Source organism: Typopeltis vanoorti, chromosome 13 (assembly GCF_054136105.1).
Source record: "Typopeltis vanoorti isolate ZY-2024b chromosome 13, IOZ_Tvanoo_1.0, whole genome shotgun sequence".
In the NCBI taxonomy this organism is placed as follows: Eukaryota; Metazoa; Arthropoda; class Arachnida; order Uropygi; family Thelyphonidae; genus Typopeltis; species Typopeltis vanoorti.
Window position 1 is genome coordinate 110,287,945 of NC_143561.1, and position 137,056 is coordinate 110,425,000.

General features: G+C 36.2%; 1 protein-coding gene across 3 annotated transcripts; it reads right to left on the reverse strand.

The window, feature by feature from the left end:
• Nucleotides 1-20,342: 20,342 nt before the first annotated feature.
• On the reverse strand, nucleotides 20,343-120,804 carry LOC150100468 (uncharacterized). Of its 3 annotated transcripts, none has more exons than XM_090403015.1 (8): nucleotides 120,577-120,804; nucleotides 99,057-99,232; nucleotides 85,350-85,434; nucleotides 79,605-79,866; nucleotides 73,136-73,212; nucleotides 63,920-64,660; nucleotides 38,693-38,805; nucleotides 20,343-21,113 (listed from the first exon to the last, which is right to left on the reverse strand). In XM_090403015.1, exons 1-8 carry the CDS (start codon nucleotides 120,776-120,778, stop codon nucleotides 21,015-21,017), a joined length of 1,755 nt encoding a protein of 584 aa, XP_090259141.1. In that variant the 5' UTR covers nucleotides 120,779-120,804; the 3' UTR covers nucleotides 20,343-21,014. The 3 variants fall into 3 exon arrangements, with proteins under 3 accessions (XP_090259141.1, XP_090259143.1, XP_090259142.1); XM_090403017.1 differs by lacking the exon at nucleotides 120,577-120,804 and adding an exon at nucleotides 110,409-110,516; XM_090403016.1 differs by lacking the exon at nucleotides 38,693-38,805.
• Between the last annotated feature and the right edge of the window lie 16,252 nt (nucleotides 120,805-137,056).

A 137,056-nucleotide genomic window follows, 5' to 3' on the forward strand; every position in this document is an offset into this window, starting at 1 on the left:
CCGCCAACTAAAGATCAAAAGGGGCGGTATGAGTCATGATTAAAGATAACACTATAGTGCAAATTTCTAAATGTTTGGAACTTTGTAACAGAAAGTTAATATAAAGTACACTACCAGAGCTAATAATCAGTGAAATAATAATAACTAACTATTTAAAAGAAGTAATGTAAGAAGTATGAACAAAAAGAAAATGATAAATCTACAGTAGGGGGAAAATACAAAGTTTCAGATATCACTGGTGTTATTGATGCTCAATTTCTTTTGGATGCATGCTCAAGTTTATTTACAAAAGAAATTTGTATTTCTGATGGATTTATTATAAGATAGGCATTGACAACAACACCATGTACTTGGAAAGAATTACCTGAAAAAGTTAAAAAGCAGAATTCATGGTGAATTAAATATAATCATCAGCTCAAATGGGATAATGGTTCACTATCCCTGGACAAACTAAGAGATTGGATAATACTGTAGAATCAACATGCAAATATCAAATATTGCTTGGCACAGGAAGAGAAGAATCAAAAACATTAACAAAGTTAATAGGCAGACCTGTTCTTGATTTAAATGATATTGGTTTGGGCAACCAAACCAATATCATTTAAATCAAGAACAGGTCTGCCTATTAACTTTGTTAATGTTTTTGATTCTTCTCTTCCTGTGCCAAGCAATATAAAAGGGGTGCTTAAGGGTCAAAGTTGTATAACTGAGAGGAGACCTCCACATAGCCTTTAAAGGAATGCGGAGAACCGACCAGGGCTTCTGACCTAATGTCCAATCCTCACCTTCTCGTGGTGCACCCTGTTGGGTATCTACTTGGATACTGAACGAACAAGGATGGGCTGGCAATTTGGGATTTAGCCGACCAAATTGTATTCTTATTGGTTAAACCAAAATAAAAAATGATGGTAATACATGACAAAATTTCATGCCAGCTTGGGCATCGCCCGGTTAAACAAGGCCCCCATTGTTTTCACCAGAGAACCAGGGTGAACAGCGAAAAGTCAGCTACTGGAACAAATCTGAAAACAAACCCCAACTCAACATCACCAGAGTTAAAGATCGGTACCATCAACATAAGAAGCCTGAATCGCAAAGAAATGGAGCTAGCTGAGGAATTAGATAAGTACCAGATCGACATAATAGGGGTGACTGAAACAAAAAAGACAAAAACTGGTGAGATCTTTCTGAGCAATAAATACAAAATGTTATATTCAGGCAATGACAATCAAGGAAAAGAAGGAGTAGCCATAGTATTCAACACAAAATACGAGGCTAATCTTCTTGAATGGCAATCAGTCTCAAGTAGAGTAAGGTGGGCAAATATGAGAATGGGGAACTGGACAATGAGACTTATTTGTGCCTATGGTCCGACAGAAGGTTCTACTAAGGTAGAAGTGAAGGAATTTTTTGATGCTTTAGAAAAAGCAACTGACACAATGAAAAATGAAAAGTTGATCCTTATTGGGGATCAAAATAGAGTAGGAAATGATTGTGAGACATACAAAAATATTTTGGGAAAATTTGGAGAAAAAGAGCAAAGCTAATAATAATGGCAAATATCTGTTGGAGTTCTGCTCAGGACATGGACTGGTTATTACTAACACCATGTTCCAACATAAAAATGTGCACAAATTCACATGGAGAGAAGAGGCTAGGGATAAGAAAAGTCTCATTGACTATGTTATTGTTGATAGTGATGTTTTCTCCCTGGTGCAGGACACCAGAGTGTACAGAGGATTTGAAATTGGAAGTGATCACTATTTAGTCTTGAGCAGGATAAAATTTAATTTCATATTGAAAAGAATAACATGTAAGAAAGTTTTAAAGCGAATAAAAGTTGAGCAGCTCTCAGATGTGAACTATAGACTAAAATACACAAAGATCACTGAAGAAAAAATGAAAGAGTTTGAGAACAGGAACCAAAACTTGGATATTCAGTGGCAAGCCTTGAAGAAAACACTGATTGATTCAGCCAGAGAGGCATGTGGTGAGGTTGTCTGCAAGGATAGAAAAATCAGAACTCCCTGGTGGACACAGGAAGTTAAAGAGGCAGTGAAGGAAAAGAAGAAAGCATATCAAAAGTTCTTGTCAAATAAGTCAGCTTGTGCTCTTAGAGAATATAGAGAGAAATGCAAGAATGCTAAAAACTGTGTAAAACTAGCTAAACAAAAGTCATGGGAGGACTTTGGCAAGAATATAGAAAAGAAATATCAAGAAGGTGGCAAAATATTCTGGAGGTTGTTGAAGAAGCTTAGGAATGGAGGAAAGAGTGCTGTAAAAGGAGTTAGAGATGATAAAGGTGACATGAAAACTGGAATAAAAGATATCCTTGAAGTATGGAGTAAATACTTTGAAAAACTACTAAATGAAACAAGCAGTAATGACAGCACAGTGGTAAAAAACACTGACCAAGGCATGCAGGCAGAAATACATATCCATACTTGAAGTAGAAAAAGCTATCAAAGGCTTGAAATGTGGAAAGGCAGCAGGAGTAGATGATATTCGACCAGAAATGCTGAAGTATGTTGGTATAAGAGTCTTACAGTGGCTGCACTGCATAGTTTAGAAAGCCTGGACAGAGGGACGAATTCCCGATGATTGGAGTAGAGCTCTCATAGTACCCATATATAAAAAGGGAAATAAAACTGAATGTGAGAATTACAGAGGTATTTCCCTACTGAGTGTGCCTGGTAAAATTTATGCAAGCATACTTGAGAAACGGTTGAGAGGAATTGTGGAAGAAAGTGAAGAACAAGCTGGATTCAGGCCAAACAGAGGCTGTCAGGATCAGATTTCCACTTTACGACAAATAGTCGAGAAAACATGGGAATATAACAAAGATATGTATTTAAGTTTTGTCGATTTGGAAAAGGCATATGACAAGGTGCCAAGAGAGAAGCTATTCAATACACTGCAGTTATATGGTGTCAATGGGGCATTATATCAAGCAATACTTAGTCTTTATTTGAGTTGTAAGTCAGCAGTTAGAATTGAAGGAAGTACAGGAAGATGGTTTAATGTTAAATCTGGTATGAGACAAGGATGTACATTATCCCCTCTGTTATTCATTATCTATATGGATCACATTATGAAGGAAAGTGGTATTAAACCTGATATCAACATTGCAGTTGTTAATCTCAGCTCTTTGCTTTATGCGGATGATGTTATACTTCTAAATAAATCCGCTACAAGTCTGCAAGATTCTCTGACTAAATTGAATAGCTGTTGTAATAGATATGATATGAAGGACAGCAATAAAAAGACAAAGACAATGAAAATAGGCAGAATCATTGGAAATGTCAACTGTGTTGTGAATGGAGAACCTGTGGGACAAGTAAAACATTTCAGCTACTTAGGCATGATTTTTAGTGAAGATGGTAAATTAAATATAGAAATAGACAACAGAATCAGCAAAGCTGGTGGTGGGAAGTCAATTGAATAAATTCATAGGGAATAAGAGAGAAATTAGTCGGAACACGAAATTAGCTGTATACAAGACAGTGTTCAAACCAGTTTTAACTTATGGATCCGAGAGCTGGGTCAGAAGTAAAACACTTGACCAAAGACTAGAGACTGCAGATTATGAGAGTCCTGAGAAAGATTAGAGGCGTGAACAGATGGCATCAATGGCAATATCATATTAAAAATGAGGATATTAGGAAAGAATTTGACATTGTAAGCATCCAGGAATGCGTTAGCAGAGCTCATCTCAGGTGGTATGGTCACCTAAACAGAATGGGCAAGGAAAGATTAGCAAAACAAGTGTTCGCTGCCAGGTTGGCAGCAAAACGACCCAGAGGAAGACCAAGATATAGGTGGATTGATATGGTACAAAGTGCCTTAGACGATAGAAATATAAGATCTGATAATGTTGGAGTCTTGACAAGTAACAGACTGATTTGGAGGAAAATTGTAGATAGGAAGTTAGTAATGATATAATTTTTTCATGTAGTACTATCATATCCTGTACACCCCTTGTGGGTACATGGCAGGAATTTGATGATGATGATGATGGTTGCCCAAAACGTGAAAAAATACCGTGCAATTCTTATAATTGTTATTGGTAACATAACCAAAGATTTTGTGCTAAGGAACGAGAGTCAAATGCATTTTCAGGTTATTTACGGAAAGTCCTTTTTTCAGGCCTTGTGTATGTGTGTGTTGTACTGTTTTGTGTATCCTGTAAGTAAAAAAAAAGCAAACCCAAAACCCATTGGAATTTTTCTTTCCTTCTGAAGCCATCTCTTGACTCTAAACTAAAAATTCCAATAGCTAAAAACTTTGTAATAAAGATGACATTTAATTAGAAAAAGTAATGAACTTTGAGATCTTAAAATTTTAGACAAATCAAAATATTCAGATGAGTTATGAAACATAAGCAAACATTGTGTGCTTATATCAATGCTCAAAAATATATGTATAGGTTTAAATATAATAAAAATGTAAGCCTTAATTTTACTACGGTAACAAATTCCCACGATCACAAATGAATAAATTTTCGAGATGAGTATCACATTGTAGAAACACAACTGAATGACACTTCCGCAACCATGGGAAAGCATCCACAACTGCAGGAAATCATCCCCTTTGAACAGCGCAAATTTAAAAATAAGAAGATTAAGGAACAAAAAATAGTGTATTATTCACTTTATTTAATTTCTGTATGTTAGATTCAGAAAATACAATATTGTTAATAATATTTCAGTCAAATAAAATGTGTAAACTTAAATGAACTTCTTGGTGTCATTGTTTTGTTATGCAAATTTAATTAAGACCACATATTTTTGAAATCCCACACAATTTATTTTATTTTATTTTTTTTTTTTGCTCAGTTATTCTGCTTAGACTGTAATTAAAGATAATATTTAATTAGAAAAGTAATGATTTTTAAGATCTTATCTCTCGACTCTAAACTAAAAATTCCCATCGTCAAACACAGGAATGAAATACCACACTTATATTGGAAATTTCGTGCTGTCACCCATAGACAAACATTTTCCAACAGTTACACAATCGAACCAAAGATCCTAACATTTGAACCAATAAACCCCAGAATTCCATACTCAAATCAAAGACACGTGATCAATAATGGATGTGTCACCCTGGGAATTCCAAACATTCCATACTCTATCTTATCTCTAACCATCACCCAGAATACCATATGCAAAACATTAACCAGAATATTATACACAAACCAAAACACACTATATGACGTCGATGACAGATGTGTCCCACTGCGAAATTCCAAACATTACATATCTATCTTATCTCTAACCATCACCCACAATGCAATATGCAAACCATTACCCAATAGCCACCACTGAAAACAAACAAAAACAAGACATTCACACAAATCTGCCACCCACAAAACAGGAATTTTGTGGGTGGAATCCTTATCTCTAACCATCACCCACAATTCCATACGCAAACCCAAACACATGATGTGCCATCAATGAGACATATTTTCTCATCTGCCGCTAGAGGGATTCGTAGTCATTTGTGTTTGTTGAGAGCTCCTGATAAGATAAATGTTATTTTAAGTTATCATTGATAAATTTACTTGAATACGCCGTAGTATTGTTAGCCTTGCGTATTTTAGTGCATCTGTTTGTGTGATTTTGGTGTTTCATTTTATAATTTGATGAAATACGTTAAAAGTGAGTATGGCTCCCGTACAAAGGAAAATGGTGGCCAGTAATGATGATTCGCCATCTTTATTCAATAACGGTAATATAAAGGAGATGATTCAGTGTACTATCTGCAATATGTACGCTTTGAGGAGTGTGGTCGGAGTATGGTTAGATGACAATAAAGGAGTGAATGTGTGTAGAAAATGTAAGGAGAATGAGGAATTAAAGTGTATTTCAGGTGGTGAGTGTGATATTTTTGTCAAACTTCAGAATGAAGAAAATAGTGATATGACAAGAAATGGCGAGGTTGTACCAGAGAACTGGAGGGCATGAATGTAGAAAGTGTGAATGATGGTATTAATTCAGAGCAAATTAATAGTTTTACAGAGAATAAAAAAGATGAGATAGATGCAATGAGTGAGATTGTGTTGTTGAGCGGAGCGATACAAAGGGCAAAGGGGCAGCTAGAGCGTATGAACAAAAGTCGACTGAGCGCACCAGTCAACAATAAAAAGTATGATAGGAAAAATAAGCGTATGAGTGTGAATGTAAACTAAATGAAGGAGAGAGTGCTGTATGGAGACCCGTTAGTACGAGGTGTGTTAGCAGAGGATTTGACAAAATCGTACCAACCTGGTGCAACCATAAAGGATGTCACTGAGTCTATTAGAGAGCAAAAGGAAAGGGTGAAAGAAATGATTGTTGTGGCAGGTACGAATGATTTGAAAGGAGATAAAATGGAAATGACAGAGGACACCTGAATGAATTGTTTGAGGTAGCAAAAGAAAAGAGTGAGAGAGTTAGGATGATTAGTCTTTTGCCGCGGTATGACAGTGAAGTGTTTAAAAGGAGGGCCATAATTGCAAATGACTTTATGCGTGGGTTATGTATGACGAGTGGTGTGGAATTTGTGGATGTGTGGAGTGAGTTCGATGGGCGAAAGGATCTATATAAGATGGATGGCTTGCATTTGAATGGATACGGTGTAAGGAGACTTGAAAAAGTGATGCTGAATGTAGTGGATGTGCAAAATCAGGGAAACTAGATTTATTAATGGGGGTGGGGTGTAGATATACAGACCTTAGGGAGGCAGTTGAATGTATGAATGAGTATAATATGCCTGAGCAAATAAGGACAACAAATCAAAATGGGATAGTTAATATAAGGCATCAAGGCAGGGATGGGGCCAATGGGGGGTCTTAAATTCATGTACACTAATAATGCCAGGAGTATTAGGAACAAGAATGAAGAGTTTTTGGCCATGGTTGGCACTTCCAGACCACAGGTTATTGGCATTAGTGAATCATGGCTAACTGTAGATGATATAGCTAGTGGGATTGAATGTGATGGGTATAGTGTATTCAGGAATGACAGGGAGAATAAATTGTGGGGAGGAGTACTGTTGGTGATAGCTGATGAGCTGTAGCCAAGGAGAACAGAAGTTGAATTGCAGGATAGAGAAAAGAGCAATTTGAGGCCATTTGGTGTGAGATTATGGCTAGCAGAACAAAATACACAATTGGGTGCTGCTATAGACCAGGTGATGGAAAAGATGGTGGATACAGTATGCACAAGCACATCGAAGAAATGAGTGGAAGGAGGGTAATTATTATGGGAGATTTCAACTATGGTAACATTGATTGGAGTGAGGAGAGGACACACGGGAGGAAGGAATTGGAATTTATGCGGTTATTAAGGGATAACTATCTGCGACAGCATGTAATGGAAAATACCAGGGGTCACAGAGTGCTTGACCTAGTAATTACATCTGAGGATTTGGCTGTAACAAATATGACCACATTGCCACCAAATGGTGAGAGTGATCATAGGGTCTTGAAGTGGGAGGCGGCTAAAGGTGTGGAATTTACAATTAAGACAGGGTACATGTAGAATTATCGGGCTGGAAAGTATGACAAGCTTAGGAGTTTAATTGGTTCAGTGCCATGGCATGTACAACCTGTAAGGACTAGTGTACGGGAGGCAGTTAAGAAGTGTTTGCATGAAGCAATGGCTGAATGTATACCTAGAGTCCGAATAATAAATCAAGTAGGGGTTAAATGGATGAATAACACCATTAAGCTTGAGCTGCAAAAAAAGAAACAACTATGGAGGGAATTTAAGGAGGAAGGTGACCGGCAGACACATGAACGGTATAAAGCGTAGGCCAGAAGGGTAACGAGTGTGGTAAGAAAAGCAAAAAAGGATTATGAAAGAACATTGGCCATGCAGGCTAAAGAGAATCCTAAACAGTTTTTTCAATATGTTGCAAGTAAAAGGAAAAATGTATATGGCAGAATGATTTTAAAGAATGCCGATAGCAGGGAGGTAACCGAATCAGTTGATATAGTTGAATTACTGAGCGAGCACTTTGCAAGAGTATATCATCCAGGTAGTGACATTGCAGAAATGAATGAACCAATCCCAATAGATTATATGGGAATTGTGGTGAAAGAGGTGGAGGTGAGTAGTCTATTGCAAAACCTCAATGCCAATACATCTGTGGGATTGGATGGCATACCAGCTCGTGTCGTACGAGAAGCAGCTAAAGAATTGTCAATACCCTCGACTGTTTTGTTTATGAGTCTCGGGTCTGGGTTAGTCCCGAGGGGGTGGAAAGAGGGGAAAATAGTTCCACTGCATAAAGGTATTTCCAAGACTGCTATTGTAAATTACTGACCAATTAGCATTTCAGGAATAATTGTCAAGCTCTTAGAGAAATTAGTCAAGAAAAGAATACAGGATTGGATGGATGAAAATGGGATATTGTATGGGGGGCAACATGGTTTTGTGAAGGGTAGATTATGCCTCAGTAACTTGCTCGTGTTTTATAACACAGTGACGGCTGAACTGGATAAGAGTAATGGGTTTACAGTGATTCTACTGGACCTTGCCAAGGCCTTTGACAGCATACCACATTGAACCCTAATCAGTAAACTGGAGCAAATGGGGATAGATATAGGATTGGTGAGATGGATAGGAGGGTGGTTGAAGGAGAGATACCAGAGAGTGGTTTATTCAGGAGTGGAGTCTAAAAGATGGCTTGTGACTAGTGGTGTGCCGCAGGGCTCTGTTCTTGGACCACTGCTTTTCAATTTGTTCATCAACGATATAGGAAAGGATTTGAGAGGAAGTGTTCACTTGTTTGCTGATGATACCAAGTTGGGTAGAGCAATTGTGAGTGCACAGGATGTCAAAATTTTACAGGATGATTTGGATAGTTTGGAGGACTGGACTAGGAAAAATGGATGTCAATTTAATGTGGCAAAGTGTAAGGTTATGCATTTTGGGGTGAAAAGAATAGCAGCAGTATATCACATTGGTGGAACTGTACTCCAGGAGATTGATGAGGCCAGGGATTTGGGAGTGTTGGTGGATAGGGAATTGAAGTTTAGGGGGCACATTGCAAAAGTGGCTAAATCAGCTCATCAAATCACTTGGCTTCTGAAAAATACTTTAACATGCAGAGACAAACAAGTTATTGTTCCTCTGTATCGAGCCTTGATAAGACCCCATCTGGACTACTGTGCCCAGTTATGGGCGGGGTTTCTTCATAATGGGGAGGAAGTGGAGAGGATCCAGAGACGAGTGACCAAGATGATAGGTCACTCAGGTCTGTGGAATGAACCTTATGAGAATAGGTTGAAGATTTGTGGGTTGCAAAAATTGGTCGATAAGCAGAAAAGGGGTTACTATAAGATTGATCCAGAAGATATTTTTGAAAATAGGACTGGTGGTGGGAGGACTAGGGGCCATGCATGGAAGCTGGGAAAGAATGTGGTTAACAACAGTGTTAGAGCTAGGTTTTTTACTTGGAGAGTGGTGAATGAGTGGAAAAAGCTGCCAGAGTCTGTGGTGGGTGCTACGACCGTGAATGAGTTCAAGGCAAGATATGATAGATACTGTGTGAATGTTGAATAGTTTTTCTTGACATGATGGTAGGGCCTCCCTCGATGAGTCTGTCGACTCCTTGGAGTTGCCCGGAATAATAATAATAACATTTCCCCAGAGAAATTCCAGACTCATGACATCAATGATCTTATCAGGCAATCACGGCACGAATCCTTACCCTCTCTTGATCTGGTTATTAGTAACCTGACTACTATTTAGCCGATATCTCATGCCAAGGTAGAGGATTTTTTCCTTCAGAAAATGGGGTTTTTTATCCGCATACAGGCAAATCGCCAGGAAAAAAACAAAAATACCATACTCGACCTTTCACCATAGTGGTGGGAGTTCGTGACCAGCACATTACGTTAGTTAATTGTTCTATGCCTTTAAGAATAAAAATACCTTACAAGATTTTAATTTTATTATAATCCCGCACACGACCTACACACTGCTTGGAAAGAAGTCAATGTGCATCCCAGTGTAACCAGCACCGTACTTATACACAGGCTGTGCATAAGTACGAGGCCTATGAAACATTACGGCCATATTAAGGGCCCGGAGCACTCTAGCTCATCGAGAACTGCCAAACTTGGGAAAAGGGTAGGTACAGCTCTGCATATAATGAGTCACGAGTTTGTATCCAGTATCATATTCCTCCAACTTATACACATCGGAGGAATATGATGCTCCCACATCAGTGCAACAGTATCAGATGCACATGAACTAAATGAAGGCTTTCTTAAGTATCTACTACAATGCTTCATGAACACTGTCCCATTAAGTACTTTAGTACTCAAGGTATTAACTCTTAAATATTATAATTTAAAGAATAATAACTGTTGCTCTTTCTCCAACTGCTGAACTTATCCATTTTTAATTGACCTCTGTCTATAGTGGAGATCCTAGATCTTAAAGGCGATGGTGTTCCTCCTCCGAAATTTCAAAAGCTAAGCTAAACCAAATAATCTTGCAAACATGAGACCTAAACAAATAATAATTTTAAGTATAATTTTGAAGCCAAATAACTGTACTAAGGAAAAAACTGAATGAATACTTTGTGACAGTGTTTACAGAAGTTCGTGTAGTTCATACCAACTACAAGAACTTAGCAGCTAAGTTCATGTAGTTGGTATGCAACAACTTCTTTAATGATTACCAAATACTAATATAAACATTAATAATGTGAAGATTTTACATCAAAAACTAATTTTTGCATTCCTATTGTTGCTGATGGCTATATATGTACACATAGATGGTGAATTCAACTGTTCTCGACATACAAAAACAAGCAGTCATTCAGAAGTTTTCACACACACAGTTTCTAGTTTGTTAGACATATTTCCCCATCATTAATGGAATCCACTAATAATAATAAAACTAGCATGATGTAGCCATTCTAGAATACCTGGAGCAGGTAGACATAATGAGGAATTTGTCCATATGTGCATTTAAGGATAAACTAATAGATGAGTTAAGCAACTAAGTGAAACATGAGAGTTGATGCCACATGTGCTGTTACAAAATCCAGGATGCAGTAGTGCCCAGTGAACCAAGAATGGTTAATAACTACTAAGTTCATCCATCAAACTTCTGTTGACTTAACAGTTATTAACCATTCTTGGTTCACTGGGCACTACTGCATCCTGGATTTTGTAACAGCACATGTGGCATCGACTCTCATATTTCACTTAGTTGCTTAACTCCAAGAGTTTTATAAACTTTTTTTGCATTTTTAATTATTTTTTGCATAATCCAGAAATTTGTTTGGTCCCTGCTCTAGAGACCAAACACGAAAAGCTTTTCAAGCCACTTTAGACCTCTAATAAGCAGGGTAATAGTTTTACACCAGAAGATGAAATTCATCTGCCACCACAATCAAACAGCATCCATGCTCATGGATGTTGATGAATGTCCTTAGGTGGAACCCCTGCAGCTTGTTGGTGAACAGCATGTTAACCATTTAGCTCACAAGGCTGGTAGAGTATATCAGAATGCATAGTGCATTAGAGCTGTCACCAACAGAGTATAGCAATAGTCTCAATGAGTCAGTCTTGTAAACTAAAAACAAATAGCTATGAGCAATGAGCATAGGACCACAAACAGATACCTAAGGAGTAGAAAATCTGTACTGTCCCAACAAATGCCAGTTCCAGTTGGCTCCTGACAACACTGGAAATAAGTGGTGGTTTAGTTTCTTTGGCACATGCCAGTTTCACCAGTACTAGTGGAATGATGTTTAAATGTTACCATCCACTTTAACCAGGATGTTCACACATGCTCCCACAGCGGTGTACTGAAAACAGCCCAAAAGCTGGCCTGTTGTAGTCTCATGCCAGATCATTCCACCAGTATTGTGAGACCTAATGAAACTTCCACTACTTCTAGAATCCAGTGTTGCACTCTTCTCACACCAACATGATGCATCCCTTCCAGATCATAGTTTATTATTCTCATGATAGAGAAAGCATCTGTAAAATGAGGTGGAAAGAGCTATCAATGACAGGAATTGCCATAGTTTATTCTGAGATGACTGTTGAATATGATGCTTTGCATCAGCCAGTATCCCTGTATTCATTTAAACACCATGTCAGTACTATGTATTACAGACAGGAATGGATAAGGAATTTATTAGTGTTATTTTTTACATAGAAGCATATAATTCTTCAGGACAAATTTAAAGAGAAAGGCTATATATTCCAAACAATCGAAGTAGAGATGAAAAATGAGGAAGTGAACGTGGTACAGCAAGTATGGATTTGGACTATGGAGGCAGAAACACATCATCTCATGACAAAGAGTAGAGTGATATGATGTACTGGTAGCATCATGGTGCAGAGATCATTGCAGACATCCCAACCCAAACTTGCAAGATTCATGTGTGCAAAATGTCAGAAGATTGGTTCCACCGCAAACCAAGCATGAAATGTTATATTTCTGACATGAATTGCACTGGAACACTTCATTGTAGACTAACGTTTGGGTCTGGCATTGAAATCTACATAGCAAACTACCATCTTGTGGTCTATCCCTTACCATTTGGAACTTAGTTGCAATTCCTCTTTAGCTTTTCCCACTAATGCTGGAGAATTTCAGGGGTCTGTGCTTTTGCCCACATCTGTATATATAAATGATCTTTGTCACTGAACTTGAATCCTACATAGTTTTGCTGATACTCTACACAGTGGTGCACCTAGGATTTAATCTTGGGGGCCAAGTTGAATGGATAAAAATATTTTTATCTGTTCAACTAAAATTCGTTAAATTTCATTCATTCGATAAAATTCATTAGGCGATTATAAAAATTTATTTAAAGAATAAAATCCAGTTTTCTTTTCTTCTTACAAAGCTCTTGAATTATTTCAGTCATGGTTACATTAATCTCTCTGTGTCTGTGTATATATAGCAAAGTCAGTCTGTTCAATCGTAATTGTGTCATGGTAGATCTTAAATAGTTATACATAATAAATAACGGAAAAACTCACGTAGAAATATTATTTAATAGTATTTAATAGTATTTAATATTATTTAATAAATGTTATGTCTACTCACGGTTTACCTCTTTTAAAACTTAGATCTTAAATAGGTTTCTAAAAGGCGTAAGTTAGAAAACGCCCTTTCACTGATGCATGTTGTTACTGGAAGTGTTGCAAATATTTTTAATAAGTATAGATGTTATGATATATCATTTTGTCACACTCTGAAACTGCATCAATGGCATTTTTGCATAGAGCTACTGCAAACGGTTTTTCAAATTTCTTATACCACAACTTGAAATTCGGCTTTCGAAATTTGGATACTGAACAAACAAGGATGGGCTGGAAATTTGGGATTTAGCCGACCAAATTGTATTCTTATTGGCTTAAACCAATATAGAAAATGATGGTACAACATGACAAAATTTCATGCTGGCTGGGGCATCGCCCGGTTAAACAAGGCCTCCATTGTTTATGCCAGGGAACCAGGGCAAACAGCGAAAAGTTAGCTACTGGAACAAATCTGAAAGCACACCCCAACTCAACATCACCAGAGTTAAAGATCGATACTATACTTAAGAAGTCTGAATGGCAAAGAAATGGAGCTAACTGAGGAATTAGATAAGTACCAGATCGACATAACAGGGACGACCGAAACAAAAAAGACAAAAACTGGTGAGATCTTTCTGAGCAATAAATACAAAATGTTATATTCAGGAAATGACAATCAAGGAAAAGAAGGAGTAGCCATAGTATTCAACACAAAACACGAGGCTAATCTTCTTGAATGGCAGTCAGTCTCAAGTAGAATGATGTGGGAAAATAACAGAATGGAGAATTGGACAATGAGACTTATCTGTGCCTATGGTCCACCAGAAGGAAAAGTTGGTCCTTGTTGGGGATCTAAATAGCAAAGTGGGAAATGATTGTCAGACATACAAAAATATTTTTGGAAAATTTGGAGAAAAGAACAAAACAAATAATAACGGCAAATACCTGTTGGATTTCTGCTCAGGACATGGACTGGTTATTACTTACACCATGTTCCAACATAAAAATGTGCATGAATTCACATGGAGAGAAGAGACGAGGAATAAGAAAAGTCTCACATTGACTATGTTATTGTTGAGAGTGATGTTTTCTCCGTGGTGCAGGACACCAGAGTGTACAGAGAATCTGAAATTGGAAGTGATCACTATTTAGTCTTGAGCAGGATAAAATTGAATTTCATACTGAAAAGAATAACATGTAAGAAAGTTTTAAAGCGAATAAAAGTTGAGCAGCTCTCAGATGTGAACTATAGACTAAAATACACAAAGATCACTGAAGAAAAAATGAAAGAGTTTGAAAACAGGAACCAAAACTTGGATATTCAGTGGCAAGCCTTGAAGAAAACCCTGATTAATTCAGCCAGAGAGGCATGTGGCGAGGTTGTCTTCAAGGATAGAAAAATCAGAACTCCCTTGTGGACACAGGAAGTTAAAGAGCAGTGAAGGAAAAGAAGAAAGCATATCAAAAGTTCCTGGCAAATAAGTCAGCTTTTGCTCTTAGAGAATACAGAGACAAATGTAAGAAAGCAAAACACTGTGTAAAACAAGCTAAACAAAAGTTATGGGAGGACTTTGGCAAGAACATAGAAAATAAATATCAAGAAGGTGGTAAGATATTCTGGAGGTTGTTGAAGAAGCTTAAAAATGGAGGAAAGTGCTGTAAAAGGAGTTAGAGATGATAAAGGTGATATGAAAACAGGGGAAAAAGATAACCTTGAAGTATGGAGTAATTACTCCATAAAATTGCTAAATGAAACAAGCAGTGATAGCACAGTGGTAAAAAACACTCAACAGGCATACAGTCAGGAATACATATCCATACTTGAAGTAGAAAAAGCCATCAAAGGCTTGAAATGTGGAAAGGCAGCAGGAGTAGATGATATTTGACCAGAAATGCTGAAGTGTGGTGGTATAAAAGTCTTATAGTGGCTGCACTGCATAGTTCAGAAAGCCTAGACAGAGGGACGAATTTCCGATGGTTGGAGTAGAGCTCTAATAGTACCCATATATAAAAAGGGAAATAAAACTGAATGTGAAAATTACAGGGGTATTTCCCTACTGAGTGTGCCTGGTAAGATTTATGCAAGCATACTTGAGAAACGGTTGAGAAGAATTGTGGAAGAAAAGCTTGGTGAAAAACAAGCTGGATTCAGGCCAAAACAGAGGCCGTCAGGATCAGATCTTCACTTTACGACAAATAGTTGAGAATGGAAATATAACAAAGATCTGTATTTAAGTTTTGTTGATCTGGAAAAGGCATAAGACAAGGTGCCAAGAGAGATGCTATTCAATACGCTAGTTATATGGTGTCAATGGGGCATTATATCAAGCAATACTTTGTCTGTATTTGAGTTGTAAGTCGGCAGTTAGAATTAGAAGATAGTTTAATGTTAAATCTGGTGTGAGACAAGGATGTACGTAATCCTAGATAATGAATAACCCTCTGTTATTCATTATCTATATGGATCACAATATGAAGGAATGTGGTATTAAACAGGATATCAGAATTGGAAATGTTAATGTCAGCTCTTTGCTTTATGCGGATGATATTATACTTCTAAATAAATATGCTACAAATTTGCAAGATTCCCTGACTAAATTGAATAACTGTTGTAATAGATATGGTATGAAGGTCGGCATTAAAAAGACAAAGACAATGAAAATAGGTAGAATTGTTGAAAATGTTAACTGTGTTGTGAACGTGAAACCTGTGGAACAAGGGAAACATTTCAGCGCTACTTAGGCATGATTTTTACTGAAGATGGCAAATTAAATATGGAAATAGACAACAGAATCAATAAACCTGGTGGGAAGTCGATTGAATAAATTCATATAGAATAAGAGAGAAATTAGTCAGTTTTGTCAAAACTGACTAATTTCTTTAGTCAGAAATTTCTTTGTTTTGTCAGAAATTAGTCAAAACAATAAATTAGCTGTATACAAGACAGTGTTCAAACCAGTTTTAACTTATAGATCTGAGAGCTGGATCAGAAGTAAAACATTTAACCAAAGACTAGAGACTGCAGATATGAGAGTCCTGAGAAACATTAGAGGCATGAACAGATGGCATCAATGGCAATATCATATTAAAGACAAGGATATTAGGAAAGAACTCGACATTGTCGGCATCCAGGAATGAGATTAGCAGAGCTAATCTCAGGTGGTATGGTCACTTAAACAGAATGGGCGAGGAAAGATTAACAAAACAAGTGTTCTCTGCCAGGTTGGCAGGAAAACGACCCAGAGGAAGACTAAGATATAGGTGGATTGATACTGTATAATGTACCTTAGACGATAGAAATATAAGATCTGATAATGATAATATTGGAGTCTTGACAAGTAACAGACTGATTTGGAGGAAAATTGTAGATAAGAAGTTAATAATGATGTAAATTTTTCATGTAGTACTATCATATCCTGTACACCCCTTGAGGGTACATGTTAGGAATTTGATGATGATGATGAAATACTCTTCTACAGAATCAGCTGGAACATTGGACCTTAATGTTTGTTTTGATGTAGTCCTTGGCTTTTTAATGTCAATATTAAAATTATTGGCTTTTATATATGCTTCACTGTAAATATCTTTAAATAAAGAATCTGGTGTTTCACGAACTGTATTTAATTGAACCACAACATCATCAAAAAAATTTAGGGTAATTACGAGGTCACTGTCAGATTTTTGCATTATTTTAGACAATGGTAACGTGTATGCAAATATTTTTTGCAAGCTAAATAAATAAAGATATTATAAATCTTAAAAGATATTAATATTATAATAATATAATCAACAAAGGCTTCCTGTCTTTTAGGGGTATTGAAGAAATTTCAATTATGCCAATTCAATTTCTTATTTGTCACAGATACAGCATTTCCAAGTGCCAAATTCAAACTATATGATACAAAATATACATATAAAGCTTGTGGATATTATTATTAGGCAGGGCCCCTTGGCCCCCTCCCTGGGTGCACACACCGAATCTCCAAGATCTTCCATAACTAATGCTCTCATCACTGATCTCATCGCTCTCCTCTAGTTGGGCAAGTAGAATAACCTTATGGACTTCAGTGCTATCAAAACAGTCTTGTTTCTCCTCAGAAAAATTTCACTATACTGTCCCTTATCTTTCATAATTCTTAGATCTCCAAGCAAAATCAGATTTCACTCCTTGGACTGATTTACATCACTGTCACAGATATATCACATCCATAGCTTCCAAAAGGTTTGACTCTTTTGGATTTATGGCCAAAGCTACTACTGTTTTGCAGGATGACAAATTGGAGTCTTCCAGAGGGGAAACCTGTCTGCCCTTGCATGAGACCAATTCACCATTCTTCCATAGAAGTCTTTTTTTTTTTTTCTCAAAATAAATCACGTGTAACTTAACACTATAATGATTTGGATTTCTTGAAGTTATTTCCATGTAGCTCCGAAATTAACAGTAATAGAAAAGGCCTAAGCTTTAGACAGAAGGAGCTGACCCCTTTACCTACCTGTAAGGCTATAAATTACATCTTTACCAATACAGATTAGATTTTATTAAAAAATAATTTTTAATAACAAAATCTAATCTGTAATGGTAAACATTAACTTAGTCTTATGGGTAGGTAAAAGGAGTCAGCAACTTATGCATAAAACGTGGCCTTTTCTATTGTAGTTAACACTACATTAATCCAAATTCACTCAACTTGGAATACTATTTTCATATTTGGAATGGTGCACTAAAAACTTCTCTACTTTCCTAAAACTCCTTGATATTAAAAAGAAAAGGGTAATCTGGTTAGCAGATGATTCTTCTCTTTTTCATAGATTCATTCCACTCACTTTCTCATAACTGTCTGGTTTGTCTTTATTAATTTTTTTAGTTATCTTAATGGGCAATGTTCTGCAGAACCAGGCAACATCAGTACACAATTCAGCTTACTGAATCAACTTCTTGTCTGCCTCCTTCAATCCACCCATCTACCACTATTCTTTGGAATCTGCCTCGTACTGCTCCAAAGGCCATGACATCCAGCTATTCAAGAAACCAAATTCTTTTTTTTCTTTTGGCATTACCTTATAAAGTGGCAGTGATATTATGCACCAGTTAGTCAGAGACCATTTGATGAATTACCATCAGTCTCAGCCCTAAGTATTATCTTGTGGTTTGTCTGTGTATCTCTCAAATAACTGCATTTTGAATGGAAGAGATGCCATAATATATTTGGTATATTCTTGAAAAGTATCACCCATACTGCGTGAAAGCAAAAATCATACATAAAGTTCCTAGAAAGCATGTGCCCTTAGAAACATATAGAAGATAAATATCACAAAGGCAGTTGTAGATAAAGCATAGAAATGGAGTTTTGCTTTGAAAGAAATATATGATAAAGATAAGATTAAACCTAAAAATATGGGTGTTCGAGGAGTGAACTATTTTTATAATTTTTTTTTTTCAAAAATTCCACCAACAAAAATGTTATGCATTAGTTACCGTGGATGGGAAAATTGCAGTGGGTTAGTTAATCAAGAAACAGTTTTAGCGACCTCAACTTTTTTCCTGCCAGTCCTCGTAAGCAGGTAGTGCTCTCAGACAATGAAGTTAATCTAGAACCTAAAAACATCCATGCCCACATTGCAGGATTTACCTAAAGCTAGTTAGAGTGTGGATAGGCTATCCTCTCTTTAAACCAGGCCTACATTAGTCTGAGGAGGAACTGTTAAGATAAGCAGTGACAGAACCCTGATTGAAAAACATTCAAGAGAAATGCAATCAGGAGTACATATCGGTACTTGAGTTAGAAACAATCATCAGAAACCTGAAAAGAGGAAAGCACCTGGAGGATAGTTGACTTGAAATGCTCAAATATAGAAGTATGAAAGTTTTATGATGGCCACACTGCATTTTTCAGAAAGTTGGGTCAGAAGGGTGAATTTCAGATAATTGGAGTAAAGCTCTCATAGCATCCATCTATAAAAAAGGAAAATAAAGCTGAATGTGAGAATTACAGGTGAATTTCCCCAATGACTGTTCCACTCAATTTTATGCAACCATATTTGGGAAGGTGACAGAAAATTGTAGAAGAGAAACTTGGGGAGGGCACAAGCTAGGTGGAACAAACAAATAGAGGTAACAACAAGCCAAATAAAGATTGTTAGGTTTACATCTTTACTTTAAAATAGTTGAAATATCACAGGAATAGAACAAACATCTATGTAAATTTTGCAGACCCAGAAAAGGCATATAATAAGCATTAGTAGAAAAGATGTTCAAAACACTACCATTAAAATTATGTAATTGAAACATTATACACAGCCTATACTTAAGTTGTAAGTCAGCAGTTACGAGTAGCTCTGTACAAAGGATTTACAGGAAGAAGGTTTAATGCACAATCAAATGCTAGACAAGGTTGTATGCTAACATTATTGCTCTCATCATCTTTTAATATCACTTCCACACATGAGAGGCTGCAAAGCCTATAGCAAATCATTGCCATGTGTGGGAAGGGATCAAGAGAAGTTAAGATCTGGAAGATGGTCATCTTTTAGGGATACTTCATGCAGTGAGGAAAGAAATGAATGGAAGTAAAATCCAATTGCGAAATGAGATAGGGCAGCTGATGCTCGTATTATTGTAGGCTGGTTCAGCAGAAATGGGATGGAAAAAAGGGAAAGACATGATGGATACTAGTTTTACTTTACAGCATTCATGGAAATATCTGTAGAAGTCAATGCAAAAATTGATCATCTGTGATACAGTGGAAAATCTGTGTATGTGTGAGAGAGAGAGATCATCAATTAGCTGAACTGTGCTCTGAACAACAATTTTTAGAGAGGACTCAGGTGCACCAGCAAAAATGTAAGAACAATATTTCAAGGTTGGGTTGATTTTTACAGTTAGTGGCTGGATGGGTAAAAAATAATGTCTTGAGCAAAAAAAGATACCAAGGATGCAACAGAAATTATGTGATCATACCAGGAAGACATTATGAATCACATCATAAAAGAAATGTGGCATTTAACCTGAATGCCACACTGTAAAATAGGGCATTGAAAAAACGCCTAGAAAAATATATAGTTTTAAATAGGTGGAGTGTGTTTATATATAGAGATACCAGCAGAAAAACTCAGAGGACCAGGCTTTGCTAAATATTCAAAACAATGTATATTATTGGGAAAAAATTTACTTAATGAAATTTTTTTAGATATCAGATTATACATAAAAGTCGTCATTCCTTGGACCGTATCATGAAGGTACCATGAAGGCAAGAACAAAGCAAAGCTGAGGTTATAATGTTCACAGATAACATTTTAAAGTGACTATTAGGTATTTTATTTCTTAAACATATCTTTGCAATACAGTAAAATACCATCTTACATACAAAATTATTTTTAGAAATATTTTTACAAAAGAAAAGTTTAATAAGATACTAAATCTGTAAATATTACAATATCTACAGATGTAGTATTTACTAAGGAACAATATAAAATTAATTCAAAATTACTGGACATAAAACATTTAAGAGACTTGAATTTAATACATTGAAGAGTAAAGTCAAAACATGTTTTGCTAACATTTAGTGAGCAGTGCAGAGAATGAACTGACAGTGGGGGGAGAGAGAGAGAGATATTAAACTGAAACTGATTAAACAGAATAATGAACACATGAGGAGGGGGGAAGGAATGGATGTAAAATTCTTGGTTACATAGGAAGACAATGAACTTTCTGTTTTAATAGCAGTACTACCAACAGTATTAATAACAAAGAAAGTAAATTATTTTTAAGTTACTACAAGAACCATCTATGTTCCCCCCCCCCAACCTCTACTGCAGGTGACAGAAACTCCATTTTGTTGTTCGTTTCTATTTGTGCTGAACTCTACTACAAGTCATTTCATCCATGTCTTTAATACCTGGATTAAGAAATTAATCCAGGTATTAAAGTAAACAAATTAAAATACCTCTGAAAATTCAATAAAATAATAAATTACTGAACAGGAGAAAAGTTAATTAAATCTCCTTTAATAGAAACTCTGCAACTCTTCCGTGGTAGTTTGACTGGACTTCCAAGTAAACTCACACGATTCTAGAAAGAAAAAAAAGTTATACTGAATTTGAAATAAAATTAATTTTCAAGCATTTAACATTTAAAAACATAAATTATAGAAATTTTTTGTCTTCACATTTTCTATTATAAATAAAATGAAAATCATAATTAGGCAAAAGATATAATGCATCTCTAAAACAAAAAAACCAAATCAAAATGCGAGATATGCATTTTTTTTATTCATTTCTGACTAATGACTTAGGAAACTCAGATTTCTTTGGAACTTCTGACTAAGGCTTTAAATTATGTAATATTTACTGTATAATTTTATACATCCATATTAAATATATGAAATTCAATTAGTCAAATCTTGACTTGTAAAAAACAAGTCAAGATTTTTCCTTATAGGAAGTAGGCAAGGCCATTTAATCCTATCTAGCTTTTGGAGACTGGGTTGGCAGTTCAATCTCCACTACTGATTCCTTCTATTGATTTCTAAACTTTCCCAGAAGTCTCCAGAACATTTTCCACCTGCACAATATTATTTATTTTCTGCATTTTTCCAAACATCTTTTTTAAGCCTCAAATTTTACACAGAATTGAGTTTCTTTACACTTTTTCTGTTAGTGTTTAAGAACACATTTCGTACTTATTGCAAACAAGTTTCTATAAATTAATCATCTACAGGGTTCTTTGACCATGAAGGAGTTCTTATATTTCTCTTTTAAATAGCCATACTATATAAATATATATATATATATATATTCATTTTAAACCTCCTAGCCAGTGAGTAGTATTTCTTATATATATATATGTTAAAAATACCAAGCAAATTTAAATTTTTATATATGTGTATATAAAACCAACATTTTGTTATTTTTCTATTTGATCTATAAAGTTTATTAGCATTAGCTCAAACTATTTCAATTTGTTTTTGTTTTATATCTGAAACATATTCCAGCTTTGATGCTTAAAAAAAAGTTTTTTTGAATGTCTACCTTTTGTGGGTTTGAGCAATCATTTTAAATCTTCTCTGAGGCAGTATTTCCTATTTTAAATCTTATGAGGTTTCATGTATTATGGGTCTGTTTTTATGGGAATTTCACCCATGAAAAGGAGTAAACTTATAATACAACCTGTTATATTCACATATAACAGGTTGGATAAGGATTATATAATCTAGGAGCACTGACATGGTGTTACACTACTTCAGGCCTCTGATAAGTAGATGGTCTCACTTCTCCAAACACAGAAAACTGTCTATCACCTACACTTCCATAAACATCCAATGCCATCATGGGATTCAAAGTCATTATCAATAACAAAGTGATAAATAAAACTTCTTGAAATCTTGGGTGCTCTTGTCATATGAATTTGTGCACATATTTAGTAAGGCAATGATTATGTCCAATAGCAGAAATCCAGTCACTTGTCTTCTTCCATCATTAACAAACTGCATCTATACACACACACACATGATCTCTATGGGTTGGAAAGTTTTACAACATCTTACAACATTAGAGAAGTCACCCATCTGAGTGGGTCTTAAAATACTTTTGTTTCTTCTTGTTTTTTCATTTGAAGCTGTGTATATGACTGAGACTCATTTTTCACCATATGAATAATTTATATCTAAAGAAGATAAATTAATAAAATGAGAAAATACTACTACCTTGACATGGTAACAAAAAGTGGGGAGTGGGGGGGGGGGAGATGCTTCATTGGTTAGACAGCTATTTAAGTGGTAGGAGAGTCACTGGCAGGGCTTTCTTTAGTGGCTAGGTTACTAGTTGATGCAGTGAGCAAGTGCCTTCACTAATAGGAACACTTGTACTAAAAGACTTAAAAATTAAGTAAGTTAGCAGAAACATTGATTAATGAGAAGATAAAATAGAAAAAGAAATTAAATTTTCAATGATGAAATAGTATAGCGCCTGTGTAGTTCACTAGAAATGGTGCTAAATCACCAAAAGAGAGACTGTTGTAAGTTCAATTCTAGTCTCTGACTAGAGAACTTTTATTAAACCTTTTTTTTGACTGTTCCCAGGTGAGCTGATCTCTGGCAAGTGGGTTTTTTCTTCATGGAAATTCAAGAAAACAGGCATGTTAGTACTATCTAAAACAAGAAAAGAAGTGAGGAAGAACACAAAGGGTACTATATTAATTTGTAGAGAAGTATGGACAAAGATAAACAGGCTGTGGTAGGTGTCTTAGTACTTGAGTGGAAAAGACTTAATAGTTCACCAATCATCAGTCCTATGATAGAAGTAAAGTAAATGTTATGGAAGGAAGAACAACTTCCTAAAAGTTATATGATGTGTCATATGAATGCACCGAAGTTAGGAGGAAAGAAAAGGAAGAAAACAGCAAGTGCTAGCAAGTTTGGAGAAGAGAAAGTAATGATAATGGTATAAGGCAGTGTGCTTTTTTGGGGGGATGGTATGCAACGGTATGGTGCACCAGCACTTTTATATTAACAGTGACGTTTTGGTATATGGATACTAAGTAAATGTGTAAATTATTACTCATTTACCTAGAATACCAAAGGAAAGAGTACCAGCTCCTATTGTTTTACAAAATAAGCACCTGTATTTTAATTGAATATCAGTACGCAGTTTGTATGGTGTTCATTAGTTCTTTCTGCTAAATTCGCATGGTTTGAAGAAGCAAGGTGAAAATTACTAAATTGTTCCAAAACAGAACTGTTCATCTGATCATGTCATGGAATATATAGAGGAGCAGACTGCTAAGTTGTCAAGGCCATGGATGCCAAAGCCAAAGGATGGGAAAGATCTGATAATGAGAGTACAGACTGTATTGAACTTGATCAAACAACAGAAACCCTTTGAGTTCACTATAAGAGCAACATAAGCAGAATAAAAAATTTGTACATGAAGTCTTCCAGAACAAGTGCAAAAATATAACTGTCATGTGTATGTATATATTTTTTTTTTATAATCATCATCATCCAATTCCTGATAGGTATGTTCAAGGGTGGTACAGGATGCTATGATAGTGCTACATGAAAAGTTTATATTATTAATTAACTTTCTATCAATAATTTTCCTCCAAATTATTGCTATTTGTCAGGATAATAATGTAAAATCTTATATTTTGGTCATTTGAGGCACCTCTAACTGCATGAATCACCTAGATCTTGGTTTACTCTGAGGTTTTCCCCCCCAAACATCGTGACACAAAACACCAAATTTTCTAACTTTTCTTCTCCATAAGTCATCATATCCTTAGATTAGCTTTGTCCATGCATTTCTGAATGCTAACATTGTCAAGTTCTTCCTAATATCTTCATTTTTAATGATTCTGTCACTGATGCTATCTGTTCACTCCCCTAATTTTGCTCAGGGTTCTTATATTTTAGTTGCTAGTCTAGGATCAACATTTTATTTCAAAACCAACTCTTAGATCCATAAGTTAAAACTAGTTTGCAAACAGTCCTATATTCAGCTAATTTTGACTAATTTCTCTCTTATTAAATAAACATATTTATATAAGTTTATGTATGTATTCATAAACATAAACTTATTCCAAATAAACATACTCTTTCCACCATTGTTTATTTTCATACTTAAACTGCATCTTCATAAAAAATTATGCCTAAATAGTTGAAATGTTTTATAGGTTCTCCATTTGAGATGCAGCTGATGTTTTCAATGTTCCTACCTATTTTCAATAGAAGGGCTTTTTACTGCTGTGCATATTGGCACCAGATCTATCAGACCTAATGCCACTTTTCTTTAAAGTGTGATCCATACAGATGAACATCAGTGGAGATGGAGTGCATTGTTATCTCATGCCTGATTTTACATCAAACCATCTTCCTGTACTTCCGTGAATTCTAACTGTTGACATATAACTCAAATATAGACCAAAACATGCATGACTGACATTATATACGCACGCACACACACACACACACACACGTTCTCTTGACACCTTGTCATGTGACTTTTCTGTATCTACAAAACTTAAATACATATGCTTGTTTTATTCCATAATTTCTGAACTATTTTTCTTTAAGTGAAAATCTGATTCTGACACCTGTATTTGCCTGAACATGACTTGTTTTTTTCCAAAGTTTTTCTGCCAAATTTTTCTTAGCCTCTTCTCCAGTATGATTGGAAAAATCTTACTTGGAAAACACTTACTATGGAAATTCCTCTGCAATTCTCAGTTTTATTAGAATTTTTTTATAAGTGGGTAGTATGAAAGTGCTGCTTCAATCATTCTAGAATCCGACCCTCTGACTTCTGAATTATGCAGTGTGCCCATGTTAAAACTTTCAGACCTTCAATATTTTGGCATTTCTGGTTGAATATCATCTATGATAGCTGCCTTTCCATTTCAGGTTTTTGATGGCTTTTTCTGCTTCAAGTATTGACATGCACTCCAAATACGTTTCTCCTGAATACCAATGAACATGTTAAAACTGAATACTTTATCACTGTTCATTTATTACATACGGGGGGGTCTCCGAGTTACGTCGGAGATCCTTTCCTACGGACCAACGTAAGGCGATTTTCAATGCAAGTTGGAATTACCATAGCCTAAGTTACTTACCTAACCTAAAACACCCTAAAGTCGTATATATCAAGAAACAGAACTAGGCCATAGGAAAATGAAAGGGAGAACATAATTACTGTATACAACAGAGAAATGAAAAAAATGAAACTGTAATAAAAAAACAAACATAAAAATGAGAAGAATCCCCAAAATGACAAATGAAACTGTACATTCTGTACAGGTGATTAAAAAAAAAAAAAAAAAAAAAAAAAAAAAAAAAAAAAAAATGAAAGCAATTCTTTACCTTTTATCCTGTGGTTGACTTGCACACTGGAAGGGCATTGCAAGGAGGGAGAGACTGACTTAATGGAAGGAGGAGGCTGGAGAGGCAGGACAGGCTGCAGAAGGTGCAGGAGATACTGCAAGTGCAACTGAAGAAGATGGAGAGGCTGGAAGAGGAACTGAAAAGACAGTTGAGGTACCAGCACCTGCTGCAGGCCTCTCTACCTTCGTGAAAAAAAGTTCCAGGCTAGTCTGAAATGATACCATCCTCTTCTCCTCGTATATCTCCCTATAACACTGCAGGCACTCCATAACCCCTCGGAAGACCTTTGTGTACCTAGCAGTGTTGGGATCCTCAGCCTCAAACTTGGCCAGCCCATCCATGAGGGGGAAACCTTCTGCCAAGCCCTTGGTGGTGAATATCCTAGGTTCAGGGGTTGGAACCGTTTCCTCCTCCTCAATCAGTTGCTTCTCTAACTGAATGAGGTCTTCTGCTGACAACTCCTCCCCATGAGATGCCGGAAGCTCTGTGACATCTTCGGCCTCTACTTCCAAATTCATCTGCTTCCCCAGGGCAACAACCTTCTCTGTGACAGCCTCAACTGTCTCCTCATAGCCACGGAAATCATTCACAAACTGGGGGGACAGTTTTTTTCCACACACCATTCAAATTTGTCTGCTTCACTTCATCCCAAGCATGCTCAATATTTTGTATGACATTATAAATGCTATACGATTTCCAAAAGTCTTTGAGGGTTAAGTTCCTGTCTTTTTCAGTTGCACTGAGCAAATGTCCTGCAGAGATAGTAGGCCTTAAAGGAAGCAATAACACTGTTGTTGTTGTGGTGTTTGGTGGTTTACCTTCCACCAAACACCACAGCTGCAAAAGGGCTGTGGTGTTTGGTGGAAGGTAAACCACCTTAACATTAGGGGTGAAAGTCATCCAAGTGGGCAGAGTGACCAGGAGCATTGTCTAGCACCAGCAATGCCTTAAAGAGCAGACCCTTGGCTGTACAGTACCTCTGAACTTCTGGCACAAAATGGTTGGTAAACCAGTCCTCAAAGATTTGAAGTGTCACCCATGCCTTCTTATTGGATCTCCCGATGACAGGCAAATGCCCTTGGATTTTCAGCCTGATAGACCAACAAGAGCTTCAGTTTTAAGTCACCAGCAGCATTAGCCACAAGAAGCAAAGTCAGTCTCTCCTTACCAGCTTTATGGCCTGGTGCTGCCTTCTCCTCGTTGGCGATATAGGTATGACTAGGCATACGTTTCCAAAATAGGACTGTCTCGTCCACATTAAACACTTGTTGAGCACCGTAGCCCCCATTCCCTTATTATCTGAGCTAACCCCTCAGGAAACTCACCAGCTGCTTTATCATCACCACTAGCAGCTTCACCTTGCACCTTAAGGTTATGTAAATTGTCCCAAGCCTTAAACCGCATAAACCAACATTTACTAGCATTAAACTCTTCACCTGCACTTGTTTCCCCCTTTCACTTTTCAATGCCTCAAACAATATTTTCACCTTTTCTTGAATTAACATGAAGCAAATTGGGATATGGTGTCCGTGAGGTTAGCCTAGTGGCTTTGAGCTTCACAACCATATGACTAGGGAAGGAGTGTCCTAGGTTCAATTCCCGTTGATGACGTGAGGAGCTGAAGGATCTTCCTCAGCCATTACCAAGTTAGCCGGTCTTGGATGTGGACAGCAGGGTTTTTTCCGCCAGTTTATCTAGTGTTTTTGATCCCGCGAGCAGGCAAACCGGCCCCGTGAACACACAGGGATACTTCGAGGCATAGGGGTGACCATTCTATCCTCGTATTTTGGTTACAAAATCCAAGCATGCTTGGAGGGCTGTGGGCCTTAAAAGGCCTGTTAAAGCCATTGAGATAGATAATTGGGATACGGCGTTGATGCTGGTCTTCCAGCCAAAGAACAAGAAGCCTTTCCATCTCAATCATGAGCCTACTATGTTTTTTCATAATCACAGTCGATTTCATGGGCACCAATCCTGTCACGTGTTCAAGGATGCGAACTTTATCCTTGATAATAGTCCCAACTGTGATACGACTTAAGTTCAATGCGCGGCTGATGTTCATTGGAGTTTCTCCCTTTTTTGCCCTTTTAATAATGTCTAATTTCACTTCCAATGTAACGGCTTTCCTTTTCTTCGACACGCTGCCATCGAAAGAGTCTGCCTTACATTTGGGAGCCATATTGAAGGATAAAAAGTCACAAAAAACACAAGCACAAAATTGAGAGAGTGGATGTAAACAAAGCACGCGGTACCCAAAGAGTATATGCTGGGACCCAAGCGATGCCACCTCTTCCAAACAAACGGTACGTAACAGTGTATTCTTCTGCCACACTGCTTCAAGTCGAAATTTATTTTTTAAATTATTTATGGGATTACCACCGTAAAGTCGAAACGATGCATGTCGTGGACCCCCTGTACAGCAATCTTTCAAAGTAATTACTCTAGGCAGCTAGAATATCTTTCTTTTCAGTTTTTATGTCAACTTTATTATTTGGTCTCTTTAACAGTATTCTTTTTACCATTTCTAAGCTTTTTCATTAGTCTCCAGAACATGCTGTAACTTCCAAATCTGATCTATATTCTTACCAAAGTCTTCCCATGACTTTGGCTTAGCTATTTTTACAAGTTTGGCTTTCTTACATATTTCTCTGTTCTCTCAAAATACAGAAAAATGCTAACTTATATAGCAGAAACTTTAAATTGTGCTTTCTTCTTTTCTGTGACTGTCTAACTTTCCAAATTCACCACAGAGTTTTGATTTTTATCCCCATAGGGCTTGCAGGCATGGGCATAGCTAACCGGGGTCCCAAAGCTAAGTATGATAAATTTCAAGCTTCTGATCATACTTTTCTCTTATTCTTCCACTTATTGCTTCTACCCTCATACTAACATTCCTCCTAACGAGGGTTCTTTACTTTAAATTTCCTATCTATCTTGTCTCTCTTACTAACCCCAGGAGAAGATCCTCCATTTCCTTGAAGCTATTAGAGTATTCGAGGGCTAGGGGTGTTCTCTCCTCTTCCAACTAACCACTAACATACCTAGTAGTGGACAGCAGTGATACTAGCTGTAACCTTTTGTAGTATACATGCTATATGAGGCAGAGATCCAGAGGACTGTTTTTGCTGAAACATGATAACCTTGGGCTATGATGAACTGTTCATCTCTCTGGCCAGGATACTGCAGTAGAGAAGGCAACGGGAAACCACTCTACTATTATCCCATGATAACCTTCATGATGATGCAGCCTTATAACAGAGGGGCAGCTGCCAGCCTGGCACACCATGGTGGTACCTCTAAGCACGGAGGGGAAAGGAATGTGCAACAAAGACCAAATTTGACTAGGCTGAGGAACAATGACGTAGCCCACAAAATCATGAATCAGATCATCATAAAATAACTCCCAGAAAGAATTTCAAGATAGGAACATGGAACATCAGGACTCCTGCAAACTGGGAAACTAGACATAATACAGAATGAAATGGAAGATAATAAGATACTAATCTTAGGGTTAGCTGAAACTCACTGGAAAGAATGTGGTCATTTTACAACACATATGGGAAACAAGGTGTTTTTCCTCTGGTCCAGACCATAATAGTGAAAAGGTAGTTGACATCATTGTTAATAAAAAACATTAGTAAAGCAGTAAAAGGATACAACCCAGTCAGTGACAGAATCATAACAGTAAGATTAAACACCATCCCAATTCCAACGACGCTGATACAAGTTTATGCACCCACATTGAATGCAGAAGATGAAGTAAGTGAGGAATTCTACAAAGACCTAAATGAAACTATGGATACAATATCAAGGAAGGACATTCGAATAGTTCTAGGAGACTTCAATGCTAAGGTGGGATTCAATGCACATGATGATCACTTATATGGAATCATTGGAAAATACTGACTGGGAAGTAGAAATGAACGAGGAGAAAAACCATTGGAGTTCTGCTTTGAAAGGGAATTAGCAATCACTAACACTATGCACAAACAGCACAAGAGGAGACTATACACATGGGTAGCACCTGGGAATTGATGTAAAACTCAAATTGACTACATTTTCATTGACAGAAGATGGAGGACATTAATCAATAACACCAAAACATTGCCAGGAGCAGATTGTGTATCAGACCATCAAGTATTAACCTCTAATTTAAAGATCCATCTGAAAGCAAATAAAAATAACAGCAACAAAAGATATGACTTTTCACAAATGGACAAAAAATTTACAATGGACATTGAATCAGAGCTGAAGAAACAAAAAAGAACACTTCAGAAACAAAGCATTGAATTATATTGGACACACCTGAAACAAACCATTGCAAAATCTGCAGACAAACGCATTCCAATAAAAAAGAAGAATGGTAGTCCGTGGATTACAAAAGAAACTCTAGAACTAATTGAAAAAAAGGAAACAAATTAAAATAACAAGTTGGAAAAACCCAAATTACCTGAACGTAAACAAAGCTATTAAAAAATCTTGTCTTAAGTTTTGTCAATCTGGAAAAGGCATATGACAAGGTGCCAAGAGAGAAGCTATTCAATACGGTTAAATGCAGCTACAGTTAAATGGTGTCAATGGGACATTATATCAAGCAATACTTAGTCTTTATTTGAGTTGTAAGTCAGCTGTTAAAATTGAAGGAAGTATAGGAAGATGGTTTAATGTTAAATCGGGTGTGAGACAAGGATGTACATTAACCCCTCTGTTTTTCATACATGGATCACATTATGAAGGAAAGTAGTATTAAACATGATATCAGAATGAGATGTTAATGTCAGCTCTTTGCTTTATGCGGACAATATTATACTTCTAAATAAATCTGCTACAAGTTTGCAAGATTCCCTGACTAAATTGAATAACTGTTGTAATAGATATGGTATGAAGATCAGCATTAAAAAGACAAAGACAATGAATATAGGTAGAATTGTTGAAAATCTCAACTGCGTTGTGAATGCGGAACCTGTGGAACAAGTAAAACATTTCAGCTACTTAGGCACGATTTTTAGTGAAGATGGTAAATTAAATATGGAAATAGACAACAGAATCAACAAACCTGGTATGGTAGGAAGTCAATTGAACAAATTCATATGGAATAAGAGAGAAATTAGTCAGAACACGAAATTAGCTGTATACAAGACTGTGTTCAAACCAGTTTTAACTTATGGATCTGAGAGCTGGGTCAGAAGTAAAACACTTGACCAAAGACTAGAGACCGCAGATGTGAGAGTCCTGAGAAAGATTACAGGCATGAACAGATGGCATCAATGGCAATATCATATTAAAAATGAGGATATTAGGAAAGAACTTGACATTGTCAGCATCCAGGAATGCGTTAGCAGAGCTAATCTCAGGTGGTATGGTCACTTAAACACAGAATGAGCGAGGAAAGATTAGCAAAACAAGTGTTCTCTGCCAGGTTGGCATAAAAACAACCAAGAGGAAGACCAAGATATAGGTGGATTGATACGGTACAAAGTTATCTTGTGCCTTAAGTGCCTTAGACCAACGCTCTCCGAACTGTGGGCAGCGGCCCCCTTGGGGGGGGGGGGGGGGGCTGTGAAATAATGAAAATAAATTTTAAATGTTTTAAGACTAAGTGTGCCATGTCAAATGTGTATATAAGATGCTAAAAATGTAATATTTGCATTTGATTTTTGCAATATTCACTGTGTATGTTTTATATTGAATATAAACACAATAAATATTATAATAATATATGTCTGTAATACGATTTTTTTTTCCGATGGGGGCCGTGAAATATTTTAAACTTTTCCAAGGGGGCCTTTACATCCAAAAGTTTGGGAAGCATTGCCTTAGACGATAGAAATATAAGATCTGATAATGTTGGAGTCATGACAAGTAACAGACTGATTTGGAGGAAAATTGTGGATAGGAAGTTAGTAATGATGTAAATTTTTCATGTAGTACTATCATATCTTGTAAACCTATTGAGGGTACATGGCAGGAATTTAATGATGATGAGAGATCTTGTCAAAAAGATGAAAATAGCTATATCCCAAACATCTATAAAGAAATAGAAAGACACTCCAACTCTAATGAAACAGCAGATTAATTCAAGAAGGTTAAGGATGTAACCAAAAAATTCAAACCAAAACTTTATATAATTGCAGAGGAAAATGGCAAAATCTTAAATGACACAGCCAAAAGATGGAAAGAGTATTTCGCTGTGCTTTACAAGGATCCAGCTATTCAACAAGAAGACGAAGGAGTTATGGAAACAGAACCGGAGATCCTCTTAAGTGAAGTAGAACAACCAATCAAAAAATTAAGGAAAAACAAAGCCCCAGGTCCTGAGTCAATACCAGCTGAAATATTGAAAAACCTTGGAGAGAATGCAGTCAACTGGATACGATTTATGCAACAAAATCTGGAAGACTGGAAGATGGCCGTATGAGTGAACCAATTCCACCATTATCCTAATCTACAAAAAAGGCAATCACAACAACTGCGAAAACTACTGCATCATTGCTCTTATCTCACTTACCAGCAAGATTTTACTACACATTATGAAGGAGAGATTACAAAGTTTTATAGACCATCAGATCTCGGAAGAGCAAGCAGGATTCAGAAAAGGTCGAGGGACTAGAGATCATATATCTAACATCAGACAAATAATTGAAAAAGCAAGGGAATTCAACTTAAGCCTTTATCTATGCTTTATAGATTACTCCAAGGTCTTTGACTGCATGAGGTGGGATATCATGTAAGAATCAGGAATATCAAACCATCTAATAACCCTCATAAAGAACTTATATCAAGAAAATCAAGCAACAGTAAGAATTGAAAACTCACTGTTCCCTGCATTCCAATTTGAAAAAGGATCAAGACAAGGATGCATACTCTCACCATTACTATTCAACCTTTACAGCAAAACTATAAAGAAAAGATCTCTAGAAAAGTGGAATGGAGGCATTAAATTAGGTGGCCGAACAATCACTAACCTACGATATGCAGATGACACAGTGATAACAGCAACAAGCGAACAGGAATTAAAATCCATCCTGAATCAATTAGAATGGGAAAGCCTAAGTCAAGGTTTAAGAATAAATCAGGATAAAACGAAAATAATGATTTTAAACAAAGCAGAAGAGATAGATGTAGAAGGAATTGAAATTGTCGACCATTTCAACTACCTTGGAGTTGATGATAACAAAACAAGATGGATGTAAAAAAGAGATAAGAAGAAGAACAGCACTAGCTAAAAAAAGCAATGACTGATTTAACCAAGATCTGGAAAGACATGCACATCTCCAAAAAGACAAAAATTAAGCTTGTAGAAACCTTAGTTTTTTCAATCTTTCTCTATGTTTCTGAGTCTTGGATTATGTCAAAAGATGACAGAAGAAGAATTGGGGCATTCGAGTTCTGGTGCTGGAGAAGATTGTTAAGAGTGTCTTGGACAGAAAAGAGAACAAACAAAAGTATTCTAAAAGAACTGAATATCCACACAAGACTGATAAGCATAATCGAAAAGAGAATACTGCAATATTTTGGGCACATATGTAGAAGGGAAGGCAACTGCCTAGAAAAAGTAATCATCCAAGGTAAACCATGTGGGAAAGGAAAAAGAGGAAAACCCCCAACAGGTGGATTGACCAAATATCAAGAATCACTGAACTTAAACTAAAACAAGCAATAAGAGAGGCACAGGAGAGAAAGAAATGACGATGCATCATCAGGAAGGCACGAGTCCTCAGACATGAGGAGATCCGAGAAAGAGAGAGAAATTTATTACATCTCTCTCTTTCTCTCTCTGGCTGAATCAATCAATATTTTTTCAGACTGCCAATGAACATTGCAAGGTTTTTTGATTTTTGTTTTCAAATCTTTAAAATTTTTCTTGAATAATATTTGTATATTTGTGTCTTTTTATTCTTTTTAAAACTTTCTTCAATGCTTTTCTTTTTAATATGAGATACAATTTCATCCTGCTCAAAACTAAATGGCCATCACTTCATATTTTACATTTTCTGTATACTGTCATATTCTTAACCATGATGAAAATATATCTAAATTTCTTGTGTCTCCTTTCCAAATGAATTTGTGCACATCTTTATATGGAACATGGTATTGGTAATGACTAGTCAATGTCCTGAACAGAAATCCAGCTGGTAGCTACCATTATTATTGCTGTTTCCTCTAAAATTTTCAAAAAACATTCCTGTCTGGTTCCTATTCTGCTGTTTATATCTCCAAAAAGGACCAAGCTTTTCTTTATGTAAGCAGTCTTTTGTAATGACTTGAAAATTCCTCCATCTTCCTTAATAGAACATTCTGTGGTACCATAGGCACAAGCAAGTTCTGCCAATTTCCCATGTTGATGTTTACCTACATCACTACTTGAAACTGTCTGCAATTTAAGAAAATTTTCCTGTTTAATGTTTAATGCTGTTCTACAGTAATGATTATTGTTTGATTATAACATCTTGTATTTGTTATTTAGAAAAACCCTCACCTGTTTGTCTTCGTCTTCTTTATTTTGCTAATACCAATTATGTCGATGGGATACTTCTCTAATTCTTCTGCCAATCATCCATCCCCTTAACAATACACTGATGATGTGTGCATCTCGAATTTCTGCTAATGTTTTTCACTATCAGCCTTGTTCACTGATGAAGACAGGAGGGACTTGTTTAACTGAGCAATACCTTAGCCAGCATAACATTTAAGTTTTGTCATCATCAAATTCCTCACATATACCCTCAAGGGGTGTGCAGAATCTTATAATAGTACTACATGAAAAGTTACATCATTTACTAACTTTATGACCAATTTTCTTTCAGATTAACCTGTCAACATTCCAATATTATCAGATCTTATATTTCTATCTTCTAAGGCAGTGTTTCTCAACCTATGGTCCACGGACCACTGGTGATCTGCAGGCAGACAAATTAATTAAATAAATATTTTTTTTTTATTATCTAAACAAATTAAAATTGAATAAGTAAAAATTATTGAAATCAAATGGAGACTTTAAAAAAAACAACAACAAATATTGTCAGAATGTTCAAAGGCCGAAGCAATAAAACTATATTGTTGCTCACTTTAGCCTTTTTATTATTCATCATTCTGCCTCTAAATTTGTAGCGGCAGAATGACAATAATAAAAGAGGGGGTGAAGTGAGCAATAATATAGTTTCATTGCTTCCACCTTCCCTTGTTGTTTTGTCAGATTTGAAGTGAACATGTGTTATCCACATTTCAACCAATGGCTTGTTGTTTACTGATTTTTATTACTGAAGGTTTCCCTCCTTCAACCAGGGCTCAGTATATCTTGAGAAGTACTAAGTGATACTTAAGTGGACAAAGTGTGTCCTGAGCTAACCCCAGTATTATATATTTTTCAGAAATGTTGTTTAATAATGGAAAAGTGGCTTAGAACTAGGACTTTGAAAAGAAGGGCAAATGAAACAGGTGATGCTAACCCTATTCGTGATACAAGTTTTGTAATGGCAAGTAAATCTGATACTATTAAAGAAGAAGAAATAGGCAGTTCAAAGAAAAAATACAGTAGGAAATATAACAGTTCATATTTGGAATTCGGGTTTACTTGGTGTGGAGATGAAAGTGAACAGAATCCTCAATGTGTTTTGTGCTATGAAGTGTTGTCGAACGAGTGCATGAAACCTGCGAAACTCTGACGACATTTAAGAAACTAAACATTGTGATGTGAAAAATAAGCCAATTGAATTTATTCAGCGAAGCTTAGGGAGATTAAATCATGGGAAAGATATAGTTTTGGAAATGGGTTCCATTAACAGCAAGGCACTGGAAGCATCCTATCTCTTAAGTTTGCGTATAGCGTAAACAGGGAAACCTCATTCTATCAGGGAAAATTTGCTACTTCCAACTATAAAAGATGTGGTAAAAATGATGTTTGGCAACAAGTTACTAAAAGATGTTGATTTGATTCCTCTTTCAAATGATACTGTCGGTCGCAGAATTAATGATATGGAAGGTGACGTAGAATCTCAGTTAATCGAAAGAGTTAAGAAGAGCTCTTATTATGCGTTACAAATAGACAAGACTACTGATGTTACAAGTGATGCACAGTTGATCTGCTTCGTAAGATATGCACATGATAACAACATTCATGATGATATTCTGTTTTGTAGAACTTTGCCATCCCGAACAACTAGAGAAGAAATATTTCACACTCTCAATAATTACATAATACACAAAGGGTTCCAGTGGGAAAACTGTATAGGCTTCTATTCGGATGGAGCTCGCGCCCTTACAAGCAGGCATACTGTGGTTGTTTCTATGGTCAAGGAAGTAGGTAAGTTGTTTCATACATAGGGAAGTGTTAGTCTCCAAAGGAATGCCACCAGAATTTAAAACTGTGCTATACCACGCTGTAAAACTAGCTAATTTTATTAAAGCTCGACAGTTAAATAAGAGGTTATTTTCAGTACTCTGCGATGAAATGGACAGTGAATATATACAACTTTTGCTTCATTCTGAAATTTGTTGGCTTTCCAAGGGGAAAATACTAACAAGGTTATTTCAATTAAGGTACAAAGTTTTATTATTTGTAAATGAACATAATTTTGCATCACTCCTTGTTGACGAAGCATGGTTATCAAACACTATCTTTCAGAGATTTTTTCGAAATTAAATGAACTAAATCTTTCCCTTCACGGAAATTCCTTAACTGTTCTTGATGCCTACGACAAAATAAAAGCATTCGACAAAAAACTGGTTTTATGGATTAATTATGTAAAAGGTAATTTGCACCTTTTCCAACATTGGAATCCTTTTTAGTGGAAAATGATATTTTTTGTTGATTCTGAGTTTAGTCACTAAAGTGAGACCTCAAGGGCTCACTTTAGTGAGTATGGGCATGGCAAACCTGAGGTACCAGATGCTGGACCATGCCTTACTTCATGTAATATACATCTGTTATATTATTCTGTAGACTGGTCCCTCCCCTTCTTTCTTTGCTTCTTTCTCCTCTCCTTGCCCCTTCCCCTTGATGCTATTAGAGTATTCGAGGGCTAGGGGTGAATCTTTCCTATGTTGCTAAGTCATTTCGTCTTATGCAGCCACCGAAGGAGGCAAGCTAGCCTCAATAGGTGCCAGTCCCAAGCCCGGATAAATGGCGAGGGTTGATGTCAGGAAGGACATCCAGTCGTAAAACTTCACTGCCAACTCTAGCTATGATATGAGTCAAAGAGAAAATGATATAAGGGCTAGGGCGTACCCCTTAAGCGACATGCAGCCACATCGCCCTACAGCTGCGAGAAGTGGACAAGGGCGGGTGTGGTTAAAGAAGTGAGCCCAGCAGGTGGTCAGGACGTTGCGAGTGGGAACACTGAATGTTGGAAGCATGACTGGAAGGGGAAGAGAGGTGGCAGATATGATGAGGAAGTTGGACATTTCATGTGTGCAGGAGACAAGGTGGAAGGGAGGAAAGGCAAAGGAACTGGGAGATGGATATAAATTGTTCTACTCTGGAGCAAATAACGAGAGAAGAAATGGTGTAGGAATTGTGGTGTGTGGCAGAATTAAGGGCAAAGTACTGGAAGTGGGTAGAAGGAACGACAGGATCATGCAAATGAAATTGGGTCTTGGAGAAGAGCGGGTGGTCGTATTATGTGTATATGCCCCGCAAGTTGGATGTACAGCAGAGGAAAAAGATGAGTTCTGGAACGTGTTAGATGAAGAAATGAGGGAACTGGAAGAAAACGAGATGGTGATTGTAGGAGGAGACTTGAACGGGCACATAGGGAGACAGAACAGAGACTGTGAAAGGGTGCATGGTGGCCACGGAGTGGGAATGATGAACCAGGAAGGAGAGAGGGTTGTGGACTTTGCAGTAGTGTTTGATCTGGCAATTGTGAACTCGTTTTTCTACAAGAGGGAAGAACATTTGATAACATTTAGGAGTGGTAACAACAGTTCACAAATTGACTACATTTTAACTAGAAGGAAACATCTTAAGATTGTGACAAATTCTGAAGTAATTCCAACAGATCTCAAGTGGCACAGCAACACCGACTGCTGTGCGCAGACTTTAAAATAAGATCGAAGATAAGAACCTCTGGAAGCCATGGGATGAAGACAATTAAGTGGTTTCGCTTAAAAGAAGAGAGTGTGAGGAATCATTTTTGGGAGAGCGTGTTAGAGCGGATTTTGGATTGACCAGAAAGTGTACAAGATTGGTGGAAACATAATTCAAAAGTAATCCTGAGCTGTGCAATCGAGGTGGTTGGTGAGACATCTGGAAAGATTAGAGAGCAAAAGGAGGGTTGGTGGTCAAATAATAATGTACAAGTGGCAGTGACAGCTAAGAGGAAGGCAGAGCAGAAATGGGATGGGTCAAGAGTGGAAGAGGACAGAGAGAGAAACAAGAAGCCAAGAGAGTTGTGGCACAGGCAAAGGCCATGGCATATCAAGATCTGTATGATCAATTAGAAACAAAGGAAGGACAGAGAAAAATTTACCAACTAGCGAAATGTAGAAATAAAGCAGCAAAGAACATCTTACATGTGAGGCAGATCAAAGACGCTGAAGGAAGAGTATTATGGAGGGATGTGGACATAAGAAACAGATGGAGAACATACTTTGAGGGACTTTTGAATGAGGAAAATGCAAGGACTCACAGAGAAGATGGGCAGCCTTCTGAGGGGATGGTACAGAACTTAACTTTCATTGTAATTAACACTACAATACGTTTTTTCCTTCTTTCCCCAGATGAAGAAATAATTTTTAAAAACTAATTCTAAAATGCTTTGGAAATGTTTACCTGTCTCAGGCGACATGGTGACACACCTGCAGATTCAATTTTTAAGCCAGTTATTCGCCGAGTTATAAAGTTCTGTGGAGTATCTTCAAGTAACATCCATGGTGTTGGTGAATCTAAAAATATTTGGGTAATACGTAAGTGATCGCTATATAAGAAAACCATGTATCATTCCTGATTTACAAATATAATATATATATATATATATATATATATATGTAGGGATAGATAGATATAAAGCATGGGAAAATATCATTGATTATCAGTTAAAAATAATCTATAGCTTTTGAAGATTTGAATCTATAGCTTTAGTGAAGAGTTGCATTAGACTACTTCTAAAGAAACAAGTATATCTCTGATAAATAACTTGGAAAAAACCGAAAGCAACAAAACCTAGATAACTGATAATGAGGCATTAAACAAAATATTTTATAAAATAAAGATCCGATCTTCATTTACAATTATTTTAATGATTATATGAAATGGTAAGAAAAATAAAAGTGAGTGCAGAATAAAAAAAAAAGTGAAAACAGAGTGCATAGAATTTTTTCCAAAAAAAATTGATTTTTTTAAAAAATATAATAATGTAGCAAATGAGGAGAAAAATCCATTCATATCACATTAAAGAAAGATTAAAATGAAGGATAAAAATATAACAGAAAAGGAGTAAATAAGATGTGTAGAGGATTTTCTAAAAAACTACTGAATGCTATTTAAAAAATGCACCTCAAGTAATGTAAAGAGAGCAGCTTCAAAGCAATATTATGACATGAAAAATGGAAAGAAAGAATGATTTACAGGAATATATGTGCTTCAAACAGTCAATATTAAACTGTATTTTTACAGAAGGATAAATTACACAGAAGTTAAACAGATGGTTATCATCAAGAGGGACTATAGAAAAAGAAGTTGATGGGGGAAAATAAAGAGAGAAAAGACACATGAGTATGGAATGCAGACTAGTAAGGAAGGCAAAACTGAATTACGACACAACACTAGCTAAGATCAGAAAAAAATTCTACAGTTCTTTTATGTCACAAGTGAAATACATTTATGATAGAAATCACTAGTAAATGCAGATAGTAAAAGAGCAATTGTAGTGTAAGAATTACTGAACAAGCACAGTGAAGAAAACAGATGGACAAATGGAGAGCCAGAGATATTACAGAATTCTATGTAAATCTAGCAATGGAAGTGCAGGACATCAACATGGGTTAAAATAATAATAATAATAAAATGCATGAAAGAAATTGTACTACAAATAGTGTGGTTGTTTAATTTCAGTCTTAAGTTTGGCATTGCCAAAATGGAGGCAAAAGATCACTGGAGAGCAGGTTCTGGAGTCATCATCAAAATCTTGAAAAGGATGGTTATGAAGGTTTGTTGGTTGGATAAGGTAATGGATTATAGGAAAACTAGTTCTGGAGTTGTCAAAATCTCAAAAAAGTTGGTTACAACCAACATTCATGAACAGATGTTATAGTAATGGAACTCTGAGGTGGGCAACATGGCACTGTTAAGACTTTGTCTTAGTAACCTACTAACATTTCATAAGATGAAAATTGAGATATATATATATATATATATATATATATATATATATATATATATATATATATATATATATATATAAGGAAGTGACATGGAAGAGAATGAAAGTAACAAGTGGGTGCTACAAAACACCCACTAGTCACTTTCTTGAACTACTGTTATTTCATCTGTATATTAACAATATTATGGATGAATTAAAGGAAAATATATGGTTTGCTGATGGTGCCAGGTATCTAAACTGATATAGCATCTCTTTGGGATAACTCAAATAGTCTATAGAGGAGTATTATTGTTAATCTTCCACCACGATAAGTTTGTCAAGGGTGGCAATGTCTAATTTTATAAATTACCCGAATTCATACATTATACTTTTATAGCATACGAACTACTACAAATGTGTTCAAATCTGTTTCATCTGCAAGTGGGAGAAACCAAAGGTCCCACTAAAGAAATGTCTGGAAACCTAATTTCCAGACCCTTCTTTAGTGGGACCCTATTAAGTAAATATGGTCACTTCCAGATTTCTGATATAGCTCTTTAACAGATATACACATTTAACATTCTACATATTGACAATGTGTAGAGAGACAGATGCAACTTAATGAATCAAGACAATTATAAACACCTTTTATAAAAGGTATGACCTGAGCAGGTGACAGTTGCTGTTTGTTTTAGTGTATCTTAGTCATGTATTTTGTAATGTGGGGTGAGTTCACATTTACTGGATGATATGCACTTTTAAGTGTGAGGATGCCAACAGAACTACACATGAAGCATAATGACTCATCAAGAGGCTTTCTCTCATCATCAACTTGATCCTCAAACATTCACTCATCTTCAGCAATTTTTCTTTTGTGAGCAGTGCACAGTTTCAGTGCTACAAAATGGTGTAGGGAGACAATGAACCATGATAATACTGGAAACTGAAGAAAAGATACTGTGTCTAGTGGATGAAATTGAAATCTGAGTACATGGAGAAACATGCTGGAACCTGTACACAGTTGTGTACAGGTTCCAGCACGCAAATTGGCTTTACACATACCATTTCCAGCAGTTCAAGCCCTTTTACGAGACAATTTTCATCATAGTCAATTGGTATATTTCTGAGAAGTTTCTACATATGTATGTGGGACCAACAATTTCACTTGTGTGCTTTTCGCAGATGAAGTGATGTTCACCTGAGATACTTTTAGTTATGACAATCACGCAGACCAATCAAAATCCACATCCTTATCAAATCAAGACATCAGCAGTATTCCTCCAACAACTGATCATAAGAGAACCAAACTATTCATAACTCATTTTTAATGATATTAACAACACCAAACGACCTATTTTATGAAAGAGATGTTTTATTAAACTGCTTATATTTCAATGAATTTCAAATCAGCATCTTTAGAGCACAACACACCATGCATATGCGACAGTGAGTAACTGAAACAATACAAATTGTAACAAACAAAAGATCTAAAGTCCTAATTTGATGCCCTGTAATGTTGTAAAAAACTCTGTGCATTTTTAATTCATATGAAAACATAAGGAAATAAGTAAATAATATTTAGTTATTTCTTTAAAGCCATATATTTTAGCTTGATAATTACAGGCCACAATAGTGAATGTGAACAACAGATTGATTTGAAATAGTAAGAACCGCATGATGTTATACATTAAACACACAAACGTATAACTGAGGAAACATTGCATTATTAGTTATTCATTACCTGTATTAAAAAAACTTTAATGATGTGCAATTAGGAACTCTCCCATATCTTAGATAGTGAGAGGCAGTCATTCCAAATTTAAGTTCAGACAGTGAAATAAGACATCAGCACTTTCTTTAAGCAAACATTCAAATTTATAGCACCATAAATGAAGTATTTATGTTTCAGATCATAGGATATTGTAGTCTGTATCAAGAGGTCATTCCTGGTGGACACTAGAAATGACCTCTTATCCTGCCCCAGCACTGAAATATTTTCTCTGAATTAATCCCTTAAAATCCTTTCTCATCTCATCTTCCTTATACCCTCTTTTACCTTGCGGTGTCGAGGGTCCATCGATCATCGGACCTGACTCCGTTTACAGGATAAGGTGGTCAGCCTTATGCCCCAGTGTATCCTATGGCTTGTAGTATTGAGTTCTCATGGCCAGTTTGCTTGCATTGCGGGATGAAAAACCCCAGAATAAACTGGGGAAAAAACCCTGCTGTCCACGCCCAAGACTGACTAACTTGGCTATGGCTGAGGAAGATCCTTCAGCTCCTCACGTCACCGACGGGAATCGAACGTAGGACACTCCTTCCCCAGGCATATGGTTGTGAAGCGCATAGCCACTAGGCTAACCGTGCGGACAATTAAAATCCTTTAAGTAACTTAAATGTTTCTATCATATCTCCTCTTTTTCACCTATCAACCAACTTTTGCAACCCACAAACCATCAGTCTATCCTCATAGACAGCATTCCACAGACCACTCACAATCTTGGTCACTTACCTCTAGATCCTCTGCACCACTTCCTCAGCACAAAGAAACCCAGGTAATCAGACCTGAGCACACTAATCCAGATGTCATATCAAGGCTTTACAGAGAGGAATGATAACTTCCATATTTGTTTGTTAGTACATTCTTCAATAACCAAGTGATCATGTGAGTTATCCTGTCTACCTTAGAAATATGCCTAATAAACTCCAATTCTCTATCTGCTATTATCTCCAAATCACTGGCTTCATCAATTTCCTGTAGCGTAGTTCCTTCAATATAGTACACAGCTTATAATATTTTTATCTCAAAATGCATCTTGATACTTTCTCCACATTAAATTGACATCAATTATGCCCATATTTAGATCACCCTACAAGCTTTCTCCCAACTTTGCATCAACAGCTAACAACATTTGGCAAACAGTAACATTCACTGGCCTGGTTGGCATTTCTGCTTTCCAACCAATAGGCTGTGGCGTCGAATCCCACTACAGGCAAAGATGTTTGCGATTGATTGTGGCAGATGAATTTCATCACCCAGCATGAGACCACAGCCCCTGTTGGAGGTCTGAAATGACTTGCAAAAGTTCCATGTTTGGTCTTATTTTTCACAGTCCAGAAACCGTGCTCTAGAGCAGGGTTTCTGGACTGTGAAAAATAAAAATAAAAAAAAAATCCTTATTCTGTCCACAGTACAAATGTACTACAGGTTTACAAACAGAAACCTCTCATGAGTGGGACACACAAAAAATAAAAATTGAATATCTCCTTTCAAATCATTTCCTATATTATTTATGTACATTAAGCAGCAGTTGTCCAACCACAGAGCGTTGTGACACACCACTAGCAGGGCCGGCTCTACCGACGGTGCAAGACGTGCATTTGCACGGGGCAGCAAAGTTGGCATAAACTATACGAAAAATAAGGGAGAAGGGGTGGCAAAATATGCTACTGCACAGGGCAGCAAAATTCCTAGGGGGCGGCCCTGCCACTAGTTACCTGCTTTCTTGTGGATTCTGCTTCTTCATATACTGCTCTTTTTGCATCTCCATCAGCCACCATTATATGCATATCAGTTTCCTATCTATCATCATTTCTTTCAGTTCGTGAAACAGAGTTCAACGTGTTGTCAAATGTCTTTGCAAAATCCAGCAGTAACATTATGTACTATTTCCTTTATCCAACTCTGCCATCACTCTATAATAAAAAGTTAGTAAATTAGTAAGGCACGACTGAAACAAAAAAGCTATGATGCCTCTCACAGAGTATCATATTCTTATTCATGCATTCCTAAATTCTCTTTTTGATCAACATTTTGAGTAGTTATCACCACTCTAAGATGCTGATTGGTCTACAACTTGCTAAAACAGACTCAGACCGATTTTGCTAGAGCTCAAACTTAAATTAAGCAGCCCAGTCAAAGGCATTGCCAATTCCCTTGCACATTCTTGTAATATGTGAGCTGATATCCTATCTAATCCTGCAGCTATATTTGCATTAAGATTCTGCAATATACTAAGTACCTCCATTTCATCAACTGCTATTTTCACATCAGTCCATGTTACCTCTGCCACAGCAATATCCTCACTTGGATAATATACTCTTACAAGAAGGCCAGGTATCTTTAGAGACAGATTAATAGGATCACATGTTTTGCCCAAAAAGGCTTACAGAAACTTTGTGCCAGGAATTCTTGCAAGATGTTGTAAAAGCATCACCATGATGATGTCATGATGTTCCCTTGGTGTGGAGGAGAAATGTGATTCATGCATGATGGAACTCCATCACACTTTGGTGATGAGGACCAAGTGTATCTTGATCAAAGATTTCCCAAAAGATGGATTATTCAATATGGGACAACCATATGACTACTTCACACAACCTGACGTAAATCTATGGATTTTTATCTGTACAGCCATTTGAAACCTCTGGTAAATGCAACTCCAGTGGAGAATACATGAACTGCAGGAATGTACAGTTCATCAACATCCTTCCCACTGAACATGCATACATTGCCAGATACTAGCACAGAACTTTTAATTAAGTGAGGCTGTCAATGGCAAGACATCTCAATGACTGTATGGCTGGCAACAGAGGTCATTTTGAAAACCTGCTGTGAAGTACATTAAGACAGTTAGCAAGGGATTTATGCTTATTTCTTGTCATTTGGATTTTCCTAAGCATTGCAGGGTATTTGCAATGCTTAGGAAAATCATTTGCATTTCATGTTACCACTCAAAGGACAGAATTTTGGAAATGTGAGGTTATCATATATTTACTGGGACCTTTGTTAAGTGCTTTGAGGTGTAGAACATGCTTTTAAAGACTGGGGTGTGGAATCATTCTGTATGTATAAACTTCAATTATATCTAGTCACTGACTCCTGTTAGATAAATTCAACAAAGTACAAACCAACAAATTGTCAGGGTGTTCTGGAGGTTGTTGGGGGGGGGAGTGCTGTGGAGATGGGGAAGGTGGCATGAAGGCAGATATCCTTCAGGTGTGGAGTGGTTGCTTCGAAGGATTGCTGGGTGAAACAGGCAGTGATAGCACAGTGGTAAAAAACACTGAACAGGCATACAGTCAGGAATACATATCCATACTTGAAGTAGAAAAAGCTATCAAAGGTTTGAAATGTGGAAAGGCAGCAGGAGTAGAAGATATTTGACCAGAAATACTGAAATATGGTGGTATGAAAGTCTTACAGTGGCTGCACTGCATAGTTCAGAAGTCCTGGATAGAGGGACAAATTCCAGATGATTGGAGTAAAGCTCTAATAGTACCCATATATAAAAAGGGAAATAAAACTGAATGTGAGAATTACAGAGGTATTTCCCTAGTGAGTGTTCCTGATAAATTTTTGTGCAAATATACTTGGGAAACAGTCGAGAAAAATTGTGGAAGAAAACTGGATTCAGGCCAAATAGAGGCTATCAGGATCAGATCTTCACTTTACAACAAATACACCTAAACCTCTTTTTACGTGATAGATATTTTCCTAAAAATTACGCATAAATAGAATTCGCATAAAAAGAACCACTGACTCCATAGAAAAAGTGAAGATTGGTTCCAAACTTGAAATATAAGCCAAAGAATGAAAAAAACAAACATTAAATTCGTTAGGATCATAAGATCTTTATTAACATTTCATGGAGAACACACATACATATAATGAATTTTAATAACTTAAAACATATTCAATTCAGTTGCTAAGGATTCTAAAAAAAAATTATATATTTGCTATCAGTTTCTGACAATAAACGAGAAAGCTTTCTTTTTCGTCAGACTGTAATATCACTAGAACTACTAGATATGGTATTATCGTAATCAACTTCCGCCTCAACTTGTGGAATTCTTCTTGTCATGTCTTGAACAAAAATACCACCGGTTGTTTCAGTAGTTTTAGGCATGAACTCAGTTATTAATCGCTGTGTTGATGCTTTAGATAAGTCGCAATATAATTCTCTGTATGAAGACATTAACAACTTAAGCTCATGTTAAAACTTCCCAGCACGTTCTTCATTTGGAAAATATCCATGGCACCCAAGCTTTTTTGTTGACCATCCAATGAACTGGCAATTTTTGAAAATCTATGTCTTTCATTGGCCATGGTCTTAATGATCGATTTATGAGCAGTGGTTTTTAACATTCGATCTCCTAAAGCGTTCGAACAAAATAAGAGTGTTATGCAATCCATAACACTCCTATTTTGATTTGTGGAAATGCTTTAGCAGCTGTTTCACCTTTAATTTTTATATTATGAAGAGCATGTCTTTTAATAAACTTAGCCAGCTAACCATTGCTTGCATGAAATTCATATTTTTTCCTCGACTGAGATGAAGTATCTGGCTGCAGTTTTTTAATCTGTTCATAAAATCTCAATGCTGATTGCTTGATGGAATTTCCGTCAACTGGCATTCTTTTTTTGTACGTTATCTTCTATCCACATCACTAAAGCTTTCTCAGCCTTTTCTAGAACAACATCTCTTGTGTATGATGATAATTTCGCACTCGATTTTGTACCAAAATATACTGTTTTTCTAATAGCCTCTTCATTTTTCTTTATTCATCTGACAGTTGATTCACGGACTCCAAAAAGCCCACAGCCATTGCACCTTCACCAGTTTAAAGATGACCTGAAATTTGAATTTTTACATCCAAGGAAATGGCTTTCTTTTTTGGTTATTATTATTATTACCCCAAGACCTCATGGAGCCAAAGGCTCATCTGGGAATCGGCAACATCATGTGAGGGTTGGATTAAAATCATCGATTAATGAAATGAAAGTTTGAAAATTACATATAGCTTACCATTTATTATTTCATGGCAAAATTATTAATTTTATAATGCAATTTTTATTTTGATTTCACTTAAAAAATGCAAGTGCAAAAAATGCCGTAACTGTGTTGTCTACTCAAACACCAAATTCAAACTGCTAAGAACTGCTTTTTTATGCGCAGTCAGTTATGTAATTCGGGGAATTCCCAATAAATGAAATTCATAAGAATTTAGAATTTTCTTAATTGAAACGAGAATGCAATTCTACAAAATTCTTAGAATTTTCTTGAATTACGAATTTTTTCCTAACTTAGACTTTAAGTTGGTCACGTAAAAGTGAATAAAAATCATGAAAAAAAAAAAATTTTTGAGGTACCAATTCATGTAAAAAAAATTCGCATAAAAAGAGTTTTAGGTGTAGTTGAAAAATCATGGGAATATAACAAAGATCTGTATTTAAGTTTTGCCGATCTGGAAAAGGCATATGACAAGGTGCCAAGAGAGAAGCTTTTCAATACACTAGAGTTATATGGTATCAACAGGGTATTATATCAAGCAATACTTAGTCTTTAATATAGTTGTAAGTCAGCAGTTAGAATTGAAGGAAGTACAGGAAGATGGTTTAATGTTAAATCGGGTGTGAGACAAGGATGTACATTATCCCCTCTGTTATTCATTATCTATATGGATCACATTATTAAGGAAAGCGGTATTAAACATGATATCAAAATTGGAGATGTTAATGTCAGCTCTTTGCTTTATGCGGATGATGTTATACTTCTAAATAAATCTGCTACAAGTCTGCAAGATTCCCTGACTAAATTGAATAACTGTTGTAATAGATATCGTATGAAGGTCAGCAATAAAAAGACAATGAAAACAGGCAGAATCGTTGAAAATGTCAACTGCGTGATGAATGGAGAACCTGTGTAACAAGTAAAACATTTTAGCTACTTAAGCATGATTTTTAGCGAAGATGGTAAATTAAATATGGAGCAACAGAATCAACAAAGCTGGTATGGTAGGAAGTCAACTGAATAAATTCATATAGAATAAGAGAGAAATTAGTCGGAACACGAAATTAGCTATATACAAGACAGTGTTCAAACCAGTTTTAACTTATTGATCTGAGAGCTGGGTCAGAAGTAAAACACTTGACCAAAGACTAGAGACCACAGATATGAGAGTCTTGAGAAAGATTATAGGCATGAACAGATGGCATCAATGGCAATATCATATTAAAAATGAGGATATTAGGAAAGAATTTGACATTGTCAGCATCCAGGAATGTGTTAGCAGAGCTAATCTCAGGTGGTATGGTCACTTAAATACAATGGGAAAGGAAAGATTAGCAAAACAAGTGTTCTCTGCCAGGTTTGCAGGAAAACGACCCAGAGGAAGACCAAGATATAGGTGGATTGATACGGTACAAAGTGCCTTAGACAATAGAAATATAAGATCTGATAATGTTGGAGTCTTGACAAGTAACAGACTGATTTGGAGGAAAATTGTAGATAGGAAGTTAGTAATGATGTAATTTTTCATGTAGTACTATCATATCCTGTACACCCCTTGAGGGTACATGGCAGGAATTTGATGATGATGACTAACCAACAATCACTTAATTTCAAAATGCTTTGTGAATCCTTCTCATTTTACAAATCATGTAGTGCACAGACATCAATATCATCTACCAATAACTTAAACATTGATCCACATACTATCCTTCAATGGGGCAAGGACAATCTGGCCACCTTCAATGCCACCAAAATACAATCTTGCCTCTTCTCTCACAAAACAGATCTCAGCTCACTTGCCCTTGCCCCCAGTAATACACAAATCACCAGACAAGATCAGATCTCTCTACTCAGAATGACATTTACCTCCAGTCTCTGAAGCTATCAATAGCTTCTTTATCATCCAAAATTAGGCATTCTCTTTCCAACCAGTGCTTAACTTTATACAATTGCAACTTTCAAAGCCTATTTTCTTAAAAAGACATTCTCAAAGGCAGTAGAAACAACAACTGGAGAAAATACAATTAGGCTCAGGCTCCATGAATTTTCGAAAAATTTTAACATTAAACACTCAAATGAAAACATTCATGACTCGTGGGAGCATGTGTCTTCTAGCTGCACGAGAGCTGTTTGGAAAAAGCTTTTGCCAGAATATGCAAATAACTTAGGTGGTTTTCAAAATCCTGTGAACAATGTGGTTGAAGAAATCGTTTCAACTGGTGAAGACCCCTTGGTTTTGATGCAGATGTCATCGTATGCTACGGTTTCGCAGGCCTACACATTTTACCGCCTAAGTTTCCATAACCGATAATCCCGCGGAATGGGTTGGTTGGTCCTTATTCTCGGTAATATCCTATGTCTATCAAAGCGTGTGTTCACGGGGCTGGTTTGCCTGCTTTGGGGGATGAAAAACCCTGCTGTCCATGTCCAAGACCGGCTACTTGGCTATGGCTGAGGAAGATCCTTAAGCTCCTCACGTCATCGACGTGAATCAAACCTAGAACACTCCTTCCCCAGGCATGTGGTTGCGAAGTGCAAAGCCACTACACTAACAGCACGGACAATGCAGAAGATGTTAAAAGAATTATTGGATTCAAATTCAAAAGATTTTAGTGACAACGATCTTCTTGAAAATGAACAACAACGCGCATATGAAGATAACAAACAAATGGAATGAAGATGAGGTTCCAATGGAGATAACAAGCAGAGAACTGGATCGCTTAAGAAGCAAGTAATGGATATGGATCCAGATGTTAATCGAAGAATGCTTGTTTGCCGAGGTCTAGAGAGTCATTTACTTGTTATTGTAGAATTTATGCTGACAGAAAAAAACTAAAACTGTTCAAACAACACTTGATAATTTTTTTTGATAAAAAAATGCAGTAACTAATGTAGGTACAAGAATTTATTACACATTTATTTTGCATTCATTTTTTATCTTTCCTAAAAGAGTACCATATAAAACGAATTATTAATACAGTAATCAATCATGGACAAATTGTAGTTTTTACCATTGATTACTGTATTTGATTAACGCAATTTTGATATACACAGTAACATCGAGGGATTAATTAATCTCATTAATCAAGGGATACCTGTATATAGATGATGCAACCCAGCCATGCTGAGTGAAAACTTGGCATGCCAGTCCCAAGTCCATATAAATGGGGAGGGTTGAGCACAGGGCTAGCAACCCAGTCTCAGAAAAAAAAAAAAAAAAAAAATTTTTTTTTTTTTTGCTATGCAGACTGAAACCTTCCAAAATATAATACCGGATGAAGAAAATAGAATACGAACTGCCATGAACATGAGGCACTTCTGTGAAAGCAGAGGTGTGGAAGAAAGTGACAGATACCTTATCAAAACACAAACTTAGACCGGGATGTTGGAATGTTAGAATCATGTTTGAAACTGGAAAAACTTACCAAATCTCGAGAGTTCTAGAAAAATACAGATTAGAAATAATGAAATTAAGTGAAACGAGATGGAGAGGAAATGGAAAAATCAAATCCAACTCTGGTCACTACTTAATCTACTCTGGGAACCAAAATAAGAATGACACACAAAGGGAGTTGCACTAATGATACTCATGGTGCACTAATGGAGTGGAACCCAATATTGGAAAGAATACTAAATGCTACATTTAAAGCTGGCAAGCAGAACGTTACAATAACTGCTATATATGCACCAACAAATGACATGATCCAGGAAGAAAGATATAATTTCTATAACATGCTACAGAGAAGTATAGAAACAACAAATAAAAAAAGATATGCAACTTGTAATTGGAGATTTTAATGCTAAGGTTGGAAATGATAAATACTAATAAAGAAACTTTTATGGGAAAGTATACAGAAGGAAATAAATGAAAATGGAAAGTTACTTATAGACTTTTGTATGTTCCACCATCTTGTAATAGGAGAGAGTCTCTTGTCTCTTCCAACATAAAAAAATATGTAAATGGTTATGGATAGCACCAGCTAGGAAGATAAAGAACCAAATAGACCATATACTTAGAACAAGGAATTGGAGAAAATCGCTCCTAGATGTCAGTTATAAGAGGAGTCCAGACATATTCAGTTCACTTTCTCCTAACAGCTACCATAAAAGTAAAAATATTTAAAAATGAAAAATGAACAATAGGATGAGGTTTAGAACTGAAAAACTCCAAAACAAAAAGATTAGAAATAAATTTACAACAACTCTACAGGTTAAATGGGATAAACTTAAAAAAAAAAAAAAAGAGGAGATAACAAATGAAAAATGGACAAAGATTAAAGACATACTAATAATCACATCAGAAAAAATATTGGGATTTCAAACTAATACAGACAAAGAATAAATTAAAAATAGAGGGGAGAGAGAGAATAAACGAGAAACTGTTACAAACTGGCAAACAGGTTGAACAAGAACAAGCTGAAAGATATAGAGCAATTAATAAATAAATAAAAAGTGCAAGAAATGATAAAAGACAATATGTAGAGAATCTAGCACAAGAGGCAGAGGTTGCTGTATATATAAATGACACTATAAAGTTGTATGATATAACAAGGAAATTAAGTATAAAAAGAAATAGAAAAACTATTATTAAATGAAAAGAACAGATAAACAGATGATAGAATTCTTCTCTGATAAATTTCAAGAAATGACTGATGGTGACCAGAGTCTAGAATTAAATGAACAAAATGCATTGTTGGATATAAATTTAAATGAAATAACAAAAATAGAAATTACAAAAGCAATAACTCAAATCAAAACAGGTAAAGCACTGGGAACAGATAACATACCAGCCAACATACTAAAAGCAAATCCAAAACTTTTAGTAAGGAATATAATATCTCTGCTATATGATATATGACAGAAAGAAGAGTGGCCTAAGGAATGGAATACTAGATTACTGGTTAAATTAACGAAAAAAAGGGAAACCTATCTATATGAATGCAAAAATTGCTGAGTGTTATTTATAAGTAAAATACTAGCAAGGATAACATTAGAAAGAATCAAAAGAGAAATAGAAAAAACTAAGACCAGAACAGGCAGGATTTAGAGCCAATAGATCATGCACTGTATAAATTGCTACTTTACGAATTATCATAGAACAATTGCTGGAATGGTAGGCAAGCTTATATTTAAATTTTATCAAGCTTTCAACAGTATAAACAGATCTTCCCTATGGAAACTACTTAGACATTATGCACTCCCAGAAAAAATAATTTAAAAAAAAATGTATGAGGATTTTGAAATTAAAGTAATACATGGAAATAACCTCTCAGAACAATTTAAAACAAAGACAGGAGTAAGGTAAGGTTCTATACTCTTCCCTACTATGTTTTTAATTATCATAGACTGGGTAATGAGAAAAGTATCACGTGGAAATACAGGATTACAATGGTTACTTCAAAACCAACTCCATGATCTAGATTTTGCATATGATATATGCTGCTGCTTCTTTTCAGCCATTTTCTGTCCACTGCTGGAAGAAAGCCTCCTCCAGCTTCTTCCACCTTTCTCGGCAATGGTTGACAAATTTTTCCCAACAACATTTGACAATTCATCACTCCACCTTCTTTTAGGATGTACCTGTCTTTTTCCCTTCTTTTGGAATCCGATTTGTTAGTATGGTGGTCCATCGCTCATCTTCTCTTCTGGATAGATGTCCAGCCCATTTCCATTTTAGTCGCTTGTGGTGATGTCAGTGATATGAGTCTGGCTTTCATGTTTCACTTGTTATCTTTTAATGTGATGCATAGCATAGCATAGCATAGCATCAGCCTCACCATTTTTCTTTGAGTTGTTGCTAGTTTATTTGTCAGTGATTTTGTTAGAGACCAAGTTTCACAACCATATGTGATGACTGGAAGTATATGCTGGTTAAATGTCTTCCTTCTTAAACAGAGTGGGACATCGTTAAATTGAAAAATGCTTTTCAATTTTCTGAATGCACTCTAGGCAAGTTGAACTCTTCTATTTATTTTCTTTTGGAGTCCACAGTTTAGATCAATGAGATAACCTAAATATGTATATGACTCTTTCCAAGAAATTGTTTTCCATTATTATGTTTTTTGGTGTTACAAAATAATTAAACATGATTTTAGTTTTTTCTCTGTTTATTTTTAGACCAACTTTTCTGCTTTCTTGATATACTGTAGTTCTTCTATCATTATGGATAAAAATTTGTCAATAGGGACAGATAGAATTTCTGCCCGTTTGTTAAAGGAATGTTCAGCTGAATTGGCTAGGCCTTTCACACATTTGTATAACTTGAGTCTCAGCTCAGGAATGATACTACAGGAATGGAAGGAATGTATGATAGTTCCATTGCACAAGAGTGGTGCAAAAACTGATGTGTCTAACTTAATTAGTAATTAAGTTAGACACATCAGTCAAGACAAATCTTGACTACCACACCAGAAATTAGTATTTCTGGTGTGGCAGTCAAGATTTTAGAGAAGTTGGTAAGAACTCGCATACAGAAATGGGTAGACAATCCTTCTATACTCTGCAGGGAAGCGCATGGGTTTACTAAAGAAAGGTCATGTTTTAACAATTTGCTCATATTTTATTACAATGTTATGGCAGAGTTGGATAAAGGAAATGGATACACTAAAATAATGTTGGATTTTTCTAAGGCATTTGATAGGATACCACACGATAGGCTGCTGCGTAAACTGGAGAATATGGGATAGGAATATAATCTATTGACTTGGATCAGGGGATGATTAACAGACAGATATCAAAAAGTGATATACAGTGGGTGTGTATCTACCAGATTTAAGGTAACCAGTGGTGTACCACGGGGTTCAGTCCTTGGGCAATTATTGTTCAATCTATACATTAATAACTTCAAGCAGGGTCTATCATCAGATTTGCAATTGTTTGCTGATGATGCAAAGATAGGCAGAGCAATCAGGGATGCTACTGATATTCAGCAATTACAAAATGATTTGAATAGACTGGAAATCTGGGCAAACGAAAATGGCTCTCAGTTTAATGTTAGTAAGCGTAAAGTTATGCACATAGAGATCCAGCGGCATATTATATTAGCGGGGTTATGCTGCAAGAAACTGAAGAGGCAAGGGATCTTGGTGTAAAGAATTTAAAGTTCAAAGGTCACATAGCAAAAGTTGCAAATACAACTCAGAGGATAATTTCTACGATGAAGCGAACCTTGACATGCAAGGATAGGAAAGTAATATTGCCTCTTTATAAGGCTTTGATAAGACCACACTTGGATTACTGTGCTCAGATTTGGTCTCCCAGGTTTCAAGGGGATAAAGAAGCTGTGAAAAGGGCGCAAAGAAGAGTTACAAAGATTATGAGGACAGATTGCAAGTATGGATTACAGACTCTGGTTAACAGGAGAAAGAGGGGTGATATGATAGAGGTCTATAAACGTTTGAATGGGTGTTATAGCATTTCAAATGATGAAATTTTTCGTTATATGGAAGGAGAGGAGAGAACATGGCGGCATCAATGGAAGTTAAGGTTGTTCTCAGCCAAGAAAGGGGTAAGAGCTAGGTTTTTCTCTCAGAGAGCAGTGAGTGGAATAATTTGCCCTTAGGGGTAGTGAGTGCATCTAGTGTAAATGAATTTAAGGGAAGGTATGATAGCTGGGTTATGTAATTTACAGCCTCCCTTGAGGTCTCAGATGATAATAATAATAATAATTATATTAAGGTTTTCTGGAGTGTTTGCAAAAATCATGATATCATCTGCATATCTTAGGTGTTAAGTTTCTGTTATTAATTTTTATAGCAAGGTTTGTCCAGTTTATATTATTAAATATTTCTTGAAGGACTGCTGTAAGATTTTGGATGATAGAGGTCCCCTTGTCGAATACCTTTTTCGATTGATATTTTATTGCTACTTGTGTGAAGTTGAATTTTGCTGTTGCAGTGTGGAAGAGGTCCATATATTCTCCAGGAACTCCCTGATTCTGGAGTTCCTTGATTACTGCATTAGGTTTTGATGGAATCAAATGCTTGTTCATAATCAATAAAGGCTAAATAGAGAGGCAATTGGTTTTCTTCTGTTTTTTTCTATTATTTGTTTTACTGCATGAATATGATCAATTGTGTTAAAGTCTTTATGGAATCCTGCTTGTTCTGCTAGTTGATTTGAGTCTAGAAGACTTGGTTAACCTGTTTGTTCTTTCTTTTGTGATAATTTTGTACATATTAGAGAGAATACTAATTGGTCTATAGTTCTTTACTTCTTGTCTTCTTTTTTAAATAACAGTATCAGAGTAGCATTTTTCCCGTTTTCTGGTATCTTTCCCTCTTTTAGGCATAGATTTAGTAAGTTTGTGACATGGTGACCAGGACATATCTGCTTATTTTCACAGCAACACCAACATATAGAACAAAAAACAATAACACTTGGAAAAACAACCAAAAATGTTTGTCTTAAGATAAATAAAAATAAAACAATGTTGACTAAAATAAATGCAAAGCAAAATAAACAAATAACAATTGAAGAAACACCACTTAAAGAAGCAGAACAGTTTACATACCTTGGTTCAAAGTATCAATAAAAGCAGAAACTACTGAAGATATAAATAGAAGAAAACAGCTGGCTTATTCAACTTTCAACCAACTTAGAAATACTTGGAAAAACTAGAACTTATCTATAAAAACTAAAACCAGAATATGTAACTCAAAAAAATGTAAAGGCAATACTAATGTAACGATCAGAAATATGGAAGTTAAACAAAAAGATAATTAACAATGTCCAGGTCTTCCTAAACAAGTGTTTAAGAATACTGGGAATATACTGGCTAAAACAAATATCAAACCAGAAACCCATGTTGCAACAGATGCGCAAAAGGAAATGGAGATGGTTGAGGCATATGTTGAGGAAAGAAGATAAAATAATAGTAAAACAGGCTCTAGATTGGAACCCACAGGGTAAAAGAAGACTGGGAAGGCCAAGAGAAACATGGAAAAGAACAATACTGAAAGAAATAGCAAATATTAATAAAAACTGGAACCAAATAAAAGCAGAAGCAAAAACAGAGTCTGGTGGTGGAAGACATATGCCCCCAGGTGTGGAGTGAAGCGGGTTAGGTAAGTATATAGATGATGCATTTGCCATGGGCTATTTTCAGCATTTTATAGTTCCTCAACAATATCCATCTCCAAATTACTTTTACTGTTGAAGAGCTCTGGCCTTCTTGAATACCTCAGTTACCACTACTGGATGGATCCTTCATATGTTCGGTCTATCGGGAATTGACACACACCATCCTGTCCAGAAAACTAGAATTTTCAAAACTTTAACCTCCAGGACAGAGTGAATTTCATCCTTATGATTTGCTCTACATCTGGAACAACAGACTATACTTACACTTTTTCAGCAAAATAGATACACCAAAAAACTTTCACTTAAACTCCTTAAAAAAGAACAATTCCTTCTAATTAATGTTGTGTAGAGTAAGAATACAGCATATTCTTACCCTACACAAAATCAGAACAGTCTGTAAACCTCTGGACAATGTCACCACTTTCCTCAGACAAATTAAGGATTGCCAGGATCCTACCTCTCCTTCTCAAGTGTCCACAGTATCCCCTAACAACAACAAAAATAAAGATTGCACATTGACAGGGGATACCATAAAAGTAAAGATTATGGTATCCCCTGTCAATGTGAAATCCAGTACTTTGAACAGACAGGATGGACCACCATGGTAAGAAGAAGAAAACAAATAAAAAATGTATTTAGTATGGATAACCAAGAAGTCTTTCTCTCATCCGGAGATTCTTAATTAATAAGGTCAAAGCACCTTGTGGCAACTTGCATAGGTAAAATTGATAAGCTCTGTATTACTTAAACCTTGGCATTTCAGGGTCTGCCTACTCACTGATGAGACCTCAATAAAGGTTGAAACTGGTCTGGGTAGTGATCCCCCCACCCATAATGTATAACATCATACATCTAGGAGATGTGTTTTACATTTATGGGAAATACTAAGGAAAGTGAGCATAACTTAATCCATCTTTACCATGATGTTTTGGTGTTGCACCACCACCATAAGTCTTGAACCATGTTCAGACACAAACTTGACTTACTCGTCTGTTTACTTACTTCGGAAAAAGGATTAAAACCAAAGTTATAAAATTACTTGGTATCTTTAACATAAAAAAGTAGACTAGCACAACATGCCTTGGATGAAGACCACTTCATCAGGTGGAAAAAAGCGAAGCTACTATATAGATCCCAGTTTAAATCACAGAGACTGTTCCTTGAAGTAGCTCATGTGCTCCAAAGCATAGTGAATTATAATAGAAATAAAGGTGTAATTCTACATAAATTTTAGCACACCACTATCTGTCCATCAGCAACAATCACAGAAAATCATTGCAGTGTGCCACTATTGCCTTCAATACATGTAACTCTGCTTGTTCTAGAGGTTGTAATTTTGTGACTGTGTATTTGTTTTTTTAGCATTAGTTTAGTAGCTAGTATCAAAGAGGTCTGCTAGTTTCAGAGAAGTTTCCGCTGCCTGACAAGATAAGGAAAAAACAGTGCATGGAGGAGATGAAAGAACGTGTCGGCCTTATCAAAAAGATCAAGGAGAACTGCCGATTTCTTCGGGATTTACAACCCTTGGTGCAAGGTCTCAAGAAGACAAAAATAAAAGGGGACTGAGCCGAACATCGGTGTGGGCAGTTTCTGGCAGAGAACTAGAAGCAGTCAAGAGGAGAGGCGAGGTCCAGTTGCCGAGAGAAGAGAGGCGAGGTCTAGTTACCAAAGCAGGAGAGACAAAGTGCTGTTACTGAAGAGAGCCAGAAGCTGTCAGCAGAGAAACAGAAGCAGTCTGACCCAGAAGAACAGACTTTACGTCGAACCCACGCCAGAGGAAAAATTTGGGAGAGCAGCCGAAGCCAAGTGCCAGTCGGATGTTCTATTGCTGTAGGAAGTCAACCGAAGCCAAAAGCCACAGAACGATCTTCAAGCCTGTATGCTGAAACTTCTTGCCTGAGCTTTTGAGTACCAGGAAGATTGCAGTCCAAGACAGCTGGATATTTCGATGAAACGCCCCCTGAAACAAGACTCTCCAGACAGAAATCTAAGGTCTGAGATGAAAGAAAATCCATAGAGACTTTGATGCAGGATCTGACCTTTGGAAGGTGTCGTGACAAAGAGTCTCCGTAAGTGTGTCCATCCTTTAATGTACATTCGTTTTGTAATCTAGGAGATATGTCATAGATGGACTGATAAGAAATATTTATAACAGAGTCCTCTGATTTGTTGTTAACTGGAATATTAATTGTAAGATAAGTTGCCATAGTTATGAGTAAATTAGTCTCAGCAATTTGGTTATTTTAAGCAGAGAAGTAACAGAGTAATTATATTGTTTAGTCATTTAATAATGAAAAGGGAAAGTTTGTTTCTTTATACCAAAAATATAAAGGATAGGTAGAGGGAGAGTAACCTCCCTATCGCTTATTTAATGTACTTTGTTTTTAATGTAAATAAATGTGTTTAAATTATATGTTTATAGGGTGCCACCTGATTGTTTATTTTACAATGCACTGTTCTTAAAAAAATATTGGATTTGTGAACGGGGAACAACTAAGGCATTAAAAGCGCAGTTTAAGTACTTGAGAACCACAACTGTTTTTGTAAACTTTGTTGAAGGAATTTACGCTAGTTAGAGAAATCTACCAGTCGTTTTACTGAGTCTTAGGCTGATAAAGATATACTGGTGGCGCAGTCTCAATTAAATAAATTTTCCAGTATTCACAGGCATATGACTAGTGAAACACGAAAGTTGGATAACCATAAGTTTCTGTTTGGCATTCCTCGACATGGAATGTCAAATCTCATGACTGCATGCACATGACATTTTTAATGCATGCTAGTAATTGCTATCCTGCATAAACAAGCAGGATAGCAAACTTTTTGGTATACCAGTATATCTGGTGCTGACTATTATATCATGCTCAAACTCCCTTTGATCTCACTGTTGATTCTTTAGTAAATTGCTTTGTTCTGTGCACGTGCACGCACGCACAGAGTTGCTGTTTACTTTATATAGCCCGTAACACTGAGAATGACTGCTTCAAGTTATATGATATGTTGGCAGCTCAGCATACATTTCTGCAGTTCAAAGTTTTTGAGGATGACAATGGTCTTCAATCTTTTGCTTTTATTCAATCGTTCCTTTCAACAATGGAAAAGAACAATGCAACTTATCTTTCATTCTTATTTTTTGCTAGGTAGATCATTGAAATTGTAACTACAACATACATTTCTGAAATTAAATCAGAACTGGTATGAATATATATTTTTGAAACACTCAAACTACTCCTCATCAATTTCTTCTCCAGAATGTTTTGCAGCATAAGAGCAAGTCACGAAGTGGGCAATTTAAATATGGATATTCTATTGTCATAACATTTCTTTTCAACATAGATCGCATATAAAAATTTCTACAGCTTTAATTTATGAATTAAAAATTTTCTGAAAAAAAAAGAAGCCTTCCCAATTTTCACCACACTCTCTCTCTCTCTCTCTGGTAATTCAAACTCTAGTAAGAGCTGTCTATTTGTCATTTTTCTTCCTGGCTACCTGGTCAATACAGTTCCACTTTAATTGTTTGGCTTAGTGAATAACAATTTTTGTGATTTATTATTATTATTTCAGGCAACTGCAGGGAGTCGGCAGACTCATCAAGGTAGACCCTAACATCATGTCAAGAACAACTATTCGACATTCACACAGTGTCTATCATACCTCGCCTTGAACTAATTCATGGTCATAGCACCCACAACAGACTCTGGCAGCTTATTCCACTCATTTACCACCCTCCAAGTAAAAACCTAGCTCTAACACCCTTGTTAACCAAATTCTTGCCCAGCTTCCATGAAATGCTCCTAGTCCTCCCACCACCAGTCCTATTCTCAACAATATCTTCTGGAAAAGGGGTGATATGAATGTCTCAATCATATCACCCCTTTTCCGTCTATCAACCAATTTTTGCAACCCACAAATCTTCAATCTGTTCTCATAAGGTTCATTCCACAGACCTGCCACCAACTTGGTCACTCATCTCTGGATCCTCTCCACCTCCTCCCCATCAAGAAGAAACCCTGGCACCAATATCTGGGCACAGTAGTCCAGATGGGGTCTTATCAGGGCTCGATATAGAGGAACAATAACTTGTTTGTCTCTGCTTGTTAAAGTATTTTTCAGTAACCAAGTGATTTGATGAGCTGATTTAGCCACTTTTGCAATGTGCCCCCTAAACTTCAACTCCCTATCCACCAACACTCCCAAATCCCTGCTCTTGTCAATCTCCTGGAGTATGGTTCCACCAATGTGATATACTGCTGCTAATCTTTTCACTCCAAAATGCATAACCTTACACTTTGCCACATTGAATTGACATCCATTTTCCCTAGCCCAGTCCTCCAAACTATCTAAATCATCCTGCAAAATTTTGACATCCTGACCACTCACAATTGCTCTACCCAACTTTGCATCATCAGCAAACAAGTAAACACTTCCTCTCAGATCCTTTCCTATATCGTTAATGAATTGAAAAGTAGTGGTCCAAGAAGAGAACCCTGCGGCACACCACTAGTCACAAGCCGTATTTTGGACTCCACTCCTGAATAAACCACTCTCTGGTATCTCTTCATCAACCACCCTCCTATCCATCTCACCAACCTTATATCCATCCCCATTTGATCCAGTTTACTGAATACAGTTCCATGTGGTATCCTGTCAAAGGTCTCGGCAAGCTCCAGTAGAATCACTGTAAACCCATTATCCTTATCCAGCTCGGCTGTCACTGTGTTATAAAACGTGAGCAAGTTACTGAGGCATGATCTACCCTTCACAAAACCATGTAGCTCCCCCCCCCCATACAGTATCCCATTTTCATCTATCCAATCCTGTATTCTTCTCTTGACTAGTTTCTCCAAGACCTTGACAACGATTCCTGATATACTAATCGGTCAGTAATTTACAACAGCAGTCTTGGAACCTCCTTTATGCAGTGGAACTGTTTTCCCCTCTTTCCACCCCCTCGGGACTAACCCAGAACCGAGACTCAGATTAAACAAAATGGCCAAGGGTACTGACAATTCTTTAGCCGCTTCACGTACGACACAAGCTGGTATACCATCCAGTCCCACAGATGTATTGACATTGAGGTTTTGCAATAGACTACTCACCTCCACCTCTTTCACCGCAATTCCCATATAATCTATTGGGATTGGTTCATTCATTTCTGCAATGTCACCTCGAGCACTTTGCAAGAGTATATCATCCAGGGGATGATATACTCTTGCAAAGTGCTCGCTCAGTAATTCAACTATATCAACTGATTCAGTTACCTCCCTGCCATCGGCATTCTTTAAAATCATTCTGCCATATACATTTTTTTTTTTAATTGCAACATATCAAAAAAACTATTTAGGAGTCTCTTTAGCCTGCATGGCCAATGTTCTTTCATAATCCTTTTTTGCTTTTCTTACCACACTAGTTACCCTTCTGGCCTGGGCTTTATAGTGTTCATGTGCCTGTGGGTCACCTTTCTCCTTAAATTCCCTCCATAGTTGTTTCTTTTTTTGCAGCTCAAGCTTATGGTGTTATTCATTCATTTAACTCCTAATTGATTTATTATTCAGATTCTAGGTATACAGTCAGCCATTGCTTCATGCAAACACTTTTTAACCGCCCTCCAATGCACTGTCAACTTCTAGCCCTTGCAGTTGTATATGCCATGGCACTGTACCAATCAATATCTTAAGCTTGTCATACTTACCAGCCCGATAATTCTACATGTACCCTGTCTTAATTGTAAATTCCACACCTTTAGCCACCTCCCAAGTCACTCTCACCAATTGGTGGCAATGTGGACATATTTGTTAGTCAAATCCTCAGATGCAATTACTAGGTCAAGCACTCTCTGATCCCTAGTATTTTCCATTACATGCTGTCAGAGATAGTTATCCCTTAATAACTGCATAAAATCCAATTCCTTCCTCCCATGTGTCCTCTCCTCCTTCCAATCAATGTTACCATAGTTGAAATCTCCCATAATAATTACCCTCCTTCCACTCATTTTTTCTATTTGCTTATGCATACTATCTCCACCATCTATTCAAACACCTGGTCTATTGCAGCACCCAACTGTATATTTTGTTCTGCTAGTTTCAATCTCACACCAAATAGCCTCAAATGTGCTCTTTTCTCTATCCTGCAGTTCCACTTCTATTCTTGGCTGTAGCTCATCCGCTATCATCAATAACACACCTCCCCCCATTTTATTCTCCCTGTCTCTCTTGAACACACCATACCCCTCACATTCAATCCCACTAGCTGTGTCATCTTCTGTCAGCCATGTTTCACTAATGCCAATAACCTGTGGTCTGGAAGTGCCAACCATGGCCAAAAATTCTTCCCTCTTGTTCCTAATACTTCTGGCATTTGTATACATGAATTGCAGAAGCCGATTTGTCCCATCCTTATTTTGATGCCTTATATCATTCTGATTCGTGGTCTTTCCTACTTGCGTTGGCATATTACACACATTCATACACTCAACTGTCTCCCTAAAATCTGCATATCTACTCCCATCCCCCCCCCCATTAATAACTCTAGTTTCCCTGGTTCTGTACATTCACTTCCACTACATTCTACGATACCTTTTCAAGTCTCCATACACCAAATCAATTCAAATGCAAACCATCTATTTTATATAATGCCTTTCGCCCATCGAACTCATTCCACATATCCACAAATTCCACACCACTCATCAAACATAAATCACGCATAAAGTTGTTGGCAATTATGGCCCTCCTTCTATGCTCTTCACTGTCATACCATGGAAACAGACCCACCATCCTAACTGTCTCACTCTTTTCTTTTGCTACCTCAAGCAATTCCTTCACATTCTCACTCATAGCCTTTTTGTTTCCTTTCAAATCATTTGTACCCACTACCACTATCAATTCCTTCACCCGCTGTTTTTGCATTCTAATTGACTCGCTTACATTCTTTACGTTCGCACCGGGTTGGTACAATGGTGTTAAACTCTCAACAACACACCTAAGGAATCCCTATACAACACACGCTCTTTCATTTTGTTTACACTCACTTTCACACCCTTATTTTTTCTATCATACTTTTGCCAATTATTTAGTTGGTACACTTGTTAAAGATTTTTGCCAACACTCCAGCTGCTGATTTACTCTATGTATTGCTCCGCATAATAGTGCTATTTCACTCATTGCATCAGTGTCATCATTTTTATTCTCCATACAGAACGATTGAATGAATCATTCAATCGTTCTGTATGCTTAACTTCATTCTCTCTTTCACCGCCACTCTCACAGCTATCAGGTACTACCTCGCAAATATCATCATTCATACCTCGAATATCGCTGTTATCTAGATTCTCACTTTCAACAATGATATTACTCACCCAAACTGAAACACTCTTTAAAGCCTCACATTCTTTACACTTTTTGCACACATTCACTCCACTATTGTTGTTTAACCAGACTCCAACTGCTCTCCTCAATGCATACATTTCGCAAACTGTACACTGAATCTAGTCTTTTAAGTTAAGATTTTCAGACAAATATGGCGACCTGGAGGCCATCTTTGTATTCCTCTTAATGGGAGCCATGTGCACAGATAATCGTATCTATCAATTTACTATTAAAATACTCGAAAAACACACAAAAACCTCCCAGACACGTTAAAATACTAAGAGTAAACAATACCATGCAAATTCATTAATTTTTACTCAAAATATCACTTATCTGGTCAGGAGCTATCCTCAGACACTACATACCATATAGCCCTCTAGTGGCTATTTATGTAATGTATGCATTTTTCGGGTAGAGAAATGTTGATTAATTATGTAGAAAGGAATAAAATACATACCTATTTTACTTTTAAGTGGAGTTTTTTCCTTTAAGCTTCTTTCAAAATACTTTGAATCTAATGGAACCGACAATCTGCTCAAGTGACGTGGAGTACAAACAGTATCTTCATTTGGACCACTTGTTTGTTTGTCTGCATCAAATATATTTACAGATGAGTACTCATTTATGTTGCAATTTTCTCCATTTAATGTGGATTGACAGCTAACATCCACAAATTCAGGATCTTTTGAACTGCTTATTTTACTCTGAAGTCTCTTTGATCTTCGCTGTGGTACCTGAAAAGTGTGAGCTTCAAGTCCGCTAACATTATTATTTGAATGATGATGCAAGTTCTTAAGTGCGAGTTTATTTTCCTGCTGTTTGTAAGATTCATCTCCACCGCAGAAATTTTCTTGCAGTTCAGGAAATGCATGAACGACAGAAGTTTCTTCTTGTACTGGAGTCAAGATGTTTAATCCTTTTATACTCATCCTTAATCTAACTGGTGATTTAGCATCTTTCTGTATCACTTTATCAAAATGCAAATCTTTTTTGTTCAAATTTTTTTTATCATTTAATTTGTTGGTGGAAACTTCGGCTATATTACATTTGTTCTGACATGCTTGCATATCCACAACTTTGTTTTTGCCAAATGTGCTCTTGGTATTATTCATTATACCTTTCTTTTCTATATTCTTTTTGTTTAATTCTACATTAACTGTTTTTGACTGAAGAGCTGTTCTATTTTTCTCTGATTCACCTGGAGGGTAAAAAAAAAAAAAATTAAAAAAAAACTATTAGCATTCCAGCCTAGCAAAACACCACTTATTGAAACATTTGTGAAATTCTGAAAATTAAAACTTAAAAGTTATATTTAAAAAAATAAGACATGCACGTTTTCAAAAATGATGAATTCATTATTTTTACTTCAAGTATACTTATTTTCATTACAAGTTTATGTTTAGATATCTAAACTATTAATAATTATTTTTATTTTTGTGGTATTGTAAATTCTCTTATGATATGTTACTATGTGACCTATGTTTATTTTTACGTTTTTCTATGGAGATTGCGATTAATGAAATGTCAATTTTTTTTCTGTAATAATATTGTATTTGTAATAATTTAACCATGAGCCTTTGTTAAAACAACGTGGCACATGAAGTCATTATGTAATGCTGTTAACCCAAGTCCATATATGTAAGTTTTGAGAGATGTGCATATGCATGCAATGCAAGTCCAGGCCTTTATAAGGCAAAACATTAAGAAGGACTTTGTCTTAGGTTTCTCAATCTTCTCTTGCCTGGGTCTGCTGCTACATGAAGTCTGATGTTGGTAATCGAGCCACGACTGGTTAAAGGTAAAGATTAACATAAGCATCATCAAATTCCTGCCATGTACCCTCAAGGGGTGTACAGGATATGACAGTACTACATGAAAAAATTACATCATTATTAACTTCCTATCTACAATTTTCCTCCAAATCAACCTGTTACTTGTCAAGACTCCAACATTATCAGATCTTATATTTCTATCGTCTAAGGCAGTGCTTCCCAAACTTCTGGATGTCAGGGCCCCCTTTGCAAAAATTAAAATATTTCACAGCCCCCCTCGAAAAAAAATCGTAATAGAGATATATTATTATAATATTTATTGTATTTATATTCAATACAAAACATACACAGCGAATATTGCAAAAATCAAATGTATATATTACATTTTTTGCCTCTTACCGTATGGTTCTGAAGACGATGCGGGCTGTTCTGGTAAAATATGAAATACTGTCCTTTTTTTTTTAAGTCTGTTTCTGCTTCTTCTGATTGTTCGCGGGATTTTTTTTTTTTTTTTATTTGTTATCAACGTAGAATAGATCAAATAATATCACTACTTACTAATACTGGCATACCACAGACTGATAACATGAAATTAATGAATATTACCTGAATAAAGGAATCCCCCGGACCAGGAACATTTTTCACTTTTGTGACTTTTCTCTTTTTACGGTAATTAATCCTAATGCGAAACAGACAGCAAAGGCAGTCTGTTTATTAAAACGTGCATGTGATTGGTGCAGTATTAACAAAAGATCGCGCAACCGAAAGATAAAATCTGACAACTGAGTTGAAATGCTAACTCTCTTCAACCGAATTCCATATGTGAAACTGCCATAACATTCATTATATATATATATATATATTACTTAGTTTTAAAAAAACCACTTTTACGAATTTTAACACGTTCGGTTGAATTTTATTGCTGCCTTGGGAAATCGAACTCACACACATCTAATTAATAACAATAGTTTTTAGTTAGATACTGTGTTTGCCGGTGCAACATATGGTTTTGCTCGAGTCTATACAGCATAGTTTCTGTATGAGGGGACATGTGATTCATTCATTGGTGTTGTTTTTATCCCAGTTGTCTCTAATTGCACTATTTGTTGAGAAATATATTACACAGACTCCTCATACCTTATTCACTGGCATAATAAAAGTACTTATTTTTATTACCTCTGCAGTATAGTGGCTCTTAGGGAGGGCGTGTTGTTTACCACTGCAAGCAAGTTACTATATCCCCACATGAACTTGTTTAAGCTTTTTTTCATGTGTGAAGTATATGCGAAACTTTTATTGGTAACAGAAAACTAGCTCAGATGACAGTGATAATATAAAACGAGTTTTGATATGTATATAAAGTCAATATCAACAGTCCCTGATTACGAATGCGTTATGAAAGGGACAGAAAGATTTGGTACTTCCCTGGAGAACATTCGAAGTAAATACAATTAACCACTGCTTTGAAATGAAACATATGAATAAGCAATATTTACTAATATTCGTTAAGCGCCGAAAAACGCAGGAAGCAAAGTTTGTGAACCAACACCAATGTGTGAATTTTTCCATTAAAATATAAAAAATAACAAAAAAGAAATAATAAAAGTTAAATACGTTTCTTTTAAAATAAAAAAATATACTTAGTCTTAAAACATTTTAAATTTGTTTTCATTATTTCACGGCCCCCCTCAACAAAACCTACGGCCCCCAAGGGGGCCGCGGCCCACAGTTTGGGAAGCGCTGGTCTAAGGCACTTTGTACCGTATCAATCCACCTATATCTTGGTCTTCCTCTGGGTCGTTTTTATGCCAACCTGGCAGAGAACACTTGTTTTGCTAATCTTTCCTCTCCCATTCTATTTAAGTGACCATACCACCTGAGATTAGCTCTGCTAACACATTCCTGGATACTGACAATGTCAAGTTCTTTCCTAATATCCTCATTTTTAATATGATATTGCCATTGATGCCATCTGTTCATGCCTGTAATCTTTATCAGGACTCTCATATCTGCGGTCTCTAGTCTTAGGTCAAGCGTTTTACTTCTGACCCAGCTCCACAAGTTAAAACTGGTTTGAACACTGTCTTGTATACAGCTAATTTCGTGTTCCGACTAATTTCTCTCTTATTCCCTATGAATTTATTCAATTAACTTCCCACCTCCAGCTTTGCTGATTCTGTTGTCTATTTCTATATTTAATTTACCATCTTCACTAAAAATCATGCCTAAGTAGCTGAAATGTTTTACTTGTCCCACAGGTTCTCCATTCACAACACAGTTGACATTTTCAATGATTCTGCCTATTTTCATTGTCTTTGTCTTTTTATTGCTGTCCTTCATACCATATCTATTACAACAGCTATTCAATTTAGTCAGAGAATCTTGCAGACTCGTAGTGGATTTATTGATAAGTATAACATCGTTCCCATAAAGCAAAGAGCTGACATTAACATCTCCAATTTTGATATCATGTTTAATACTACTTTCCTTAATAATGTGATCCATATAGATAATGAATAACAGAGGGGATAATGTACATCCTTGTCTCACACCAGATTTAACATTAAACCATCTTCCTGTACTTCCTTCAATTCTAACTGCTGACTTACAACTCAAATAAAAACTAAGTATTGTTTGATATAATGCCCCATTGACACCATATAACTGTAGCGTATTGAATAGCTTCTCTCTTGGCACCTTGTCATATGCCTTTTCCAAATCGACAAAACTTAAATACAGATCTTTGTTATATTCCCATGCTTTCTCAACTATTTGTCGTAAAGTTAAGATCTGATCCTGACAGCCTCTATTTGGCCTGAATCCAGCTTGTTCTTCACCAAGCTTTTCTTCCACAATTCTTCTCAACCGTTTCTCAAGTATATATACTTGCAATAGATCTTGCCAGGAACACTCAGTAGGGAAATACCTCTGTAATTCTCACATTCAGTTTTATTTTCCTTTTTATATATGGGTACTATGAGAGCGCTACTCCAATCATCGGGAATTCGTCCCTCTGTCCAGGCTTTCTGAACTATGCAGGGCAGCCATTGTAAGACTTTTATACCACCATGCTTCAGCACTTCTGGTCGAATATCATCTACTCCTGCTGCCTTTCCACATTTCAAGCCTTTGATGGCTTTTTCTACTTCAAGTATGGATATGTATTCCTGACAGCATGCCTGGTCAGTGTTTTTTTTTTTATCACTGTGCTGTCATCACTGCTTGTTTCATTTAGCAGTTTTTCAAAGTAATTACTCCATACTTCAAGGATATCTATTTCTACCGTTTTCATGTCACCTTTATCATCTCTAACTCCTTTTACAGCACTCTTTCCTCCATTCCTAAGCTTCTTCAACAACCTCCAGAATATTTTGCCACCTTCTTGATATTTATTTTCTATATTCTTGCCAAAGTCCCCCCATGACTTTTGTTTAGCTAGTTTTACACACTGTTTAGCTTTCTTACATTTGTCTCTGTATTCTGTAAGAGTAAAAGCGGACTTATTTGCCAGGAACTTTTGATATGCTTTCTTCTTTTCTTTCACTGCCTCTTTAACTTCCTGTGTCCACCAGGGAGTTCTGATTTTTTTATCCTTACAGACAACCTCACCACATGCCTCTCTGGCAGAATCAATCAATGTTTTCTTCATAGTTTGGCACTGAATCTCCAAGGTTTGATTCCTGTTCTCAAACTCTTTCATTTTTTCTTCAATAATCTTTCTGTATTTTAGTCTACAGTTCACATCTGAGAGCTGCTCAACTTTTATTCGCTTTAAAACTTTCTTACATGTTATTCTTTTCAATAAGAAATTCAATTTTATCCTGCTCAAGACTAAATAGTAATCACTTCCAATTTCAAATCCTCTGTACACTCTGGTGTCCTGCACCAGGGAGAAAACATCACTATCAACAATAACGTAGTCAATGAGACTTTTCTTATTCCTAGCCTCTTCTCTCCATGTGAATTTGTGCACATTTTTATGTTGGAACATGGTGTTAGTAATAACCAGTCCATGTCCTGAGCAGAAATTCAACAGATATTTGCCATTATTATTATTAGCTTTGCTCTTTTCTCCAAATTTTCCCAAAATATTTTTGTATGTCTCACAATCATTTCCTACTCTGCTATTTAGATCCCCAACAAGGACCAACTTTTCATTTTTCATTGTGTCAAGTGCTTTTTCTAAAGCCTCAAAAAATTCCTCCACTTCTACCTTAGTAGAACCTTCTGTGGGACCATAGGCACAAATAAGTCTCATTGTCCAGTTCCCCATTCTCATATTTGCCCACATTACTCTGCTTGAGACTGACTGCCATTCAAGAAGATTAGCCTCGTATTTTGTGTTGAATACTATGGCTACTCCTTCTTTTCCTTGATTGTCATTGCCTGAATATAACATTTTGTATTTATTGCTCAGAAAGATCTCGCCAGTTTTGTTCTTTTTTTGTTTCAGTCACCCCTATTATGTCGATCTGGTACTTATCTAATTCCTCAGCCAGCTCCATTTCTTTGCCATTCAGGCTTCTTACGTTGATAGTACCGATCTTTAACTCTGGTGATGTTGAGTTGGGGTTTGTTTTCAGATTTGTTCCAGTAGCTGACTTTTCGCTGTTTGCCCTGGTTCCCTGGCGAAAACAACAGGGGCCTTGTTTAACCGGGAGACGCCCTGGCCGGCATGAAATTTTGTCATGTTGTACCATCATTTTTTTTTATTTTGGTTTAACCAATAAGAATACAATTTGGTCGGCTAAATCCCAAATTGCCAGCCCATCCTCGTCCGTTCAGTATCCAAGTAGATACCCAACAGAGTGCACCACGAGAAGGTGAGGATTGGACATTAGGTCAGAAGCCCTGGTCGGTTCTCCGCATTCCTTTAAAGGCTATGCGGAGGTCTCCTCTCAGTTATACAGCTTTGACCCTTAAGCACCCCTTTTATTTTCAGTCTTAAAATTTTCAGTTCTTTTTATTTCTTCCTTTGCTAGTTTCAGTTTTCCTTGATACATACTTCTTACATTCCATTAAAAGGGAGACATATTCTTCTGAAATTAAGTGTCACAAGGCAAACTTCTCAAAGGCTTTGATCCAGCTTCATCATTCTTATTTCATTGCGAGTTCCTATTTGAATTTCCCCAGTAGCCATTTTGATGCCCTCTGACTTGGGTGTGACATCTTCTGGCACTATATCCCAATAACTGAAGCCTTTGTCAAGATTTTCTTGGAAAAATATTAAAGAAGCGGTTTGTCATTGCCTTCTTTGGTGTTTGTAGTGTTTATTGGCCTTAGGAATCATTGCGTATCTGAAATGTAAGGCCCTACCAGGAGAAACTTGCAATTCTCCATATAGTATAGTCAAGTGTGCCCCAAATTCACCTCCCTAACATACTGAGGTGCCAATACGAGTGTTGTTTGAAAAGTCTGATAAATTTCCAATAGATGGTGACACAATTCATTCATTCATACCAGTGCCGGCACATATCATCTTTTTCATGACCCCTGGCAAAATTTTACCCGTGTGTGACATGTAGTTCTCATTTGGCAAACATTTAAAATGACTGTGTTTGCATTTTTCATAAAAATGGAGAAAAACGAGTTTCGTGCAATGATAAAACACCTATTTGAAGTGGATGGCTGCACAGATCAAAGCTGAGTTAAATGCAGTTCATGGGGACTCTGCATCAGCATTAAAGACTATTTATTTTTGGATAAATGAGTTTAAATGTGGTTGTAAGTCCATCGAAGATGCCGCATGCTCCAGACGCCCAACTGAAGTCACTACAAAGGAAATGATGACAAAATGTATGTTATTGTTATGGAAGATCGGTGAGTGAAAGTGCACGAGATTGCAGGCATCTCAACTGAATGGGTGTATAATATCCTGCATGAAAGAGCTGTGTGCATGATGGGTGCCGTGATCGTTGGCTGTTGATCAAAAACACATGCTAAAAGACATTTCAACAGTGTTTGCCAATGTTTAATCGCAATTTGCAGGATTTTTTGCGCTGATTCGTGACTGTAGACGAAACTTGGATCCACCCACTACACACCTGAGTCCAAGCAGCAGTCGAACACAGTGGACAATACCTGTGAAATAGCACCAAAAAAAACAAAGATTGTTTTGTCAGCTGGGAAGGTGATGGCCATTGTTTTTTGGGATTCCCAAAGAATAATCACGATAGACTATTTGGAAAAGGATAAGATAATAACAGGAGTCTATTATGCATCACTGTTTGAACATTTAAAAGAACTGAAGAAAAAATAGCCAAGATTGGCGTAGAAAAAAGTGCATGCACCGTCCCCACATGTTGGCCATCACAATGGCAAAATTGTACAAATTGAGGTTCATATTGGTTCCAAATCTATGGTATTCTCTGAATTTGGCCCTGTGTGACTTCTTGTTCCAAAACTTAAAAATTTGGCTTGGTGGGAAAAAATTTTCTTCAAATGAAGATGTCATCAAGGCTTTCAATGACTATTTTGCACAATTTGACAAATCCTACTTTTTAGATTGGATGAAAAAATTGGAAACTCACTGGATCAAATGTGTAGACCTCAATGGAGACTATGTTGAGAAATAAAGGTGATTTTTGCCAAAAAAATGTTTTTACCAAACTTTTCAAACAATCCTCGTACAATGGTACATTGTATTGGCACCTTTATCTTTATTAACAGTGACATACGGATGTGGTATTGTTTTAATTTTAAAGTTTTCCTGCTGGTAATGAAAGGTCTCATCAGTGGGAGTCAGACATGGGAATTGAAGTAATGCAGAAATCAGATATATATATATATATATATATATATATATGATGCTACACGGGGCTTGCATATTGCAGTCCTACTGTGGAAACCCATGTTGTGAGCCTCTGTTCTGAATATTTTTATGCAGATTCATATTCCAGTCGATGCCTGGAATATGAATACCTGGAACTCTGCATTCACTGTATTGGCTGATGAATGGTGTTTTTTACTGTAGCACTTGCAGTTGACCGCCTGCACTTTTATCTCAGTATGGTATCACTGATTGTTGACTTGGGATGGCCCAATTTGTCAACAATTTGCTGAACAGACAGGCCTGTAAATGGCATCCTATTACAATTTCTCTCAAACTCTGTTAATTCCCTTCTTGCAGCCATTTAACCAGGACACAGTTGCACTGACTTGGAAGCATCAGATTCCTCCAATTTATGCCTACAAACATGACACTCATTACATGGCACAATGTATATTACCAACGAGAGTGTCTTTTGACTTCTTTCCAAGCAGTGTATATTATAGTTGCCAAACTGTATACTGGAAAATAGTGGAACAGATGTTCATGCATCTGTTCCACTATGGCACCACAACATCTATCCAGCATAGAAGAAATTATTGTCATGTTAGTCTTGAACCATAAAAATAATAGTGTGCTGCACACTGCTTGCTAGTTAACACTTCTCTTGTTCAGTAGTTCAGAACTTCCATTACAAACACTTTATAACAAACCTATATTTTTTTTTTCAATATGGCATTTGCTCTGTAAACTTCTGTCCTGCCTCCAGTGATTAATTCCAGCAGAACAATTAGAAACATGTCATACATAAAGTTGTGTATCATTATTCAATTTGTGCATTGTTTAACTGTTGGTGCAGCTACATGATGCCCTCTTGTGACAGTATGAGGAAACTGATTATCCAAATGTTCTTCAAAAAAAGACTTCACTTATTCAAACTCCTGCTTCCTGTTAAGGATATGCTGTTACCTTATTTTCTTATATTTTTAAAACATACCTTTGTATTTTCTGACTAAATTTTCTTAATCTAAAAATTATAAGCAAACACACATTAAATTCAGCTTCATTTCAGCTTAAGTAATAAAAAAAATAAAATACAACATTAAAAGGAATAATTTTTCTGACAACTTACTTTTTCTGTTAGAAGCAACAACAGTCTTCTCTATAAGATTTATTGATACTTGTTCTTTCTTCTTAGGTATAAAAGATCTGGGAATAAAATGAACAGTTATGTTGTGGAAACTATTCTCATGGAACTTTGAAGGATACAGCTGCTTTTATTATATTAGGATTTAAACTGTTCATAATCCCTGCCCCTCCTAAAATTTTAAGATGCTGTTTTCTGTATTTACATATATTCAAAACTTGTGAGTGCAGCCATTGAAAATCGATTTGTCCAGGTCAGTAACAGCACTTATCTTGACGTGTGCTGTTCTGACCTTGTTAGTATATTCATTAGTGTTTTTTTTTCTTCTCTCATCTATGAAAGACTGAAAATATTATGTACTATAGGTTTACAAACATGGCACTTTTTTTCACACCTTTCAAGTGTCCAATAAGTGGTCTCGCACATGATGATAAAATTCATCTGCCACCTAAAGACGATCACAACCAACCATGCCCATGAAGGGAATGGATCTGCAGCCTTGGTTGGAGAGTTTGGTATGTTAACTACTCAGCCAGCCAGTCAGTCTAGTAATTCATTATATTACTATTTATTACATCGTATTCATTATTATCAGATTAAAAAAAAAAGGATGGTTTGGAAAGTGATGCTTTTATTGTTAATGACATTGAATCCACCAATCACAGTATTCAGCAAAAAATAATCAAATTTCTCCATTATGAAAAATCCATTATGAAAAAAAGAAGAATGATGACCCAAGTTGTGACTCCAGATTAAAGTTCCAGTTTACTTTTTCTGACTTTAGACTTCTAGCATACAACATGAGTGATATTTCCAGAGTTACATCTGACATCACAAAAAGATCCAGTATTTCTTTGTGGATAGAGCTTTAAAAGAATTATGTTGGAGTAGTCATATGTGTAGATGGCACTGCCGAAGTCAGGTGAAATTCTCTAGGTTATGGATTGGCAGAGAATTCCTTTTTGTATATTCTACCACTCCCCTTAAACAACCACCAAAAAAAGTTGGGGGGGGGTTAGAAAGATTATGTGGAAAATAACGTAAACCTCCCGAAGTCCTCCAGAGGTATGTGTCATCTCAATAACTGCATTTCCACCTGCTACTCCTCACCTACTTTTCCTAACAAACTCAGTTTTCTGGTTCAATCACTACTCATCTCACTTTTCTTATTTATTATGCAGCCCACATTTACAGAAAAAAGGTTGGAAAGATTACAGTAACCCAGTGGCGGTTCATCCATAACGGCTGAATCGAATGCAGCTCCAGTGTTGAGTATACTAGTGAGTATTACTGGCTAGTACTTCCATTACTGGCTAGTATACTCAATGCCGAAGCTGTATTCAATGCAGCCATGTAGCCCTTATGGACAAGCCACCACTGCAGTAAATCAGTACCATGGGTGTCATGCCATCTGGATGCAAAAAGGTAGGGTAAAGGAACTGATTGTCTTGGTTGGCACAAATGATTTGAGAGGTAAGAAGTATTTATGAAGGAGGATGCAAAGGAGTTGTTAGAAGAGGCAAAACTGAAGAGCAAGAAAGTGAAGATTGTAAGTCTCCTGCCAAGCTATGATAAAAGCAAAATGAGGAGGAGGGCGTTAGTAGCTAAAAGAATCTACATGTAGGTTGTGCAGAAAGAATGATGTAGGATTTGTGGATCTGTGTTTGACGGAAGGGAGCATCTAAATGGTTATGATGTTAGATGTGTAGAGAGAGAACTTTGTTCACCGAGTGCTGAAGCACAAATTCAGGAAAACATAAGCAATTAGGGTGGAAGTAGACGAGTTTGTGTGAAGGCACCCATGAGGTGACTGAGCGTGAGACTGACCAAATTCAAAATCTCTCTCAAGCAAAAATATTGAATAGGGTAGTCAATTCAGGAAGTAAAGGTGAGTGGAAGTTTCTATAATGACAGAAGTATCAGGAACAAGAGGGAGTTTTTTGCATTGGCAAATTTGGCAACCTTGCCAAAATTTATAGACATTAGTGAGACTGGGTTAACAGTAGATGATGTAGTTACAGATATAAAATGTGAAGGGTTTAATATTTTCAGAAAAGATAGAGAAGGTAGGATGGGGAAGGGATACTGCTGATGATAGCAGATGAATTGCAGCCAAAAAGAATAGGAGATAGGCAGGAGGGTGGCTGTTCATTTGAAGCAGGTGTGAGATTAAGGCCAGTAAGACAAAATATACAGTTGGTTGTTGCTGTAGGCCAGGGAATTCCTGAATGATCTGAAAGGCATGCATTGGCAAATTAGTACAATGAGTATAGGTCAAGTGATTATATGGGAAATTTCAACTATGGAGATATAGACTGGAAGGAAGAAAGATCACATGGCAGGAAGGAAATGGAATTTATACACCTACTAAGAGATAATTACTCGAGGCAGCATGTGAGGGAGGAGACTAGGGGTGTGAGAGTATTGGACCTGATCATAGGATCAGAAGAGCTATCCATAACCAAGTGACCACATTGCCTCCAATTGGTGAAAGTGAACATGTAGTCTTGGGAGATTGTAAAACATGAGGAATATTCTGTCAAGAAGGGGCATAAGTGGAACTACAAGGCATGTGATTATGAGAAACTTAGGAAAAAGCTGAAAGCTGTGCATGGCATAAAACCCTGCAAGGGAAGGATGTCGTATGCTTAGGAGATAGTTAAGAGGCTTCTAGGGGAAGCTATATTAAACTGTATACCTAAAGGAGGGTTAATCAGGTAGGAGTAAGATGGATGAATAATATCATTAAGCATGAACTTCAGAAAAAGAAAATGCTATGGATGGTATGTAAGGAGAAGACTGATCAGCAAACTCATGAACAGTACAAGGTTCAGCCAAGCAAGGTGAGTGACCAGCATGGCAAAATCAGATTACAAGAAGAATCTAGCTGAGCAGGCCAAAGGAAATTCCAAAGAGTTCTTTCATTATGTGGCAAGTAAGAGGAAGAATGACTATGGAAGATTAACCTTAATCAGTGATGATGGTCACGAGGTGACAGAAGCAGATAAAATAGTTGAGTTATTGAGTAACCACTTTCCAAGAAGATATCATCCTAGAGAGGATACTGCTTTAACATATGTGACAGACACTAATGTGGGAACAGAGGTGGATGAATTGGGTGTGCTTAGCTTATCGCAGAATCTCAATGTAAATACAGCTGTGGGATTAGATGGGATATCAGCTCAGATTTTGCAAGAATGTGCAAGAGAACTGGCAATGCCTCTGACTAGGCTGTTTAAGCCTCAGCTCTGGTGGGGTTCCAAGGAAGTGGAAAGATGGCAAAATAAATCCATTGCATAAGGGAGGTTCTGAGACTGCAGTAGCAAATAACAGACCAATCAGTATCTCAGGAGTGGTGGTAAAAGTATTGGAAAAATTGGTCAAAAAGAGAATTCAAGAATGGGTGGATAAAAATATGACTGTATGAGGGACAACATGGCTTTGTGAGGGGTAGGTCATGCCTTAGTGATTTACTAATTTTTTATAATAGAGTAACAGTTGAGTTGGATAAAGGAAATGGCTAAAGAATGATTCTACTGTGTTTTGCAAAGACATGTGACAGAATAATGCATGGAAAACTGTTATGCAAACTAGAACAAATGGGGATGGATACAACACTGGTTAAGTGGATAAGAGGGTGACTGCTGGACAGATATCAAAAAGTGGTATACGGAGGGGCAGAATTGATGCAAAAATAAGTGACTAGTGGTGTGCCACAAGGTTCAGTGCTGGGACCATTGTTTTTTAAATGTAATGAGATACTCATGAAATATAAGTACAGGTAACTCCCGTATAACACGGATGTTGGGTTCCACAGAAATGCTGCGTTATATAAATCACGTTATGCGAGACTCAGATCACAGAAAAAGTAGGGTTATGTTCCGAAATCTTTTTTTTTTTTAAATTATATAAACAACGACATATCCAACAAAAAACATTTTTATTTAATTCAGGTAATTCATGTAAGTTAAGAAAATATATAAACTATGAAGCAAAATACACGGTATAAACTTATAAAAATACAAATTTTATGTAAACTTCATTGTCCATAATGCATAAATATTTTAGGCAAAATAAAATAAAGTGCATATTTTAATCGTCATCACAGTCTTCGAACGAACATTTTGTAGATGTTCTTTATTTAGGAGTGGCTGGACATCGTCATCACTTGAAATCTCTTGGACATCATTTGTATAATACTCATTGCATACTTCAGCTGGTTTAGTTATCAAGAAGTCCGTAATAAGACCTTGCTTACCACTATGCTGCAATTTTTATTTTTTATTAAGTTCATAATATGAAGCTAAACAAATATCCAATTGTCTCGGTAATTTTCCGGAGCACTCTATTGAGGGATTATTATCCGTAAAATAACTTCCTAACTTTCTTGACAAGTCCAATCCTGCTAATTTCTCTAAAGTGAATTCTTTAACGGATTCATCACAATCAGAATCTTTGGTAGAACTTTCCCATTTGGTTCGACGTAATCTATTAATTGTACCAGTTTCTCCTCATTTAAATATATTTATCCATCAATTAATTCACTAATTTCCTTTTCAACCATATCGCAAAAGCCCTCTAAGTGGCCATTACTATAAAAATAAAATTTTTACTAAAAAAGCATTACATATTGTATGTAACTCACCAGAAAATAAAGTGCTCAGCTTGAGATTAAACACTTATGATTTTTAATGCATTTTCCTGGCAGAAAATGAAGACAATTTTCAACAATAAACAAACAATTGATGTACATGTATGCTTGAAGGGTATTTCCCCTAATATAAATTTGCTACTTATAACTACGTGTGTGATATGGGCAGACGTAAATTTAACGAAGATAAAATTTGATTTTTAAGTCGCGCAGTAAAAAACATATGAAAAGATAAAGGGTTACTACAATTTGTAGACCGTGTTATATCGAAACTGCATTGTATAAGAACTGCATTATATGATGGTTACGTGTATTTTAGATTATGTCAAAGAATTCCATTAATATTAATGATCTAATTATATCTAATTATGCATATTTAGAAATATAATTTCTACATTACTTCAACCTTGGTATCGCATCTGGGTCTGGCTCCCACTGATGAGACCTCAATAAAGATTGAAACTGATCTGTGTAGTGGCCCTTCCCATAATGCACAGCATTATAGATGTCCATAAGGATATGTGCATTGCATTATAGGATACTAAGGCAACTAATGTGAAGTCATTGGCCTCTATATAGAAGTAACCCAGTCATGAAGTGACTTCATGCAAAAACTTTGTTTGCTTACACTTGGATAATTTCTTTGTTATACTATAAATTAAAGATTCCAAGTGAAAAATCTTTCGACAATTCTTAATGCAGTACAAAATCTCAATGAATAATACTGGTTTTCTTAATAATTTCAGGAAACCAATACATGACGTTCAGTTAGATTAAATTCATCTCACTTGACATTATTCATGCATTCAATTTGATACAACGTGAAAGGCTATCTTATAGTATCCTACTGCTCATTTTTCAGTAATCTATTTTTACTAAATCTGTTATTAAAATTTCTTAATAAATGAAAGACAATTATAGTATCAAAAAATCTCTATGTGAGAGAAAGGAGAGGATCTAGAATGATGTGGATCATATGCTCGCAGAGACCCAACAAGTTTTCAAGAGGCTGTAGCAACACGACAGGGATTGATTTGATTCAGGTCTTATTTATTTAAAGATCTCCATATTTAACCTTTGTAACAGCAAAATCACTCTTATTTCAACTATTCATAATTCCAGCTGGCACTGATTTTCTAAACTGTATCAATTAACATATTCATGACAAGCTGCATATCACATGTTACACATCAACTAGGGTAATGTTTAGCAACATATTGCATCAGGCCACTTTTTTTTTTTTTTTAAATAAATCTACCAGCAATTATATAGAACATTATTATTTTTTTTTTCTTGACTATGACAGTACTACACGATTAAGTTTGCATTATTTCTACTCTTCTATCAACAATTTTCCTCCAAATTAGTTGGCACACTCTCCCTTGATGAGTCTTTGGCCTCCCTGGAGGTGTCAAATAATAATAATAATAATAATTAGTCAAACACTTATCAGTACTCCAAATATTGGATCTTATATTTCTGTCTTCTAGGACACTTCTGACTGAATCCATTCATTGTGATATTGGTCTTTTTCTGAGTCTTTTCCTGGCATCATGGCATCAGACACACCTGTTCTACTAACCATTCCTCTCTCATTCTGTCCAAGTGACAATACCACTGTAGATTAGCTCTGTGCATGCATTTTGAATGCTAACAATGGGTAAAGTTCCTTCCTATGTTTTGAGTTTAATTATTTCTGCTTAATGTTCTAAGTGTTTTTCAGATGATAGTTTTCAGTAATTAGTTTTATATAAGGCAATAATGCACTAGTTTATATAAAGAGTTCAAATGGTGATAACTTACCTTCCAGAAAAAACTTCCTTCGATGGCAATGGTTTTCTTGAATTTGAAGTAGATGAATGTTCCTCCTTTTTTGTAGTATTAAAGAAATTAAATCCCTTAATGGTTGAAGGTGCAGAAAACTGAAAATTTTTTGGAGCAAATGAAGTTTGGCAACTGTTTACAACACCACCAGTGCCATTACGACGCTGGAATGAGGATGATAAATGGTTATTTTTGGGACAAGAAATTTGTGTTTTTGTTAGTTTAGTCTCAAACGAATTTGCTGAAAAAAAGAGAAAGAGAAAAAGATGCAATTAACAAATGACAATGCTAAATATGATTTCATCTACAAAAATCACTTCTAGAGTGCAGCATTTCTAGCTCCGTAAAAGTGTATGATAATATCTTAAATACAAACGAAAAACAAGAAAAGTAATATTAATTAAAAATGTAACTTGTTTCTTTCTTCTTTTTTTAATTTGTATATTATGAGTCTCTCCACAAAGATCTGTATTTAAGTTTTGTCAATCTGGAAAAGACATATGACAAGGTGCCAAGAGAGAGAAGCTGTTCAATACACTGCAGTTATATGGTGTGAATGGGGCATTATATCAAGCAATACTTAGTCTTTATTTCAGTTGTAAGTCAGCAGTTAGAATTGAAGGAAGTACAGGAAGATGGTTTAATGTTAAATCTGGTGTCAGACAAGGATATACATTGTTCCCTCTGTTATTCATTATCTATATGGATCACAATATGAAGGAAAGTGGTGTTAAACCTGATATCAAAATTGGAGATGTTAATGTCAGCTCTTTGCTTTATGCAGACGATGTTATACATCTAAATAAATCCGCTGCAAGTTTGCAAGAGTCCCTGACTAAATTGAATAACTCTTGTAATAGATATCGTATGAAGGTCAGCATTAAAAAGACAAAGACAATGAAAATAGATAGAATTGTTGAAAATGTCAATTGTGTTCTGAACGGGGAACCTGTGGAACAAGCAAAACATTTCAGCTACTTAGGCACAATTTTTAGTGAAGATGGTAAATTAAATATGGAAATAGACAACAGAATCAACAAAGCTGGTATGGTAGGAATTCAATTGAATAAATTCATATGGAATAAGAGAGAAATTAGTCGGAACACTAAATTAGCTGTATACAAGACAGTGTTCAAACCAGTTTTAACTTGTGGATCTGAGAGCTGGGCCAGAAGTAAAACACTTGACCAAAGACTAGAGACTGCAGATATGAGAGTCCTGAGAAAGATTAAAGGTGTGAACAGATGGCATCAATGGCAATATCATATTAAAAACGAGGATATTAGGAAAGAACTTGACATTGTCGGCATCCAGGAATGCATTAGCAGAGCTAATCTCAGGTGGTATGGTCACTTAAACAGAATGGGCAAGGAAAGATTAGCAAAACAAGTGTTCTCTGCCAGGTTGGCAGGAAAATGACCAAGAGGAAGACCAAGATATAGGTGGATTGATATGGTACAATGTGCCTTAGACGATAGAAATATAAGATGTGATAATGATAATATTGGAGTCTTGACAAGTAATAGACTGATTGTAGATAGGAAGTTAGTAATGATGTAAATTTTTCATGTAGTACTATCATATGCTGTACATCCCTTGAGGGTACATGTCAGGAATTTGATGATGGTGAGTCTCTCCAGATATCCTTGACATGAAGGTTGAAATGTTACTTGATTTTTTGATATATATTCAACTGAAGTTATTATTATAATAAGGCAGCATTCTCCATAATTTATTAAAATGAATGCTGATACAAAGTAACTATGAAAGAAAAAAAAACAGCAAAAACTAGCTAAAGTAAAAAACAAACAGACCAAGTGTGCCAATACCACATTAGAAATGTAAACAAGCATATTTATAGTTCAAATATTAATCATATCAATAAGTGCCTTAATTTCCTGTTCACAAAACAAACACTGCAACTCTGGTTGGCCGAGTGGTTAACATACCTTTTCTCCAACCAACAGGCTTCATGTTCAAATCTTGCTATGGACATAGATGTTTGTGATTGCCTTTAGGTGGGAAATGAATTCCACTGCCATGTCATACCACTGCTCTGTTTATTGAAGTCCTGAAATGGCTTGGAAAAGTTCCATGTTTGTTTGCCAGATGTTTCCAGATACAGAGGAATTTCTCTACTAAGTGTTCTTCCAGGTGAGATTTATGAAAGCATACTTGAAACAAGGTTGAGAAATATTGTGTGGAAGAGAAACTTGGAGAAGAACAAGTTGGGTTCAGGCCAAATACAGGTTGTCAAGATCAGATCTTCACTTTAAGACAGTTGAGAAATCGTGGGAATATGACAAGGATCTGTATTTACGTTTCGTAGATCTGGAAAATGCATACAACAAGGTGCCCAGAGAAAAGCTTTTCAAAACACTACAATTATGCATTGAAAGGAGCATTATACAGAGTAATACATAGTCTATATTTAAGTTGTCAATTGGCAGTTAGAACTGAAGGAAATACAGGAAGATGGTTTGATGTAAAATCAGGCATAAGACAAAGATGCACATTATCTTGACTCTTAATTATCACCTATATGGATCACATTATGAAAGAAAGTGGCATCAAGCCTGATATTGGAATTGGAGATGTAAAACTTAGCTCTTTACTTTATGCAAATGATGCACTCCTAAACACATCTAGTGCAAATCTTCAGGATTCACTAACTAAATTGAATAACAGCTGTAGCTAATTTGGCATGAAAATCAGCAATAAAAAGACCAAAACTATGAAAATAGGCAGGAGCATAGAAAACTTTAGCTGCATTCTGAATGAAGATCCTATAGTACAAGTAAAATATTTCAGCTATTTAGGCGCAGTTTTTTAGTGGGTTAAATATGGAAGTAGACAACAGAATAAGCAAAGCTATGTTAGATCCTGAATGAAGAACTTGGAAAAGGAAAGAATTCATTCAGTATTTAACAAGTTTAATATAAAAGCTGAAGGAGAAACTTGCACTCCAGCAGAAAATAAAAGAAATTATTAAGTGTGTGTAAGAATATATGTTCCTTTCATGTAAATTATTATGATTCAATGTTATTTATTCAAATTTATTAAGTAGAGAATTTGTGTGTAAATATTAATCTCATTAAGACAACCCGTATACAGTAAATCACTGAGCTAGTTGTAAATGGTAGTCCAAAGGTCAAATGCGAGTCGTGCAGGTTGAGCGTAGGGCCTCAGACAGCGGCATACGCAGAAGGTAACTTTAGTTCACTGTCCAAGAAAAGAGCACTCCTAAAGCAGAAGGAGAATACGGGATCAACCAGGGGGAAAGTTCGAGAAGTGCCGTGTGAAAAAAACGCAAAGAAGTGGGAATAAAAGGCGATGCGCGCCGTTTTTCAAGGCTTTTATTCCTGGGATTTTGGTCTTTTCTGGTCGAGACGGACGTGATACAGGGTATTGATGTCGGATGGCAAGCGTATTCCTAAAGATGTTTGATATAGATTTCTGACGGAGCTAAGCGTGAGATGTCGGCATCAGCAGTCACAAGCCTTCGCTAAATATCCCATTAGAAAGGAACAGCGAACCTTTCCTTAGAAGCGGCAGCAGATACGAGTATGTCCAGCAGCTAATCAAGGACAATGCAGAAACAACGCCAAGTGCGAAGTGTAGCCTAATCAGACCCTACATGTGGACGCGTTGGAAGTACCGAGTCGTGCTTAACAAAAGGTAGACAGATCTGGCAGACCTGATTTCCGGCATAGAGTTGGTTAAGTACAGAAATTTTGTTATATGTTATTCAGTTGCATTAGAGGAAAGAAAGAAGTTGTGAAATGTTGAAATTGGACAGTTTACTAGAGAACTCTAAGTGATTATTCTAATTTGTAATAGCTGGTTTCCATTAGACAAATTGTCTGCGAATGATCATATATGTGTGTAACAGAATTCAATATATGATATTAGTGTAGCAGATAGAATCTGGTTGGAATTTCTTTAACGTTAAATCTGTGTGTATTAATGGGTAATTTATGGAAGGGAATTATTGCCTATATAGTACTGTGCTCTTATTTCCTTTGTCTAGTATTGTTTAGTATGACTTTAGAATTAACTTAGTAGGAATTAATTTTGCATGACCTTGAGTCCATTGAATGTGTGATATATTATAGTTGCATGTGTCTTAAAATCCAAATAAATATGTTTTGTTTTATACCTGAGTTTTGCCTGAATATGAGATCAAACTACCACTCATAAAATCTGAACCTAAGTAGGAGGGAATTGAAGGTTTATAAGGTTAGATTAGAGGTCACGACTGTTAGCTGAAATGTACATAGCCGTAGTAAAGAGTTTTGTTAATGAGCATATGCATGAAATTCTGGGAATGTCTCTCTGAATAAGAGTCCCTTCTATTATAGGATATTGGCTGGTGCAGCTCAAAAATATAAATTTGTCAATATCCAAAAAGGAGAGAGCCCCAAAATAGATAATTCTTAGGTCCTATTGTAGAATAGAAGAATAGTGATAAAAGGGAAAATAAAGGTAAAATATAGGAGAAAGTAACGACATAACAGCTGGTATGGTGGGTAGCCAGCCGAATAACTTTATAATAACTTCATACAATACAGTGTTTAAACCAGTTTTAAGTTATGGATCTGAGAGCTGGGTTAGAAGTGAAACACTTGAACAAAGACTGGAGACTGCAGATATGAGGGTCCAGAAAAAGATTAGGGGCATGAACAGATGCCATCAATAGCAATATGATATTAAAAATGAGGATAATATTAGGAAAGAACTTGACATTGTCAGCATCCAGGAATGCGTTAGCAGAGCTAATCCCAGGTGGTATGGTCACTTAAACAGAATGGGAGAGGAAAGATTAGCAAAACATGTGTTCTCTGCCAGGTTGGTAGGAAAAAGACCCAGATATAGGTGGATTGATACAGTAAAAAGTGCCTTATAAGATAGAAATATAAGATCTGATAATATTAGAATCTTGCCAGGTAACAGACTGATTTGGAAGAAAATTGTAAATAGGAAGTTAGTAATGATGTAATTTTTCATGTAGTACTATCATATCCTGTACACACCTCTTGAGGGTATGTATCAGGAATTTGATGATGATGAATAGATGCTGCTCGTTTTACAAATTTACATAAGTGACTTGTAGCGCAATTGGAAGAATGACGGTACATTGTGTCCTTTGATCGAAAAAAGGCCTGAGTTTGATTCTTTCTGTGATGAGAGGAATTTTTATACGGGCTGTTTTCATTTGAAGATGAGTTAACCAATCTCATATAGAGGTAGCAAGGATTTTTCTCCCAGAAACTTCAGTTTTTCATCCCACGTACAGACAAATCAGCCTTGAGAATACATGCAATTTATAGACAAAAAATACTGTTGGTAGAAGTTAAGAGCAACAGATGGTTGATGTTAGTTATGGAAGGAGAATTAAGCAGCAGGGGAGACAGATGTGTAAAGTGGAGTGGAGTAGAGTACCCTTCCACAATGGGTGGATGCGAGTCCTTGGAGGCGTTATGTAGTAATAATAATAACACCACTTTATCAAGATTTCTTATTATTTTCTGTTACCATCTCTTTCCTGATACTGCTACTAAGAACTAATATTGCTAACTATATTCTCTTCTTCTCTCAGCCATATTTAAAATATACATCACCACCACTGTTATTGTATAGTAACTTTACAGTATCTGACACAATTTGTTAAGTAGGTGATAACACAATTGGTATGAAAATATAAATAAAATTCTATAATAATACCTTTAGGAAGAGATTTTCCAGTCTTTCCAGTAGAGGAACTATTCTGAACAGCCTTTCTATTTAAATTCTTTGTTTGTATGGAAACCTATTTCACAATAAAAAGCATAATGTTCATGAACAGTCGACAGGTTGATTGTTTTGATGCATTAGCAATTAAAGCTATGATATGATAAGTCAGCAGTTAAAATATAATGTGAAGCCATGATATAAATCAAGCTAAAAATGCATTTTGAGGAAAGAACAATCATGTATGCATTTGCTTCGGACTTATTTAAGCATGTGCAAGGATGTTGACATAAGTAAAGCATTAGATAAATAGCGATCTGTAAGTTGTCCAATTGGATCATACAGGTAACTTATTATGTCTGTATACAAACACCAGAGTATCAGAAACAAAGCAATAGCGTTTGTTGCCTTGCTGAACATGATGAGACCTCCAATTGTAGACATTAGCGAGACCTGGCTATCAGAGGCAGATACTAACTTTTTTGTGTTTCATTTTTATCAATTATTATTATTATTAGACACCTCCAGGGAGTTCAAAGACTAATCGGGGGGGGGGGGGGGGGGACCTGCTGTACAACTCTGTCTCTACCACTCACAATCCCCCAATTGACCATAACTACACCAACGGCATCTACTGCCAACCACCACCACCATTGGGATTTCCACAGACAATCACAAACATCCATGTCCACGCCAGAATTCGAACCCGCAGCCTTTTGGCTGGAGAGTGGATATGCTAACCACTTGGCCAGCCAGGGTGCCAATATTATAATTATTAAATTATAATATAGTTATAAATATATTTTATTTATTTTTACATAGGCCAGAAACTCTGCTCTAGAGACCAAACATGGAACTTTTTCAACTTCGAGCCTCCAATAAGTATGGCGGTAGTCTCACACTGGGTGATGAAATTAAATTCATCTCCCACAGGGTACAGTTTTAAGGAGGATAGACAGGACAAGAGGGGGTAACAATACTAGATGATTTGCATCTAGTTAGGGTAGAAGCTCTGCCTGCAATACTAGTAACAATTTTTCATATACCAGATAGTTTGGAGCCATATGGTATGACATGGAGTCTAACGAGATCAAATAAATAGTGGGAATGTTCTTACAACCTAGTGGAGTTAGTATTAATGAAATGCATTACCAAATAAACAAAATAGGGTAAGCATGAAATGAATACGGAATATTATTAAGCAAGTGATTCTTAATAAAATGATATGGAAGGAATACCATATGAATAAGGATGATGTTGGTTATGAAAATTATAATGAGTAGGCCAGAAGAATTGCAACAAATCATGATGGGCAACTTAAATTATTCCTATAGAAAGCTAAGTCTGAGCATGAAAAGAAACTGCTTTGCAAGCTAAAGACAACCCAAAATAATTCTATCATTATGCTATGAGTAAAAGAAAGAATAAATGCAAAAGAATAACTCTACTGAATGCAGATGGTATGCCAAATAGATGCAGAAGAGATTGTTCAACATTTTTGCTAAAAGCTATCAACTTGATGTATGCAACATTATGCTCAATGCCATCACTTCAGTGGATGAAGAAATTTGGGTCTATGAGAAGGAGGAGGTAGTAGAGCTGTTGCACAAACTAAATAAGAATTCAACAATAGGGACTGATGGCAAAATCAGCAAGGATGCTAAAAGTATTCGGCTGAACTGACCATTCCCTTAAACCGGCTATGTAACTTAAGTCTTAGAACGAGAAAGATCCTATAGGAGCGGAAAGAATATAATAACCCCATTGCACATGTGCAAATGGGATTATTACTCAGGATATTTCAAAATCTTAATGTGAACATGGAAATAGAGGTGGATGAAATAGCAGCCAGTGTGTTATGAGAAAGAACAAGAGAAAATGGTAAAGCTTGTAACCAGCTATTTAATTTAAGCAAATGGCAAGTTCCTAAGGGAGAAGAGAGAGAATGGTTCCATTAAATAAAGGAAACGCAGAGACAAAGGAAGACAATTATACACCAATTAGTATCTCAGGAGCAGCAGTTAAGGGTATTGCAAAAGTTAGTTAAGAGCATAATTCAGAAAAAGATGGATAGGAATAAGATACTCCATGACACTCATCTTAGTATTTACTCAATTGCAAAAATAAAGTAACAGTTAAGTTGGATAAGGGAAAGGACTAAGCCACAAAGGTCATTCACTAAACACTATTAAGTAAACTTAGGAAACAGAGATGGAAATGAATCCAGTCAGTGATAAGAGGGCAGCTGATTGACAAATATCACAGAGTAGTGCATGACAGAATAGAATCCAAAAGAAGGTTAATGACCAATGCCCTGCCACAGGACTCTGTGCTTGGACCATTCCTATTTCATTTGAACATGAATGATGTAGACCAGTAGTGTTCAACCCGTCGATCGCAGAGCGATTTTTGGTCGATCTCGAGTATTCCTCCTTACAAACTTAATTAAAACTGAAAACATAATATTTTTATTTATCATTATTTTGTATTATTTTTAATTCGCTTTAAGTGTATTGCTATTGTTTATTTATTTTTCGCTAAAATTATCAAATCAGTAATTTTCTTATAAGTCCAAGTAAATGAATTAATTTGGATCAGTGGAAGTCAAACAGCGAGCCAAGTGAATACGATTATAAGCAAAGCGTAAAAACTCTATTGCAGCTTAAATATTAAATATTCCAAAGCACATTACATCGATTTTTTACTTGTTAAGTACCATGTGAATATTGTAAAAAAATAAACTTTGTCTCGGTATAGTTTGTATTAGATGTTTTTGTAAATAACTCTTTTGAAGCTAACCGTATATACTGCTATAATAAGAATATGTTAGTTTTAAAAACAAAGGCAATGTCTTGGTCGCCAAAGCTGTACATGGCAGCATTAGAAAGATTGTTATTGAAACTTGTATGTATGAGAAAAGCTTGCAGGCTCTGAGTGTAAACATCTCCGAAGTCAGTAAGAAAGAGTTCAAACAACTTTTTGATGGCCGGCAAATTACAATCAAAGGAAAGCAGAGGAGAACCAAAGGCGTACTGAACTTGAAACTTAAGATGAATGACTCGTACCGATTCTTTGGGGATTGCCAAACTTCATGCGAGGTCTCAGAGGAGGCCTAATAAAAAGGGACTGAAGCAAGCAGAAGTGGTCCCGGTTCCAGAATTGCTGTCAGAGAGGAGGCTGCCCGGTCCAGAGTTGCCGTCAGAGAGACTGCCCGGATCCACGTTTCTTGAGAGAGGAGTTTACCGCTTCCAGAAAGGAGCTTCTCGGATCGAGACTACTTCTAGGCAGCAGACAAGGTTTCAAATTACCGAAAGGAAGAGTTCCAATTGCCAGAGGGCGGGGATTTCCCAGGCCAGGTTAACGTCAGACATTCACCAGTGTGTTGTGTTTTCATTACAATTTGATGAATCAAACTATTTCACTCAGTGTTCAGTTAATGGTATTTATTCGCATGGTATTTCAAGATTATTGAAGTAAAAAAGAACTTCCGAAAATTATACCATTATTGGGAAGGACTAGGGGAATAGACATTTTTTCGGCATTCAATGAATTTCTGAAACAACACAAACTTTCGCTTTTTAAACTTGTGTTTATTACTACTGATGGTGCTCCTGCAATGATAGGTAATAAATCAGGCTTCATTTCATTATATAAAAACAATGACAAATATCCAGTTTTTTTTTTAACATACTACTGTATTATTCACCAACAAGTACAGTGTAGTAAAAGATTAAATACAAAAGATGTTTTGGATATTACATTTAAAATTGTAAATTCTGTTTGAGGAAAAGACCTGCAACGGCAATTATTTAAATTACAGGCAGATGATGATAGGGAACTTCTGTTGTACAATAATGTTCGCTGGCTAAGCACAAGTCAATTTTTAGAAGGATTTCTTGTATTAATTAACGATATAAAAATTTTTCTTGATAAAAAAGGAGATATTTATCCATTTGAGTGATAAAACATGGTTGTTAGACTTATTTTTAGTAGATTTCTGTACAAAATTAAGCAATTTAAATGTAGAGTTACAAGGTAGAGAAAAAAATTTAATTAACATGTCAAGTTCAATAAAAACTTTCCAACAATACTTACTTTAATTAAAGAAAAATATAAATGATTGCGAATTTAGACATCTCCCATATTTATTAAAATTTTTTGAACAAAATCAACAAATGCTTCGCTATGATTTAAAAGAATTTATTAGTGAAATAGAATTAGTTGAGGAAGAAATAAATTCAATAAATTCAACATTTAAAGATTTTAATAAAACTGAAATGATTGTATCTTTTATCAATAATCCATTTCAAGAAAACTTATAAACCAAATATAAATCAAAATTATATAAACCAAACTGAAGTAGAACATGAGATAATAAACATTCAGAATAGTTTACATTTAAAATCAATAAACAAGGAAGTCATTTGGAAGTATGCACATGAAATATTCCCAATATTGACTGATACTGCTCGAAAAATTCTCGTGTTTCAGATCGAAAGTTGTCCGAATCCGCTTTTTCAAATATGACCTTCATAAAAAATTCAATTAAGAAACCAAATCACAAATGATGATTTGGATGATTGTCTGCGATTGGCCATTTCTTCATATCAACTTCACCATAAAATATTGCGAGGTCCAAACAATGGCAAATTTCACATTAACTTTTTTTTTTTTTTTTAATCAACCAGCATTTCCTGTAACTTGTGAGTTTGTAATCAATCTGTTGTTTTTTTTAACTTTGGTTTTCAAAAATAGAGAAATAAATATTTTATTCCAATATATTTGTTTGTTTTTTTTTGTTGTATTAAAATAATTAGAAGTGATAAATAAATTTTTAAAAACATAAAGTTTTTAGTTGTGTATTTTTTTTAATTGTTTATTTGTGCGTAATCAGTTATCAGGTTGGGGGAACGTGATCTATATAAGAGAGCAGATCGCTGAATAACTTTTAGAGAAAAGTAACTCGCGTAGTAAAAAAAGGTTGAACACCACTGATGTAGGCTATGATTTCTGTGAGAGAATATCAATTGGTCTGTTGATGGTACAAAACTAAGTGCAAAGAGTTAATAATGATAAAGTAGAAAAATGATAATTAATACAATGAGAAAAGATAATGGCTGCAAGTTTAATCTGGTAAATCAAGGTGATAAAAAATAATCTGTTACACTGCTGGAAATGAACTGGAAATTGATGACAATAACAATTTGGAGATGACAAATACACAGGGATTTGAAGTTTCGAGAGTATAATGCAAAAGTAGCCAAAACATTTGACATCCACAGATAACCTATAACAGTGGTGTTCAACCTTTTTTACTACGCGAGCTATTTTTCTATAAAACGTTATTCGGCGATCTACTCTCTTATATACATCACGTTCCCCCAACCTGATATCTGATTACGCACAAATAAACTACTAAAAAAAAAAATACAGAACTAAAAACTTTCTTTGTGTATTTAAAAATTTATTTATCACTTTTAATACAACAAAAAAATACAAATATATTGGAATAAAATATTTATTTCTCTATTTTGGAAAACAAAAGTTAGAAAAAACAACAAACTGATTACAAATCACAAGTTACAGGAAATGCTGGTTGATTAAAAAAAAAAAGTTAATGTGAAATTTGGCATTGTTTGGACCTCGCAATATTTTCATAGTCAAGTTGATATGAAGGAGTGGCCAATTGCAGACAATCATCCAAATGATCATTTGTAATTTGGTATCTTAATTGATTTTTTATGATGGTCATATTTAAAAAAGCAGATTCTGACAACTATGTCGATCCAAAACACGACAGAATTTTTCGCGCAATATCAGTCAATATTGGGAATATTTCATGTGCATACTTCCAAATGACTTCTTTGTTTATTGATTTTAAATGTAAACTATTCTGAATGTTTATTATCTCAAGTTCTACTTCAGTTTGGTTTATATCAAACAGCCCACTAATTTTATTTGAAATTTCTGTGATGTTCAAGTTTTCTTGAAATGGATTATTGATAAAAGATACAATCATTTCAGTTTTATTAAAATCTTTAAATGTTGAATTTATTTCTTCCTCAACTAATTCTATTTCACTAATAAATTCTTTTAAATCATAGCGAAGCATTTGTTGATTTTGTTCAAAAAATTTTAATAAATATGGGAGATGTCTAAATTCGCAATCATTTATATTTTTCTTTAATTAAAGTAAGTATTGTTGGAAAGTATTTATTGAACTTAACATGTCAATTAAATTTTTATCTCTACCTTGTAACTCTAAATTTAAATTGCTTAATTTCGTTCAGAAATCTACTAAAAATGATAAGTGCAACAACCATCTTTTATCACTCAATTCTGGATAAATATCTCCTTTTTCATCAAGAAATATTTATATATCTTTAATTAATACAAGAAATCTTTCTGAAAATTGACTTCTGCTGAGCCAGCGAACACTATTGTACAACAGAAGTTCCCTAGCATCATCTGCCTGTAATTTAAATAACAGGGCTTTTCCTCGAACAGAATTTACAATTTTAAATGAAATATCCAAAACATCTTTTGTGTTTAATCTTTTACTACACAGTACTTGTTGGTGAATAATATAGTGGTACGTTAAAAAATCTGGATATTTGTCATCGTTTTTATATAATGAAATGAAGCCTGATTTATTACCTATCATTGCAGGAGCACAATCAGTAGTAATAAACACAAGTTTAAAAAGTGAAAGTTTGTGTTGTTTCACGAATTCATCAAATGATTGGGAAGGACCATAGTCCTTCCCAATAATGGTATAATTTTCAAAAGTTCTCCTTTACTTGAATAATCTTGAAATACCATTAACTAGCGATATCAGTGAAGTCATTTGATTCATCAAATTGTAAAGAAAACGCAACACACTGGTGAATGCGTGACATTAACTGAGTATTCAGATCGGCACTTAAAATTTCAACTCCTCTCATAACCGTTGTTCTGGAAAGTTGTAAATCTTTAATATTCAAAATGATTTCATTTTTATTTTTAAAATCAGAAAATAAAGATTCTACTGCGGCACAAGAAACGATTATTTTATTAACTCTCCTTCAGTAAAAGGCTTTTTTTGCTTTTGCTAATAAATGACACACTTTCAAAGATGGAATGGTGACTGATATTGGTTTATTTATTACTTTTGAAATCATATTTTGTTGTCCAGAAAGTCCTGCCTTTAAATTTAAAATTTTTATAAATTTAGCAAAATCTTTAATCACTTCGTCATAATCAATTTTCATTGCCAGGTCATGTTCTATTAATAGCAAATCTAGGCCGTTTAATCTTTCCTGGAGCATTGATGAATTACTGAAGCTCTTTATTGCTGAAAGTTTACTAAACGCTCTTTCATCTTCGGCAACCGTTACTGGTATTGTAAAAAATTCTGATTGAAGTACATATTTCAGAAAAAACACCATGAAGTTGAAATTTATAAATGCTATTTAATAAATCTAGTCCTGGTATAACATCTTTAAAGGTGACGTTATAAATCTTTTTTATGTGATAGATTTCATCGTTCAGAGATGTTGTTATATTTAACTATCTTTCTCTCTTTTATTATTTATTCTTATTTTATTTTAGGTTTATTTCATTTACTTTCTTTCCTTATATGCTCTGTATTATTCTCTACTAAATTCTTTTCCCCTTATTAATAAGCAGTCCTATTAGCCTCCCTATAGTTTAATCACACAACATTCTGATAGAGTTCACCCAATAAGCATTAACAAAATTTATATTATAACTGCGCCAGCTAATACCTAGGATAGATGGGACTCTTACCCAGGATGGCTCTCTCAGAATGATACATGATGATTAGACTAAAATAAACTTTATATCTCTGTTCACTATTCTCTTTCATACTGTCATGGCTCGCTTTATTTATTCATACACGTGGGTTCATCTGGCTAAGTTCGTCAATGTTTTATGAGCGGCTGTTTGAATTCATAAGATAAAAAACGGGTCAGGCAGGTACTTAAAGGAAACATTTTAATAAACTTGAGAAATTATACAAGTAAGCATTACTAAAATAATATCTGAAATATTCTCAAGTAAAGTCATAGGTTCAATACTAATCCTACTAAACACACAAATTAACTTGTTTAGACCACTACTATGAGCAATTTAACATTATTTCTTAGGCAACTGCCATTCCTTCTACACACACGTGGAATTACTTTACACATTACTATTAGCTCATACAAAGATAAACCTGTCCTTGTTGGGCAGACAATTCTTAATTAAAAGGGCCTGAGAGTCAAATTTTAGATAATTCTTACAAATTCTCTTAGGGGATCACATTCTTTTATGACTGGAATTCACAAAAACAAAAGTCTACTTTACCGTTCCTGATTGGATGCTATGTCTTTCTTCTTGCCTTGTCTGGTCATCAAGGCCTCCTCGCTCAGCTTACTATTTGATTACTTTCGATCAGCCATACAAATGGAATCCCAACAGGAAAGAAAGGATATGGCACGGGAACATCGCCTGAAACGGACGGCATCTGCTTGGTTCCTCTGTCGCACAACAATGCACAGCTATCCTAGTCCAAGGAAATAGCTTGGCCCATTCCAAACGCTGCGACAGATGAACCAATGCCTTCCATGGCCAGCCAGGAACTTCTCCGGAGCGGACTGGACCTATGTCTGAGAAAGGTCAGGAACCAGGAACCCAAAAAAAGCCATGCATGAGGTTTGCATGGCCTCTTTGTTTTCTGTCTCTTCTCAGCCATCACGATGCCTGCTAATGCGGTCATGTGGATTTTGTCACTCAATTCAGCTCCCTCTATTTCATCGCACGTGCACTTGTTTTGCTCTTCTTGGAAAGCACTTTAGTTTCTCTTTCCAGTAACTACCTTCCCTCTTTTTGTATGCGTAACACAGGATGGTTAACAGTGACCCTTGAACTCTGGCTCACAGGCTTTGCTACTTTAGTACATGAAATGGGGCTCTTAAGTAGATTTAACAGCTTACATTGATGTCTATATCTTGCCCACATGCATTACAGATTATATCTTGCAAACATTTTATAGAATTTTATACAATTCCTTGTTCTTAAATTGATTTGTATTCATGAAGTTATCTTTTTATTCTATTGCCAACATTCCACATTCTCTGCCTAAGTTAAAGTTGTGTCCTGAATAATACATGTTAAAGCATTTCTTAGTTTATTCAAGACACAACAATGTTAAGTCTTTTGAATTTTATTTATTAAATTAATGTACGAGTCAGAAATTTCTTGATTCATTGTTTGAAAAATATTGGTGAAAATAAATTCTGAATGTTTTTTAAAGATGTGAAATAATTGTATCCACTAAATACAATTATTTCCCGGGCCCTTTTCGATGCCAGGACCATGACAAAAGTCTCAGATGTCAGCCCCTCTCGGTGGCCCTGCGTAAGATATTAGAAAATTTATTTAAAATGAGACTGTGCCACTAATGTGTTCAATTAGCAAAAAGAACTCAAATATACGGCTGGTAGATTTCTCTCTCTCTTTCTCCAACACAAATTCCTACATTAAAACAAACAGTCATGGTCTATTCTTTTTCTTAATTTCACGCTTTGGCCAACTCACTTAGATTCCCAACTCAACAAGTCCAATTTATTTTAGAAACAGTGCAGTTGTAAATAAACAAACAGGCAGCACTCTTTTAACAAGAAAGTCAAATGACAATTATTTACATTACTATGAAATTTTAACTTTAGGGAGATTGCTTTCTCTATCCATCTATAAAAACTCTTTAGCAAAAATTAGAACCTTCTTTCTTCAACATGAAATACTTTCTTTAACACATAAGGTTACCTACTCTCAGTTTAAAAATTTTTACTTATTAATTTCTAAGCTTACTTAAAGAGGTTACCTAAATCTGTGTTAAGTTATCTTTACACATTTGATATCAACCTCTAACATGCCAATTGATTCTCTTATGGACATTTCTTAACACTATTAAACATATCTTAAAAGTCTTTCTTGTATCAACTATAACAGGAATTATATAAAAGTTTTGAATTTACAAAGGCTCTGAATCTCACATTCAGTCAAAAGTCTTTCACTAAAAGTTCTATGGCAATTCTTTAGTCTCAGATCTTCTTCAGGAAATTTTGGCTTCCCTATGGGCTCATTCAGCTCTGGCAAAAGGTTACTATCCTTTGGCAAAAAAGAAAAACTTACGAGCGAAGGCGCTTCGGGAAATTTGCCTTGCCTTTTCTCCTCTGTTTGGGCACACTTAGAGCCTGCAAGCCTTTCTCATACATACAAGTTTCAATAACAATCTTTCTAATGCTGCCATGTACAGCTTCGGTGACAAAAACATTGCCTTTGTTTTTAACACTAACATTTTCTTGTTAAAGCAGTATATACAGTTAGCTTCAAAAGAGTTATTTACAAAAACATCTAATACAAACTATACCAAGACAAATAAAGTTTATTTTTTTACAATATTCACATGGTACTTAACCTAAGTAAAAAATCGATGTAATGTGCTTTGGAATATTTAATATTTAAGCTGCAATCGAGTTTTTACACTTTGCTTATAACCGTATTCACTCGGCTCACTGTTTGACTTCTACTGATCCAAATTAATTCATTTACCCAGACTTATAAGAAAATTACTGATTTGACAATTTTAACGAAAAATAAATAAACAATAGCAATACACTTAAAGCGAATTAAAAATAATACAAAATACTGATAAATAAAATATTATGTTTTCAGTTTTAATTAAATTTGTACGTAAGGAGGAATACACAAGAGATTGACTGAAAATCGCTCCGCGATTGACAGGTTGAACACCCCCTGGTATATGACTACAAACAAAAAACTACAATATAAAACAAACAAACAAATAATAATAATAAAATAATTAATAAATTAATAAAAATAAGGGACTATATTTTGTTCTCTCCTCCCCTCCTATATCCTTCTCAATCCAAACACCTATGGTAAATTTATTTACATTCTATAGGTTTGTAATTAAAAATAATAATAATAAATAAATAAAAAGTCATTTGGATATTTTATCCTAGACCAAAGAAGCTATTTTTGTTTTCTTTTTTCGTAAGACAAATAGTCTTTAAAAAAATTAATAAATAAACACAAATTATTGACATAAGGTACAACAAAACATAAAATCTTCTAGTACAAAAAAACAGTAATACACACAGCAATACCCTACCTTACAACGCTTTGCTTCACAACGATCTGTTCATATGATGTTTTTCAGTTATGACCAATATTCATATGGTGGCTTTAGCAACATGATACTCCTGTGATTCAAGTGATGTGCAGTTACCGTGAATTGTTTGTTTATGATACTGTTGCTCATGACATCTGTGTTTTGTTGCGAATTAAACTGTTCATAAATATTATTTTATTTTATTGTTGTTAATAATGGCAGATAAAATTCAAAGTAACGGTGCTGTTGCTTCCAGAGAGATGCATAAATCTATTATGTTACATACTAAGATAAAAATTAATTAAAATTATTAAATTTAATGACAGTAGTGTACTAAACTGATATAGGCTAACAAACTCTAGCAAAAGTTAGTCGGTTGGTAGAGCCTCTGCTATGGCTCAAGCAAAAAGTTAAGCAAGTTTGAGCACAGTTAGTAGTTGGAAGGGTTCAATTGTTCCATTCTGTTGGCACACTCTCCCTCGATGAGTCTTTGGACTCCCTGGAGGTGTCACATAATAATAATAAGCTTACTTTGCTCTACTGTTCTTACAGTTGATTACAACCAAGATAATGTTCTTAATGAAAAGTGCTACACTAGTTAATACTACAGTTATCTGTAACAAGCGTACGGATAAAATGTAAAAACTTTTAATGGTGTAGATTAATGGCCAAATTGGTTGGTGTTCCTTTAAACAAAGCTATTCAGAACACATCTGATGTAAATTAAAGCTTTATTTACATCATTTATGCATGCATATATATATATGATTGCAGTGGTGGCCGGTGAAAATTTTAAGTGGGGGTGCTGCATATACAAAATAAAAATAAAAAAATTCTTTTTTTCTTAATCAGTAACTAATTTATTAATAAATAAATTTACATATTAAAAAATTTGCTTTATTAAAAATATTCCACCCTAACTACAAACACCAATAATAAAAGTTTCATATCTCACAGAAATAACGCACGCATGAATACGATTTATCTGTAAGCGACACTGCCCAAATCAGTAGTGTCAGAATCGCTTGTAATGTGCAATGACAAGTGCAAACGAATATTGCCTATCTAGCTACAATTGCCGAACGTGATAATTCCGACACTGCGTTAGATCACATTGCATTTGTTTCGTAATCTGAAGCGTTACTCGAACAATTCCAATTATAAATTATTCAATCAATGTCGAAACACAAGCTATAACCTTTAACATGTTGTATTGCATTTATATAATGTTGTAAGCATTGTTATTATTTATAAACACAAACAAAATTTTTTTTCATTTTTTCCTTGGGGTGCTGCAGTGTCGCAGTACTTATGTATGAGCCACCACTGTATGATTGCCTAAAAACATTATTAAACCACTGCAGACATCACAAAAAAAGCAGTAATTTGCTTTCAACAGTGATATGGAACCTATTGTGTTGTATGGCAGGGATATGCCTATATGTGCACGATTTAAATTTTTTTAACAATCCTTTAAAAAAGGTCTGAAAATATATGTTCCTGTGTGTTACTTGTGCCTCATTTTTTTTTTCATATTTGCACTATAAACTGTGTCCGCACGGTTAGCCTAGTGGCTTTGCGCTTCGCAACCATATGCCTGGGGAAGGAGTGTCCTAGGTTCGATTCCCGTCGGAGACGTGAGGAGCTGAAGGATCTTCCTCAACCATAGCCAAGTTAGCCGGTCTTGGGCGCGGGCAGTAGGGTTTTTTCTGCCAGTTTGTCTGGTGTTTTTCATCCCACAAGCAGGCAAACCGGCCCCGTGAACACACAGGGATACAGCCAAGAATACCTTGAGGCATAGGAAGTGACCATTCTATCCTCGTATTTCGGTTACGAAATCCAAGTATGCTTGGAAGGTTGTGGGCCTTAAAGGCCTGTTAAAGCCATTGGGATAGATAGATAGACTATAAACTGTACAAATATGAAAAAATTTGATTTTCTTTATTTTGTATGTGCATGTGTACATTTAATGTAGAAGCAACCATCCAATGGTTAGCAAAACTAGTATGCTTGATTAGTAACTGGAATATTAACAAATCAATCATTTAAGTCCAGTATAAATTTCACACACTGTTGACCAATTATTTAACTGAACCACCACTATTTTTGCATTATGTTATGGTACACTTCACCATGAAAGGGAAATAATCAAATGCAATCACTTAGTTAAACAACAAGCAAATTATTGAAAAGAGTTTCACAGAATATTTGATAAAAGACTAACAATGGTAAATGCACGCAATTCATGTTGTGTGTGATGATAGCTAGCTATGTGATGAGAAGAGCATCTCAGATTGCACACCTATCATTTAAAAACTTTCATAAGATAATTTCAGAAGATGGCTATAATGTTTTGTGACATAGCTAAAGCAAGAACCTTGTCACATCTTTTGTTACAAAAAAAAAAAAAAAAAAAAAAAAATGCTGGTAGAAAAGCATGATGCAGTAAACATAAAAAGGCTTACCATATAACGATATTACATGTTATTTTAGCTATCAAACTTGGATTAATAACTAACCTTTTTTGTCGACTGATCATGAGATGAAGTAAATACTGGTGGTTTTGCATATGAAATGTGTGTCATTTTGAAAACCGGTTTTTTCTTTTCCGCTTGCATATTTTTCTTTAATTCTTTTTCGGCCTTCCATTTCAAAAGTAATTCTTTTCTACTGGGCTTTACATTTCTCTTTGGCTCTAATAAAAACAGAATGAAAACTATTTAAATAAAATTCAAACTGATATACTATGTCAATAAATGGAACATATATTTACAATCAATAAGTTTCTTTCTTCCCAACACTGAAACTAATGAAACCTCCCCCCCCCTTTTTAACACCATTATATACTACAGTGACCTCTCAATTATCCAACCTTTAAATGTGAACTTTTGATTAACTGACACTGAGTGGATTAGTGACTGGTGGTATAGCATGTAATTATATCTTCAATTATGCAATCAGCAAGTTGCTGTCCTGTTGTGGTTGGAGAGATGAGAGATTACTGTGATTTCCAATTTACATTTAAAGTAAAAAAAAAAAAAAATATACAAAATATATTAATCATATGTATTCATTAGTAATAAATTTAAATAGATAAGAAAGAGAATTAGAAATAAAAAGTAGTCAGATGGGGATACTGAAATTATTTGCTACAGCCCTTGAATATGATATGAGAAAACTGAACTGGGAGAAAAGAGGGCTGAATATTACAGATCATTCTAATAGCAACATCACCAAAAGAACTAGATGATTATTTAATTAAATGAAGTCTGGAGATGGGCCTACAAATAAATTTGGATAAATCAAAAATAATATATAGTAGAAATACTCCAAAATAAAAACAAATCAAAATAAATCAAAGGCAGATTTAAATAATGAGTTCGTACAAATATCTAGGACAAGGCATTACAACCAACCATAAACTTGATAATGAAATTTCATCTAGAATAACAGCAGAATAGAAAGATTTTTAGAGAGAGATATTTAAAAGCAATTTACCAAACTGCCTAAAAAGAAAGACCTACAACCAGTATATACTCCCAAAAATGACCTATGGTAGTAAAACCTGGTGTCTGATTTACCAAAAACACATCTAAAGAAACTGAAAACAACACAAAGAAACTTGGAAAGATCCATTTTGGGATTAAGCCAATTAGATAAAAAGAATAATACTTGGATAAGGAAGCAGACAAAAGGTAATGGACATTGCATTAGTAATAAAAAGGTAACAAATGGTGCTGGGCAGGACATGTAGTGACATGTCTGACAACAGATGGACAAAAAGAACAACAGAATGGACACCAACAACTGGTTATTGAAGGAAGAAGCATGGAGAGGCATTCATCCAGCAGTGGACTGAAGAAAGATGTGTTAATTCTCAAAATACATGTTGTAAAAGCTGTATACTCCATTAGTAAGAAGCAATAGTGAGAAGCTAGAGTACTCAATTCCTCATATACCTCCTGCTCACTCACCATCAGTGGTTCTTCCCCCATTCCCACTGCTCTCAAATTCTGCATTGTTACAATCACAAGGAGGGAATAACTGTTGATCAAATCACTGTCTCTTTAGCATACTGTGTGAAATGTAATATAGCTTGTCTCTGTATATATGTGTATACTCTAGATGATGACCTTAATATGAAGGTCGAAATGTCAGGAAATTAAAATTATTATTTCTAACATGGTTGTAGAGGCCATAATTTGTCTAAAATGAATGCTGATCACTATGTAACACTATGTGAAAGGAATTTAAAATGAACAAGGATGGAATACTTTATTAAACTGCTCATTTAACATCTCTATTATATCCTTCTCAGTGTTTATCATTCTCCCATTATCACTGACCAACATCATCCTCCCAAATTCTTTCTTCCATCTACTGGCCACACATCAAAAAAACTCTAGGATTTCTTTTAGCATCATTTGCTAACTGCTGCTCATACCACATTTTTGTTACTTTACTAAGTGAGTTACCTTCCTTGCTTGCTCTTTGTACTCCTCGTGTAACTGATTATTTCCAACTCATCATGTGCCACCTCCACAATGCCTTTTTCTTCCAGATTGCATGCTTCACCTCTTCAGTCAGCCATTTTACACCTATCTTATTTAATCTCCTGACCTCTGGAATACACTCAGTCATTGCCTCTGCCAGATAATTCCTGAGTAACAGACCAAGCAGCATTGATTTCCTTCACATGCAATTCCTCATTCCATGATATCGCTGCAAGCTGCTTCCTGAGTTTGCCATAATCACCTGCCTAATAGTTCGATAACTATCTCACAAAAGTCCTGATATAGCTGGCCACAATGCAAATGATTACTTCATGGTCACTTTCACCAATTGGAGGAAGATGTGATGATCCATTTACAACAATGTCTTCTGATGAGATAATCAAATCCAAGACCCTCGATCCAAGTGTGGCCTCTGTTATGTAATGCTTAAGGTATCCCTTAAAAACTCAAGAAATTCGTTCTCTTTGATTCCTGATGCCATCTCTTCATTCCGGTCTATATTAAAATAATTGAAATTACCCATAATGATCACCCTTTTTTTTTTTTTTTATTAGCCAGACCAATTTGTCTAAACATTTCCTTCTCACTGCCTTCCACATTACCAAGCCTATAGCAACACCACTACTAAACATTTCATCCTCCACCTCCACTTCACACCATACTGCTTCGAAACCACTGTCAATATTTGTTCCTTGCATCTCCACCCTAGATGGGCACAACTCCTCTGCCATCATCAATAACACTCCTCCTTCCTTTTTGCTTTGCCTTTGCAAAAGACCACACATCCTTCCATCTCTATTTCTGTCAGAATGTCATCCTCGTTCAACGTCTCACTTATACCAACAATTTTTGAGTGAACGAACTATCAATGCTGCAATTTCATTTCCCTTGTTTTGAATACTTCTAGCATTTGTAAACATATACATTAGATCATTTCTCTTTCTATAACAAGTCCCACTAACCTCACTTCTCAGACATGATTCCTCTGCACTCTTCCTCCTCCATGTGCGGCACCCGCTCGTGGTGGAGGGGACCTCCCAGTGATGGTTCCAGCCCTTTTCATTCTTCCTCTTTTTCTTTGCTTTTCTTCCCATATTCTTTGCTCTACTTCTCCTGAATCTTTTTCACTATCCTTTTTCCAGACCACCATCACTGGGATCCAACGCCCTGACGGCGTGTTTGCCGTGCGGTGCGACCTGTGGACATCAAGAAAGGGGATCCTGGTAGTCTTGCACTACTTTGGCAAGACAGGTGGTCCTGGATGGCCCAGCCAGGATCAATCGGCTAGTGGGCTTGCCTGCAAGGGTCAATGGTGTTGCAGTAAGTCTCTCACCCCATGGTCTGGGATCCTAGATCTGCTGCATTGCAGGTATAGCATCCAGGATTAGCCCTGGCGTTCCACTCCTGAGCACAGTTTTTGCTTGCCGGGTAGTGGGCGTCCATGTGTGGCTCCGTGATGGGTGGGGAGCTCAGGCGGCGAATTAAAAATTCCTTAAATATAAGTTCTTCATCCTCAAATGTTTCAGGGACCCTAACAAAGTCCCAACCAAGTACTGATAATATAGACACAGCATATGGAACCAAAAGTAAGAAACAAAAGATATCGGATACTAACATAAATGTACCAACCTTTTTAATCATTCATGCAACAGGTGAAAAACCAATTGGGAAAATGTCACCCTTCTTTATCCAAAAAGGTTTAGAAGAACTGGCAGGACCTCCCAAAACTGTCAAGAAATTGCGTTCTAGTGATATCCTCATGGAAACAATGTGCAAACAACATTCCGAGAAACTACCGAGAGCAATGACAATGGGTAGAATACAAATTGCAGTAACACCTCACAGAACACTCAATTCCAGTAGAGGAGTGATATCAGAATGGGATCTCTTTGAGGTTCCTGATGAGGAGATATGTTCAGAGCTTAAAGATCAAGGAGTGACGGGTGTGAGGTGCATCCTGATACACAGGGATGGTTGCCTGGTCTCAACCAAGAACATCGTCCTTACTTTTGATACACCTAGGCCTCCGACATCTGTAAAAGCAGGGTATCTCAGCTGTTCTGTTAGAATGTACATCCTTAACCTGCTGAGATGCTTTAAATGTCAAAGATATGGACATGCCCAAACTGCCTGTCATGGTTCTACTACCTGTGCCCAATGAGGTAGTAAAGAACATGAAAATAAATCTTGTTGTGAAAAAGAAGCTAAACGTGTCAACTGTCGGGGAGATCATCCAGCATACTCTCATGCACATCAGAAATTGAAAGATGAAAAAGAGATACAAAAAATTAAAACAGAACAAAACATAACATATCAGGATGCAAAACGAAAGCTAGCCACCATTACACCTGTTCTACGATCCTGTTATGCTGAAAAAGTAACAACTAAAAAAGTGCCAAGAGCAACTCCAACTCAAACATGTATGTCTATTCCACCATATCTGAACTTTACGATCACAAGTGCTTCTCTGTTGAGCGCATTAATCACAAGACCTATGGCCTTACTTCAGAGACAACTTCAAAAATGGTCCCATTCAATGAAAACTCATCTTCAAAAAAATTATGGTGGAGACTTCACTCAAAGATAAACCACCAGACACTCGCACAGAAAAAATGGATACCTCGATACCCACTGAAAGCAAACTAAGCATACCAACCGACACTAACACATTTGATGTTTTGAACACTCTACCAGAGGAAGAGATGGACACTGGCCATCCATACTTCCTTAAAACAGTCGATAAATATAAATCTGACAAAGGTAAGCCCTCAAACTCTCAAAAACCAGATAAGTCAATAAAATCAAAACAATAGGAAAATTTTTACAATGGAACTGTGGTGGAATCTGCCAGAATATTGACGATATCAAGATGTTGTTGCAGAAACACAAACCTTTCTGTTTCTGTCTACAGGAAACTTACTTAAGACCCAATGAGGACTGTACCTTTAGGAATTTCACTGTTGTACGTAAGGATAGAACTGGAGATGGTCCTACCCAATGAGGAGTAGCTATCCTAGTGGGCAGTTATACTCCTTTCCATCAGGTCCAACTTACTTCTCTGGAAGCGGTAGCGATTCGCTTCTCTGTGGGATTCCTTATTACAGTATGTTCAGTTTATTTACCACCAAATGCTGAGTTAAATGAAATTAATTCTTTGATAACCTTATCCCGCAACTGCTTGAACCCATACTTTTGATGGGCGACTTTAACAGTCACAATACTCTATAGGGTAGTGCCAACACTAATAGACAAGGTCGAATCACTGAAAAAATTCTTGATGATAATAACCTTTCCCTTCTAACTAATAAACTCAATATTCTCTTCCATATGCCTACTCGCTTATATTCTGCAATTGATCTTACAATCTGTTCCCCTTCCATTCTTCCACTGCTCATGTGGGACGTTAAAGAGAACATATATGGAAGTGATCACTTTCCTGTTCTTTGTGCAATGTCTTCACAGGAACCATGTTCACCCACATGGATACCTATATGGAAAATGGACCAGGCTGACTGGAACACTTTCTCTCATCTTGCAAAATTTAATGCTAATGCCATCAGTCAAACACCTAATAATGAAGCTGTAAAATATATAAGAGAATGCATTGTCCAGGCAGCAACAACCTCCATCCCAAAAACATCATCTCGATTTTCAATCTATCCAAAGCCTTGGTGGAACCCAGAATGTCAGGCAGCCAAAAAAGATCAACACAGAGCATGGAGCATATTTCGTAGATTCCCCACCACATCAAATTTAATAACTTTCAAGCGTGCTCGAGCCAAAGCATGTTTTTTTAAGACGTCAGAGTCAAAAACAATCATGGATCCAATTTACTACATCAATTAATCAAATGACCAGTCCAAAAATTGTATGAGATAAAATCTAGAAAATGAAAGGCAGATATAGTACACATTGTTTGTCCACCTTAGACTATAATGGAAGTGTTCTTGCTGATCCCAAAGCTATTGCAGATACTTTGGGAGAAACTTTTGCTAAAATCTCAGCAACAGCTTCATATTCTCTGGAATTTTTAATACTGAAAGAGCAGCAAGAGAAACAAAGGCTTAATTTTTCTACCAACATTCTTCAGTCATATAATCAGCCATTTGTCAAGAAGGAACGAAAAAGAGCTCTCCTACAATCTCACCCTAGTGCAGTAGGACCTTATGACATCCATTATGAAATGATAAAACATCTACCATCATCTTCTATGGATCTTCTTCTCTTATTATACAATAGAATACTTGCAGAGGAAGAGTTTCCAAATTCTTGGCATAAGTCAATTGTCATTGCTATCCCAAAACCAGGAAAAGATCCAACACAAGCAAATAATTATCGACCCATTGCTCTGACCAGCTGTCTTTGTAAGATACTAGAGAAAATGGTTAATGCCAGACTTCTCTGGTATTTAGAAAGGAACAATCTTCTTTCCAATACACAATGTGGTTTCTGTAGACATCGATCAACTTTAGACCATTTAGTTCAGTTAGAAACTTGTATAAGAGATGCATTTCTGAAGCGAGAACATCTTGTCTCTGTTTTTTTTTTTTACATGGAAAAAGCTTATGACACAACCTGGAGATATGGCATATTAAAAGACCTCTATAACCTAGGTCTCAAAGGGCACCTCCCTATATTTATTAAAAACTTTCTGTCCAGGCGAACTTTCCAAGTCAGAGTGGTAAGTACGCTATCTCGACCATATCTTCAAGAACAAGGTGTTCCCCTTAAATGTAATCCTATTTGCTATTAAAATCAACTCAATCATTGAACAGCTTCCTCCCACTGTAGACAATGCTGTAAATGTTGATGACTTCACAATTTACTGTCACTCACGTAACATGAGGGTAATTGAAAGACAACTTCAGCAAGCAATTGATTATGTCTCTTTGTGGGCTCTTAATAATGGGTTTAGGTTTTCAACAGAAAAAAGTGTCTGTGTACACTTGTCGAAAATGCACTCGTCACCCAGATCCTGAACTAAGAATGGGACCAACTGTTATTCCAGTAACTACAGAAACCAAGTTCTTGGGACTCATTTTTGACAGAAAACTTGCATTTCTAGCACACTATCTCAACTAAGAGAAAAGTGCAAAAGAACTTTGAACCTCCTTCGCACTCTATCCTCTACTGGGTGGGGTGCTGATCGAGCTTCATTGCTCCATCTTTATCGTGCACTTATACGTTCAAAGCTGGATTATAGGTCCCAAGTCTATGGTTCGGCAAGACAGAGTAACCTACAATGGTTGGATTCCATCCATCATCAGGGTATACGGATAGCTATTGGTGCCTTTCGCACCTCACCCACTCCAGATCACCATACATGGAATAGTATCTTCTCTCTGCATTGGGAAGCTCAATATCACACGCATCAAACTGCTATACATCCTTTTGGTATGCGTACTAAAGAAACTGTGCAAGCTGTTAGTATAAATGTTGATTACACTAAACATAACAGCATTTCTCCATGGCAGGTTTGCACACCATCCTGCAACCTCTCACTTTGTCAGCGACAGAAATTTTATACGCCATCATCCATCTACCTACAATTGTTTAATGCACACAGAACAGCACAAGCTGATTTCTTACCCATCTATACTGATGGTTCAAGAACTAACACCTCTGTTGGCTGTGCTGCTGTGTTTCCTGACATTATTATCTCAAATCAGATCTCACCTGACTGCAATAATTATATAGCAGAGTTACATGCCATTCAGCTTGCACTTGTGCATATAAAAGAAAACTGCTACCAAAAGTGTATAATTTATACAGATTCATTGAGCTCTTTACAGGCTATCTCTTCTATGTATAATTCTCATCCAGTACTTTATGAAGTGCTACACCTGCTTCACAAAATGAAAATCCTTAATTTCGATGTTCAGTTCTGCTGGATTCCCAGCCACATTGGAATCAAAGGAAATGAGGCTGTAGCTGCTAATCAGCCCATACCTATTCCACATACTATTTGACAGTTCCATATACAGACTACAGACAACTTATAAGATCAAAGCTAATTGATCAGTGGTAGTTAACATGGCAAGAAACATCAACAAACAAATTATATAACATTAAACCTGAAATTAAACACTGGCATTCTAGTCAACGTACAAAGTGAAGGGAGGAGGTTGTCCTTGCTAGGCTCTGCATAGGTCACAGTCACCTTACGCATTTTCATTTACTGAGAGCTGATGACCCTCCCATATGTGAAAAATGCACACATCTCACTATTCATCATATTCTGGTAGATTGTCAAAAATTTACACGAGAGAGGAATGAAATTTTCACCTATCTAACCAAGCCATATACAATCAGGGAAATGCTAGCAGACTCAGGCAAATTGCATGATATTTTTCATTTTTTAGAAAGAATTAATTTGTACAAACACATTTGACCATAAATGTTTATATGTAAATACTTTTTTTTTCTGCTTAACTTTTATACATATATATATTATTCATTAGGTTAAATCTGACCAATTATGTATTACCATGGGCCTTGATCTCGTATATTTGTATCACCCTGCTGTAATTTTGTTAATATGCAAATACCATAATGCTAAACTTAAATTTTATGTATCAATGCTGTATAATAATTCCTTTCTGACTCTTTAAGTATTAGTATAATAATAATGTTTGTTGTAATCTTAGTAGATGTAGACACTGCTTTCCTTGACTTGTTTTGTATATACATATGTTAACCTATAGTTATCTATTTATGTACTGCTGAAACCTCTGCAGTAATTTTGTTTATAGATACTGCATCACTTAACATACATTTTGTGTATGCATCTTATTTACTACTTTATTTTTCGAATAGTCATGTAGTGCTGTAGGACATCTTACCTATTTGTGTACTTTCTAGTAATTCTGTTTATATGTATTCTAAATTCTGTTTCTACTGCATTGCTAAATTTAATTTTCATCCATGCATATTGTATAATAATCCCTTTTTGCCTATTTTTGTACTGCTATAAAGGCATCTATTATAATTTTACATATATGTAGATACTGCATTCCTTGGCTTAGTGTTTCATATATTATGTATTAATTTATATTAACTATTTTTGCACTACTGTAATAACCTCTGACCTTGTGCGTTGCTGTGCCCTCTGCAGCAGTTCTGTTTACCTAGAGATGCTGCTTTCTGAAACTAGATTCTTGTACAGACATATTGTTTACAATTCTGTAAATGCTAATGTTGTAACCTTTAGTATGGCACGTATGGCACAGTATGACCTTTGTAGTTTTTGTGCCAAATAAACTATAAACCAATCTGCACTCTCCCCTGTCCACTCCGGTCTATCATCACTGATAATTACACCTCTCCGCAGACCTAAATGTCACCTCCACATCCTTGACTGTCTTAATCCTTTCTTGTGCACTCACACATCTACTCCTGAAACCTTCATAAACACTTTTCATGCAGTGTCTCCATGTCTATCCTGACTTCCCCAATTTCCCTGTCCACTGTGTTCTTTCTCTCTTATTCTCTTTACTCGCTCCACTCACAAACTTGCCTACCTTACTCTCCTGCTCTTCCACAACACCTCTAGTTTCCTCAGGTCTTACATTCACTTCAGTCATTCTCCCTTGCAGCAACAGTTTCTCCAAGTGACTTGCACAACTCCATTCAAACCATGCACCAACTCATCTCTTTTATACAGCTCTATCTGCCCTTCAAATTCATCCCCCACATTCACAAAATGAACTCCTTTATACCATTCATAATCTTTGCTTGCCTTCTCAACTCATTACTATCATACTTGGGTAACATGCTGACTACCTTACCTATCACACTATTATCTTTCACTCTCCTTAACAGCCTCGTGACATCCCTCCTTAGGTTTTCCGTTATGAAACAAATCATTCATGCCAACTACCAATACCAGCTCTTTTGCTTGCAAACTCCTCTTATCCAATGCTTCAACCACCGTGTTCATTCTACTTCCGGAAAAGACCTTGTGTATCTTTTCATTCACTACACCTTTTACCACTGAATCTCCATACCACTCTCAAATCATTCGATATTTCTCTCAAGTCTTCCAGCTAAAGTTTAGAGGACACAGCCAAGTTATGAAGATGCATCCTGATTAATGCCTTTGGCATTAATCAGGATGCATCTGAACTACTATACAGAGATATTTTTTCTTGCCTTTTTAGAGCTAGAAAGCATTGCAAAAGATCCAGGGATAAATAACTAGGATTTTATCAGGAAGGATTATCATTTGCAGCATTCCACAGATAGGAGGAGAGCTGATATGATTCAGACACATTGTGAAAGAAGTGTATTATAGAGATGTAGAGGAGAATTGGTGATAGAAGAACACAAAGTTATCCTTAGAATTAGGGTATGTATTGTGAGCAAGAGATGAGAAATATATGGTTGTATCAAGAATGTTGGATGTGGAATGAGATTCCAGAATGAGTACTGCTGAGTTGTTTGGAAAACCTCTAAAACTAGCTAAAAGTTTTGGTAGAAAAGCCTTTGGAAAGGGTTTTCCAAAGGCTTTGGAAAGTTGTAACTCTGGTAATCGATAACTAACTTTGATAACTCTAGTAACTTGTAGAGGCCTGGAAATAATACTAACATCTAGATATGAGTGTATCTAGATTCAATTCTGAATATAATGTAAACTATCAAAAATTATGAAAGGTTTCTCACCCTCAATTCTAAGCTTAAATATTTATACCATATAAGGTACAAAAAAAAAATTCTTATTTATAGTGACATCTTTCGTTCTCTCTCATGCACGCACAATATAGACAACAACATTTAACTGCACAATACTTATTTGCATAATAAGCAAAAATCACCTACTGTTTTCTTCTTACATTTCTATTACAAATCTGTCTCATTAAATGCGTAACACATATTCTCATATAATGCTTTTTAACATAACCAAGCAGAGTCAAATCACACATTTTCTAATGCATTTTTTGTTAGAATGTTTTGGGCAGACTATTTTTGTAGAAAATCAACTTCAGAAATTTTTAGTTTGCTGGATTCTTGAAGATGTTTCCCATACAGGTGTAAACACTGTACATGCATATGTATGCTGTATTGTATGTTCTCATGTTATGTAAAATTTCTGCAATAATTACTGCTCTTACACTGTTTAGAAAAGAATAGTGTTGGCAAAAGAACAAATAATGCAAAAACTGTGATTTTTTTTTAAAGGTACATAAAAGAGACCAGCTATTTTTGTATCAAGGTAAAAGTTTATTACTGATGAATTTAGATGTTAACTTAAAAACCTAATGCATGTCATTTAGCTGTTATTGTAGTTAGGAATTATGGCAAAAGCAACTGAGGTAACGAGGCTAGTGTTATGTACTTGAATGTGAAAGATATTCATACCACTAATATGTGCATCTTTGTGGCCATGGCAAGTCTCTGCTCACAGTCCTGTGACGTCTGTTCCAATAAATGCATATTTTAATTTGAAAAATTCTCTGTGCAATTAAGCATCCAGTAAATATAATACAGCTCCTCCTAGAATTATTTTAGTATTTCCCACATCTGCCATTTTTGTTCATTTAGGAACAGTTCTTGCACACTTTCAGCATGCATAATAAATCAGTGCCCATTTTGGTTCACTGCAATTGCAGAAATGGAAGCACTGCAAGTTAAAAACATGGCTTCTGCGCTTTGCTCAACTGAGTTTAAAAAAGTGATTAACTTTTAAATTCTTACTAGTATCCTTGGCAAAGTGGATATTGCACCTACTCTATAACCAATAGTTTGCAGGTTCAGATCCCACTATAGGCATGAACATTTGCAAAAATCTTTGTTTTATCTCTAGAACGTTATTTTTACATTATGTGAAAAATAAATATTTGTTATTATTTTATTAAAATAATAACATAGAAAATAAAAAAAAAATCTTTAGTCCAACTACAGTACTAATGTTGCAAATTTACAACTTTTCTTGAGTGAGAGCCAAATCACCCTCAATCATTCATTTCATTTTACAAATAATTAAGTGTGCACACACACAACAAAGTCACTTTAGATGCAGGAATATCCCACTTTTTTTTTTTTTTTTTTTTAATAAAAGAGAAAATAAAATATATTAAAGTAAAAAAAAAAAAAAAAAAAAAAAAAAAAAAAAAAAAAAAAAAAAAAAATCAAGATTTTTCTGTTGTGTGGCAAAAATATTTAGGTAAATAGTAAAGTGGAGTACTACTGAAAACCAGCTGCCAATAAAACAAAGCTACCATGTGAAAATATTTTCACTTAGCTAAGTTTAACTTCATTGGTACAGTATGATGTTAGCCACCCCTTGTCTCAATTAATCTCAAACTAATCATGTAGTGGTAGGGAAAGAGAGAACGTAATCAGGAATAACTTTTTTAAGTAAATCTCACACCAAAAGGGTTAAACCTATCATACATTTTAGCATCATCGTTAGTAGGATAGGAGTTAAATAATGCAGGAATGTTGTTTAAGAGACAAAATGACACTATTCAAAAAACTTTAGTCCTCCATTAATCATGGTGATAGTCTCGCACTTGACAAATGAAAAAATCTATTGGCTAAAGACATCCATACAAAAGAGTGGGATTTAAACCCACAGCCTGCTGGGGAAAGAAGAGATGCTATCCGCTTGGAAAACCAATCAAGAGATAACTTGATATCCCTATAGTCTATATTAAAAAAATAGAAACATTAAAACATTTCTCAGTATCTCCTCATAAGATAATGGTGTTTTCTATGCTTTATGTGTTAAAGAAAATTTGTTAATAGCTCTTTCAAATAACATACACTATACCCCACATACAAATTAGGGATTAATGTGCATAATGATCTCAGGTTTTAATCTAAATTATCAAATGCTTATGTTCTGAATTATGTTGTACCATGTGTATTCTCCAACAGATTTACTGTAATGTCAATTGGTTGGAAAGACCTTGGTTTGAATCTCACCTAGGATGAATCTTGGAGGTTTTTTAAATTAAAAGCAAGTTAGCGGGTCTCAGTAAGGAGGTGAAAAAAATTTTATCAGACAAACTGGCCAGAGACCATATGTAGCTATAGCTATGATTAACTGCCTTATCATTAATATTAATTAGGTTAATATAAAGCACGATACCTGGCCATAGCAGGCATTAAACCCAACATGTTGAGTTTAATGCCTGCTATATATGATAACATTTCCGTTCTGAGCAAGTTTCAACTAAATATAGTAATCAACATAATCTCCACATGCTGTGGAGATTATCATTCCTGTCATTTCTCTGTGTAAATACTTTCTTAACTGTGTCTCAAAAATTGATTTTCTGCATCTTTATACTCTAAAAAGATTAATTAATAACAATATGAAGGCACATTTTTGCAAAATGCACGTGTACTGCACAAAATAATATTATAATATAATACTATAATAAATTTAGTTTAATCCTTTATCCAAGTGTGAGCAAACAAATTTTGCACCTGAAAGTATCTTCAGGACTGGGGTAAGGTGGTACAACACTGGGCAACTCGTTGCAAAGGTGGAGCAAGCTCAACAAACACTCCTATCTCAGTATCTCCCATAATGTAAAACACATCTCCTTGCAGATATGTATAATGTTATGCATTAAGGAGAGGGCCACTACCCAGACTAGTTTCGACCTTTATTGAGGTCTCTTCAGTGGGAGCCAGGCCCGAGTGGAGATACCAGGCAGAAGCATTAGCAAGGTCATTTCCACCTATAGGAGTTGCCAAACGGTGTGCCACCTTTTTATTAAATTACTCTGGATTTAGAGAAAGATGATGAAAGTTTATTTTTCACTTGGTTAGACTATAATAAATTTAGTTTGATCCTTTATCCAAGTGTGAGCACACAAAGTTTGCACCTGAAAGTATCTTCAGGACTGGGGTAAAGTGGTACAACACCGGGCAACTCGTTGTAAAGGTGGAGCAAGCTCACAACACTCCTATCTCAGTATCTCCCATAATGCAAAACACATCTCCTTGCAGATATGTATAACGTTATGCATTAAGGAGAGGGCCACTACCCAGTTTCAACCTTTATTGAGGTCTCTCCACCTTTGCAACGAGGTGCCCGGTGTAATATAGGTGGAGATGACCTTGTTAATGCTTCTGCCTGGTATCTCCACTCGGGCCTGGCTCCCACTGAAGAGACCTCAATAAAGGTCGAAACTAGTCTGGGTAGTGGCCCTCTCCTTAATGCATAACGTTATACATATCTGCAAGGAGATGTGTTTTGCATTATGGGAGATACTGAGATAGGAGTGTTGTGAGCTTGCTCCACCTTTGCAACGAGTTTGCCGGTGTTGTACCACCTTACCCCAGTCCTGAAGATACTTTCAGGCACAAACTTTGTTTGCTCACACTTGGATAAAGGATTAAACTAAATTTATTATAGTCTAACCAAGTGAAAAATAAACTTTCAATAATATAATACTGCAACTAGCTCATCCTCAGCTTGACAGTTACAACATGAACACACAATCTTCTATTCCTCCTGTCAACTGCACACACACACACACACACACACACACACACACACACAACATCCCATCAAAACTGTTTTTCAATGTGAGAAATAATGGCTGTCCTTCCCACTCAAATAGAAAAGCGGAATAATCACATCCACTTCTAATTTTCTGCTTTTGATTTCAAAATACTTCATGCTGCAAAATGTCACTGAATTATTAATATGTACCTAAAACGTTTTTTTTTTTTTTTTTGTAATGACTGCAATTTTGACCTAGGCAATTATTCGAACAAAGTCCACAATCAAAAGAACTGAATCTTACTCCAGTTCAGTCATGTTGGTATTTTAGCAAGCAGTTGCACTATATGAAATATAATAATGGAATCAGTTACTGAATGGAAAAAATGTCAGCAATGCATGGGAATCTTTGAAAAAGTGCTTGAATGAGGCGGTACCTGAATGTATCCCTAATGTTCGAAGAATAAATAGGTTGGGAGTGAAATGGATGTGTAACCTTATTAAGCTAGAGATCCACAAGAAGATGATGTGGAAAGAATATCGTAAGAATAAGAGTGAGAGGAGTTATGAAATATATAAAGCTCAGGCCAGAAAAGTAATGAGTATTGTGAGAAAAGCTAAAACAGAGTATGAAAAGAAATTGGCCATGCAATCTAAAGGCAATCCAAAAGAATTTTATTGTTATGTTGCAAGCAAAAGAAAGAATGAATGTGGAAGAATAACTTTATTGAATGCAGATGGTATACGAGTGTCGAAAGCAAAGGAGATTGTTCAGTTAATGAGTGCTCACTTTGCTAAGATATATCAACCAGGTGTATGTAGAATGGTGCTACTGCTACATTGGATGAAGAGTAGAGGTTCATGAAAATGAGGTTGAAGAGCTCTTGCATAACCTGGATAAGAATTTGTCAATAGGGACAGATGGAATATCTGCCCGTTTGTTAAAGGAATGTTCAGCTGAATTGGCTAGGTCTTTCACACATTTGTATAACTTGAGTCTCAGCTCAGGAATGATACCACAGGAATGAAGAGAATGTATGATAGTTCCATTGCACAAGGGTGGTGCAAAAACTGATGTATCTAACTACTGACCTATTAGTATTGCTGGTTTGGTAGTGAAGATTTTAGAGAAGTTGGTAAGAACTCGCATACAGAAATGGGTAGACAAACATTCTATACTCTGAAGGGAACAGCATGCATGGGTTCCCTGCAGAGTAGGGAAGGCCATGCTTTAGCAATTTGCTCATATTTTATAACAATGTTACAGCCGAGTTGGATAAAGGGAATGGATACACTATGATAATGTTGGATTTTTCTAAGGCATTTGATAGGATACCACACAATAGGCTGTTGTGTAAACTGGAGAATATCGGATTGGAACATAATCTATTGACTTGGATCAGGGGATGGCTGACAGACAGATATCAAAAAGTGGTATACAGTGGGCGTGAATCTGCCAGATTTAAGGTAGCTGGTGGTGTACCTCAGGGTTCAGTCCTTGGGCCATTATTGTTCAATCTATACATTAATGACATCAAGCAGGGTCTATCATCAGATTTGCAATTGTGCTGATGATGCAAAGATAAGCAGGGCAATCAGGGATGTTACTGATATTCAGCAATTACAAAATGATTTGAATAGACTGGAAATCTGGGCAAACAAAAATGGCTATCAGTTTAATGTTAGTAAGTGTAAAGTTATGCACTTTGGCGTGATTAGAGTTCCAGTGGCATATTATATTAGCAGGATTATGCTACAAGAAACTAAAGAGGCAAGGGATCTTGGTGTATTGGTGGATAAGAATTTAAAGTTCAAAGGTCACTTAGCAGAAGTTGCAAATACAACTCAGAGGATAATTGCTATGTTGAAGCGAACCTTGACATGTAAGGATAAGGAAGTAATATTGCCTCTTCATAAGGCATTGATAAGACCACACTTGGATTACTGTGCACAGATTTGGTCTCCCGGGTTCCAAGTGGATAAGAAGCTGTGGAAAGGGTGCAAAGAAGAATATCAAAGTTTATATCTGGATTATGGGATTTAGATTATGAGGACAGATTGACAGTATGTGAATTACAGACGCTGGTTAACAGGAGAAAGATGGGTGATATGATAGAGGTCTATAAACTTTTGAATAGGTGTTATAGCATTTCAAATGATGAAATTTTTTGTTATACGGAAGGTGGGGAATGAATACGGTGGCATCCATGGAAGTTAAATTATTTGCAGTCAAGAAAGGGGTAAGAGCTAGGTTTTTCTCCCAGACAGCAGTGAGTGAGTGGAATAATTTGCCCTTACAGGTAGTGAGTGCATCTAGTGTGAATGAATTCAAGGGTAGGTATGATAGCTGGGTTGGGTAATTTACAGCATTCCTCAATGAGTTCTCGACTCCCTGGAGGTCTCAGATAATAATAACAACAATTTAAAAAAAAAAAAAAAAAACTTTTTTTACCAAAGTCAAACTGGTAGCACCAGGAGAATAATAACATAGATACGTGCTTGCTGGCTTGCATAACTATATCTATCTATATGTTCACTGGACATCCACAGACACCATATGGTCACTCCGATGCTCAGTGATGTGCCACACCAGGCCTCGCCATGTAGTCCTGTTGTTTGCTTTTCTGGAGACTTCAACTCTCTGAAGATTAGTTGCTCCACACACACACCATACATCCATCTCATTGATGGTCTACCCCTTCCTCTTGTTCCAGGAACTTTACCTTCTATTACTGTTCTGAGAAGTCCTCCTTCCATCCTTTCAATGTGTCCAAAAGAAAAAAATCAAAAAAAAATGAGATGGCTTAACATATAGGCCATCTAATTTTAAGTTTGACCAGTATGAGTTATCTGATAGCTACTATTTTTTGATAGCTTGGAGATCAGCGAGATCTACGGAATGGTCAAGTGATGTCAACGGAAGTGATGTTTTGTTTTATTTCCATTAGGTTAATTCTGGAATGCTTGGAAAGTTAACGCTCTCTGTGAATGTGATGTTTTATTTCTATTTTTTAAGTGTTTTTTTTTCTAGTAATGGTTTTCAGTATGACTGTTTTATGATCCTTTTATTTGTTATAGTAGCTTGAAGCTTCAGTCAGACACGATTGAAGGATTAAATCATCATCATCATGGTAGCTAGTCATTTTTTCAAGAATATGTTTTTATTGGTTTGTTTTTCTTTTATATATCATTTTCCCAAATTATCTTTGCAGAATTGGAGACTTGCAGGATGTTGGCTAGCTAAAACCATTCTTTTCTAATTCTCCAATTTTTATTGAGAAACCAAATAGTCAGTGTTTATGATGAAATGAAATAGACAGAAATAAAATTAAAAATATCTAAAGTGACATAGATATCAGTGCAACTGAATACAATATTTTTGTACACAGGATTTAAAGTGTGCATAGTTTTTAATGTGTGAGGAGATACTATTAATAATAATGTGTGTACTGTATGCCCACAGATGTGAGACCCTTCGACACTTCTGTACATGTCAAAAGAAGGAGAATCCATTCTGATATTAGGGTAATCAACACGTTTCGTGGGATGAGTGTTTATCATTGTATGTCGGAAAGTTAGCTTTTTCTTTTATGAAAATTGTAGTTCTTAAAGTGGTAACTATTTTGTACAATAGTTGGAAAATTTATGTATAATTCACGTGACTTCACAGTTGGTGGCCAATTCATGCATTCTTTATTTCTTTCTCCCCTTCAGCATGAATTGATTATTCTTGGGACAAAGCCAAGGTCGGTTCTACGACGTGTGGGCAAACAACATGAGAGAGAATTTTAGCTAAACTGTCTGGCTAATTGTGAGGAAAATCAGCACCATCTGCTGTAGACTGTGATAGTCAATTAGATTTTAATTTTGGATAATAAGTTTTAATCCGTCTTTAACTTCTACTGACCAAGAAGTTATCATTTGAAGAAGCTTGCAAACAGCCCTGATATATCATTTGTAATATATTAAGGCTCTATAAGTATTGTATGCCCACAGTTCACAGAACTGGGTTCGGCAGATTTCCAAGAATAGTCAATTCATGCTGAAGAGGGAGAAAGAAATAAAGGCTGTACAAATTGGTCACCAACATGCAAAATCACATGCTTTATATGTAAAATTTTCCAACTATTATACAAGCAAAAAAGTTACCACTTTAAAAACTACAATGTTCACAAAAGAAAAGTTTTTTTTCCGGCATGTAATAATAAACAATCCATCCCACAAGATGGAATGATTACTCTATTATCGGAATGGAAATTCCTTTTTCTGACATGCGCAGAAGTGTCGAAGAGTCTCGCATATGTGGGCGTATACAGTAAATAATTATATTGGAATGATACACTAGAAACCTTTTTAGCATATATAACAAAGCCAGCATCCTAGGATGTGCTTCATATTAGCAAAGGAAAACAATAACAGCATGCCCTTGCTAGAAACCTTAGTCACACCAACTGATTGTGATACTCAACTTCTGATGTACAAATATTCTTTCAACCATGCATATACACATGTGGGGAAAAGAAGGAAGTGCATTCTTCAACAATTTCACGACATCTTTCACAACAACGTGGAATTTTAAAAACTTGGAATGAAAAAAAATAAAAATATTCTGTTATAATGTAATATTCTGTAATAAAATAATATTCTGTAATAATGATATTCTGTTTTTCAGAATATCAGCTCCAATCCTTATAATCCAATTGAGAAAGTACCCTGGATAAACTCCATGAAAATAATGGTGCAGTTAAACTTGATTATTGTGGCAACATCAGGAATCCAGAATACAAAAATTACATCTAGTTCAACTACTATGGCCATAATAGTTGAACAGGATCCACTAAAAAAAAAAGACACTTTACTTAACAGAAGTTGATATAAATTTTAAACACTCATGAAATTCATCAACTTCTACTCCACAAAACTACCTCAACAAATTTGGCTGCATGAATTATCACTCACATATTTTGGAGATACTGTCAGATGTTTGGGGCAATGGCCAAAAACAATACTAATCACTAGGTAACTTTTTATCAGAGTGCAGATTTCAGTTGTTTTCTCCTGCTCAATCTTTCTTGTTCACTGTTGCTGTACATGTACCCTGTCTATGTGGTTCTGATTTTGGCAAAATATCATTTATTTTCTAAAATATCAACATGGGTAACAGTCACCATATAAGACTTGTCAATACAGTTGGGAATAAACTTGAAACTCCATTTGTATTTATTTTAACTTTTGAAAGTATAAGAAACAGACTTTCCCTAACAGCTACAAACTTTGTGGTACACGATGTGTTGATTCTATCAAAGATATTTCAGTTTCAGTGCTTGTTGTGGATTTTGAGGGTGGGTTGGAAGGAAGACGTGGTAATTAAAAATAAAAAATAAAAAATTAAATGCATAAATATTTTTATGTAATAATAGTGGGTAAAAATTATTAGGATAAGGATGTATGGCCCAGATATTATTCTGCTATTCGATTCTATTATAAACTGAATAATAATTCAATTATAAAATTAACATTATATATTACATCATTCTATAAATTGATTGATTGCTAGTTTTTTTTTCAGAAGAAACTTTTTCTGCATAAAAAAATAATAATAATAATAATAAAAATTGCCAAAATGCACAGAAATTAACAAAATGGAAATCTCAGAAACTGAATAACTACTAGTAAAGGACTCTTAACACTTCATAATAAAATTCTTTATACCTACAGAGAATATATAAATTACTTCCATAGCATTTATTGTATAATATATGAAACTGGTCAATGGACTAAAGTAGGAGTAACTTTTGCTGAAAATATTCATCATTATATAAGCTGCATGGCAATCGCATATATAAATAAAAAAGCATGAAAAAAACTTGCGCAATTTGTGTATGATACTGTTTTTTTTTAATTGTAATTAAAATTAAAAAAACAAATTGTAATTAAAATTGTAACTTTAATCATCGACATTTTTATTCAGTTAACACATACAAATTATAAAAAGTAATAAAAACCACGTGAAATTTCGAGTTGTTGAGCCCAAGTTTTACGTTTTCTGTCCTTGAATGAAATCCAAACTATATTAAAACCTGCCGGGATTTTTTCATAAATGTTATATCATACAGTATATACAGGGTGTTCGGGATAAATTTGACAGTTTCGTAAGGAAAAAGAAAATCTTCTTTGTATCTATTAAATTTAATGAATTGACAAAAAACATTACAGGCAGAGTTAATTACAATACTATCAACAATATTTACTCAAAATAACCACCATTAGCATCGATCACAGCTTCAATTCTGCTTCGGAACCTCGAACAAGCTGATGCTACAGTCTCCCTGGGAAGGGCCGCAAAAACTGTTTTAATTTTATCCATTAACTGGGCTTTTGTATTACTGGAAGTGCGATTGGTGTCTTTTTCAACTGCGCCCCATACAAAATAATCCATGGGGTTAAGGTCTGGGGAGTTTGGAGGCCAAACATTTGGACTGGTGAAGTCGTAGAAATTTTCAGACAACCATTTTTGACTTTTCCCAGAGGTGTGGCAAGGGGCCGAATCCTGCTGCCATACATACGGCCTACCATTGGCTACCCTTGTTATCCAGGGCTTGACTACAGTTAGCAACTCCACGAACAAAGCCCGAATTCCAATGCCAGGGTTCTTCAACACCTGTTCCTGCAGATTTGCGAGGAATTCTGCTGTACGAACGCAATCAGATCGTCTGCTAGGGATCTTTCTTCTTGCTACATCCTCGTAGTCACCATTGCAAGTCTCTAGTTCATGCCTGATTGTTTTTACTGTATTCAGGGAGCATTGGGCAGCAGTCGTAATATCCTTATTTTGATGGCGGGCACGAATCATCATGATACAAGTTATTCTCTTCCATGATTCAGGTGGGTTCCAGCTATCCATCCTTTCTGACATCTTGTATATGAATGAAGAAGGGTCCAAACTTTTAAATGAAGAGAAGTGTGTGTTAATACATGTAACTTACGGAAAAATATAATTAATTATAAATATGTCAAATTTATCCCGAACACCCTGTATATATACACGCACAGATCTGTACTTACCTTCAATAGTTTCATTGAATGATGTAGCAGTGTCGCAATCAAGCACTGATTCCTGATCTAATTTTCTTAAAGAAAATACTTGACTATCTCTCTGTCGCCTTTGGTCAATTGAACGACGTAGAGCTCGTAAAGTTCTATTTTCAACACTTTTGTCAAAGTTCAACGATTTCTTTTTGTAATTATTCATCATCATGCAAAACATATATAGTAATTACTCCTAAATTTAAATTTCCCACGTCCTATGGACTGTGCATATTCATTGGCTAACGATAACAGCAGCGCCCTCTTTCAGCCAGAACACAAGATAATGTATTTAACATTAAAATTAGAATGGCTTAGTCTGCACCCTGTAATTAGGTAATCTGAGGGTCGCATTAAAAAAAAAAAGAAATTATCCGAAGGCCACTTCACAATGCATATCTAGTAATTTGGTGAGCAGTAGCGACACAACCTCGAAAGCTGAATAAATGAACAACACTAATTGTGCACTAATCGCACGCTCACGTTCCCCATGAGCGCCCGGTGCATGGGCGTTTGAACAAAACAGTGTAAGGATGCTTCTTTGACACATCTAATATTTAATAATGGAACACGTATAGACTACAGTAATAATAGACTACAGTAATAACTTTAATTAAAAAAAGACACAAATATTTCGTACTGAAAGTAACAGTACATCCTCAGTGTAGAACAAACAGTTAAAGGAATGGAATACAAAATACAGAACAGTCGGCGGATCACCAATTAAATTGTTGCCGCGTGCTAGAAGATTAATTACTAAAATATTATTAAATAATTCTTTAAAGATAATTATTTCATTGATGGTTGCATAAAATAAGTCTCCCAAACTTTTGAGAGAGAGAGAGAGAGAGAGAGAGAGAGAGAGAGAGAGAGAGAGAGAGAGAGAGAGAGAGAGAGAGAGAGAGAGAGAGACAGTCATTTCGATTTAAATTGGACCGATGTAAGAGGGCTTCGCAACTTTCTTCAAAAAGGCGTTCATATTTAAACCTGCATCTGTGGAGAAGACAAGTTTTATCCCACTGGATATTATGATTAGTGTCAGTGCTATATTGTGCTAGACCAGACTTGTGAAGTTTCATGTATTCGATATAATATTGATGTTCCTTCATTTTTTCCCCACAGAATGGCCTGTTCGACCAAAATAAGATAAATTGCATTCACATGGTGTCTGGTAAACACCAGCCAATGATAGAGGTGACAGTTTGGCTTTTGTAGATGGCAACAAGTGAGAAATTTTGTTGATAGGAAAATATGTGGGAATAAGATGATACTTCTTCAAAATTCTGCCTATAGGTTCTGAGATGACTGAAATGTAAGTTTCAGTAAGAAATATTTCAATACGAAATATTTGTACCTTTATTTAATTAAAGTTATTACTGTGTCTATACGTGTTCCATTATTAATTATTATGCCACAGGTACCTCTAAAGATTCGACATCTAATATTTGAAAAACACGTGGGTATATAGTCATGTAAATTTCATTCCAAAATCTCAATGTTGGAATAAAATTACCAACATCGAGATTCTCGATTAGTGATAGAATTAAAATATCTAATACGCATTCGATTCAAATTGTCATTTTATTTTTTAGCTCGAGAAAATCAAAACCCACAGGCGGGCCGCACAAATACAGAGCTTTTATATGTTGATATTCGTATACCAACTAAGAGCCTTAGTTTCGCAACGATTTTCACTAAAAAAACGAAAAACATACTCTTCCGTGAAGTATTATCTGCCATAAAAAAATTATAACTTCTTTAAAAGCAAGAATTGTAGTGAGATTTCTCTTCCATCTATGCAAGCATTTATTTGATTTCATCTTGTTTAAAATAATAACTTAAATCCTGCTTAGTTAAAATGCTTAGCTATATTTTCCACGCTACCTTTCACCTTTCCAACTGTTATCTGGACACTCAGTAAGCTTCAAGACCTGGGTTGTCTTTAAGGTATCTCTGGATTCAAATTTGAATCTGCAGTGAAAAGAGCTAAACTCTCACCTCATTTTATGGTTTTCTTTGTTTGGTGAGTACCACTTTATATACATCCATATTTGGATTTCTATTCTCAGTTAGTCACCCACAATTAGTCCTTTCTTAACCAATCATTTTCCATTCGGACATAAGCCACAAAGAATTCACGTGGATACCTTGACATTTCTAAGGCACTGGATCACGCTTTCCATAGCAGCTTGTTCAGAAAACTATCATCTTATAGTCTGCCTTCTACTTTTTGCAACTGAGTCAAAAGCTTCATTACTAGTCATTCACTGGATTCCTCACCTCAGATTTATGCACCGATCTCTGGAGTATGCCAGGACTTTTTGCCTTCACCTCTTCCATCTGTATGTAAATAATATTTTGTCACTGATTTCAAATCCTGTTCATAGCCGAAAACAAACGCATCCACTGGCATCATCTGGTCCCGATAATGACATTTGGATATCTACAGGAGCTTGATGTCATTAGTGAAAATATGCACTTCTGTATATATATATATATATATATATACAGGGTGTTCGGGATAAATTTGACATATTTATAATTAATTATATTTTTCCGTAAGTTACATGTATTAACACACACTTCTCTTCATTTAAAAGTTTGGACCCTTCTTCATTCACATACAAGATGTCAGAAAGGATGGATAGCTGGAACCCACCTGAATCATGGAAGAGAATAACTCGTATCATGATGATTCGTGCCCGCCATCAAAATAAGGATATTACGACTGCTGCCCAATGCTCCCTGAATACAGTAAAAACAATCAGGCATGAACTAGAGACTTGCAATGGTGACTACGAGGATGTAGCAAGAAGAAAGATCCCTAGCAGACGATCTGATTGCGTTCGTACAGCAGAATTCCTCGCAAATCTGCAGGAACAGGTGTTGAAGAACCCTGGCATTGGAATTCGGGCTTTATTCGTGGAGTTGCTAACTGTAGTCAAGCCCTGGATAACAAAGGTAGGCAATGGTAGGCCGTATGTATGGCAGCAGGATTCGGCCCCTTGCCACACCTCTGGGAAAAGTCAAAAATGGTTGTCTGAAAATTTCTACGACTTCACCAGTCCAAATGTTTGGCCTCCAAACTCCCCAGACCTTAACCCCATGGATTATTTTGTATGGGGCGCAGTTGAAAAAGACACCAATCGCACTTCCAGTAATACAAAAGCCCAGTTAATGGATAAAATTAAAACAGTTTTTGCGGCCCTTCCCAGGGAGACTGTAGCATCAGCTTGTTCGAGGTTCCGAAGCAGAATTGAAGCTGTGATCGATGCTAATGGTGGTTATTTTGAGTAAATCTTGTTGATAGTATTGTAATTAACTCTGCCTGTAATGTTTTTTTGTCAATTCATTAAATTTAATAGATACAAAGAAGATTTTCTTTTTCCTTACGAAACTGTCAAATTTATCCCGAACACCCTGTATATATTTTTTTTTTTTTTTTTTCAATATTATATATATCCTGAACAAGCATAAAGCTATCTTAGTCTATAACATAGACACCAAATTAACATATTCTAATAACATAAGTCAGTCAGACTTTTCTTATTATGATACTTCTATTTTCTCTTTCTTAATGGGGGTTTTTGCACGTCTTAATGTACATACTGGCCACTGAATTAGAACCTTCATTGAAATCAGTGTTTTCCATATAGGCATTTGCATGGCAATACTGATCATTATTCAATCCCTGGGCATCGTCCGGTGAGAATGGGTCTGCAACAGCCTTCATTAAATCCTTCTCAATTCTGCATACTCTTTGTCCGTACAAGCCTTCACAGACGACAATGTGGATTATCTTTCACTGATTAAAGGCCAGGGATATCGCCCTTTTGAGAAAATAGCCATCTCTGCTTTCAAAATCGTTGCTCCAGCCAGATGGGCACCCACAATTAGTCCTTTATCGAACTTCGAAAGATCCATTCTTTTTCTCAATGTGATCAAAACACGATTATTGACCAGTAGCAGTCTTAAGTAGTTGCCTAGATCACGTGGTGATCTAGATTTACCTATATCTGCATCAAAATTTCTAATTCAGTGGCCAGTATATGTAGTGGATGCGGTATTACTGATTGTTCCATGTCCTGAAAGTTTGCTCTGTTCTCCAAATTTCGCCAAAAGATTTATTTTTATACGTCTAGTATGCATTCTATACAGAGTACCAGACATAGAGTGAATACAAAAGGTATTCATTGTATACGTTTGATGATATTACTACTCTGCTGTTCTCCAACAGGGATAAACTTTATTTTCCTTTGTCGTTACTGTTATATTTCTCTGTTGGCTGTCTTCCCTTAATTCTAAAAACTTTCTCCATTTCTTCCACAGTAGATTTCTGCGCGAGCTTCTACACTTGGAACACAATCTACATGTGTTCTAAGAAACACAAGTAGATTGAATTAAGGAAAAAGATAAGAAATGTATATATTCTGTCGTTGAATGCGTATGCTTGTCAGCTCTGTGCTCCAGCCAGATGGGGACCCACAATTAGTCCTTTATCGAACTCCGTAAGATCCATTCCTTTTTTCCATTTGATCAAAACACGATTATTGACCAGTACCATTCTTAAGTAGTTGCCTAGATCACGTGGTGATGCACCTAACCAAGTATTTTGCATACGCTGCGTAAGAAACATTTACCTATATCTGCATCAAAATTGTTCTAAGAAACACAAGTAGATTGAATGAAGGAAAAAAGATAAGAAATTTATGTCTGGTGTTGAATGCGTATAGACGTTGGCTAGTGGCTAATTATGTTCATATACGATCATAAAGCAGAAAATAGATAGTTGTAAGGTCGATGAAGTAACACACCTTTAAAAGTACCTAAGAAAAAGGCATAATGCATAAATAAAGAAACTATAAGCAAGTCACTGGTGGGAGACTGTGAGAGGGCTCACATATGAAGTGAGCGGTCTTCTTTGGCATAGGTGAGACCTTTTAACCCTTTCTAGCTTTTGGAGACTGAGGAGGCAGTTCACTCTCCACCAGTTGCTAATCAGAGATATCTGGCCCATAAGCGAATCACTACTGTATCACTAATTATAACCAGTAACCTATTAAGAGACTTGCAAACAAGTGCCATCTCTTGGTACCTAATCCTAACAGTATATTTCTTGTCTGAAACATGGCGAGTTTTACTGTTGATTTTCTTGATTTTACGGTACGAAAAACCCGTTTCCTGGAGAAAAAAACCGTTTGCCCATGCCGGAGATCGAATAACTCGGGAGCCAGTCGAAGATAGACAGAAAACGTTCCTTCAATCGGCAACTAGATTTGAACTTACAAGGATGGTCTGAAAAGTTCTCAGCCTAGCAATGAAAAAAACGAATTTACATTTTCAAAATTATTTTTATTTTTCAACATAATCTCCCTTAATACTAATACATTCCAGCTATGCTCCAGCGCCATTATCCTGTTCCTGTAGGGGTTCTCAATAAGATCTGCAAAATACCAATCTATAGCTGCAATCACCTCTTGATTCGAAGAAAAACGCTGATCAGCAAGGTAGATTTTTAGTACTGGGAAGAGATAGAAGTCAGGGGGAGCCAAATCTGGGGAATAGGGTGGATGTTCCAACAATTCATAGTGCAGGTCCCTTAATTTTTCCATTGTCAAAACACCTTTGTGGGCAGGTGCATTGTCCTGATGAAAGATGATTTTTTTCTTCTGCAAGCTGGGTCTTTTCTCAAGAATTTTTTCGTCTAGTCTGGTTAAAAGATCGGGATAACATTCCTTGATTACTATTTTATCCTTTTCAAGATAATTAATAAAAAAAATATCTTTAGCATCCCCAAAACACCGATGCCATGACCTTTCCTGCTGATGGAACCGACTTTGTCTTCTTTGGTGCTGAACAATTCGCTTCTGTCCATTTTTTGACTGCTGTTTTCTTGGATTCTGGTGTGTAATGGTGAATCCAGTCTCATCCATAATAAATCGACTCACGAAATCAGTTTTATTTTTGTTAAAATGCTCCAAACACTCTTCAGATATTTTCATGCAAGTGCCTTTTTGATCTGCTGTGAGCAAATGCGGCACCCATCTTGCCGTTTGAAATGCCTATGGCCTCAGCAATTTCATGCACTTTGACTTGCCGGATATTCAATACCATATTATTATTATTATTATTATTATTATTATTATTATTATTATTATTATTATTATTATTATTATTGTTGTTGTTGTTATTGTTCCAGGCAACTCCAAGGAGTCGACAGACTCATCGAGGGAGGCCCTAACATCATGTCAAGAACAACTATTCGACATTGACACAGTATCTATCATACCTTGCCTTGAACTCATTCATGGTCGTAGCACCCACAACAGACTCTGGAAGCCTATTCCACTCATTCACCACTCTCCAAGTAAAAAACCTAGCTCTAACACCCTTGTCAACCACGCTCTTTCCCAGCTTCCATGCATGGCCCCTAGTCCTCCCACCACCAGTCATATTTTCAAAAATATCTTCTGGATCAATCTTATAGAAACCCTTCAGTAATTTGAATGTCTCAATCATATCACCCCTCCTTCGCCTATCGTCCAATCTTTGCAACCCACAAATCTTCAACCTATTCTCATAAGGTTCATTCCACAGACCTTCTATCATCTTGGTCACTCATCTCTGGATCCTCTCCACTTCCTCCCCATTGTGAAGAAACCCTGGTGCCCATAACTGGGCACAGTAGTCCAGATGGTATCTTATCAAGGCTTGATACAGAGGAACAACAGCTTGTTTGTCTCTACATGTTAAAGTATTTTTCAGAAGCCAAGTCATTTGATGAGCTGATTTAGTCACTTTTGCAATGTGCCGCCTAAACTTCAATTCCCTATCCACCAACACTCCAAAATCCCTGGCTTCATCAATCTCCTGGAGTATGGTTCCACCAATGCGATATACTGCTGCTATTCATTTCACCCCAAAGTGCATAACCTTGCACTTTGCCACATTAAATTGACATCCATTTTTCCTAGCCCAGTCTTCCAAACTATCGAAAGCATCCTGTAAAATTTTGACATCCTGTGCACTCACAATTGCTCTACCCAACTTTGCATCATCAGCAAACAAGTGAACACTTCCTCTCAAATCCTTTCCTATATAGTGCACTTCATTATTGATTTCTGGTGTTGTTACACTTTTTGGACGTCCTTCACATGGATCATCTTTAAGGCTGGTACGGCCACGTTTAAACTCGACAATTTCTTAATTGTCGATCGAAGGAGAAGAGTGCCCATAAACTTTTATTAACTTCGAATGAATTTCTTTTGGCATTAAACCTTCTTTTACAAAGAATTTTATAAACGCACAATTCTCAATTTTATCCATTTCAAGGGATATAGATAACACTTTTGCTTCAGACATTGACAGAATGACTTGCAATTTTACATGGATGCTTATGACAGATATACCAACTTAGAAAAAAATTGTGTTTCCGTCTATGGTCGATGCCGAGAACGTTTCAGACCACCCTCGTAAGTCTATTTTCTGACAGTTTAGGGCAGAGGATGCAAGTGCAGCTTCCACTCAGCTACACGGGCCTACTGGTCCTAGTCGCCGGCTACATTCGAACTGAGAATGACTTTCTTCGGGTATCCTAGGGCTATGGAGGTAAGTGTCACTTCCACAGAGCTAAACAGACCTAGTTGAACATGAGAAACGTAATAACGAATGAAAACAGCCAAGTGTATTTGGAGGATGAGTGGTGCAAGTGAGATGTGTTAGGTTAAGCTAAATGCACAACTCAACCCAACAAGCGAAAACTGATCTTGATTGGAGATCTGAATATTATCAAATTAAAAAAGACAAAAAAAGAAGAAAAAAAGATGTTTCTTCTGAAAAAGAAACAAGACAATGCTCTGATAGTATTGAAATTTAATAACTTATCTTCATCCAACTTGAGAATACTGAGATCAGTGTTTAAATTATCGATTATGGAAGATTTTTAAGCTCGAATCATTTCAGTTCTATAAGGTTTCCCAAATAGAGAAGAAGAGGACTGAGAATACTGTCACCAACAAAACTATGGTTAGGATTTGAAGTTTCAGCAAGAGAGAGGGAGCTAGAAAAGGCAAACGATCATTGATGTATTGAAGAAGAAGAGCTTGTACAAGAGCAGAGAATCCTAGGGTACTTCAGCACTGATGGAAAAATCCAATATACGGAAGCCATCCCTCCATGACATGTAATGAACGATTAGATTCCAATCTTTGAGTTTCTTATTCGGTTTTAAAACAATGTGGGATTTAATATCCCCTTAATTTAAATAATGTTTATATCGCCGAAATGAAGCCTATTGGCTCTTTATATTTAAGTAACTTAATGGGTGCACCTTATTGACAACTGGTATAGCAGAGTATATAAGTTCTTTTCGCTATACCCTTTGGTATTAATTAGTTCTAGCCACTCACTGATGAAGCCTGATTTAGCGGCCCCGAGAGAAAGCTCCATGTTCCAGCTCTGCAGTGAAAGTATCCCAGCCTTGGATTCCAGTTTCCAGACCCCGAGAGAGAGCTCCTATTACAGTCCTGCTGCCTTGGTAAGAACCCTTTGTCTTTTTTTTTTTCTTCTTCTTTGGTTCTTTTTGTTCCCCCTGTACCTAAGTTTAACAGGTTTTTCTTATCTGCAAACAGGGAAAGCTTGGCCTTTTCTACAGGTCTGTCCTTTTGTGGACTCGGATCGTACAAGGGTCTACTCTTTCCTTTTTTTTGAAGTATGTCTTCGGCTCTACCGAGAGTAAGAACCCTCGGGTTCGAAATCGACGCAAGCGTACACAAGAGGACGTTTGCGAAAGCGCTAATTGACTGCGTAGGGGCAGATAATATTTCTGGCTTTACCCCCTATGGGGGTGGCAGATATCAAGTAGTTTGTAAAAATACAACAACAAGGGAGAAACTACTCAAAGGGGTTGAGTGTCAAGGGAAACTTTGCCATCCTTTTGTCGTTGGTAGCATCTCTAAAAAGATGAGAATAGAGCGATTCCCTCTGGAATACCTAGAAGGAGGCAACGACATAATTAATCAAGTCTTTTCGAAATGGGGAACCGTACGAGATGTCCAAGTAGGCAAAGACGCTGACTACCCTGAATGGATGTCGGGGGAAGTCACGTTCTCGTTAACGATGAAAACAGAAGTTCCGAATTTTGTAATGATCGGATCGGCCAGGGTAATGGTGAGTTAACCGGGAGTGAAGAGGCAATGTTTTAAATGTGGAGCCCTGACTCATCTCGGGGCCCAGTGCCCGAGGTTAAAGTGTAAGAACTGCCTAACAGCGGGTCATACACTAGCACAGTGCCAATCGGCATGCCTAAAATGCGGCATTAAGAGCCATAAAATAGACACCTGTCCGGACAGAAATCTGGCCGAAAAATTGGGAGGCACTATTACGCCCAACACGGAAACAACAGCCCAAAATGTTATTGGCGCAGAACCGAATGAGTTCCCCACCCTGAAGGCCGCGCATGAGGGAACAACAAAGAATCATGCCGCCACCTCCGAAACACTGCCAAGTACACCAGTGGAGAAGCCTGCAACCAGGAGAGATGAAGGGCAGGAGGAACTGGCCACCGATCAAACCGCCACTACAACCGAAAATAACCAGCAGCACCAACAAAACGGAACTATCACTGCAGTCACAATAGACGAGGACACGGAGGCAGTAGATATGGAAATCAACAATGCAGAAACCACACAAAAGAGGCCAGCCAGCCCTGAAGAAGTAAATATTAAAAAATCGAAACAAGGAAGTCCAGCACAAGTTGGAAATATAAAGTCAACTTCAGAACCCACAAAGTTCCCTCATGCAAAGGCCAATGCACCTATATTGCATCTCTTAAAAGATTTCCCCGAGGAGGCGGCGAGACTAAGAAAAGCTATAGAAACATCCGGAGACATTCAACTGATACTCACAGGACAAAACGGGCCAAGAGTCGTCAGTGCAGAATGGAACGACGTGTTTGTCGATAATATAGATGAAATCACTCCTGAAAAGATCATTGGTCTTATCGATGCAGAGGACGACGTGGGACTAGCACTGCACAGAGGCCTTTACATGCTAAACCACGTCCGTGGAGACAAATTAGCAGATCTCATCATTAAAACCCACAACAATAGACAGCAGGAGGATTTAAACCTCGCCTAACAAGTCAGTCGACTCCAAGTATCGATCTGCCAGAGGGGAGAAAAAAAAAAAAAAAATTCTGGTTTGTTTTTCTTCTTTTTGTCCTCTTTCAGATTAGAATTTTTGTTGTAAAAAAGGTCTGTCTATTCCACACAGGAGGGGGTATCCTGAGAACCTGGGCTGCGAAGGCTTACACCGAGGCGGTGCAGCTCCTTGTGGGCTGCATCACCCAGGCCAGGCTCTGCCCCCGCTCTTCTCAGTATTAAACTGGTCATTCAGGTTGAAATTTCAGAATTTACCTAGTTTCTTACAAATTGTCATATGTAATTTTTAATGTTATTTACTAGTTCCTCTTTTTCATGTGGTGCTTCTTTCATTTGTTTTTCCCCACTTTCCTCGGGCAGACACCTGAAGAGGTGTCTGACCGGGGAAAGCTGAAAAGAACGGATGGAGGGAGATAATGTCGGAGATCTGCTTGGTGCTGACATTTAAGTCAGGCCAAGTAGATCGACTGAGGCCTCTTTTAACTATCTACTACTATCCACTCTATCTTTTCTCCTCCTCTCTCACTATCAAGCTGACTCTCAGCACAACTTTTTTTTAAATCTAAAGAGGCCAGTGATGAAAGGCATGAACTCCCATTAAGCCTCAATAAAGGCTGAAACCGGGCTGGGTAGTGACCTCCCACTATAATGTATAACAGCATACATTTCCTAGGAAATGTGTTTTACATTATGGAAAATACCAAGAATAGCGATCAGAACTTTGCCACCTTTGCTACGAGTTGCCCGAGTTTGTACTACGTGCATTAGCTCACGCTAGTAGTCGCCGATACTTTTATAGTTTACTATACTATATACTATATTCGGCACGAAATTCTCTGATTCCAATCTTTGAGTTTCTTGTTCGGTTTTAAAACAATGTGGGATTTAATATCCCCTTAATTTAAATAATATAATTTTACATTTTAAATAACACATTATTTAATATATACAGTGGCGTAGCTAGGGGGGGAAGGGGGAAGTCCGCCCCGGGCGGCACTTTGAACCTTACCCTATATGCCATTTTGACTTTTTATAGTATTTTTGGTGTGTATTGAGAGGGGCGGCAAAAGCTCTAGCAACGCCAGTGAATATATAACACACATTATGGCACATTGTTTAATTAATCTTAATACTATGGACAAGCCTCCAATCTTAAGTTGTACTTTTTTTAGACTAATACATTTCCTACAATTTTGAATAAATTTAGAGGAGTAAAGTCACTCTTTTTACGATGCTTATGAGTTCACCTGAGTATTTCAATTTAATTAAAATGCTAGAGGGCATTTACAATATATGTAAACGCCTCTTCTCAACCTCACTTAGGCGGTATCGTTTACTAGCTGACTGGCAATTTACTTAATCAAAAAATAAGCGATTTCTCTCAGTAAAGCATTTTATGGCTTTTATTATTGTTATTATTTAAGTGCCGAAAAAAAGTAAGAAGATCGATTCAATTTAGAAACAACTGCTTGTCAACAATAATTTCAACTAATGCAAAGCTACTAAATATAAATAATATCAACCAAACAGACACTTTAGTTGCAGCCAATTCTTAGTATTTACTATTTTATACTTTTGGGGTTTCTTCCCAGAGTCTATACTTAACTATTTTATACTTTTTTTTTTTTTTTTTTGCATATGAGATAAGATGCTTCATTGGAAGATAAAAAAAAAAAGTACACGCTAACACAAAAATAACAATTATAATGTACTATGTATACAAGATACAATCGAGAAAGCATCTGCTGCATACATTAAAAAATATGTTGTGCAATATATATATATCTATATATATATATAAATACGGACCAAGGTGTTGCACGTGCGTTCATGCCGCTCCTGCCTTCTCCCACCTTTTATACGTTTATCCGCAAGGAAGGACTTAGTTTTTTATATAGATATATTCTCCAATCCGAGAGCTATTCGCTGATACTAGTCGTGTGCGCGTAAGTGTAGTGATAAGTGATTTATGACAGTTTTTCTTCTCCTGGTGTATGAGTTCCTATATAACTTCCACTTCGACGCCATAATTCCTTCTTTGCCATCTGCACTAGCTGCATTCCTCACCTGCGGCTGTCGCCAGCGAAGGATTACCTACCATGGCAACTGCACATTCCTGTAGCACTACTGACACAGAAATGCAAGGATTCCCCACAACTTCGGACACAGAAGGAAGAGCAAAGGTCACAGGAGCTGCTGACATGGAAAATAGGTCAGTCAATTCCAAATCTTAAGCTGATTTGTATCAAACGGATATATCCAATGGCCCCCAAAATACCGATTTCACACACGAATGCCACATTAGCCAGCAGTAAAATGATTAACGCAAAAATAACTACCACTGTTAGCAACGTCATTTCCCGAGAAAATGGAATTGTTATCTTAGCAACGAAAGTAAACATCCCACTAGAAGAGTATATGACGGTTATCGCCAATATTGTACCCGCAAAAAATATTACTGACGCTTCCCACGTTGCTGGTACTGTGCAGGTGTATTTCAGCCATATCTCATATGCACAAACGGTACTGCAAAAAGGCGTAGATATCGGCGATTGTCACTTCGAAGCAGCCCAATACCACTGGCCCCAACAAAAGTAACCATATCAAATGGTCCCCATGAAATTCCACATCAACTCATCAGATCCATGTTAACAAGATACGGTTCTATCACAGGAAAAATACACATATTGTCGGCAGCTACGAAAAAGCCCGAATTCGCCCATGTTAAAAGCTTTCGAAGACAGGCATTAATGCATTTTCCAAACAACGACGCACTACACGACCTCCCAAAATTAATCAACACGGACAGAAATGGAATAACCTACACTTTTTACTTATCTTCCTCATCACAGTGCTTCTTCTGTCATGAAGATGGTCACATTAGGAAACAATGTCCCTATATTACCAAGGATTCATCAACAAATATCCCAGCCCAGAATATGAAACCAGAACAACATCGTACGCGAAGAAAATCCAAACATAGGAAAAAGTAAACCACAAATTCTCTCCCAATCACGAATTTCAGAACCAAGAAAATCTCGAACTGGAAAAGACAAGGTTCAGTCAACTAATGAGATCCAAAGCTCTGATAACGAAGTCTCACAGACACAACAACCAGAATCACCAACCCAGCCTCCCACTAATTCAAAACCTCATCCAATAGAAGAAAGTACTTAAAATGGCCTTCCATCAGTTGCAGCCAGCCAAGGAGAAAGAGAGTTCCCAGACGATGATGAAACTGCACTCCCACATGACGACTTAGAAGAGGAAGAAGCTGAGAGGGAACTTCCCCACACTGAGGGTCCCCTAACCATGAAGCAGCTGTCATCCTCCATATAGAAAGTGTATATCCAAATTAACTATAGCCCTTAAATACACCACAAGAATTCAGGAACTAATATCTCAACTTCAAGATCTACACTCAAAATTAAAATGTAAAAAGGGCAGAGCAAAGATTAACAGGAGTAAGCGAATCTACTACCTGATTAATAGGCTACAAACACAATATCAGGACCAATATTAGATTCAACCTACAATTAAACTTTCATAAACATAATGTCTTTGAGCCTTTTTTCTCTCAATGCAAAAGGATGTGCTTCTGCTTTATGCAACAGAATAGTCCTTGACAGGTACAAAAACATCATATAGACCTATTACTTCTGCAGGAAACAAATATAAACTCCTCTTCCAAATTATCTAGAAGATGGGCAGAGTGGCCTTATGACCTACATCACTCTGCAACCCAACAATATCATGGAGCAGGAATCAGCTTAGGAGTAAGTCATCAATCTCCCTACCAACTAAAAGTGATTGCTGATATACCAGGATACGCCTTGTATGCTCATATAAAAGCACCCAACCATAATACCCTGCATGTGTTGTTCAATATCTACATACCAGAGCAGGATTCTATGGCATCACAAATTTTAGATTTCATTCAAAACCATCTTTCCAGCATTGACCAAGAACATATTATAATAACTGGGGCTTTAATTGCACTCTTGACCAAGAAAAAGACAGACTTCAATGTACTGAACATCATAGCTCATTAATAAACCAACTTCAAACACTTATAACCAATAATGAACTGATTGACGTCTTTTGGCATGAACATCCAGATAAGAAGTCCTACACATGGAGGTCAGCAATCACAGCAACTAACAGACCACTCTACCAAGCACGACTGGACAGATACTACATTACCAAACACATTGTTTCTCTAGTTAGAAACATCTCTCACATTCCTTCCTACATCTCAGATCATTGTTTCGTCAAGCTGCAACTTTCATTATCTTTGGAAGCATCCAAACCAGGAAGTGCCTATTGGATCTTCAACAATACCCTCCTGAGAAATCCAGATTACATAAAAAACACTCAGGCGCTAATAACCAATCACACTGACTTGAAGGGGGGATACAGAACCAATGAAAACATGATGGCCCCCACCTAAAGTCGCAAATAAAATCCTTCACGCAGATTTACAGTCACCAGAAAAATCAACAGAGGAACATTAGAATTCGACAACTTGAAGAACAGCTCAAATATCTCCCAGAAGAAAGCCCTGAATATCATTCTGCCTTCCAAGCCATGCAAAGACAGGCAAAATTACCGGCAAAAGGTGCTCTACTTAGATCGCGGCATACACAAATAAATCTTTCAGATGCCCTATTTTTTTCTCTTTGGAAAAAAAATGCCAGGCAGCAAACTCCATCTCTGCTATCAGACTTCAAGATGACAGCATCACAGAAGATCCAAGTAAAACCACCTCTGAAATCCTACAATACTACAAGAATGCATACAGCACTGCAAGAACATCCCATCATGCCATTCACGAAATACTGAAAGAAACAAAAAAATCTCTGCAACAAATCGGAACCATTTAGAAAACAAAATCACGCTAGATGAACTGAAAACCACATGCACATCTTTGCCAAAGAACAAATCTCCTGGCCATGATGGTCTCATGTCAGAGTTTTTCCAAGTCTTCTGGAATCATCTCGGACCACTTCTCCTCAAAACACTGCAAGAAGCCTACATCAATGGGCTCCCACAATCCGTCACGACCTCAGTAGCACGATTGATACCAAAGAAGGGAGACCAAACGGATATCCGAAACTGGCGTCCAATCTCCCTAATTAATACCGATTGCAAAATCATTTCCAAAGTTATAGCAAACCGAATAAAGCCAACACTGCCTGCAGTTATTGGTCAATATCATACTCTGTCCCAGGAAGATCAATACATGATAACCTCTATTTAATAAGAGATCTCATCCACATCGCAAACAGCCAACATGAAAACCTAGCACTCGTCAGCCTTGATCAGGAGAAGGCTTTCGACATGGTAGAGCACGAGTACATTTATTAAGTTCTAAAGGAATTTGGCTATGGTCCTCTCATCATTGAAACAGTGCAATTGCTTTACAAAGATGCACACTTCTGTTTAAAAATCAACAACAGGCTAACTCGCACTTTGTCGAGGGATCAAGCAAGGATGTCCCCTCTCCGGACAAATTATACACACTGGCCATAGAACCCTTCTTAAAAAGAGTACACGACACCATCATCTCCAAACGAACCAGCGTAATAGAGCCACATCAAAAAATTACCCTATCAGCATATGCCGATGACATCACTGTAATAGTCCGAAATGAAGAAGAAATGACAGTAACTGATTACGAACATAGACTATATGCACAAGCGTCAGGGGCCAAGTTAAATTCTGCAAAAACCATGGGCTTGTGGTCATGCAGATAAGTCTAGAAATGATTCTCCAATCGAATGTACCTGGTCAAGTGAAGGATAAAGATACCTAGGTGTGCACCTTGGCAACACCAAAATATATAAAACACTGAACTGGACACAGCTGCCAACCGTTTTAAACAGGCGCTAGGTAAATGGAACAGCGTTTGTTCCATGTCTTCACTTAGAGGAAGAGTACTAATTGTTAACCAGATGGCTGGGAGTGTCTTATTACATACCCTCAAAGTACTCACACCTCCTGAAGAATTTCTCTACCACATTCAAAAGGAAATCAAATGTTTCTCTGGAAACGTTTGATTTCTGAAACTCACTGGACAACATACCCTCAACTCTGCAAGCCACTCAGCAAGGGAGGTCAAGGCCTGATTTCCCTTGAAAACAAGATTAGATCCTTCAGGATAATCCTCCTCCTAAAGACACATCAATGCAATTACACTTATGTAACCACCTTCGATTACATCATGAAATCATCCACCAGAGGACTTACACTTTCCACAATCCTCCGAATGGCCAGTCCTGCACCATCTCCTCCTAAAC

What these genes read in the sequence shown, in the direction of transcription:
- LOC150100468 (XM_090403015.1), bottom strand. Translation starts at nt 120,778, where the DNA reads ATGTTTTGCATGATGATGAATAATTACAAAAAGAAATCGTTGAACTTT. An exon ending in ATGATCAGTCGACAAAAAAG is followed by an intron (nt 85,435 to 99,056) that starts GTTAGTTATTAA and finishes ATTGTGAAATAG; the next exon opens with GTTTCCATACAAACAAAGAA. An exon ending in TCCACTTAAAAGTAAAATAG is followed by an intron (nt 38,806 to 63,919) that starts GTATGTATTTTA and finishes AAATATTTTTAG; the next exon opens with ATTCACCAACACCATGGATG.